We start from the raw sequence: 143796 nt of genomic DNA on the forward strand, positions 1-143796 counted from the left end.
CAACCTTAAATCAAGCCTCCATATTAAATATTTGTGTCCTGAACTAAGGAGCAAGTTGTTCTGTTCTTATGGTGTGTTTTGGTTGGGCTCCAAGTTATTGTGTTAGTAGCCTTGAGTCACATAAATAAATACATGAACGAATCCCAAACAACTCCAGCACTGCCATTCCACAGTCGTTCCTGACCTTTGACCTGTGAGGAAGTTCAAACTGAATAAACGTAACTGTTATTTTGACTTTTTCCTCTATCGTGCTGATGATCTGCGTTCGTAAACAGTTTTGCTGCAACTTAACATGACTGCTTTATATTTCAGTCACATTAGACCAAATTTAAAAAAGAATGAGTTCATGTGAAGGAGACCAAAGTACAGATGCAGTCTTGATAGACCTGTAGAGAGCGATTAGACTCATACGTCATAGTGAGAGAATAGCAAAAGCATGGTGCATTTAACAAAGAGTTACTGTGAAAAAGAACAGCACTACAATATACGGTATATAAATACGAATAGCATAATAGGTCATAGCAACAAGCTCGAAGTGAGTCATAATAGCTGATAGTGCTTTTACTTACAGTTGTGGGGGAACCTATCCCAGCTGTCACAGGACAAAAGGCAGGACAGCCTGGACAGGTCGCCAGTCTGTCATGGGGATGACACAATGAAACAGACAACCATTCACACCTAAAGCCAATTTAAAACCTCCAATTAACCTAACGTGCTAATCTTTGGACTGTAGCAAGCTGGACTATCCAGACATCAGGAGAACATGCATATTCCACACAGAAAGACCCCAACCAGTGAAATCAAACCCAGGACTTTCAGCACTAGCAACTGCACTTCTGTGTGCCACCACTGAGAAACAACTTGGGCGGTACAGGGGTGGCTGGACATGCAGCTAACATTTGCAGTAGCAGTTTTTGAATGACGATAAGTAGTCATTGTTTAATGGAGCATTTTTTTGCATGAGATGTTGACTTCTTAAATCACGTGTTTAATGGTCTTACAAGTTAAAGGTTGATAGTCCTAAATATTAATAGGGTGCACTTCCTTCCACCTGCTCCTAGAGTTTCATCATTGCAGATCGTCCGATTGTTGGGCTTTTTGAGGGGCTCCTTCCACTGAACTCTAACAGGTCTCAAGTAGCAGGAGTTGCTGCTCTATTCTGTATTGGAAGCCTTTTTCTGGGGGGGTGCGTTACGTGAAGGACAGACATATAGGGACAGAGAGGGTCAGACAGAGAAAGGAATGCTGTTTACTCATTGCACTCATCCATAAGAGGCCCCCCCAGCAGCCAGTCAGCCGGACACTGCCTCGAGTTCAGCGCCACACCCACCCAATATCCCCCCACCCCAAACCTTCCGACCTTAAACCGCCACCACTTTACCAACACAAAAAGATGCAGTACGGCACTTTCCTTTTCACCCTAGCATGCAACTCCCCCCACCACCGCCACCACTACACCACCCAACACACACACACACACCCCTGGCCTCCCCCTTTCCCACCTTTGTATCAGTTGAAAGGCATATGGTTACTGCCATCCGATTCCCCCCGGCTGAAAGTGCCTTTCACTTTACCGCAGTTCACAAAGAGGTCAGACTACGGCAAACAGAAATATTGTGTGAGAGCTCCCTTTTTTTGTGCCTGAGCTAAGAGATGTGAGAGACACAAGAATAGCGGGGGGAAAGAGAGAGAGATAGAGAGAGAGAGTCGCTGATAAAGTTACATCTGGTCAAACAAACCTCACTCCATTCCTCATGCCAGAAAAGGAGAATTTATGTTACAGTGAATAAAAAGCAGTATTTGAGAGAACTGACAGAAACTAACGTCGGACGTGGTCAGCCATACATCATTCACTCAGCTCTGCGTCCACGTCCCACATTTTCGAGCCAGGTGGGATTTCCGTATGTAGTCGAAACAGCTGCATTTTTGGAAGCTTGCTGTTTTTTAGGCCACGGCGGTGCGATTTTCAGCAAAGGGCTTTGTTTCTAACTATCTATCTCGCAGGGAGAAAAATCAATCATCAGTGGGCAGGTAGGGCTGATAGGAGCGAGGTGTCGGAAGTGTCACAGTGGCCGGTGTGTGTGCAACACGATGAGGCTGCGTTTCAGTCACAAACCCCTGGGTCCTCAGGGCTATCTAGTCTCTCCAGTCTCCCTTTGTGCTACCCTAGTAAATGATTAATAATGAGTGTTCCTCTGGTGACTTTGTTTGTTAAAAGACTTGTACCTGACAACTCTCGGCAGTTTGTGCACGAAGAGGAGACGGTTTCTAAGAAAGAGCAGGACCTGCTCCTATTTCAGAACATATCCCTGCGTCGGTTAAGCGGGTCGTAAAATAAGCCGAGTTTTTTTGAAGCTATGCAATCTCTACCCCACTGTCCCTATTGTTAACCTTAATAATTGCAGCCATGAGTTGCAGAGTAAATTTTCAATCCACAGCCCTGTAATTAGGCTGCCGATTCAGGCACCAATTTACGACCAATATTTTTCTTGGCATTAAAAAGCTACTGAGCTAAAAGATTTGATTTCCAAACGGGAACTCTGGGGAACCACACCAAAACAGCCTCTGGAAAGAAACCACGCAGCCAAAGAGTCTTCAGCACTTCAAACACTTCACTGGAAGCTAAAAGAGATTAATTCTGAAAAGCTAACTGCTGTTTACTTTGCCCTTTATGAGGGTTTCTTTTTTGGTAGGATAACATTTGGTGAGAAAGTGTCAGAGTCGGTTTTACTCGAGGCCTGTTGTTTCCCCACAGACCAGGGACTCTTCGAGGAGGTCTTCCCCCAGCAAACCTCCCTCCCGCTCTTCTAACTTGAGCAACAGATTGACGACCAGCCATGAAGTGCACCCTGTTCCACAAGGCCATCAAACATTTATTCATCTCTTAAGCTCCTGCCAGCAACTTCATTCACAGACCCTGGGCACTGCACTGCGCTGGGTTGGGGCAGAACATGTTAGGTTAACATAAAGATAATGCAGTGAATTTACACATATAAACTCAAGCCAGTGTGTGTGTTTTCATATTAAGAAACGCACTTGTGAGGGTTTTATTTTTTTTTTCTTACCCCTGAATGGAAGACTGTCTTGCACCATAAATCTGTCCCTCACTGGGAAGACAAAATGAAAATGGCCCCCATCATAAAACATCTGTAATGGCTCCATCTACCACCAACACATAATGGGACAATTACCAAGAAGGGGGCTGGGACAGCATGAAGCCCTTAGCTCTCTTTGGTAAACCACACAGCGCTTTGGTGTATGTGTTTGTGTCTCACATGCATATGTCTCTGCATATGCTTATGCTTTATCCTGGCTTGAGGCCTCTACGTGTAGATGTTCGCTTGAGGCCCAGAGAAAACTATGTTGCAATGTTCCATTTTTAACCTGTTCACTGACCCCTGGATGCTTCTCCCCTACGAAGCCTCACTGTCCATTCCCACAGCTAATATAAAAGTGCATTATTGATGCCTGATCTTATGCAAGACCCGGCTCGGGCCTTGCATCTTCCACACCTCGTAATCAAGCGTAATTGAGGTTAACTGTACCACACGGTTGAAACGTTAGACAGGTAAGCCGCAGCCTCTCATGATTAATGTAGTGTGTTAGCGTTCTGGGCTCTGACCTTTTGAGATAGGCCAGGCACCATTTTTAAGTGAAAGCTCTGCCTCTGCCGAGCTGCGGAGTTGTCCATCAAGTCCTCCTGCTGCACCCCCTCCCTCCAAAGTCAGATCCATGTCTTGCTGCCTCATTGCCCCTGACCCATGTTTGTTTGCCTCCATGTCTTGTTTTACAATGCAGAACCAACACCTTTTTCGATACCACCCATTTTCAAATCATTTTTAAACCTATGTAGAGCAGTGAAAAAGTTAATCGACACTGAGTCGGTGTCAATCAGGACAGAAAGAATGGCACAGCTGGCACATCAGATTCTTTTCTAAGCCATAAATGGTTTTTCCAGCATAATCTGGGGTCACTTTGCTGATTAGTTCTTGTTTTTTTCTTAAAGGTTGCTAGCACAAAACATAAACTTTAGACCTAACACATACTCAAGTGGCCCAAGCATGCAGGCCAGTGAAAGCTATGAGTCAGGCGCCCGCTGGTCAGTGACCTTCCCTCTGCTCTCGAGCCGCTGCACGGATGTAAACTGGCAGCGAGGTTACGTCCTTACCGTGCTCCCAAACATAAGCATTGTCACTGCGAACTGAGTAAATTTACTTTTCACTTGAGCTCATTCAGACACTCATACATGCGCTCTCGTAAAAACAAAAAGATGGACTCTGAGCACACAAGAAGACAAGCTGCCTTTATGCAGAGATCCGCAGGAGAACCTAAAAGGTGCGCTTGTTAATCAAGGATGGCGAAGACCTGGGTCACCATCTGTAACATAGACCAGGGGCAGTGAATGGATGAGGAGGGGTGAAAGGGCACCCTCAGACATTCCTTTAGAAAATAAACAGAACACAAACTGGCTTCTCTGGACAGGTATTCAACGCAGATCCATCAGCCTGAGCTTTTGCTGTTTCTTGAAGGTTCTAAATGTGTTTTAATGTGATGCTAAAAGCAGACTTTCATGCTCGGGAAAACAATGCTCTATTGCTTGAAACATTTAAGTGGCATTCGACTGCAACTGCAATAAGATACACTTCCTTCATCCTCACATTTCAAAAGCCCAGTTGGGAGTGTGTTTAATGCAATTAGCAGGTTATCTGTGGTGAAGCGGAGGTGTCTGCTGTCTTCCTGTTACCGTATGGCCTGGCAGGAGGGAGGGATAGCTTTCTTTTGTACCTTGGAGGAACACAAGGCAGATGCCCTGTTAGAAGAGAGCAGCCCAGTCTCTTTTGTTACATCATAGCTGTTTAGGGTTTGGGGGTGTTTGTCCAGACTTTATTAAATTTCTCTGCTCAGACAATGTCTGCTAACCTGAGCAGTTTGGGTTGTCTTTTTGCAAAAAAAAAAAAAGAAAAGAAAAGAAAAGAAAAAGAAAGAAAGAAGAAGAAGAAGGAAACCTTACAAATACATTTTTACTTTTTTATGACTCACTGCAAAGACAAAAAAAAAAAGTGACCTCTGGCATTAAGGCAGAGGCAAGTGTATTTAATGTTTAGGGGCCAGCCCCTGCCTTTGTGTTTGAGCCAGTGGTTCAATGAAAGGCAGCAGTAGGGGTCACTTCAGGCATCTGCTCCTCTCCTGCACCACTCATCTGCCCATCTGTGTGTGCCGTTGCCCTTCTGTCCACTCAGACGCGCTCACAGATACACAGATACGTCTAGAGACTCACAGTCGCTGAATAATGTGGGGTAAGTCTGTGAGAGTCAATTTATTCTGCGTCTGTTTGAACCCAGAGAAGCACCACCTTGCACTGCCTTGGAAAGAAACGTCTGGCTTTATTATTGAAGGGACGACACTATCTGGGAAACCGGAAATGGAGGTCAAATAAATAAATGATATGTGAGGAAAGAAAACTGTTAAATAAATTGACTGTGTTCTTACTGGAGTGTATCAGTAGCAGTTTAAAAGTCAGACCTGGGCCAAATCTAAGCATTCTCATCTGTGTTTTCATGTATCCAGTGAGCAAGTCAAAGCACAGCATCTAAGCCTTCGCAGAGCATTTTCTAATGCTTCTTAATGCCGGTTTAATACATTAGAGGTCCCCTGCTGTCTGGACGATCAGTGTGATTTATGCCTTTCCTGTCGCTGCTGAGGGCATCACTGATAAGAGAGCCGTTAAGTATGAGGAGCATTTATGTCTCCAGAAGAGCCGAGACATTTTCTAAACTCTTGGAGACGCTCCCGGGCTTTCAGTGAGTACAGCACCTTGTAGATCTTCACTTGGGCAGCCTTACAGTTCTCTCAAGAGGAGCCTCCATGCACAGATGTGGGGTGTCAAGACTATTTGTGTTATACATTCTCCACATTTCTGATGAAAAGGACCCCTCTCTTTGCCAGTTTTGGTTTGCTTAGACTAATGTATTAGGACCGAGTTTCAAATAAACACAACTCTGGTTTTGTGCTCTCTCTCTCTCTGTGCTCGGTGCGGATGGAGGGACAATAACGCAGTTGTGATGGAGAACTTTATAGGAACGTTCAACTTAAGAGTGAGGGATTGAAGCGGGGTAAACAAAGCATTCCTTTCCCTTTCATCGCCATTTAACTGTTCCCTTAAAATCCTGTCTCACCTCCAGGCCAGTGCCCACCAGACCGAGGGACTTGTCAAATAAATATAAATCAAACAGCAAAGGTTTACTGCACGAGTTAATACGCAATAGCTTAGAAATTTCAACTTGATTGAGCAACTTTACAGTTTCTCTAATCCAGAATCAGCTGCAAAGTCTTCATCTCTGGTGTAAAAAAGAGTCCCATGCTGGTGCACCGCATCTCTCACAGTAGCGCCCCGTTGATGGTTCTCCAGACATGTGGCCTGTTTGGGGTGGGGGGCATTTGGTTATACCCAGGGGAATGCTTGTTGTGTCAGTCATTTGCAGCGGCCGCTAAAGAGTGCACTTAGCATCCTCTGTTTCCGCATAGCAAACATGTGGGGAGTGACATGATACTGTACAAGAGCCTGGACAACATATAACATTTCAAAGCAATTTCCTAATTGTTTCCAGGCCAAGGTCGATAGCACTATATGGAAGCAATCCCTTCTTTCAAACTTTTTTTATTTTCCTTCTTTTACTTTCTTTTTTTTTTCCTGTTTTCATCCACAGATTGGAAAACATTAAAGTATTAAGTAAACTTGACCCAGGCAGGACTAATTCATTGAGAAATAGCTGCATTCAGTGTCATATCAGCGACAGTCAAGTCAGTGGATTCCCCTCGCTGTGGATGGTCACCTTGTGGGGCAATCCTGACACATCCAGTCAGTGCACACTTACATTTGTGGTCTGTGATGAGAACGTGTTCACTAAGGCCAGATCTGACCTGCCAGGAAACGTGTATGTGGACCGGATGCACTTTGTACATCTCATTCAGGGAATAAAAGTAAAACTACTCAGAGAGACTCTAATGAAGTAGTATCAGGTGATTCTTTTTTTCTTCAGGTAATGACAGGAAGGATTTTATTAAGATAAAGGAATATTGCGAGAGTGGGAAAATGAATGAAAATGAAGGGTGGAAAATGCAAGGGGTTAAGAATCAGTAATGCAAGCAATTTAGTGTATCAACAGATTAAAAAGACATCTTATTGCCTTCCCATTGCTTCCCCAGAAACTAATCCCCTGCAAAGTTCTTACTGGACTTAAAAACACATCAAATTAATGCAAAATAGTTTTTCTTAAAAGAAAAGTTGGCATCAATCATCAGAAGGCCAGACTGGTGGGCTTTCTTTTGAATTTTATTTGTACAGTAATGGTGTGGAATATTAGCCAGTAATATATGTAAATAAATGATCTTACATATCATTGTAAAAGCTCTTTACACTCTAACTGAATGCACCTCCTATATGCAATTATGAGGTAGACATTAATAATGGTATTTTCCACCCTCTGCAAAATATCAATACACCTTAAATTACTCTTATCCACGTAAGAAATATATGATTATCATGAAAACTCTGTACATCACAAATAATAAAATAATTATAGAATAGAAATTATACCGATTTGAGTGCATTTTTGTACATTTACAAAGAAATGCCGTTTTCTCATTTCTTCATTCGTTGCACTTTGTAGAGTTCTTTTGGGGCGGGGGACTGTACAAGTATTTACAACTCAAACAAACAAAAAGAAAACGAACAGCAGTGCATTCAAAGCTAATGTGCATTTAAATAACGTCTCGTTTGCGAGTCCTTTTTCTTTTTCTTGTCTTTTTTTAATATTTTGTTTTTTCGTCATCAGAGAAGACGAATTCAGCTGACCACATGTCCTTGGCGCAGTCAGTTGTGGAAGTGCATTTTGTAAAGATGCCGACTTTTGAGCTTGAAATTACGCCTCAGTTATGTGTTCTTTCTTTCTTTCTTTCTTTCACGCATTAAGTCTGATTTTGTGTCCTTTCTGTCCGTAAATGCGCCCTCTCCCAGCGCCTTTCAGATGGTCTCCAGTAAGAAAAAACAAGAAATCTCTTTGAAGGCATTGCCACCACCACCACCATCATGACCACCGTCTTATCACCTCTCCTCAGACCAGTCTGTGTTTGTGTTTGGTAGATTAGACATTCACCCCCTTCATTTTTTTTTTTTTTTTTTTTTTTTTGAAAACGGGCACTTGCTCGGGCCTGTAATGACTCCAGCTGGACAGTTACATTTGAGGCCTGGATGCACATACCCAAAAGAGTCCGGCCAGGCTGCCAGGATCACACGCTACAACAAAGCGCTGCTTAAAGGCAAAGCCCGCTGTCCTCGGCACGCACAGGTGCGCAGTCGGACTTAATAGTTCCCCCCATCTCAATCAGAACGCCCATCTCCTCGTGCCATGTGGACACATCGCACTTTTTGGGAAAAAACAACAAGAAAAATCTATTTTATGATACTTGACGCCTAGTTGGGAAATATTGTGCTTAACACTTTAAGGCAGAGAGTGGAATTTAATGCGACTGAGTCTGAATAAATAAAAGATATGGCCTCGTGTGTGTGTGTGTGTGTGTGTGTGTGTGTGTGTGTGTGTGTGTGTGTGTGTGTGTGTGTATGTGTGTGTGCGTGCGTGTGTGTGTGTGTGCGCGCGCATCCCTTTTGAATAAAAACAAGGCGCATCATGCGTCAAAACGCTTTGAGACCCATGAGGACTTTCTACCTTCAGCCTTGAACCCACTGAGAGTATCTTTAACAATCTTCTGTTGTTGTTGTTTTTTGTTTTGTTTTTTCACAATAATGGCCGCTACCTGCACCCACACTGCTCCACCACCATATCCTCGTACTGTTTGTACACCACGTTATTGCCCGAGTCTATGTACAGGATGCTGATAGGGCTGAGTTTGGTGGGCACGCAGCAGCTGGGCGGGGTGCTGTTGGGGTCCATGGAGTTCATGAGCGTCTGTATGATGGCGTGGTTGGTCGGCTCCAGGTGCGACCTCAGGGGGAAGTCGCACACCCCCTCGCAGTGGTAAGCCTCGTAATCCAGGGGCGCAATGATCCAGTCGTCCCAGCCCAGCTCTTTGAAATTCACGTGCAGGGCCTTTTTGCTGCACCTGGATTTGGATTTCTTCCCGTGCCGCTTCCCGTGCCGGTTGCCCAGCGCCGTCCTCCTGCGCCGCCTGGGCCCTTCTCCTTTGGCCCCAGTCAGCGGAGATACCCCCTCCTCCTTTGCCACCTTCACTTCCTTCTCACCGACCGACCTCCGCGACTTGATCTGCTCCTTCATCTCGTTGAACAGGTTCTCCCTCTTCTTGGAGCGGGTGTAGGCCACCAAGATGGCCTTCTCCTGCTGGGACCGGCCGCTCCTGTCCAGCCCCAGCTGCCTCAGGTCGACCTCGGTGTCCGATTTGCCCAGTGTGACCCTTAGCTGGAGGCAAAGCTGGTTCTCCTGCTGATAGTGACGAGAGCGATGGGGGTGGTGATAATGATGCTGGCGCGCTTTAAACACTTCCCACACGTCCAGCACTTCCCAGCCGGCTTTCGTGGAATCCAGCAGGTCCAGGGACCTGGAGTCCAGCAGCTTGTCTGAGCGGCAGGGGTAGAGCTGAATGTCGTAGAGGCCCGTCTTCTGCAGGGAAGTCTGCAAATCCCCGGGCGCTCTCCTAAATATCCTTAATTCCGCCCCGACCAGCTCCTCTTTTTCTGAAAGGGTTGAGACATCAAACAGATACTTTTGTCTTCGCAGAGGAGAGTGCAAAAGATCGTCTGCGGGGATAAAAGGAGAAAATAATTGCAGTCAGATTCACTTAGGGTGTACAGTGTTCAGAGGGAGGACGGGAGGGGTGAGAGGAAGGAGGGGGTCGGGGGGTGGGGGGCTCACATTCTCCCACAGAGGCCTTCTCTCTCTTTCTTGTTGTTCAAATGTCCACCCTGGACCTGACTGAAACAAACTGCAGCTGACAAGTCCCCAGTCTGGAGGGGAATTGAAAAAAGAAAACAACTCATACCATTATATGGAACTTAAAACTATTGTTTTTCTCGAAATGACGCCTTTTTAAAACCTTTATAAGGCTAAAGGCGGGATGAAGGTTAAGCTCACAGAGTTTATTTGAAAGCTTCCTTATATAAAATTTGCGGTTTCTTAATTTAATTTCCTGCAAAACGTGCACGTATTTTGAGATGAATTATAAACTCTGTCTTTTTTTTTCACTTGATATCACATTTCTCCGAAAATCACGGGAATGACGTGAACACTTTTTATAAATATTTTTTTTTCGAACAAAACTCCAGAATAACCTGCCAATATTTGCATTCCGTGCCACTTTTAATCAAAGCCAGTGTATTTTCGCAAAAATACCCACGCTTTCGTTCAACATGCTGACAGACCGATCATTAATTTCCACTTCTCTGGCTGAGCAGAAGAAGCCTGAAACTATTTCTTCCCTAAAAGTCTGAGAAGCAGCCAGAGCACCAGAAAAAAAATGTATTTAGTTTTCTCTTCTTTTTTTTCTTTTTTCTTTTTTGGAGGAGGAGGAGAGAGATTTATTGCTGAGTCTTGTTTGTAAGAAAAACCAAAAAAAAAAAAAAACAAGGGGCTTTGTGATGCGAAGGGTCCTCAGTGCTGCCAGACACTAACGGACCAAGCGACATACTGTACACTCAGCTGAACAATACACAATTAATGCATTATTCCCCACTGGAGACCCAGGAGGTCAACAAATATTTCATCAAGGCGAAGCAATGAGACTGGAATTTAACACCGAGACAGGCTGCATGAGAAGGTGTTAGCACGTATTCAATTTCTCATTTAATGGAAACATTTTATTTAATTGTGTGTGTGTGTGTGTGTGTGTGTGTGTGTGTGTGTGTGTGTGTGTGTGTGTGTGTGTGTGTGTGTGTGTGTGTGTGTGTGTTGAAAGGGGAAAAAACTGCATCTATGACGAATTCTTTCGCCCTCCCCGGTGCTTTTTACTGTTTTCGAATTTTTCCCCAAAGGAGCTTCAACAGTTTCAGTAAAGCACAAAAAAGTAATTTTAAAAAAAGACGAAAAAAATGAATTTAGATTTAGTATATGAAATGTTAAAGTTTTATTATACAAATATCTCAACATGTTTCAACTGTTTGTCATTGCACCGTGATTTACTGCGCACCTTTTTAGTCAAATCAGTATTTTATCGTGATTCTTTTTATTATTATTATTCATTCATATTATTAAAGTGACTTGGCTAGATCGAAAAGCCCTCGTGATCTGATTTGTAAAAGTTACTCCATAGAGATATTTAAATGCGGTTGTCAGTTTCCCCTGTGATCTCAGCCGAGTCAGACAGTAAAAGCAGATTGAAACCTTGTGCTCCTTTCAGTGACTTTGCACGTCTGGTTTGCATTACTTTTTTTATAAGACCTCAAACAAATCGAATACAAGTTCACCAAATAATTAACAGTTCTCAATTCCCATATTCCTCATTAAAGTACTTTCCCTCTTATATTTAATCTCATCCCTGCCAACGACAACATCCCCCTTAAAACGCAAAGGGGACTGTCAGTGACTGACTGCAGGAATTATTTTGTTATTTTTGTTGACAGTTAAAAAAGAAAGTTACAAACTTTTCTTCATTTGAGTATTATACACAAAGCCAATTTTTTCCATTATGCGTAACACGCTTGACGGCGGATAATTGGAGGAGAGTGCGGTAGATTTTATTGCGTGGTTAAAGCCTGCATCCTGTGCACTTTTTTGTGACCTTGTTGGTTGTATCTGAGCAAATGCAAAACATGTTTTTGTCATCTATGCCTGTTTAGAGAGAGAGGGGGATAGAGAGAGGGGGGATAGAGAAAGAGAGCGAGAGAGAGAGAGGCCAGGCTGCACCATCTGCGCTTTAATGAGTTACCCCAAGTGCCAAAAGTAATTTTCAGAATCGGGTTATTCTTTTCTGATCTTGCCTTTTCTGACCTCCAGGAAACACCGCCTGGTTAATAAGCAAATTTCATCTACCTAAAAAAAATTAAAAAGTGTGAAAGCAAAAGAAGCTACAGGTCTTTAAAAAAAAAAAAAAAAAAAAGCTATCTCTGCATGAGTCGTGCGCAAAAGTTACTACTTTCCGCGTCAAAAAGCCTTCCCCCGTGTTTTCTGATGGAGGCGATTCAAATAGGGAAATGTCCCAGCTGAGGTTCATTGTGCAGGTTAATTCAGTGCAACACTTTAGGGATGCTGGGAGGAATCCCAGAAGTAACCGAAGGTACTTGAGCTGAAAGAACGGAAAGAAAAATAATTTTCCGTAATTAAAGTGGCGGTGGCAAAAAAAAGAATACAAACCACTTCACAGCGACGAAACTTCCCTTTCGATTTTTTCCTCTCTCGTCATTTTTTTGGTGATGTGCCCATTGTGGCCGAGTTGGGTCATTATGGGAGAATAGACAGTGTTTGATATGTTATGACATGAACACTCAATTAGATCACCGAGTTCAAATACTCCAGTCAGCCGTTCGATGCCAAGCAGCTCTCAGAGGGTCCAGCTCGGGGTCACAGCCAGTGACACATCACATCAAAATCACAGGAGAGAGTGAGGCGTTTTTCCTATCAAACCAGCTCACACTGCAAGAAATGGCTGCACGGACGAGCAAATTAAATTTACAATCACCCCAACAAAGTCTCTCTTTTTTCTGTTTTTTCTGTCTTAAAAAGAACACCAGCGTGAGAGAACCGCTTTTATTTTCATTGCGCATTTTTGGTTGCTTTCTATGAACTTGAAATACATCTATTTAAAAATCAATTTTCTTGACAAGCGAAGAAAAACATTTGATTATTAGTTAAATCATTTCAATTGCGCATCATTGGGGCTGATATGCTTCTACCGGTCTGCACGGAACAGCTCAGGATGGACATTTTTTGCAGCGCGCAGTCTGCGTCCTGGAGCCGAGGCTCGGAGTGTTTCAGACAGGAGGGGACGCAAACAAAGATAGCTTTTATTTCTCCCTCAAAGATTAACTCGGCGTATGTCCCCTTGTGTGTGTTGGATGTGTTAGTGTTTATCAGATTGTGTTTGTTCTCGCGGGCCGGTCAAATCACTTGGTTACACACGTTAACTGAGCCAAACACCTGCTTCTCACACCGACCCGCTTCTTCCCCCCGGCCCTCCCAGCTCCTCTTTGTCAGAACAAGTTGGTCAAACTGGGCACCATGAAGGCAACAGATTCCACGCTTTAATATATGTGGGACTGGGGTGCTTGCGTTTGAAACTCGGATAATTATTTAAGGATTCTTGGGTAAAAGAACCGAACACGAAACTCACAGCAAGTGTTTTAAGTTGGGGGGGGGGGGCAAAAGTTCTCTGTGTTCACGTGGAGGTTGGGAGCGGGGATAGCTTTTGCTACAGCCTGCATTGACAGTGATTTACAGCTTTCATCTAGAGAGCGCCTCAATTAGTGTTTTACTGTCGTGTTGCCCAGAGGTTAATTTAAGTGTAATATAATACACGAAAGAAAAGTTATATGTTTCAGTCAACCGTGGGGAAAACACATCAAAAAATAAATAAATAAATAACCACGAAAATCAGCGCAGTGTTCAGGAGCAATGAATAAACCTGCAACTTTCAAATCTTTGCTTTTGTTCAGCACATTTTTTAAGAATCTCACTGGATTCTGTGTGCGTAAAAGTCCGCCTGTACGGTGCTTTAAAGTGTGCGTAAAAGCAGCTTGTTCTTCACTCATTATGCGTTACTGTCATTTCTTAGCGACATTTTAACAACCTCTACAAGGAGAATATTAAACCCGTCTGAAGGTGGGTGGGGGAGTGGGAGGGGGGGACTGTGCCACAAAATTATGCAAGACTGAGCTGATGGAGACAGCAGCTGAAAGAAACCAACCTGTTCCTCTGTCCACAAAACTTGTTATGGTGTTGGCAGATTTAGAAGAGCGGAAAAAGCTGGCGTTTAGTCCGAGTTTCTCTGCAGCAGAGTATGTCCTGTATATGGAGAGCATGTACTCATGCGGAACAATAGCGTCCTTTAGATCTTCTTTGTGGTGTCCCGCGACAGGATGAGAGGACGCGAAGATGTCTTTTAGGAATTTGGAAGAGCTCTGTCCATCCTGGTGAGGGATCCTGGCACCCCTGTTCCTCCTCGGCGCAGAGGGAGAGATGATAGCAGCAGACTGGAAACACGGTATATTCCCAAGGAAAACAAGGAGGAGGCCCAGATATATCGTAATGACTCGAAATGCGTCCATGGCTGGAACATTCACCGGGAGATGTTAATAAACTCAATTTTTTCCCTCCCCCGCGCAGTGAAGTTAAAATTCGAGGAGCTGCGTGAGCCAGAGATGGTGTGCGCTTCAGGGTCTGAGAGCAGCTAACTTTTGCGCTCTCCGGCCGCACCAGAAGAAGTGCGTTTTTCGCTCTGGACTCCACACAAGAGCGGAGACTGTTGGGCCGAAAAGAAACACGCCCACATGGTGGCTCAGTGCAGGGCTTCCCAAACAATTTTATGTCACAGACGTACTACAAAGCGTGCATGCTAGAGGACAGAGTGAAAGGGGGAAATAACAGTGTGGGAAAGTTTGGAATGTTTTTGATTTAGCAGTGAGTAAAATGCGTGCACGTGAGAAATCTGATTTCTTTTATTGTGAATGGCAAAAACTCGATTAGGGAAGGTCGGGGATAGTTGTAACATTTTTGACATTTCTGTCTGTAGCTTGGAGCTCTTTTAAGGTAGTGGATTCAAAATGTAACGCAAAGTATTTACATGTCTCTGCTATTAAATGGTACAGCTATTTTCTCTGCAGCACAGTTACTCATTGCATGGTATGGTCTCAAACACAGAGAGTGAAATGTTACAATTAACCCCATAGTCTGGGTTAGTTGTAACATATCCTGGGGTGAAATGTAACGCAATGAAATAAGGGTACTGACAAAATCTTAAAATGTAATCTTTTTTTATTCAACACCTGAATGCACTTAGAGCTAGTTATGTAGCTATATGTGTGTGTGTGACAGAATGCAGAAATCTAGCTTTTGAACATATTCCAACCCCTAAAAAAAGACAAATTATGGAATTTTCAACAACTGAAAATTTCATTAATTGTGGTTGGTCTTCCTTGAGTTTGGCCTCATTGGCTCAGTGGGCATTGTAACCTACAACTCTTGCACCAACCTTTGAACATAATGAAACTGAATTACTTTTTTTCATGGCTTACCTTGGTGTGGTTTGCAAAGTGCTTCAGAGAGATGAAGAAGTCTGTTTCTTGCACCCATCCTGATTTATTTCCACTACCAATACTTCCTACTGGCCCATCTCTGACAAAGTGGTCGGCATAATGTATGCGTGGGAACACAAACACTGGAGGAATTGTGTTGCCAATGACATTAACCGCATATACAAAGGTGACCAGTGAACCTCTCTGCTGACGTCGTTACCCCAACTTGTTTAATATAAGTTAAAGTAATAGTGTGGTAAGTTGTAACATTTGCATTATTGTTACAACTAACCCAGACTGTTGCTGTTACAACTGACCCAGACTCCTATAGCCATGAACTAGCTAACATTGCAGCTAACGGCTAAAACGTTAGCACTACACAGAATATATCCCCACAGACATACAAATAACATAATTTAAGTTTGATGAGTTTAACTGCAAAGCAGATAATGCTATTAAAAATTGAAATAAACTTGCTTTTTGGCATACAAATTACTTTTTTTCTTCTTAAATTATCTGTGTTTGCCAAAATGTGCTATTTTTTCACATGTGATAGAAGAACTGAATTGGGCGTGCACAGGATGAATCACATTATTTGAAACTTAGCCCTGACTGGAGAAATTGGAAGTGTTAAAACTGACCGACGTTACAACTATCCCCGGTCTCCCCTATCTAATTTTGTGGATGAAATTATATGAGACATTTCACTGTTTCCTCTTATTAGCCTTGCTTTTTTTCACTGGCAAGTTTGAAAAATTAAGTGTAGGCCTTGTCAAATTTGAGAAACACTGGAAGGGACTAACAGCCCTCCTTATCGGTAAGTCTGACAGGGTGAAAGCTTCCAAGGACGATGACGTTAGATTAGATTAGAGTTTAAGCGCAGATACGCTGAAGACACAAACGAAGTGATCGTAAAGTTGCGACATTTTTTAAAGAAATCTTTAAAGATTATTCATATTTTACAAAAAATATACCAAATGTAGGGAAAACTAACTTTCAGGATAAATATCATTTGATGATTTCTTTCTTTTTTCGTTTTTACTTTAATGACTGAGTAGGCGTAGGTTTTCAGAGGCAGAAATGTCATTAAATAACCAGAGCCGAAAAGGTTCCTGGGTTTAAATGTAACTCAGTGGTGTGAACATTGCAAAGTTAAAACGCTCAGCCTCGGTGTAGAGCCCTTCAAATGATTTCGTCGAGACTCTGCTGACCTCCAATGGCCTCTAGCGTACATTACAAGAGGGAGGGAAGACGTTTCCCACGTCCGTGAACAGAACAGAGACCAACGTGGGAGCAGCTAAGGGTTAAAATGTAATTGGTGTTGAAACTTTTATTCGTGATTAGCTTTCACTCAAACCTAGCCACTTGTTTTAAAGCAGAGCAGACTGTGAGACAGAGTTTGGTGATTGAGGGGATTTTTTTTTCTACTCTGGTCAGTAAGAGTAGATATCCTTACTGTGGTATCTCAGGTGCGCAGTTCTTGTCTTGAGCAGCTGCTTTTCAAGATTTTTGTTGGCAAGAGGCAACTATCAGAAGAAAACAGTTGTCCTCAAAGGAACTTTTAGCAGACAGTGAGGAGACTGCATCATGGTCCAGTTAAAATAAACAAGGATTATTTTGAACTGTGAATCATGCAAAGCTACTCTAGTAGAGTCTGGGAATAAAAATATGTCAGTGGAGATGAGCACAATTGCCCCCCTTTAAAGAGATCATTCCAGATATTTGTGTAAATGTATTTACAACACATAAGGTCAGAAGCATCACAGTTTTGATTCAGATTTTGCATTTTTGAGTTTTACCAGGCCTTATCTTGTCTGTCTCCTTGCATTAGTAGCAAACAGAAGAAAATTATCATAATGGCGAAAGACTCCAGTGTTATCCCAAACATCAGAATCAGACAGCTAATGATGATCAGAACAAATAAACTTAGCAACAAAGGAAGGAGATGTGTGTTTGGTTAATGATTTCTCTGTTGTAACAATGCTTCTTAGCAATCAATTCTACACTGTTGGAAAACCTGTTTATTTCCTTAAATGGTGCCACATTTGTAAGTACAATGAATTTGTGGGTTGTGCCCGTTAAAAACTTGACAAATCTTCTCTGTCATTGCTAAACAGCTGTTTCTGCTGTTGACGACAATCAGGTGATTAGCATCTGATTAGCAACACCTGTGAGTATGGATCCTGCCACAGTATCAGTTGGTGTTTGTTCTGATAAGTGTTGGTTCTGAGCATATTATGTTTGATATGGTCTACACCATGGGGCAACTTCAAGACAGTGTTTCACAAAACCAAGTTTCAGCATTTTCTGGAGTGAGCCTTGGTACCATCTTGAGACTGAAGGCCACGTTCCATTTAACAGGGGATGCCAGAGACAGATGGACCAGACGATCTGGAACAGACTGCACACAGTCAATCTCCAGGCTCATAGGCCTGCCAGGAGACCTGCCATGACTGTCCTTCACTGTTAGGTCCATTTGTGGTGGACCTTGTGAAACTTGAGCTTGTGGAGGAATGTTATGTTCAGTGATGAGTCCTAATTCTGTTTACAGCGGTTGGGTAATCAGGTAGTATGGAGAAGATCCGGAGAACGCTATGCTGATTGCTGCACTGATAGGGTAACAGCTTTTGGTGGGGCAGCGTGAGGATGTGGAGCAGCATCTCCCTCACTAAAAAAAAAAAACAAGGCTTATCATCACTGGCGATGATCTCAATGCCGCGAGATGAGATTCTACAATCAGTGTCAGTCCCATATCTCCACAGTCTGTAAACAAACTCTGTCCTCCAGGATGACAATGCTTACCCCCACAGATTGGGGTTTATCAGAGACTACCTCCAGAATTTTGGAGTAAAGAGTAGGGAATGGCCCGCCTGCAGTCCTGACCTCAACCTTATTGAACACTTTTGACCAAACACAAATTCCTTTGTTTTGTGCTTAGTTTGTTTAGTCTCGGTTGTCTGGCTTCCATATACATTGATAAACTATGCTAATAGTAGTTACTGTTCTGAAAATACTGAATATTGCCCCCTTAGTCTTGTTGATTTAATGATTTATTGATAGTAACTATTGCAATGGCAGGTCTCTGTAAAGTCGCAACAGTGTTGTTCGCAGGATCCTATATGCTTCAGTTCAAAATAGATCCTAATAAAAACCTGCCCATATCTGTGCTCCCTTTAAATCATTTAAAAAAAAATTATTATTTTTTATTTAGAATTTACCACAAACAAAAATATACATTTTTTTTTGATAAGGAACATAAAGTAAGACACAACCTATAAAAACACAAGTAAACAAAAGTAAACAAACAGGTGTACCATCTAGTTAACACACACACACACATACATATATATCTATCTAGCAGTTCAAAAATATGACATACAGGATTACAGAGGTTCAAACAAATTCGGGTCGCCTTGACAAAATGTAATGTTTCCATTTGTCCCAAATCTCAACAAATGTGTCATACTGAAATCTGTGAGAGAAGGTAATTTTTTACATTTTAAACAACCCATAGACAGTCTCGTGCCAGTCATTTAGTGATGGAATTTTCACACTTAGCCATTTCTGAGTGATAGTCTTTCGGGCAGCCAGACTCAAAATGCCATATAACAGCTTGGTCACTTTATCCACATTTACTGAGTATAAATATCCAAACAAGAGTTCATCCCAATTAAAGGGAAGTTGCATACTAAGAATAGTCTGTAACTCAGAGTGAATCGAAATTCAAAAAGTGTTGATCAATGGACAAGACCAAAACAAGTGGAAATGTTTTATTCCTTGGGTCCCACAGTTTCTCCAGCAGCTGGAGTAATTAGGATGTTTACTTTGTGCAGGTGTAATAAAAAACCTACAAAGACTCTTCCAGCCAAAACATCTCCATATATTAGAACTAGAGATTCTCCACTGAAAAGCACATTGCTGATACCAAATATCATTTGAGATTGCCATATTTGTTTCCCTTTCCCATTTTTATTTAATGTAGATTGTATTCAAATTCTTAACCTCTTGTAAACCCTTGTACAGTCTAGAAATCCCTTTGAGACCAGGATCTGCATGGTATGCCTTAACAAATATATTCAGAACAGGAAGAAAGAAAAGATTTGTTCTCTTGGGTATAAAGTTATGTAGATGATGCCGGATTTGAAGAAACCTAAAAAAAAAATCTGTATTGCTTAACTGGTATTGATCTTTTACTGATTGGAAGTCCCTAAGAGTTCCCTTATCATAAAACATACAGTATGCCGTTAAGCCTTGTCCTACCCAGTTTTTATATCTCGCATCTATCTTATTGGGTAAAAAATCGAGATCATAAGAGCACCATCTTAAGATCCTGGTCTCTTCATTCCAATCATTCTTGTTAAGAAATTGTAACCAAAGTTTTAAAGGCAAGTTAATCCATTGGTTTCCTTGATTAATTTGTTTTTTAATAACTGTCACATCCCCTAAGCTTGCTTGAATTGGAAAATCTCTTGAGGCAGCTATTTCTATTTCTTTCCATCTTGCTTGGTAGTCCACATTGCACCAACACACTAGGGTCCTCAGTTGAGCTGAAACATAATAATCTTTCAAACATGGGAACCCCAACCCCCCTTTATCTTTAGCCAGCTGGATAGTTTGGTACTTGATTCATGATCTTTTCCCCTGTCATATGAACCTGGAAATTATTTTGTCCCACTCCTGAAATTGTTTATCAGCTATTTCCACTGGGAGTGTTTGGAGATAAATCCTCCTAGGCAAGACGTTCATTTTGACCGTATCAATACGCGACTCGAAATTTAAAATTGGTATTAAGTTCCATCTTTTAATATCCTCATTTATTTTTTAGCACAAAGGTTTCAAATTTGCATGATATATTTTTGAGAGATCTTTAGGGATACTTACTCCAAGATACTTAATTTGCTCCAAATCCCAATTCAAGTTAGCTTTGGACTTAATTTCCTGATTTGACGTATAATTAAAAGTTAAAATCTGAGTCTTCGATATATTAAATTTATAACCTGATATTGAGCTAAAGGTCTCCAGAAGTGATAACAGCTTGGGGAAGGTAACATTTGACCCTTTAAATCATTTTAAATCGCATTTATAGCAGGACGGTTAACAAAACGTTACACTGAAACTGCTTCAGCTACATTAACTAGTGCTACTATTACTTTCCCTCCTGTTTCATGTCGAGCTGCTCTTTGTGGAGTAGGCCTGTGAGGGCAAAAATGGTAGTTGATTTCAAACGCGCATACGCTCAGCTGTTCTGTTTACCATCTTAAAATAAAGCATCACTGCCCACCGAGCGTCAGTGTCTTCTTGTTCCAGCAGAGGTCCTCCGTGATACAAGACAAACTCCTGCTTAGAGGTGGCACGCTGGCATCTTAGTCACTGTGCTGTGTTTCCATTTAGAATCCACTTTAAAACGACTGGAATTAGCTGATGAAAATCCAAATAAATGAGGTAAGACAAAAACATTAACAGTCGAGTTATTTCACCGCGCTCAAAGTTTTATTTTTATGTCTGTCACTCTGATTTCAGCACATTTGCCAGTCAGCGGCGTGACAAAAACACTGTTTTATGTATGTGTGTGTTTGCAGAATCTGTAAACGTTACGGCATGAATGGCATTTAAAGCGCCAGCGTCGTATTTCAATCGGCCTCAGTTTCAGCACCATGGAGAGCCAACAGGCCCTGACAGCGAGTCAGCAGACAGTGTTTACCTTCATGTACATGTTCGAGCAAGAAAACCAAAAAAACAACAACCTTCTGTATGTGTACAGCAGATGACATTTTTATATCTGGTATTTAAACGGTTCTAACTTGTGTCCGTTGGGATGATTTTAAGGAATGCCGCAAATCCGTGCAGGGAATGTAAAATCTTTGATAGATGATATGGTTTCGATCAATGTTAAATCCTGTTAAATCTAGTTTTGCAGTGTCGGGGGGCGTGGTATTATAATATAGCATACTATTGCATCATGTGTATTTCTAAGAATAATGTATAGACTAAATGTATGTAAAATTGAAACGTGGACAGCACGCAGTGTACTGCTGTACAAAGTCCATATCGCTACACGGTGGGGGGGCTTCGGTGGTTAAGTAACGCCCCGCTCGTTATGTAACACACTTGGGATGGCGGGCACTTTATTGCGCGCGCACAGTCAGTGGTCTCACTTCTTGCCCAATCGCGTGCGTCGTCAGTCTGCACTCAGCTCTCATCCGCACGACATCCACACAGCAGCGCGCAGGCTGGCACCACCAGCAGAGGAACGACCCTTTGTGCTTCACCCAAACTGACGCGCATCCTTCTGAGAGACATCACCGTTTAACGTCACCGTCCACCATCCAGGCAGGTGTTGTTGTGTTTTTGATCCTCTCATTGAAAACGATGTCGCATCAAACGCGTGTTAGCCTCTAAAAATCTTCCCTTAAAACTATTTTAGGAATGGCAGCAGGTGGGGAGGGGTGGAGCTGTTTACAAGTTCAGGAGCGAGTCTTCTTTAGATTTTTTTTCCAATCATGATATTTTTGCCTATGCGCATAAATATGACATGTTGGATGAAATCTGTCCACCCCATGCTTGAAGTTGTTTACAGCCAGAGACGTCCTGTAGCTGACTCCGCACATCGTTATTTTGGAGACATGTCAGCGCCTCAGGAAAACGTTCCCAGAAACTGCGGGGGCGCCACATGAAACAAAACAAAAATCCCACGGCTGGATGCGATAGGATAAAAATGTAAATCGAGCAACTATTAAATGGTTATATGAAAAGAACCGCTTTATTTGTTGGTATGATATTACCTACATAGGCTTTATAGTACTCAGTTTAAAAAAAGAAAAGGAAAAATGGATTTTGAAGGGAGCTGTGGTAAACAAAGGGAGGCATGTAAACACATGGTGCGCTGTCCGAGGGTTTATTAATGATGGTTTAAATGGCTGCCCAAATTCTCTTTTATTTTGGGTGTTGACAGCACTGGAAAGACATGCAAACGAAAATGATCGCCACTATATGGAGAATAATTCTGTTGACTGTGGTTTTCTTTTGCATAAACACATCTTCTGTACTGGCTGGAAGCTATTTTACCAAAAGTCACTTTTAGTTTCAGAATGCTTCATGCTGAAAGTGAAAGTCACTTCCAAGCACTGGCATCATGCATTTATGATGCAGTCTGTTTAAGGGTTGGTGGGCTTAAAATAAAAGTTGCAGGTATGACATGTGACTCAGCAGAGAGATTGAAATCATTCCATTGAATCTTTCCTTTTTTTTATTTCAGCAAAGGGAGGGGGAACAAGAGTCAAACATCAGCTGGTTTTCACAGAAATCAAGCAATTTAATGCCTCAGTAATAAACACAGCAAATGTACCGACTGCATTATGACGTTAATGTCAAAGTGGAATGAGAAGCTTCGCATTAGTTCATGTCTGTCACCACCATTATGAAAAAACACATACTCTGGGATGGATTAAGGGAATTATTATTGACGCCCACTCCATGCTGTTTTAAAACAACACCATCTGGATGAGGGGAGTAGCTCCAGTGGAGGCTTAAAGACTTGTTTACTTGTATCCCACTGACAGTTCTTATAAAACGTCCTTTCCCAGTTCATCTTCTTACTAAATCAGCAACCTCCCATGAAGTTTGTTTGGAATACAGTTTTTTAAATTATTATTTATTTATTTTTGGATTGATTATGGTTCATATATGCAGGCAATTTGGCTGTTTGTTGCTTAAAGGGAGTCTTTGCACCTTAGGCAGTTCTTAGCCTCTTACTCAGCAGGTAGCCAATCAACTTTGTCTAGAGACAAGTAAAGGATCAAATGTATGGGTGCGAGTGGAAAGACTTGGCCGCAGTCAAATCATCAAATATGGGTATACCACAGATGGATGGGCAGGAATCAATGTCAACACAATGTAACACAATACTACAAAACCAAGGTGTGTACAGTTCAAATAAAATCAATCTCAAGCAAAACTAAGTAGAAGAAAGGAACTAGCAAATCTCTTTAGTTCGTTTAATCAGGAGGCTTCAGTGCATAGGCTTATTCTAACTGAGACGTTTGACACTGTGACTAAGAGCTATATATTTACAATGAAAGTCCTTATAGCCAATCGTAAAGCTAAAACACCCAGCATCATCAGCAGACTGTCAGAATCCACTGAGACCACTCTTTTTCCAGCCAATTGTTATTAAGACACTACATTCAAAACTGAAAACCTCAGCCTCTGAGAGATACTAGAAAGGAAGTCAAAAGATCAATAAAGTCATGTCGAGTTATTTTCAGGGAACCATGGATGCCTTTGCTTTGCATAACGTCAGTCCATTCGGTGGCATCACCTCCAAAATTTGTCATCCTGGTAGCGGTGCTTCCTAAAAAGAAAAAAAATCATTGGTATTCTCGTGACAGTCTGCCTCATAGTTGTTTAGACACCACATTTCAGTCAGCACCAAAACTGTCAGACAGGCTGACACCACCATCCACATTTCCTCTTGACCACACCCTTTTTGATTGAAAAATCACACATCTCATCTTCTCTGCTCAGCTCTTGTTTCAGTTTATCCACATCCAGGTTTGTCTTTTAGTTGTTTGTTTGTTTTACCTTTAAAACCCATTAATGAGAGCCACAGTTAAAAGAAAATCCATTAAAAGTATAAAAATATAAATATTCATTGATCTCATCAAATCAGTTAATCACCGTAAACACGCTGGCTAGAGTACACAATGTTCATTCAGTCTGAGGAAAGCATCGAGCAGCTGAATGGTACCTCCCCTTCAACACTTCCAGATATTTCATCAGCGAAGGGCTGAGTAGGATGAGCAGCAGAAGCCTTCACTCTGTGCACATTCATACATAACTGGTTCCTTCTAGCTCGACTCTTTCGCACAGCTTATCCCCTTCAGTTGCTATGACTGTTGCTAGGGCACGGCAGCAGTCGCCTGGCCCTGCTTGGTGCCTATAATCTGATTCTGCCATGCTATTGCACCGGGCTTTTGTGTATTACTACAGCGAAGGATGAAATTGTGGATGCCTGAAAACCAAAAGAATAAAAGTGTAAGATAAAGTGGTGCAGTACAATTCAGAACACGTCAGTCTATTTTTGAAGAAGATGAAAGTGGAGTTTGAGTCCCGAGACTCTGTGTTCTAATTTTACAGTTCAGTTTGGTCCTTTGTGGGTTGGAAAGGAGGATTTTGCACACTTCTGGGCTACTCATTAATGGATAATAGGTCGTATTGGGTCCTTAGTTTTGCAAAGGCAGGTGATCGAAGTACTTTTCTTTTTAATGTAGGAGGGGGGAAGGTGAGATCAGAGTCAAAGGATGCGACAGCAGCACACAGGCCCTGGGGTCAATGACATAATTCCCAATGCCCCCCCCCCCAAAAAAAAAAAAAAGAATCTGTATGTACTTATGCAACTGACCCCCTTACTCGAGATGCTGAGAGGCAATCAACAGGCAAGAGGAACTAAAGTAATTTTATAAAGTTTATTCAAGTGTGAGAGAAGATCTGCATTATTTAGCTATGGAGCATCAATAAAAAATGCTTCTCTCTTGTTTAAATGTGCATGTACAAAAAAAAGTTCAGCGTTAGACCAGAGTTCCCTCTGCTTCGGCTTCTATTTCAAACCCTTTTATAGAAAAAGAAGCTACAGCATCACTCCAGCATCCATTAGATTTCATTGATTGAAGCACTTTGTGGCATTTGGCAGGCAGCCCTGCGCTTTTTGCACAGACAGCTGATAAGCAGAGTTAGCATGGCCTCATCTACTGTATTACTGTGCTTTATATCTATCATTTTAATCTGGGATAACTTTGATGAATAATCTGAACATGAAGAGATTGCTCTTTGTATCTGCATCTGCACAAAGACCGAACTGTTCCAAAACCATAAGCAAACTGAGTTAAAGGTCCAGTGTGTAGAATTTAGAGGTATTATCACGTCCAACTACAGATGTAAGTAAGTTTAGAACGAGCCCTTTATAGGCAGCACATCTTCTTATAATAATCCTGCCATGCTGCTGAGCAGAACAAGCAAACCGAATATGGTTTCTAGAAAAGACATTTCACATTTAGACTGAATCAACACGCTTATGAGCTCTCCATCATGCTTGGAAATGAAATGATTAATTTTGTTCCATTTTGCAATGTGATGCCATTAAATCTCACACAGTGTTCCTTTAATTGATTTAAAATTCATTTCTGCCATATGTTTTTTTGTTTGTTTTTTTGTCCAGGGTTAGGGTTAAAACTTAGATTTTCTGAACTTTTGATTAGCATCATTATGTAATAGTTTTCCTGCAAAAGTAAAGACATTTCAGCCCATGCTCTGCATGTCTTTATTGCTCATTGGCAAACTTCAGCATGCTAACACAGTAAACAGAAATGCCAAACCTCTGTACGTTAACATCAGCATGCTTGTACATTGAAGCTCTGCAACTATTAAGAGTCTTACATAGATGTAGACTCATAATTATTTTTACATAATCTCCTTTCATTTGGATTTTCTCTGTAATTCCTTTGCTTCATTTGATTGTTTATAGGCCGACTGATCCTGATATGAAAAGGTAGCCCACTGTTTATTTTTAGCATTTTTTTTATTTATTTCCTGTGTTGGGCCAAGTCTGCCTTCAGGCTTCTAGTGCCATCTGTACCAGACAGCATTTGTGTGTGTGTGGGGGGGGGATGACTTCCACATCAAAATTCTTATCTATATATGGTCCACAGGAATGTGACTTACCTGTTTATTTTTTTTCTTCTTTCACACTGATCAGAGGAGAAAGCGTGACGCACAATGGGACCATTCCAAGAATATGAGGTGAGTCTTAACTGAATGCAAAATACTCTTTTTTACCCATAAAACAAAGATAAAACAAAAATATCTGCAACCTTGCAGTTATTATCATAAGATAATTAATGATAAATATGACCTGAACTAAATCGTTTGGTAATTCAAGAGAAAAAAAAAAGAAAATCATAGTTATCATACATGCATTACATCAGTGCCTCCTGCTCTGATAAACAGGAAAACAAATCACCACAGAAAGGGAGCCCCCGCAGCCGCATCCCTCGTCTTGTCCTCCATCCTTTCCGACCGAAAGACAAGGGATCGCCTCTGTCTGATTCCCCTTTCTCAGAGGAGGAGGGCAGGGAGTGTGACATCAGCTCCGAGCACTCCAAGAGGACCATCAGCACCAACAGTTTTTGTTCTGGTAAGAAGCTCAGCTCCAGGGCAAGGGCAGGACATGCCTAATATGAAATGAACGTGACTGGTGGTCAACTGAAAAATCTTATGACAATACTACAATGCAAACATTTTACAAATTTTAAGCAAAGGTTATGCACGCTCAAAAAGAAAAAGCATCTTTGTTTGGTTTTCTCCCAACCTAGCCTCTATTAAGAAACAAAGCAAAAAATGCAAAGAGTGAATGTGTGTGACCACAGAAACTACTTGACAGCTACTTTCTGGTGGTGATGAGCCATTGTAAAAGCTGTTGTGCTATCTGCCACAGAGCAAACTTAGGTTGCGATTGACTGCCTGCCCTGCGCTGCCCATTCTTGGCTATTACTGTCTGTGTGCCTGTCTACAATAGATGACACCGGCTGCCCCACTAGTCAGTCTGTGTCCCCCTCCAAAACCCCGTCAGGCTCAGAGCAGAGTGCCCACGGATCGCCGATACTCCCAGAGCGCAAGACCAAAGTGAAGAGGGTGAGGGTGATGGCCGAGTGGAGCGGTGAAGCACGGAGCGCGCCGAGGCGCAAGAGGGAGCTGAGGTCGGCCATGAAAGCCAGAGGTACAAAAAAAAAAAAAAGAGTACTGCGAACAATACAAAAACAAAATTTCAGATAAAGCAAGAAATCTCAAAATCTTCAGCTTAGCCCTGCTGTATTATCATCTGATCCTAAGGTTTGATTCTGTTACCACTCATGAGTTTTGTTTTTTTCTACTCACAGACTTCTGTAGTGCAGCATGGTTATCACATAACAATTTCCCACTCTGGGATGCAGCTGCTTACTAAAAAGAAAATTGTGAATGGGAGAAGAGCCATTTGTGTATCTGTGCTTTTTTTTTTTTATCAGAAAATTAATTTTTTTCTCTTATAATCTGAGGCAAAGGGGGGAAATGCTTGATTAATAATCAGACTGAACAAGGGGCACTGATTGGTGGGGAGAAATGTTTGGGAGCTTAACCAATTAGGCTGATTAGCAGGAGGTCAGCTCACTGAAGGTGCACAGACTCTTAGTTGACTCTCAAAGTGGTAGAGGATCACTGAGATTTGAGCAGTTTTAATTGCTGTTGTCACTGGAAACAGTAATATGGTTTTGTTTAATGGAAAAAGACACTACTCAGGTATGACTCTGATTTCAGTTTTGAATCACTGAAACTCTAAAATGATGACCTGCTTTTGTTCTGCTTACATCACTGTGCCCAGGCCTCAAGCCTTTGTCCTGCTGCAACAGGACAACAGCAGAGAGAGATTGCATAAGGCTGGATAGCATTGGCTAATTGTGACGTTCCAGTGATATTTATGATGATATGGTTCATTTTTGGCTAAGCATTAGTATAGATTGCTCATAAATCTTGATGGAAATCCTGTTTAGAGATATCAACACCACAATCCTGCAGTGGTTGCTGATTGAAGGATTGTTTATGATTTTTAAAAAAGAAAATGATTTTAACTTTGGTTTTCTAATGCACAACAAAACTCAATCTAAAGTGGTTTCAGTTTCTAATGTGGCACGTTGGGAAAATTAATTGCTCTGATGCATTAAACTCAAATTAACTTGGGCTGTGGTTTAAAGGCAGGAGTCATATGACTAGCTGGTAACTTTTGGCTTCTTTTAGCAGGAATTTTAAGTAGGATCCTTTTTTTAATTTTTATAAAATTGACCCTCACTAAATTATGTAGAACCCAGAGTGTTGCTGGAGAAGTATAGCGGTGATCAAAAGTTGCACTGTGTCTTTGTGGATCCAGAGGAAGTATATAATGGTGTACCAAGAGAGGAACTGTGTGACTGCATGAGGAAGTCAGGAGTGGCAGAAAAATATGTAAGAAGACAGAGAGACAGTGGTGAGTTGTGTCGTAGGAGTGACAGAAGAGTTCAAGGCAAGGATGGGATTGCGTCAGGATTTGGCTCTGAGCCCCTTCTTGTTTGCACTGGTGAGGGATGGGTTGACAGATGAAGTCAGGCAGGAGTCTCCATGGACTCTGATGTTTGGAGACAACACTGTGGCACGTAGTGAGAGTCTGGAGAAAAAAGGAATGAAAGACGGACTACATGCATGTGAATGAGAGGGAGGTGGGTGAAATGGCCAAGATGCAAGGAGCAGAGGCAGTAAAGGTGGATGAAGTTAAATACCTGGGGTCAACGAGCCAAAGCAATGGATAGTGCACAGGAGAGGTGAAGAAGAGTGTGGGTGGAGATGAGTGTTTGGGATAATATGTGACAGAATCATGCAGCAACAGTGAAAGGGAAGGTTTACCAGATTGTAATGAGACGTACTATTATGTATGGCTTGCAGAGCAGACAGAGCTGGACATGTTAAGATTTTCTCAGTGGGAGTGACCAGAATGGATAAGATTAGAAAGGAGTATGTCAGAGGGACAGCTTAGGTCATGCAGTTTGGAGACAAAGAGAGACAAGGCTGAGATAGTTTGGACATACATAGAGGGGGGATAGTGGATATATTGGACAGAGGGTGTCGAAGATGGAGCAGCCCGGTGGACATGGAGAGGGTTGGTGTGACAGGAAGATGCAAGGGATAAGCTGAGATGGAAGCGGATGATCTGCTGCGCTGACCTCTACAGGGAGCAGCCAAAAAAAGGAGACATAATTTTGTAGAACCCACATTTTTACACTTGCAGGAATCAGTCAGTGTTTCTGCATCACTAAAGATGACTGTTCAACAGTTTTTTATCCTGTTGGGACATTGTGCTCTTTTTCCTTTTTTTCCCTTCCTTCAGGTAGTGAGGCAGACTTCAGCTCTTCCAGCAGCACAGGCAGCCTAAAGACCAGGGAGGTTCTCAGTTCCAATTCAGTTGGAAAGAAAGCTCCTTCACGCAGGTATGAGGTTTAATATGTGCATCATAAATCACTAACAGATTTGAACTTAAGTTTTCAAGACATGCATTATCCAGCAAGACTGCAGTGTGCATATACACACTTAAAAAAAATTTTTTTTATTAATGAACACCCATATTTATTTGTTGTCATTTATTTATTTTTATTTTTTTCTTTCATCTTAAGTCGCAGCACTCACATCAGGCCACTTCCGGTGTTCAAACCAGCCGGGAACCCAGCAGCCAACAGAGATGCAGAACTCTACGCTCCCTACCGAACTCCACCAAGAGCTGCCTCCTCAACCAACAGCAGCAGCTGCACCTCCAGCCCCACTTCTAGGTAATAAATATAGATTTCATGCTTATTTGCCGTTTTCTCTTTATTTCCTGTTAAATGTGTTTGAAGTGTAACCTTTTTTGTAAGAGAAGCAGGTACATTTTGGAGACTGTAGAGGTTTAGGCTGTGGTTCGGGCCATGTGCAGTGACCACTAGTGAGTGGGTGGCTGGATTAGGCTCAGACAGTTATCATTTCCTCTCTTGCAGCTGGCTGGGATTATATTGGTCATGATTTGGCTGTAGCTGGGATTAATGGGGATTTAATATAGCAAATGTCTGAATATGGTACCCAGACAGTGACCTTTCTGACTGGGTCTCATTTGCAACTAGAGCGAAAGCAGTTTGCTTTGGCAAAGAGAACAGGGTCATAAAATTTTTCATACAACAGAATACAGTTGCCTGAGTCTAAACTGAATTTCTAACATGGTGCTTAAGGCAGCAGATTATTTGAAAGGCTCCGTTAGTTTGCATCTCAGCCCTGCATAAGCCTTCACTTTAAAAATCCACTCTCAGGAGCTGTCCAAACGATAGACACTCAACCACAGACACAGAATCTGCCCTGTTTTCCATGCTCACAGCTTCCATAAGTGCATCATAATCCTCCAGTCCTGTCACTCCAAGACGTGCCGTTTGTCAGCATTCCTCTGCCTGGCTAAGTGTCATGTGACATTGCTTCCCCCTCACATGCTGCTTTCTCCAGGGCTGTATCTATTTCTGGCAGGGATGCAGCATATTTGCATCAAAGCCTAGAGTAACCCAGGTTGCTAGGATATCGTGCTGGTGAAAGAGAGCGTCTTAAATGCTGCTTTGCATATCACCCAAATCCGCTAGCTTTTTTGGGGGTGACAGGAATCCTTTTATTAGTTTTCTCTGAGCATGATGACACACCTATTTGAGGACATGTAGGGGACATTTGCCAAGGCTTTTTCCACTAAGGTGATTTCTTTGCTAGCTAATGCTGCTTGTATTCAGCATTTTAGGATTTTAAGTCTGTTGCCTGCATGTCAGTAATCCTGTGTCAGACAGTAATTCCAGGCTTCAGGGAGCATCTGCCCTGACAGCACTCTGAATTCGACTAATTACATTCTGTGGGGAGAATTTAGCTGAAGTTTTAAATTGGTTTGTTTTCTGCAGCTGTTTAAAAATGTCTGCTTGATGAATGATAGACAATCACTTCCCGAGGTGTAAACATCCACCGGCAACCTCATTTCCCTTTCTCCCTCTCTTTGTCTGCCCAACAGAAGGGCAGGTCTGGGCCGCTACCATTCATGTGGTGACAACCACGGAATCAGGCCTCCGAACCCTGAGCAGTACCTCACCCCTCTGCAGCAGAAGGAAGTGGCCATCAGACACCTGAAGACCAAACTGCTGGAGTCTGAGAACAGAGTCCATGACAGGTTGGCAGCCTCATGTCCAGCTGTTCAGTTTTAAGACAGGATGACAGCAAAAATGTACTGCTGTGCTGATGTAATGCTTGCATGCTGCAGTTCTGCTCCTCACTAACATCTTGTGAAGTCTAAACCCCCTGGAAAAGGAGTGTTGCATAAGACTGCGCATAGGAAAGCATATTTTTAAAGTGTTTCTTTATTCCTATGCTGCGCTTATAACAGTGATGGATTAAATAATGTCCTTGTCATTCATTAAATATGGGACTGTGGTTTAGCATGAAGACTCAAACAGGAGCATCTGGGCAAATGGCAAAATATGCCATTTTTATTTTGGGTGAAAATTTGAGTTATTTATTTTACTTTACTACAATTTCTTTGAATGTATACTAAGACAAAAAGGAGGCATAGTAAGAAATCAATAGGAATGGCATTGCTGGGGTTAGATGGATTAATAGATGGGGCGACCGTGGCTCAGGGGGTTGGGAAGCTCATCTGTAACCGAAAGGTTGCCGGTTCGATCGTTGTGTCCTTGGGCAAGACACTTGTCTCCTCTGGCCTACTGGTGTTGGCCAGTGGGGCCGATGGCGCCTCGCTTCGATATAGCAGCCTAGCTTCTGTCAGTCTGCCCCAGGGCAGCTGTGGCTACAACTGTACAACTTGCCTCCACCAGTGTGTGAATGTGAGAGTGAATGAATAGTGGAATTGTAAAGCGCTTTGGGTGCCTTGAAAAGCGCTATATAAATGCAATCCATTATTAAAAGTGTGGTAGCTAGGTTACACCAGCCATTCGTAGGTGGCCCACTTAAAAACCCGGGAATCCCATGGTGCCCACTCAATTTTAAATTTTCACTCTAATCAAAATACAAGACAAAAGATTCTTAAATTGTATTCAAAAACCATAAACAACACAGGTTGTTACCCAGTCATATGTCAAGTGTTAAGGCCCATGTGTGGCCCACCTGCCACTTCGACACAAAATTCAAGACATGAGCAGTAATTTTAGGTCAGAGTAATATTGCAAACTAATAACCTCCTATTTGATTAATTTTTTTTACATAAATGTGTAACTGTACATACTTTCATACATTTCAAACTGAATAGTTATTCACTCCCCCCTTTGAATTCAGGCCATGAGCCTTCACAGACATTTGTATTAAAGTGGCAGAAAACACAAAGTTACAAACTCAATAAGTGCAGTGTTTTTGTTTTTTTTTTAAAAAAAACAAAAAACAAAAGAAAACCACCTGGCATTTGTAAGTGGCCTAGGACTTCTGTCCATATAGTGTATTTCTCTGTTCTAACAGTAAATGTCTAGCCACCTAAACCCACACACAGTGGGTTGTCACAGCCATCCCCCAGAACATCCAGTCTTTAGCTAAACTATGTATAGCTTCAGACTTGGCATATAAGTGGCATTTTTTTTTTTTTTTCAAACTTACAGACTTTACAAATTACATGGTAAAGTTCACAAGTGTGTATTCAAAAACTGTTCCTTTAAGTTACTTGGATGTTTTCCTCCCTCTTTATTAGAGATACAGAGATTGAGGAGCTTAAAGCCCAGCTTAGCAGAATGAGGGAGGACTGGATTGAAGAGGAGTGCCACCGGGTGGAGGCTCAGCTGTCCCTCAAAGAAGCACGCAAAGAGATCAAGCAGCTGCGTCAGGTGGTGGAAACCATGAAGAGCAGTCTGATGGAAAAAGATAAAGGAATTCAGAAATACTTCATTGACATCAACATCCAAAACAGGAAGTTGGAGTCCCTGCTGCAAAGCATGGAGCTCGCCCAGAGTGGTGCCAACCTCCAAGATGAAAACACCCTGGACTTTATGTACGACAGCTCTGATGGCAGTGGGAAGAAGATGGTGGTGGATGAGGAAGGTGCGATGGAGCTGGGATACCAAGGAGCAGAGGCAATGGCAGACAGCGGGCTGCTGGCAAATGATGAGATGGCGAACAGAGCGGACATTTTGGAGAAGGTCTTCATGTCCACTGCAATGGACTTCAGTCAGGACTGTAGCAGCAAGTTGAGGGCCAGTGCAGAGTCTGGGCCCGGGGTGTCTGCGCTGTCAGGAGAGAGACAGTCAACCGATTCATCCACTGGAACCCAGCCCACTCTACCAGATATGGTTGCCACCTCAGGCACACTTCCACATCAGGACAAAGGAGTCCAGGCCGACATCATGCCCATGCCCCCAGACCTGCAAGCTCTGCTCTTTCAGCTTCTAAAGTTCCATGGGGTTGCAGCAGGAGATGCAGCTCTATCAGCTCCAGTTAGTCTTCTAGGGTTCCCAAACCTACCTGGCTCCATTTGCACCACCACCAAACAGCCTGACTCAACACCTTCCCAACCCAGCACATTTCTAGAGAGCCCCGACACCTCCGCCGATTCCGGCACATGTTGCTCAGAGCCTTCTGAGAACAGACGATTCATGGAGGAGCTGGACTTTACTGTCGGCGAGGAGGATTCTCATCTGTCATCAGGACTGGATGTGGTCGGCAAGCGTTACTGGAGCAACAGCTTCCTGGTGGATCTGGTGGCAGTAGCGGCACCAGTATTGCCTACAGTGGCTTGGCTGTACTCACGGCATGGCTTGGACGGAAGCACTCCGGTGTACAACATTGCTGCCCTGATTAGGGGCTGCTGCATCATGGGATTGCACTCTCTTCGTCACATCACTCATAGGCCTGATGCATAATGGCTTCCAATCCGCATGCAAAACCCCTGACCTTGAACTAAAGCACTTAAGCATCTTTCCAAGAGTATTTGTGACATCGTTGAACACTTGATATCAATGCAGTCATTTTGGTTTGAGCACTGTTATTTTTTTTTTTGCACTGTAGTTACCAAGAGGTGACATGGAAGGGATTATTTATAACAAAGTTTATTTATGTATTTATTTATGATTTACATGTATAAGCAGATCATCTGGGTAGATGGTTGTGTGTTATCATAGTCCTGTGGTGTCCCTAGCTGTTTAAAGCAAAAGTTCTTTGTGTTAAGAGATTTTCAGGAGGTGAAAGACTGACTGCTACTTTCTGTTTGATGGGTGGTGGGTTCTGGAATGTTTCCTTTCGTCATAAAGTAACCTTAAACCTTCAGCCAAAGCTTTAATGTAAGTTCACCGTTTTGTGGATTTTTTTTTTATTTTTTATTTTATTTATTTTTCCTCCCCTCATTCTGGGTGTAGAGCTTTACTTGGTACTGCCTGTGTATTGTTCATAGAAGCTAATTCTTCAAAGCAACTGACACTTGTTATGTGCCTGAGCAATGTGCAATACTGGTAGTAACATCAATGTCCTTGCATCTTTATTATTAAAGCATGATAATTCTGGCTATGTTGTGTTTTGTTTATTTGGCTTTTGTTTTTTTGACATATTTTCTTTTGGGTTTATCAAAATTCATGGAAATCTTTTTCCAAGTTTGACTTGCGTAAGGGTCCTGTTCGAGACACAAACAATGGGAGTGTTTTTTTTTTTTTTTTTTTTTTTTTTTTTTTCTTCCCATAAATAAATAAACGGGGGTGGGGTATCTCATCAGAACCCAAGTTCCAGCAAGCAACATGCTCTCGTGATGGCTCATCTTACGTAAAAGCTTTCTCGACCTGTCTACAGATGTCCCCTGGGTTGTGGTTCCGACTGTGGAGTGCATTAGATCCACTTTACTGGGATCTCTCAGAAGCTGTTAAACCTGCCCTTACACCAGTAAAAACTGGGTCAGTGCAGCTCTGAGTCTGCCCACATAAGCCTTTAGTGATTGCATAATACCCATCACATTCAGTGAAAATTAAAGCAAAAAGCTGATTAAATCTACATGAGCTAACACTTGCATCTTTGCTACAATGGGTCCATTTCCGCTCCAGCTGTAAGGAGAAATGCTATGTTGACATTGCATAACCATGACTCCTCGGTTCATAAGGCATCTGACTCATCAGATGCTGTAATCCCCACATCAGTGTAGGGATGCTAGATTAAATGAGTGGGCAAGCATTGGTTTGAGCATGAGTGCACACCAGTTTTTTAAAGAACACTGGATGTGACTGCACCCACTTAGCTTATCCCCTTTCTGAAGACTGATGACGTGCACTTTCCCTTTCTGAAAGTGGGTCAGTCTCTGAGAGGTTTGGCAGGCAGGCCGGCAGAGTCCCCAGGTAGATGGGACTGACATCATTATGATGGAGGTCAGATGTGTGATGACAATAGTCTGTCAGTACCTTCTACAGGCCAGTTTAGCATCAGACTGTGTTTTGATACTGGAATCTTCATGCATGCTGACGCTTGACTCTAATGCTTAAATGATTGATCATGAAAAGAAATGCTTTACAACATGGTAACCATCCTACATTAGCCTATTAGCCACATTGCTAACATTTATGGCCTTGAGAAAGTACGATGATACAATAAATTCTCCACTTCTTTATTTCAATAGCTGGGCCCACGTCCTCATTTTAGGTTTGACAGCGTTTTAGTAGGTAAAAATGAATGCTTTGACATGAATTGAGCTGTGTTTTGGGGAAGGCCTCGAAGGGGACTGGCAACAGCTCCCAGGCCTGGCAGATCTCCATGCACTAAATAGAAGTGAAGAAATTAAAGAATTGAGAACAAGGAGGGTGGGGCACGTAAACGAGAATGAACAGCTTGCAGAACTGGGGGAACCTATATAGATGACAACCAGAACGAGTGTTTGGAGGCGTGGTCCTGCTCCTGAAATTCCGATACATAATCTCCAACTAAGTGCAATCGTTAACACAATCTTTAAGTTTGTGTCACTCCATCAAGGTTTTGTCGCATTTTCTCCCCTTATTCACTTCTGTAGTTTGCAGCATTTTTCATGAGGCTGGTTTGCAGGTAGGAGATTAAAAATTAGAAAGTTCTAGGTCAATTTTATTTTAACATGATGATGTCAAGGGAAGAGTCTATACATATTTCTGTTTTGCGGGAATGTAATGGCAATTCCACCAATAGCTTGACAAATTTCAATAAAAATCAGAGTGAGATATTGGTAAGGTTCATCCTCTGGGGACCATCACTGATGGTAACATTTTACAGAGCTCCTTCCAATAGAGTGAGATTTCACTGTAGAAACAAGTTGTTTGCCAAGTGGCCGACACCTAAAAAACACTCATAGACAGTGAAAAAGCCTGAACCTAAAGGTTGTATTCATGAAAAATTATTACCTTTCCCACAATGGTTGCTGGAGTTATTTTACTATTTACATATCAGGCGTAGCCAGATTGTCTTCAGTTGAAGGTATGAATCAAAATTTATTAAAAACCTGTGTAGGTCTAATACAGCAAAGATACAATTTGTCAACTCTGGACTCATTACTTTATATTAGTCCTATGTTGTGCTCAACCACTGCTATTTTTACCATTAAGCATGTGTGAAAACAGGATTTTAATGATTAATTTCTGAAAAAAAGAAATCACGACGTGCAAAATTTAAAAAGGAAAACATGACATGCAGCCTTTCTCAGTGAAAATAACGGGGAAAGGGCATTTCCAAAGAAAATAAATCCACACCTGCTTTTAATTTCATTCTTGAATCTATTCATGCTCTAATTATTTTCATATTCATTTTATCATTGAAATTTTAACAGAAATTTTGTCAGTAAATCATTGAATAATATTAACCCAGATATGTCTTCTTTGACTTGCTTTGCACCATTTATCACAAGTCATGGATGAACACATGCTGTATCTGCACTTGCCAATGTTTCCATGACAACACTGACTGGGAATTTCATTACAATGATGCATAACAAGATGCTCAGTCAGAAGCACTTACTTAAAATGATGTGCTAGGAAACGTTTATCCATCAGCCCATTATTTGCCAAGATTACTGTATGAGTGTCCATTGTGATGATGACCCATGTTTTTTAAGTACTGGGTCTCTGCAGACAATTCATCAACTATTTAACAGCAGAGCAAGATTTCCTCCCCCAAGATAAAAGGGGAAAAAAAAAGACGCATCGATCACTGGAAATTCTCCTTCAATATTAAGGGCTGACAAAAATGAGTGAATGGCAGAGAGATGCAGTGAGATTACCATGGGAACCCACAGCTAACATCTGCATTGGCTACGTTCTAGTCTACCATCATGTATCCACACGCACTTTGAAAATTTCCAGCCTTCATTTTAATGCAGATTTCCAGCGAAATAAGGGCCATACAGCACAGGGAGATAATGTGAAATATAAAAGTATCATTCATTAAAAAAAACAAAAGAAAAGAAACAACGAACAGATCAGTTGTCAGACAAAGACATAAATATATATATAAAAAAAAAAATCAAGCAAACCAAGGGATTTCACTGGTATTCAATGATGCATAAAATAAATTAGACGTCCTTGCCTTTTGAGGTTGTAAAAATTACAAAAAAAGAGAGAGAAATGTACTCCCTGTGTATGTTTCAACAGGTAGCACAAGTACCGGTTTATTTACAAATGTTCCAGGAAAATCCAAAATGGAAGATTTTCCAACAGATTTAATCATAATCTCAGAAAGCCACTTCTGACCTTTAACCTAAAATGATCTGGATGGTATAAACAAAATCTCCCTTAAATCTCCCTTAAAGACCAAAATGACCCTGCCACATGAAAAGTGAGAATACCCGCTGCCCTCAACATTGCCATGTTTTATGCCGCTGCAGCTGGAAAACACACTAAAATGCTGCTGGTGGAAAAAAGGAGGAGGAGGACAATCTGCTAACATGTGAGTAGTGTACAGTAAGAATCCTGGTAGGTTTGGTGACTTTAAAGACAGAGCTAGCATCTTTGCCCCTCCCCCACCCCCAATTCCTGTTGCTCAAAAGTGAGCCTCTTTAAAATGTTATGAGAGCTTGACGGCAATTTTCTGCTCCTTCTTCATCATTCTCTGAGCTTCTTTCTCCATCTTTTTCCTCTGCTGCTCCATGAAGCGCTTCTCTCTCTCAGCCATCTTCTGTTGTCTGTTTAAAAAAACAAAAACAAAAAAACAAAACACAAAATTATAGTATATAAAAAAATAGGTGACAGGAAGTGATGTCACACCAAAGCATGTCACCAAAAGCTAGGTCAGCTGAGAATGGGGGAAAACAAAACCCTGCTTTTTGTGCCACTGCTGACAAAGTATTATCAAACACTGTCATCTGGTGGCCATGAAATGAACATACACATTTAGAAAAGTGATGACTGCAAGAAGAAATATAATGGGCCCATTATTCTTGCTGTATTGATGTTGTGTGCAAACAGTGATGTCGCCACAGTTCGGTATCATTTTATACCAGCACTGAGGGTGCGAGTACCGGCTGGCGTATTCTACTCAATGATAGGTCATCACTCAGACAAAGAGAAGTCAAAACCAGAAGCAAAGAAGTAGTTTTTTTTTGTTTGGGGTTTCCCACAAAGTCATCTGTATCTGTATAATCTGTGAATACCTGAACATCTGTAGTGATCATCAAATAGCAGTACAAAAACAAAAAACTAACTAACAACAATAACCCCCTGCCCCTCCCAAAAGAACAAAACAAAAAAAAACAACATTGTACGCTCGTGTTCTAACTACAAAGACGTGAGGTGCACAAACAACCGAAATGCCAAAGTGCAGCTTTCGGCAGCGGATGTGAGACCACTGTTGACGTGCAGTGCCGTTCACGAGGACAAGAGACGGCGAGCATAATGGGCTCACGAGACTTCTTTGAGTTGTGTGAGATAAAAACAAATTAATTAAAATACTTTTATAGAGCTAAGTTGTTGTGCAGATAGAATAATTCAAGTTTTTTTTTTTTGTTTTTTTAATCTGAACACCATCTATTAGAGCAGGGGTGTCAAACTTATATGAGCTGTGGGCCACTGCTGGCACTGTCATCTCATTGGCAATCCACTTTAGTGTTCAAGTAGTACAAAAAACCCCAAACAAACAAGAAAACACCCAAAAATATTTCTGAAAATACAGTGGGGTTTTTTTTTTTCTCCTTTTAATATATTGTATAACAAGACAAAATTGCAAACGTGAACGCAATTCTTTTTCCTCATTCTTAACTAACTGAAGCCATTCATTGAACTACCACATAATGGTACTCTGGTACTCTCTTTCTGGCCACACACGTGAAAGGTCTTCTGCTATAATTTTATTCATATTTAACAAAATAAAAATGCAGGCATAAGTGTACACATTAGTTTTTGACTGCTAGCGAAAATTTTTCTCTTTACAAATAACTCTCTTACTGAACTAACATATGTTTGTACTCTCTGCCCATATTGCCTTCATATTAGATAATTTTCTGCTTATAAAAGAACTTATTTTAACATTGCACTCAGCAACAAACAAATCCTCCCCAACAAAAAAAGTAACTTCAAGGACCAAACTGTATTATATTTCTAAGTCAATATAAGGGCCGCAAGCACCGGTGACGTGTGCCGCAAGTGGTCCCCGGGCCGCGAGTCTGAGACCCCTGTAATAGAGGATAAGCTAAAGGAAACTAGAGGAACTAAATATGAATTAACTGCTAATAACCAGCTATGTTAACAATCTATGTTTTTTTTACACCAAGATTAAGAAATTCTGTTGTAAGACTGGAAGCAAAGATTTCTTATTTTTCAGTTTAGACACCTCTGTCCTCACTGGTAGGAGGTGTGAGGAAGAGATGCAAGGTACCCATGTGTTTGCATAATAAAAGGTTTGATCACTCTCTTGTTTTACATAATTTCCCCCTAGTCTGCAAAAAATTACAATTAAATATAAAAAAAATAAAATAAAAAACAGCATTTCACAGGAGGCATCTACTTGGGGTCATTTAGATGACAGCTAAGAAATCCAACTATAACCTGGTGTGCATTAACACAAGGATTGTGAATAATAATCTTTTACAACTGTGTTGTGTTGTAAAAAATGTTTTTCTGTGTAAATACAGACAGATTGTTGTATGCGGCGATGAAACCTGTTGTTGTGCATTCCTCAGTCTTTACGGCAATCAAATCTGGGTTCAATGACAATGTGTTGGAATTGTATCTTAACATGGTTAATAACATAAAAAACACTCCTTGTTCCTGTTGTTGTGTAATAACTGGTTAGTTAAGGTAGCAAACTGGTATTTGCTGTACATAGAAGCAAATGAACTCTTGACCCATTTACCTGAGCACCTCCTCTGCCTCCCAGGCAGCATCAGACTCATCCTCCCAGGCATTTGTGTCCTCCTGCCAGGTGTCCATTTCACCCAGTTCAGCCTGTGGAAATTGACAGTTTGCAGTCTTATATACAGAGATAACACTATGATAACATTTTTAGTCGGGAGCCTTTGATGTCTAATACATCATAAACGTCAGTTCACACAAGAGTGTTGCAAACTGCATCAAAATTTACTGAACCAGTGGAATAAGAGAAGGGGATTGGTGCATTCTTTTGAAGGCTTACTGAGTCATTCTGACATTTGGGTGTTCTAAGATTCAAGTCCTGCAGCTTTAATAATTTTTTTCACAAGCCTATTTACTGATAAAACAAGTTTTGCTTTCCTTTGATGGCCAACAACTTCTCCTGCATAATTATAAAATTATTAGCATACAGAGTGTAAAACATAAACAGTCTTCCAACAATAGTGTAACTTACTGAGGGGGGAATGAAAGTCATCATATCCTGAGAGGCTGCCAACCTGCTGGAGAAGCCTGCTGAGCCATCAGGCACCAGATAGTTCAAAGGTTCCCTTTTCTTCAACACAATCTTCAATATGAAAACCAGAAAAAAAGAAGAGGAGCTTAGAGTCAAAGTAAAAGGAGTTAATGTTGAATCGCTACTCAACTATTAATAGGAAGGACAAGCTGAGAATGGGAGATTTTCAAGCAATCACACTGTTACACTACAAAAATTGTATGTCTAGAAATGACAAACCCAACATTTTAAAAGCACTTTACTTCTGCACTCAAACAACTTCTAATCAGTGGCTGCAGGAATTATCAGGCTATGTATCAAAAGAAGACGTTTCAATCAAAAGCCATGGGTTTGGATCACAAGAAACATTTAATCGCATTCAAAGCATTAATAGCAAAACCTTTACTCTTTACTGTATCTGGATGCCTACAGAATATTTATGTCATGCTTCTTGGTTTAGACACCAGTTAAGAATTTGCTAAAAATAAACAAATAGATTTGCTAAAAACAAACAAATAGAGTTATATATTAGATGCCATTTCTTGTTATTACAGGAAATCAAAGCTAAAGTTTTAATATTGCAATGGAATACATAAATGAAACTCTGCACTGCGTGTCTCTTGTTCTACATCTGCCCATTTCTAAACTGAGTAAAAAACAAAGACTAAGATCGACACTGTTTGTGCAAATTACTTCTAGATGCTACTCTTAAGTTTCTAATAGAATATACATTTTATTAACAGCCCCTCGTAAGTAGCCTGACACCAGCTACAGTTATAATATTATTCTTAGAATTTTCTGTTGCATGGATCCATTTAAAACAGTTGGAAAACAAATAGTAGCCTTTCCCTTTGAAGCGGCAACTTTTTTCCACATCTTCATTGTATTTTGTATCATGTTTGCTTAAGTCAAACACAATAGTCAGGGCTTCTTTTTTTTTTGCTATTACAGTTTTTCCTCATTTACAAAAATAACCGCTTTTCCATCTCTGACATTGTAATGACACCTACGACTCTTCAGTTAAAAAAGAAAAAAAGCCAACCACATAAACAAACTATAAATTCCATGACATAGAGTGGCCCTATTACACTTCACCTTATTTTCTGTCATATTTACACTGGTATAATTGTGTATACTCAGCAAACATTGTCAAAGTTCACCACAATTAAGGAGCTGAGCCTCACAGGTGAAGTTTACTTAATAAAAGACAAATTTAAAGGGGTTATACACTTTCATAGACACGGCACAAACTGCAAACGATGCGTCGACTATTAAATTAGTCATCGACGATTTTGATAGTCGACATAATCGTGACAGCCCTATTTGACTTGTTGCAGACATACCTTCTGTGTTTTCCTGATGGTGGGAGCCATGTCTTTGAAGTAGTCCGGCTCTTCATCTACATCGTTGGGTGGAGGGGAGACATTGCCGTTGCCACCTTCAATCTTAATACTTGTAGGAGCCTCTTCATCCCAAGAGCTCCATTCCTCAATCTCTGGCTGTGCAGACAAAAATAAACTAATAAAAACACAATAGTGCCTGAAAGTTATTTGTTTATGAAAACAAGAAAATTGTGTCTCCTGTATGGCAGCCTCTTCTCAAAGCAGCTGCTGATGACTGCTGCAGTACATGCCTGTTTTGGTACAGATGATGAAAAATCCACTGTTGTTGGGAGAGTTATTTGATCACCACTGAGTTTGCGGCCCCTTCCAGTCCTGTGTTACACAATGAAATTAAACTCTCCATTATTATAAAAAGCAGAAACTGCACATTACTGAACACCACAATCAAATGTCTTTACTGTGCATTGTGACAACCTTGCATCCAGCACATGCACAAAAAAGGATCTCTAGTTGTGGAGCTGATGCATGCAAAAATCGTGGTAAATGCTGTGAGTTGCTGTGAGTTTCATAAAGCTAGAACAATATTTTTTAAATCCATATCTCCTATTTTATTTTCAAAAATATCGTAGTAGTGTAAAGATAAATGTCTCATACATGCTGTAATGGACAATGCATTTGTGCTTACCTGCATATTAACCTTTTAAAGAAAGAAAGAAAGCTGGCTAGGCATGTGCAGATCTTAAACAGACGGAACTGAGAGATGGCCATGATGAAATTGAGCTGGTGGGAAAGAAAAGGAAAGATTTCTGCATCTGATTTTGCAAGTACGGACATGACTTGTATGCTCCACTTGCAGCAAAGCAGACGAATATTTACACAGGACTGCGCGAAAACAAAATCTGTAAGCGTTTATAAACGCTTAATCTCGAGAGCCGTGCCACGAGCACCTCACTGAAATACGAACCCGTATTTATTCACCATAGAATAAGACCGAGCTTAAGGCTAACGTTAACAATGCAAGTTCTTTACTCATGAAAACAACCGAGCTGTACCTACTAATAAAATATGCGTCTCTACAATCATAAAAAAGATACAAACTCACCTTATAAGATGCCAATAGACCGTATGAAAGGCAACTGCTTCCTTCTTGTGTGGCAGAAGAGACAAGTTCATTTATTTGCTAACCTCTGCTTGCTAGCTTAGCCCACAGGAAAACATATTTCTGAACCCTTTTAAACTATTCCTACGACGACACATTGGCGGTGACAGTTTAATTCACTGTTATGTCAAAACAATGGAGGTATCAGCTCCGCAACCCAGTTTTGTTTCATGACAAAAGTCCTAAATTTGTGTCGTCTCTCGTCTCTGTCCCATGGCTACCATCTTTGAACTGGGAGGAGCAGAAACACAGGAAGCGTGATTGTGCTGTATTCAAGTGCTGTTGGGAAAAAAAAGGGAGAGTATGTAATACAGGAGAGAATGGAGAAGACATGCACTGTATGGCTTTATGGCGAAGAACGTGCACTACAGATTTTATGCTGGCTTTGAGAGTGTTGATGGTCACATATAGAGAAGGTCAGTGTCTTTGTGGACCTACAGAAAGCATATACAGCATCATAGGGTGCCAAGAGAGGAACTGTGGTATTGCATGAGGAAGTCAAAAGTGGTAGACAAGTATTTGAGGGTGATACAGGACACGTATGAGGACAGCGAGATTACATCAGACATCGGCTCTGAGCCCCTTCTTGAAAAATATTTGCATATTTCAATTTATACACGTTCAAAATACAAACTAGAAGTAATTATAAAAATTACAACGCGCTGGTAAATATCTATAGATACTTCTCAAAAACGTTTAGAGAGACACGCCTCTCCCTTATATTTATCCTTTAATATTGTCGTCTTGCTTGTTTGTAAACTGAACGCATCGTGACGTCATCACAAAGTACCCAATCAATACACAACGCCAACGGAAGTGGCATATTTGAAATCTGGCAGTTGAAGTCGAGCCTTTTTCCCCGTGTATTGTGCTGTAATTCCCGTCGCAAGAGACTTTTTTGTGGCAGGCCTAAACACGGTGAGATGGTCGTCGCTTTACTGCACTTTAACGTCATGTTTTTAAAAATGTTCTAATGCGTGTTTAACTTCCCTTGAGTGCGCGAGTCTTCGGCACAGTGGGGAGATTTGATGAGCAAGTTATCTTGAGCAAAATTGCTACATGCTACCTAGCCGGAAAATGAGCTAGCCCCGATTGTAAACACGAAGCTATCCAGGTTTATAAGGAAAGCATTTGTTCAGTAACTTGTCTTCAACTTGTTATCTAGGTTATTTCTTGCTGCTCACCAAGTCGGCATATAGTACCTTCTAGGTATTCCTCATCTTAGAATGAGAAATCACACAAAACTGGTAACTTAATGTTAATTAAATACTGAGAATTGTCTCAGTGTTGGTTACTCCTTTAACAACAGCTCTGGATATTTTTTTTTAAATGTCTGCAGTCCTAGCTCCCCATTATTAATAACTGTTAATAAACGCGTCATATTAACATTAAATTGCATTTTCTGTGCTGGATTTTGTGTTCTTGTTATTCAAGCAAAATGCTTATATTCATTTGGGCTCATTTGTTATTTGTGTTGACTGAACTCATCATTTCAGATGGAGGAAGAGGAGCACACAGACAGAAAGCAGAAACTTGCCATGCTTTATCAAAAGCTTAACAAAATTAAAAAGTATCTCAATGAAGGTAACAAAGGATTAACAAGTAGTCATGTATGCCAGATGTCTGCATTGCCGTGCATAACTGTGACACTTTGTGCTTGTTACAGATGACACAGACAATATTAACCAGGTCATTGGCTCAAACTCACCCGAATCATGCCTTTCATATTTGATGGACTTGGAGAAAAAAGGAGACCCTCACTTGGATAGTAATCACCTCACCAGGCTCATTGACTTTTATACCAGGGTGTTCTCCAATATGCCACTGGGAAAACACTGTCACAATGAGAGCTACGCAAGGATGTTGGTCAGATTTGCAGAGCTGAAAGCGTGAGTAGAAATCCTGTTCTTGGTTTAATTATATTTTCATCTGTGCATTCACTGGGTTTATTTATTTATTTATTTTTTTTCTATTAGAATTCAAGATGTCAGTGAGGCAGAGGCTAACTTCAACGTGGCAAGGTCCCACAGCCAGAATTTTGCATTTGTCCACATTGCACATGCACAGTTTGAGATTTCTCAAGGTAGAAATGTGATGTTTGTCCTTCAGAACATGTGGCAGTTCTCAAGAAATGCTATGTAGAATATTTAATTTAATCTCTAACACTTTACCAGGCAACGCAAAGAGAGGCATCTACATATTGCAGAATGCTGTTCAGGTGGGTGCCCAACCGAAAGAACAGCTGGAGGCTGCTTTGCGAAGAATTCAGAATGGAAAAGCACAACTATGGAGTTCAGAGGATAAGGAAAATTTACCAGGTGAGCATTCATGTTTATCTTGTGTCATTATATACATGTTGCTGTTTGACTTGACTATCCAGCAGTAGAAAGTCACAATAGAGCTCAAATGTAATAATGCCCTTTTCCCAATCATGCTTTTCTCTTCTAAATATTTTGTGTTTTCTTTCTGTCAGTACCAAACAGTAATGCACAGGACTCTGTCAAAAAAGGCTCAGAGTTACAAAAAGTAAGCAGAACGTCAGATGGGACAGGTGACTTGCAGCTCTCAAGTATTTTTAGTTCAGGGTAAGAATAAAGTGGTTCTCAACCTCCCAGAAGGCTTTTTCTAAGGGGGAACATCTGACATTTTTTGTTCTCTGTCCTTCAGGAGGGACTCCCTTGGTGGAGCACCAGATGACCAACTACCAGGCTGGAGGACAGGATCTCAGCGCAAGAGAGCAGTTGGAATGGTCTGTGGGGTTTGTTTGTTTTTTTTCACTTGAAACTGTTCCGTGTTACCCATTACCAAAAGGTCTTTGAGGATCCCAAGTTCTGCTCTTACATTTTTGCTTTGTAGCCAGCAAGAGTTCCCATAGTACCTTTCTCTATCCCAGAAAAGGATGATGATGACTACAATAATAGCAGGGTCTCCAAAGGAAGCGATGCATCAATCCCCACAAGTTTGTCCAGGTATGTTTATGTTTATTTATTTTGGTTAAAATGTAGTGAATGTAGGCAGGGGGTGGGGTGATCTGAGAAATACAATTGAAATATATGTAATTAAGTGAATTTACTTTGCGTGTAATGTCCTGCAGTGTCAATGAAACCTATATCAGAGTTTTTGTTCATGCTTAATTTGTGTCACTGTCTTAGGCAAACATCTGGTTCAAATATGAACCCAATATTTGGGCTGTCCTCCTCAAAGAACAGTGCTGTGGATCGGGATATAGTGTGTGTTCAAGTGAGTACAAATAACCGTATTTATACCTCTCAAATTCCACACTTGGTGGCTTTCGTTTCTAATGATCTGTTGTGTGAAGAACCTTAGCTTGAGCCAAAGAAAGAAACGTTGAATCGTGTGTGTGTGTGTGTGTGTGTGTGTGTGTGTGTGTGTGTGTGTGTGTGTGTGTGTGTGTGTGTCGTGTTCTCAGCAACCAGCTCTTAGTCCAGAGAAATCCACCTGGGAGGACCAGGCAGCCATAGACTCAACCACAACTCTCCTTCACACATGTTACACAAAGAACGCCTCAAGAATGGAAGGTACTACACTACATATTTCCATGTGGAATCTTATTTTCTATAGTTGTGAGAATGAAAGACACTGTGTCCCCTTCTCTGTTTTCATGACTGTTTTCCTTTCTAGCAGATGTAACTTACAATTTCGATCAGGTCGTCAATTCCAACTCTCCTGAGTCATGTTGGGCATACCTGACTAACCTGGAGAAGAGAGGGAACCCTCACACAGACATCAACCTTCTGAATAAGCTCAAGGACTGTTACTCTAAAGTCTTCTTCAAGCTGCCAGTCAGACAATACAGCAAAAATGCCACCTACGCCAGAATACTAGTCCGATATGCAGAACTAAAAGGGTGAGTGCCCCATCATATCATTCACAATAATACCAATATAAATTTTTATAAAAGTGTTAAATCATGATATCAATGATTCGTTGGAGCCATGCGTTTATGTTTCTCAGTGCGCAAAACAATGAGACAAAGCCAGGCATGTCTCAGCCACATGCCGGCCTCCTAATTTAACAGCTTTCAACAAAGCACAGTACTCTGCTAAATTTCTGCTAAAGGTGGGAACAAGATTTTTAGATTTGAATCTTATTATGTGGCTCCTAAAGAGTTGCAAGGTTGTTATTTTTTTTATGTTAAATTAAAAATTGTTAAGTTATACTTTTACTTGGAGTTCCAAGGAATACACTACCTGGGCTGCTTTTGCACTTACATTTGACTTATCCTCTGGATATACTGCTGTCGTTATGGTTGCATTGGTACTGCTAGCACCTTGTGGCAATAAATTCACACTTTGAATTAGGTTGTCACTGGAAAAACAAAGATGGAAAATGCAATGCATTTTGTTTTAACTAATAAATCTTCTGCCTGCAAGCTGCAATCACTGATAAAACATTTTTTCTATGATATAATTTATGTCTTTATTGCAAATTTCCTTGAAATGTTGTGAAATGATCGGTGGTCACCTGAAATGGTTTTCCAACAGTCTTGAAGGAGTTCCCAGAGATGCTGAACATGTGTTGGCCCTTTTGCCTTCAGTCTGCGGTCCATTTCATCCCAAACCATCTTAATTGGTTTAGATCAGCTGGTCCTACCAAATGTAAACCAGATGGGATGGGATGTTGCTGCAGGCTGCTGTGGTAGCCAAGTTGGTTCAGTGTGCCTTCATTTTGGAGTAAATCCCCAACAGTGTCACCAGCAAAGCACCCACACACCATCACACCACCTCCTCCGTACTTCACGATGGGAACCATGCATGTGGAGACGATCTGTTCACCTTTTCTGCGTCACCCAAAGATGGAACCAAAGATCTCGAATTTGGATCTCAAATTTGGACTCACCAGACCAAGCACAGATTTCCACTAGTCTAATGTCCATTCCCTATGTTTCTTGGCCCAAACGAATCTCTTCTGCTTGTTGCTTTTCTTAGTAGCTGTTTGACCCTAAAGGCCTGATTCAGTCTTGCCTGAACAGTTGACGTAGAAATGTGTCTAGTAGAACTCTATGTGGCATTTATCTGCTCTAATCTGTTGTGCTGTTAACTTGTGGTTTCTGAGGCTAGTGACTCGAATGACTTTATCCTCAGCAGCAGAGGTGAATCTTGGTCTTCCTTTCCTGGGGCGGTCCTTGTGTGAGCCAGTTTCATCACAGCGCTTGATAGTTTTTGCGACTGTACTTGGGGACACAGTCAAAGTTTTAGCAATTTTCCGGACTGACTGACCTTCAGTTCTTAAAGTAATGATGGACTGTCATTTCTCTTTACTTAGCTGATTGGTTCTTGCCATAATATGAATTCTAACAGTTGTCAAATAGAGCTGTCAGCTGTGTACCAACCTGATTTCTGCACAGCACAACAGATGGTCCCAACCCCATTAAGAGGGCAAGAAATTACACAGTGAAACACTGACAAGGCACAACTGTGAAGTGAAAACCATTTCAGGTGACTACATCATGAAACCCACTGACAGAAGACCAAGGTTTTGCAGTGCTGTCAACTGTCCACATAGCCTTTCAGTCCCACCAAAAAAAGCATTGGCACAACCAAATGATAGCTATCAGTACTGCTCCTTAAGTGTATCATTGTTTCCTTTTTCTTCTGGAGGATCGAGGATCCAGATGAAGCACAGGACCACTTCATAGTTGCAAGATCCAACTGCAAAGCCTTTGCCTTTGTCCACATAGCACATGCCCAGTTTGAGGTCTCTCAAGGTATGTAATTTTCTGGAACCACATTCTCAAAACAAAAAGCTGAAAATAAGGAGCAACTCATACAAATAAGGACATTGTTTTGCACAACTTCAAGACTCCTCCTTGAAGAATTTAAATTTAAAGGTGGCACCACTTTAGAAAAATAATAGGTAGTCCAGAGCGGCAATGTACTGCTGTAAAAGCAACTAATTAAGTCGGTGCTTTAGAAAAACAGTATTGCCATGACTGAAGCCAGTTGCAGTAGTGTAACTTTTTTACAGAAAGATCATTGTAATCAGTAATCACAATGTCTTTAATAAATGTCTATCTCAGTGTAATCTGTTACAATAAGGTCCCATATACACCTGGAAGGAACATCATTTTTGTCTAGATCTGATCGATGGATCACTATGTCTGCATAGTTTATTCAAAATGCATGCCAAACATTTGCTAGCGAGTGAAAAGTTTTGTCTGTATTTTGTGTTGTTTAGCCATAAGAATGTCTACTAATCAATCAATCGTTCATTAAAACATAATTGAAGTGCCATTTATTTATGCCCCTACTATCCTCTTTTTAGGTAATGTCAACAAAGCAACTTCAATTCTGCACAAAGCCCACACTTTAAATGCGAAGCCAGCCGAGCTCCTGGACATGGCCATACATAACCTTAAAGCTGGAGAGAAACGGCTACTGCCCACCAGTGAGGAGGAACCTCCCACAGGTAGAGATTTAAGTCAGTTCATTGTATGGGTCAAAACTTGAACATGCTTTTAAATTTAAATTAAATTTAAATACATTGTTATTTTTTAAATGCATTATATATTTTCCAAATTTCTTTTAGATTTGCTAGCAAGTGCTCCCGTAATGTCTGCATGTGGTGGAATCCAGGAAGTACAGCTTCCTGCTCGGGTCCCTGTCAGACGTTCAGTAGAGCAGCCTAAACCTGCGAGCAGGGAGCCTTTATCGGAGTGGAAGATCCCAACTTCCATCAACTGGCATGTTTCTCCTGAGGTCTGATGGCCCTTTTTAAATCTACTGCTAAATTTTTAGATACACAGATTTTAGCTTGTTTTTTCTACATGCAAGCTGGTGTTAGCTTATGTCTTCCCTGTGAAATATCCAAAGACTTGGTGGGTGTTTATTATCTTCATTCAGAACATGTATGTAAACATTTATTTTGGTTATGTCTCAAAACCTTAAACGTTTTTTTGTTGTTGGGTCCCCCCCCCCCATAAGGTTAAACAGACAACGCCCCCTGAACCTAGACCCATTCCTCGTCTGGCAGAGTCTTTCCTTACGCCATCCCTCCAACTTCCATCCAAAGTTAACTCACAAACAGTCTGCGAAACACCTAACAGCAATAGATATCCAGCTGCTAACAGGTAATACTCTGACTTGGGTATTTGTGAAATCTCTCTTTAAATATGCAGCATAAGCAAAAGTGTTTTTTCATATCTGTAATTCTGCTCTTTAGTTTCCACTGGGAACGGTATTTAAATATATGCTTTATTGTAGGGTTCTAAAAAGTTGCGCTTAATGTCAATTCTACTTCAAATCAATAAGCTAATACATTTGTATTCTAGAATATTTCTATTGAAATAAAATGTCACACTCTGCATGCCTGTATTTGTCTCCTCTCAGCTTCATTACTCCTTTTGTTAAGAGAGGCCCTGAAGTGTCTTCCTCTGCAGCAGCGGCACACAGAGCTGGGCCTGCTCAGCAGCCATGCACACCTCTAAATGAAACACTGTGTGCCCAGACACCACAGGTATATGTTCATGCCCTCCTTTTGGTTTTGTCTTATACATAAAAAAAAAAACATGCTGTGGAGGTTTTTTGTTGTTGTTGTTGTTTGTTTGTTTTTAAATAAAGATTTTAGATGTGTGTGGGGAAAAGCACTTGATAGTATAAACATTTTTTTCCAGCTTGACTGAACAGTAAACAGTCACTTGAATGCCAAGTAGACAGAGTTCAGTCAGTCCAGTCAGTTGGAAATATCAGCAGTAATTTAAATACTACTCTCAACTTTAATGAGAAAATGTATCTTTGTTTGGATCTCATTTTAGGCTTCCCTCAGTGCGTTGTCCAATGAATCCATTACGATTAAGGGGAAGCAGTTCTTCATTCTGAAGATGATTGGACGCGGGGGATCGAGTAAGGTAACAACAGTGTTAAGGAGTTCCCATAATGCCAAAAACATTTCACCACAGTCTGACAGTCCAGTCGGCCTCTAATCTTGTATTTTAAACAACTGCTTGTTTTCCCCCTCCAGGTCTACCAGGTGCTCGATCATAAAAAGCAGCTGTATGCAGTGAAATATGTGAACCTCGAGGAGGCCGATGCCCAGACTATAGAGAGTTACAAAAATGAAATTGAACATCTGAACCACCTGCAGCAGTACAGCGACCAGATTATAAAGCTCTATGACTAGTGAGTGCACAGCCTATCCAGAAATTATTTTTTAAATTAGGCAGCCTTTTTTCTATTGTTTACCTGAAGTATACATCTCTGCCTCAATAAATGTCCTGATGGTTGTGTTTTATGTGGGTTGTGTTTGTTTCTTTCAGTGAAATAACCAACAGCTACATCTACATGCTGATGGAGTGTGGAAACTTGGATCTGAACACTTGGTTGCGAAACCGCAAAACTGTGAACCCTCTAGAGAGGAAGTTCTACTGGAAGAACATGCTGGAGGCCGTCCACACCATACACAAACACGGTTCATTTTTCTTGTGCCTCTCACTATCAGTTGACTACCACTTTCAGTGTTGTTCAAATGTCATAAATGTCATAGTCACTGATGGTCACTTCTAACCACTGCATGTGTGTTCTGTATAGGAATTATCCACAGCGACTTGAAACCTGCTAACTTCGTCATAGTGAATGCTTCGCTGAAACTAATCGACTTTGGCATTGCAAACAGAATCCAACCAGATGTAACGAGCATCGTGAAGGATTCACAAGTAAGTCATACTAATTAATACACTGAACCTCTCGTGTGTCATGTCAGCTTGGGTCCCAAGCAATCAAACTACAAAGGAATGAAATTGCTGGAAAACAATCTGGTGGACTCTAGAGGGGTGATGATATCTGTGCTAGACTGTCCAGTATAGCCTGATAGTCAGACATTTTCTGGTTAGCATGGTCAATGTCTGCATACTTCCAGTCCCAGGCTACAAATGGTATCTGTTCCAGAGTCTTTCAGATAAGATAGATGGAGGGCCCACGGTCATTTCTTCCAATAGACCAGCAGATGTTTTGACATCGCAGGAAAAAGCACAGATGAATTAATAACACAGATGTATGAATGAGTGCATTCCACTAAGGTGCGGCCCAGATGCTTGTTGGCCTGTGATCATGGCCTACTGGGAAAGTTAAAGCAACAGAGCCATTGTTAAAGAAATTTATTTCACCTTTGTTTTTTGGTTTTTTGGAGGGTTTTTTTCTTCTTCTTCTTTTGCTTTAATAAATCAAAATGTCTGCAGGGGTGGTGTCCTAAGTATATTGTAGCATCTTTGAAACGACCTGCTGAAGTTCAAAAAACAGAATGGTCTTTAAAGGAAAGAGAGAGAGAATATCTAGCGAGCGGCTTTTCGCTGGGTAAAAATGCCAATCAGAGGAAGGCTGAAGCAGAGCTAAAACGGCAACTCTTCAGACACTGGGATTGCACCGTAGAAGATACAGAAAAATGATTTTGAACTTCGAACCATGCAAAGAAACTCTAAATGAGCATACTGTGAGGGACAACAGAAAATGCCAGTTTTCTAATTTAAGTTCTGTTAAATAAGTTGAAGCTGCAGCTCAGCTTAAGGATGTCAGTCAGTTGGGAAAAATGGCTTAACATGCGTAACACGTAATCATTTGTCAACACAGGTAGGAACTCTGAACTATATGCCCCCTGAAGCCATCAAAGACACGTCATCCCAGACAGGAAAAGCACGCTCAAAGGTGTGTTACTTTCGTTTTTACTGATTTGACAGAGTCACTAACCAAACCGAGAATGCAACAGCAGGTAAGACACCTTCTGCTAATTTCGTTCAACAGATCAGCCCCAAAGGTGACGTGTGGTCCCTCGGATGTATCCTGTACTGTATGACTTTCGGGAAGACTCCGTTCCAAAGCATCACCAACCAGATCAGCAAGCTGCACGCCATCATCGATCCCTCCCATAAAATAGAGTTTCCTGACATCTCGGAGAAGGATTTGCTCGATGTGTTGAAGGTGAAACGATGCCATAGATGGGACTTCTGTGTTACAGTTTTACACACATTAAAATGAGAATCTGTGCAATCAATTGTTGATGAGTCTTTATTAGAAGTGTTACTGAGGTCATGTAAAATAAAAATATTCAGCTTTTGTTTTGTTTTTTTCCTTTTACCAGAGATGCTTGGTACGAAACCCCAGAGAGAGAATTTCCATTGCAGAACTGCTGGAGCATCCGTATCTGCAGCTCAAACCACAAGCATCACCTGAACCAGGTACATGTACATCAATCAGTAACAAGTTTGTGTACTAAGAAGATGCCAGGTTAACGTTAGAAATTCACCTGTACTCTGTTCCAGAATATCCTTCTAACAACGATCTTAAGAAGATCCTGACAGACCTCGCAGCCCTCCAGTCTCCAAACAGCATCATTCGAGCTGCTAATGTAAGAATAACTTCCCAAAATTTCTTCTCAGACAAGTTTCTGAAGTGCTAACTTTGCTCTCTCATCGTCACAGAATTTGGCAAGAATGTGCAGCAGTGGCAGGAAGCTGGATGTTGCAGAGTGTGCAAAGTCATCATCTTAACTGCCCTGGAAAATGTGTTGTGGCTGATTTGGTTCTTTTAAACCACTCATAACCACTAAAGTTTCCCTTTTTTGTGAGATAAACAAAGCAATATCTTTGTTTTTCTTGAAACAAAATAGCACATTGTTTCATTTTTACTCATTAGTAAATATAAGCACAAGCCATTTAGCCATCATTAAAACTACTTGTTTAGTATTGTGTGGTTTAAATCACCAAAAGAACCCCCCCAAAAGCTCTGACCTGTAGTCAGAGATGCCAGACATTTGGCAGTGGCTCATTTGGATCCTGTCTGTTGCAGGATGGACTTTCAGTCCCATGGGAATTGACTGGCTTGTTTCAGTGCATCCTGTGAATGCTGTTTCAGATTCTGGGGAGATCAGGAAAAAACTTTGTGTCTGTGTGTTCTTGAACCCTTCCTGAGCAGTTTCAGGGAGTGCTGTTGCCATTACAGGATGTGCTTGGTCTGCAACAGAATTTATGTGGGTAGTACCTTTCAGAAATCCACACGAATGGTAAAATCTCTAAGTGTTACTCACTTAAGTTTGTTTTAATGTTTTGGCTTATCAGTTTGTGCAGTATAGTATAATCCAATAAACATACTGTATTGTACCATAAGAGTTTGTGCTTTGTTTATTTCCATTGACATGTAGGAACTTTTTTTCTTGAACCTGAAGCTTCTTCCTGTGAGGGCCGCAATACTATTGAGTTGTAATACAAATGCTTTACACACAAATCTAGAAATTTTCATACACTAATGTAAAAAGTACTTATACATTTGTACCGTGAGTTGATAAATAAAATATAAAATAATATATGAAATACATATGAATATATAAATGAATTACATCACAGGGAACTGTACGGAAGAGGATTAGGGCCACTGGGGGAAAAAAATCTGAGAAAAAAGTCAGAATTGAATTCTGAGATTAAAGTCAGAATTCTGACTTTTTTCTCAGAATTCAGGAAAAGAAGAAAAAAAAAGACGTGCCCACTTTTTTTTTTCCAGTGGCCCTAATCCTCTTCCGTAGAACTGAAACTCGGCGTCTATTGAATGATTTTAGACACCTGTACGTACTGCGCACACCACCCTCCCTTTTGACCAATCACGATCTCACTCGCTGAGGCTGAGGCAGGAAGAAAAGAAGAGCTCTCACTCCGCCACTATTCCCAGAAATCACAAAGAGCGGGGTCTCTCCTACTCGTATTCTAATGCAGCGGTCCCCAACCTTTTTTGCGCCACGGACCGGTTTATGCCCGACAATATTTTCACGGACCGGCCTTTAATGTGTCGCGGATAAATACAATAAAATACAACTAGTACCGGTAACGAAAAAAAGAAGATTTATTCATAACACACGTGAAAAGATCCAGGAAAACCGAGTAAACGATAAAAACGATAACAAAATAACGCTGAAAACCGATAAAAACCCTGAAAACTATACATTTCACACCTGAGCCTCAACTCTCGCGGCCCGGTACCAAACGACTCACGTACCGGTCCGAGGCCCGGGGGTTGGGGACCGCTGTTCTAATGAGTATAGCAATATTTGTTTTAAACAAGCTGGCATGAAATCTCTCCGCGTCGTTTACTGAAGCTTTTGGGAAAGTCCCGGAAGTTGATCGGGAGCGAAACAATTCCCTCCGCTAGAATTGGGAGCTTGCTCTATTAGACGATCTTTAGTCGTAGGTTCATCTTGCCCTCTCTGTTCACTCATAACAACAGTGATGGCGGCTGCTGCTCGGCTCTTCATTCGAGGTGCAAACTCGAAACTTTCCATCGCTCCCGGCTCTCTGGGGACCACGCTGCTAAAACTGTCGCCGAACTGCAGCTCCCGCACAAAAACACAACGAAGGCATGCGGCACACTTTACCTTTCAGCCTGACCCCGTTCCGTCTCAGTACGGTGAGTGTTTGGCTAACCGGCTAACATGGGGGAGCGGGTCGTGTTGATACCGCTGGAATGTCCTCAGTTCAACCGAGAAATAAGCTGTCACCGTGAATTACACCGTGTATGGTTAAAGGGCGTGAAACAGCTGCACGTGGGGTTTTCTGTTTACTTGTTAAGTCAGAGCAAAAATTTCTGGCACAACTTCACCTACTTCCAAGGTGCATGGAGAGAATGAAAGAATTCACAATGCAGGAACTCCAACACTTAAGGGAAGACTTTAAGTCTTGTGGCCTTCATCAGGGTCTTGTGACATACCGTCATGTTGTTCATCTTCCCGTAAGTGTTGCTGGAGTTCCACCTTCATCTTCCTTTTGTGAAGCTGTTGTGAAGCTGTCCTCATCATGGAAAGGATCCTACAGTATTATCCTCTCCTCTGTTGACGGCAAGGCTCACTAGTTTGTTGTTGGTGGTGTTTTTTTAAATTATTATTATTATCATTATTTTATTCTAGAATAAACCAAAATGGGGATTTGGACATTTTATGTTTAATGCAGTCTCTTTGTTTAGGCCCCCCAAAGGATGCTCTGTTTCACTTACATGAAAAGCTCCTGCATCTTGTGGGTTCATAGCCACAGCGTTCATACGACTTCTTGCAAATGGGTCCAGTCTTTTTACCTGGTTAATGAATGCTGAAATAACAAAGCAATAGCACACACCATTGCAGAAAACAGCCCTTGACTTACTTGTTGCCAGACAAGTGAAAGATTTCTGGTTTGATGCTGGGAGGAGACACTGTCTCTTTTCTCAGGAAGGGCACCTGGTGTAAAACTGAGAAAATAAAACATTCAAAGCTACCTGCTGCTACTAAGGAAGTAACTAAAAATGTATTTAATTTTTCCTTGTAGTGTGATCTAGTCGCAGGCTCTAAGCTGATTGCTTATTCTATAATATACTTTTACTTGATCGAGAATCACAACATGGTACTGAAAATTGTAGGTGGGAGTCACCTGACACCCCACAATACAATATTATCACAATACTTTAATCCGATGTTAATTCAAATTTTTAACATTTTGCAATAAGTTGAGTATTTCAAAGCATAAAGTTCAATTTCACATTGTTTCAACTGCAAATTATGTCCTCAGAGTTAAACTTTTTCAATATCTGTCTTATCCAATAAAACAATGTTATCAGATTTTAGTTATTTTGTGTTATTTTGTGCCATCATCAGATGGCGTCAGTCTACTATCAGTCTGCAATTCAGTGAAGTCAAGTTGGCAACTCTTGAACATGTTTTTAATAATACAGCAATTAACTGCTATAAATCCTCATAAATCACATATCTGTTGTTGTCTGTATGGACAGAAAGTCACATTTCACTACTCCATTTGTGCTCATCAGCCTTCCTGTTCTGTAGGAATATAACCAGAATACAACCAGCTGGTAGCCAGTTGGCTCAGGTCCTATCGAGTTGTGCTCATTGATAAACATTCATCCAGATTGATGGCAACATGGTGGCAATCTGTCTGCGTTTATAAATTAAACAGCAGTTATTTGCAAACCTTTGACAACCTGTCTAAGAATGATTGCAGCTGGTTCGAGTCAGACTGCAACTATTTGCAGAAAGGTTGCCTTCTTTCAAGCGAGTTGAGCCCTCTTTTTTGTTGTGCTTTAATTTATTTATTAAAATATCCATATTTGGCATGCCTGCGTCAATACAATATCGCAATCTTGTAATATATAATATACAATAAATTGCAAAAATATATTGTAATCAAATATTGTAAAACCATGCTGTATCATTTTCTTTGCTTTTTTTCCCTTTCCTGCCCTTGTTGAAAACATGCTATTCTTTTGTGTTCTTTAATTTGTAACACAGTGTGTACGCCATTGAAAACAGGAAATCAAATCACAGTTGATGTGTTTTTCCTGCAGTACCTGTTCTGTTGAGGCCTAGTTGTGTAAAACCATTAAGACATACGTATTTTTTTTATGTGTGAAGTTCTTCATTTTTTTTTTAAATTAAGTGTTTCACCTTAAGGTCCTACCCAGAAGATGAACTTGTTCCAGTCCATTACGAGTGCCTTGGACAACACTCTGGCCAGCGATCCTACCGCAGGTAAAAGGCACGCAGACACACTCTGTAAACCTCCAGGCTGCCTAACAATCATGAAAGTATGAATCAAGCTGTCCAAGTTATTGAAATCTAAAACATTGAAAGTGGCTTAATCTAAGAAGTTTTCAGTATTTTTCACTCTTGTGTACATGAGCACTAACGGTGCTGACTGTACTGTACTCTTGTTTCTCTGCAGTCATCTTTGGGGAAGATGTCGCCTTCGGTGGAGTGTTCCGATGCACAGTGGGGCTGAGGGACAAATATGGTAAGATGCTGCTTTCTAGTTTAACGCTGACCTTAAAACAAACAAGGTTTACCTGATTTCAGCGATGCATACCAATGCACGGCATCACAAAAAATCATAACATTTTTTCCCCCCAAAGTTGTTCTTGGTTGGTATATTGGTGGTAAGGAACATAATTTCGAGCTATCTTAAGTCAGCCTTTTTCCTCATTGACGTTTTCTTGTTTTGGCTCATGGAAGGTGAAGTTCAGGCAGCTGAACAATGGGTGCTCTGTCAGCATTGTGAAGTATTGAGTAACCATTCTTTTTCCCTCTGTTTCTGCTCCATTGTTTAAAGGTTTTTCACCTTGACTATTACAATTACGAGCATCATTGAAAATAATCTCAAAAAGAGCCCCGTTGTAGTCTTGGAAATAGTGCAAAGTCCGCTAAATCTTACACTCTGTGACTGACTTGTCTTTAGGTTCTTCAAATTCATGGTAGACATTAAGAATCCCTCTCAAAAGTGACACCTGAACAGTTGAAAGGAAAAAAAAAAATGTTAGTAACCTGTTGTCGGTGTGATTTTTCGCCACTTGATGGCAGCAAAACACTGCTGAGAATCTCATCACCACCCGCTGCTCTGGGAAGGGCCTGTTACTGCCTAGCCTTCACCCAGAGGACCAGCATGAGCTACTGGCACACGTGTCAGTCGTTGTAGGGGAAGCCTTACAACGAGCTGATATAGTATGAAGCTCACTGTTATAAGTTTTGTTTTTGGGGCTCATTATTTTCTCTGAAGTTTTCTGATATTGTTAAATAGCGCATGCAGAATCCTGCAGGTCGTTCAGACAGATCCTGGTGAAGAGGATCTGCCCTGTATGCAGTCTCAGTGACAGCCGGAGAAGCACAGGTGTAATGTATAATGCAGTCAGTGGACAAGATATACTGAGACTTTTGGCATTGAAATGCAGAGCTCCACAGACATAAATACTGTTTTGTGACACCCACTATTATATTTGTTTAAGCAGTTAAAAATAGTTTTTATCACAACTATTGAATTCATTACTAGTATATTGTAAGAAGTTTTAAAAATTGTAATTTTAATCTTGCCTGATCGTTGAGATCCAAGTCCTTAAAGAGTGTAATGCTGCAGCTGCTGCTCTACAGCTCTGACAGTCAACATTTTAACTTGTAATAGTCAGAAAATAACAGGTGTCAATAATAATGTTAATGATGCCTCTGTTCCATTTCTAATCAAGTGTCCATGTAACCTGTGACAGACTGCCAGGCAATGTGAGGACTGTGGGGTTTTTTGTTTTTGTTTCCACACTTGTTGTCTGTTCAGCTTTAATCCGGCAACTTCTCTGGTAACAGTGTACTCACACTGGACTTTTGTCATGACCTGACTCCTCACTTTGAATAGGATCGGCTCACCTTTATATTGATTTCCAGCAGACTATGAGCTGTGGCTTTTATATCAGCTCAGCGTATTAGGGACCTGATAGGGACCTTATTGATGTCATAGAAAGCCAAGAGTAGGAAACAAAAATACTAAAATAGAGCATTTACAGCAGAGCTAAGCCTAAGCTTCCAGCAGTCAAGGGTTACTTGCACAGATGCTGACCTCTTGATTTGAAATTTTGGCCATATTTACAAACACCACTGCAACATAAATACAGTATGTGACGGAAAATGAGGAATAGCTTAAGTCTGCTGTAATACCCATAATTCATAGATGCCTTGTGGCACATTGCTGTCTAAAACGAGGGTCAGAACAGGTCCGTTCATTGAGATCAATCTGATTCACAAGAATTTACATCAGTAACTGTCTCAAAGCACTTTATACTGTATTAAAGAGACAGTCAGGTTCCTCTGGTTCTGCCGGAGGTCTCTTCCTTGAAAAAGAAGAGACTTCCGGCGGAACCACTCTTAGGGACGGTGAGTATAACCTTGACGCATCCCATTGATGTTATTACAGCTCATTAGGGTTAATTAATGCTGAATTGTGGGAAAACTGAGGTAGGGAGCCCCCTGCAGACTGTGTTGAATGACAAATCGAATTTGAGCCTGCAGAGTATAAGTTCTGTGACTAATTCGTGGTTAAAATGAGGCAATGTCTGCCTGGCCTTAAACTGAAGAAACTGCTGAGCTTTTTTTTTTTTTTTTTTTTTTTCGTTTTGTTTTTGTTTTTTAAATTTATTCTTGTGCTTTTCAGGCTGTGGTCAAGTTTCCAACCAAAAGCAGTACATATTTTAATTAAATATCAAGAAAATCTTCAAAGGCCAACACTAATTAATATGTCTTCCCTGAATTTGAGTTGAATGACTATTAAGAGTTGGACACACAGAGAAACAGTTGGTGGAGCTAATTCTCCACACAGATGCTGTTCGTGGGCCACCGCAGAACAAGACATGACTTAATTAAAAGAGTGCCAATCAAACCTCAAGCAAATAAATTGAAGCAATGTGGGAAACTTGGCGTTTCTGTTTTGTTTAAGGCACTGATTTGAGGAAGGTTAGAATCACCTCGCAGGCCCCCTTTGACTCTTTTTTTTTTTTTTTTTTTTTTTTTCCCCTGCCATTACGTTTTGCGAGTCGAACTGGAGCAGTTCAAGTTTCAGTGGACAGTTAGGCCACATGCTTCGTGGCCTAACTGTCAAAAACTTAGCATGTTTGCATTTGTTTCTGGTTTTGATGACAGATGGAATTTACATTAAAGCCAAGTATTAAAATTATTACTTGTGTTCTAGAATAAAAGGCACATTAATAAAAAAAACAGCTTGGTGGAAATGCTCTGCATTTAGCTGTCCTGCATGGTAAAGTTTAATTTTTTTTTTCAGTTTCAACCTGTGGAGAAAAATGTACTTTGGCATTTAAAAAGGAGGAAAAAAGGTTTTTTTTTTTTGTCTCCACAGTGTCATTCAGTTATGATGTATTATTTAAAAGAAGATGACTTCTTTGGTTTGGTTGTATCATTGACCACCATAGTAGTAAATCTGTTTGGGTACACAAATGTCTAATGACATGGCAACAGCACCCAAATAGCAACTCACACTGTCTTCCATTAAACTCTGCCACTCCATAACACAAGCGTGGAGACTGACTGTGTGTGTGCAGCAACAGAATTTAATTGTTTTCCTCGTTTCTCACAAGGCTGATTGGCTAATTGGATATCAATAGATTTCCTTTCTTGTTTACATTTTCGGTGGATATTTGTATGCAGCCTGGAAATGGCGAGAAGTCTCAAACGCACCCTACAGTAGCGGGCGCTGCCTTTTTGTTTTCATTGACGTCAGAAGTGTTGACCTTTTGGAAAGGGATCATTATTTTCCATCTCATCCTTGTGTACAGTGACGAGAGCAAAGCTGTTTTTATTCCTCTCTGTACTGAAAAGGATGGCACACACCTCTGCCCCGCTGCCATTACACACAACAGAGGGGTAATGCAGGGCGGACTCCATATGAATGGCTTTTTACGAGACCGATGCATTCACCTCAGTGATCACTCCTTCCACCTCTGGCTGCCTGTGCTTGATTGCTGTGAGAGCTACGGCGCACTAGCTCTCCTCTCACTCCCGTTTAGCCCGTTGCACTGAATCCAGTGTGGGTGTCAGACAGCTGACTATAAAAGTTCCATGTCGTCTATTTAAAATTGCATTCTAGACTCACGAAGCACAAACAGCAACACAACAGAGTTATTTTGGCATCGTTTGTGTGTGTGTGGAGGTTTTTTTGTGTTATTACTTACTACTGATTGCTTTGATGACACAGAAGCTCACACACGTTATTTACTGTCGCTTTCACATGAGGCTGCTTTTTTTTTTTTTTTTTTTAAATTTTTGAGGTCGGCCTCAGTCTGAGCAGCGAGGCACTAAATTTTGATCACTTAATTGTGTGTTCCTCCGAGGGGTGGGGGTTTGGTTGTGGTGCCGCGGTTGCTAATTGAACTTTGTGAGTCCAGAGGGCACATAAGGGCAGAGTTTCGCTGCTGAGAAGCACACTTCCCAGAGAAACAGAAAAAGGACTGGGCTGGCAAATACACAAAGATGAGAGCAAAAAATAACATTCTCAGCCCAAATTTAGTGCAACACTCTTGCGGTTCTTTCTCAGATTATAGGGTGGAGATTGGAAAATAGTATTTTTTTTTCTTTCTTTCCTGTTTTTACTCCATGGGGGTTGTGTGTTTGTTGCAGGTTTGGTTAGTTACAGCTCAGGAGAAGTCATCAGCTTCTCAGTTCATTTATTTTAGGACCACATGGCATTGTAACGGTGTGTTTCTCTGGGATCTCCTCAGTCAGGTGTGAAAAGTCTCAGAAATTTCTCTGAATCAATGCATTATCCAGCAATCCTGAAACCTTAAAAGCTCAGTGAGAACTTATTTTTTTCTCTGTGTGTGTGTGTGTGTGTGTGTGTGTTACCTTCCTATTTTTTTTCTTGTCACCAGGTAAGGACCGAGTCTTCAACACTCCTCTTTGTGAGCAGGGGATTGTGGGATTTGGCATCGGTGTAGCTGTCGCTGGTGCCACAGCCATTGCTGAGATCCAGTTTGCTGACTACATCTTTCCTGCTTTTGATCAGGTATGGCGCTGCCTTGCTCTGTGACAAAGTAATGTGAGTATTCGCACAGGTCCAGAAATATCAACATGTTCATGAAGGAACTGTCTGTTTTTTAAAAATCTGCTGTATTTTTTTTCAGTATTTTTTAAGCTCTCGTGATTTTGTACGTACTGGGGAAAAAAAACACATGAAATTTTCAGACTGCTACCAAAATAATTTTAAACCCACTCCAATGGTTACAGAGTTGTTTTTGGCTTAGCATGAATTTTTAAAAAGTATATATTTCCAACTGTAAGTGATGTCTGTGATGCTGAGCAGAAATCTCGCATTCATTTTACATTGTGGCCTGCATGTAGTCTGTAGTGTGAAAAAAATAGTTTACATTTAAATTAAAAGAATAGTTAAAGTTTTTGCTAAAATCATGAAAAATGGACCCACTGTAAATAAATATATAGATTATATAGAAATTAGACCTTTTTTAGAGTAGATGGTGGAAAATAAGAACTTTTCTGTCATTTCCATGTACAGTATTGGATTGTTTGCAATTCTGTAAGTAACCAAAATAAGTTACTGTTTTCTGTATTTTATTTACTGCCATAACAGTCAAGACAATGTTTGTATATGTATTCCTATTGTTTGCATATAGGTTTTTTTTTTAATGACTTTTTTGTAGTTGTTTTTATTATTACTGTTTTTTTAACTACATTAATCCACCAACAAATGTCATTAAATCTTTCTACAAGGACAAATAAAGAATCTTAATTGTTAATTTATAACTTAATTAGTATTTAGTATGAATGGCAATGAGGAGCTCTTTATCTGTCGGAAAAGCTGTGAAACTTCAATATCAAAAAGTTGAAAAACTATGCACTTCTTCACAATTTCCCAAGCCATCCAGTGGGCCGGATTGGAGTCTTTACCAGACCGATTCTAGCCCCCGTGCCTTATGTTTGACACCCGTGATGTAGAGTAACAGAAACAAGTACCTGCTTGCTTGATCTGTTTTCTGGTGTTCAGATGTTCTGTATAGTAGTTTGGATGTACTATAGATCCTGAAGAAGCTTTTTTTTTTTTTTTTTTTTTTTAAATCCTTGTAACTCAAGAGAAACCTGGGTTACAGGAGGTCTCTGAATCAAGCCTGTAACTTGTTCAGGTTAGAAAACCTGTTAATGGGTAAATATCCATGTGCTAAATTTGATGTGAGGTTAAAATTTTTATGTATCTTGGCAGCTAAAATTTGAAATTAGAAGGCTGTTTACAGATAAGCAGTTGATATACCTTCTTGTGGTACGGGCACATGCTGTGTTTACCTTTTGCAGGTCTCAGCTCTGCTGTTGTCACAGACAAAGTGTTGCTGAATCTTCAAATTGATGCCTAAAAGTCTTGGATGTGATCATGTTTGCATTTGCATTCCTAGTGGTATTCTCAGTGTTCCTAGTGGCACCCATATTTCTCCCATATTAACTTCCCTTCATTAGCTCTGAATCCAGAACATAATTTAAAGTCCTTCTCATCACATGTAAGGTCTTGAATAACGAGGCCTCATCTTAACTTAAAGAATTCATATAAATCAAATAGAGCACCTTACTTACTTTACTTTCTTTGTTTTATTTTAGGTCTTTACTTTACAATATAAAACACCTCGAAGTGACTGTTGTTGTAATTGTGATTGACAGTCAGCATCCTCGCATACGTCTCTCACTCAATATCTTTAGAAGCTTCAAGCAAAGACAGACAGAATGGGGGGAAAAATGAACCTTTTACTCCTTGCTTTTCATATTTAGCTTCTATCTCCTTTGTTCTGCATATTTCTTGCAGCGGACCTTGAATGTCTGTTATTTAATATTTCTACAGCCTTGTACAGAAACATCAGCTGAACAAAAGAAGCCCTTTGAACAACCCCCTGCTTCAAAGCTTTGCTACAGAAGATTAATGTGACGTTAACACACTTAGCAGCACGTTGGGCAGTGCTGCTGTTTAACCATGCATACATGTTGACACCAGTGTCATCCTGTGTATTCTTGCCCTCCACAAGATAAATGCGAGTCTCGCTGCTATGTCAAGGCGACATGAAACAAAATATGCGATTGTGGAGCCAGTTTTTAAGAGCCTCCTATTGTGACGCAGACAAACAGTAGATTAAATCTGGTGTTGGGCCTTGACTGGGATCCCTCTCGCCTTCTGCGCTCTCACTTAATACGATGGAGTCCAAACTGACCTTAGAGAGTCATAAAAGGCGAATTAACAGTCCACCTGAGCTTCGGGGAGGGAAAATTTGGGACACCTTTTTGGTGGAAACCCAGTGTCTGAAACTGTAGATGTAAAAGAAACCAAAGACACTTGAGGTGATGGCGCTCGTTAAAAATTAAGTGGCGTTTTAATATCTTTAAGGGGAATAGCAGAGAGAATGCCTCCGCACATGAAGCCAGGTCTTTATTCACAGAAACCAAAGAAAGTGCTCTGTTTTTGTTATGATGTTTTTGCAAAGTAGTTTCCCTTATATTTACATGACTATGTTCTGGACTAATTTGCTGGTGCATTAATTTAAATTATTATTATCGCTTTCCAGATAGTCAACGAAGCAGCCAAGTACCGCTACCGTTCAGGGAACATGTTTGACTGCGGCAACCTCACTATTCGGGCTCCGTGGGGGTGCGTCGGCCATGGATCCCTTTACCACTCTCAAAGTCCCGAAGCCTTCTTTGCTCACTGCCCGGGCCTCAAGGTCAGTCCACTGCTTCACTGTATATGCATTTCCTTTAGACATTTGTGAGTGTTTAATCTGAATTTCATCTCTCACCTGAAAGCAGAATTTGAAAGTCTACTAGCAAAACCATATAGAAGTTGTAAATAGGCTGGTACATCATTACTCTTTGTATTTTTAGTTATTTCATTATTTTATAACTTTTCCTGCACCATCATCAGTGGTGATGCAATTAAAAATTATTTCCAAATTTTTCACAACAGTCAAAACAGTATAAGTTAAACTGTCCGGTTTAGATTACTTACACTAGAAATGCTGAGATGGAGGGGGATATGAACCGGCCTGAGGAAAACCAACAATAAGGTTGTGATCCTGCCTCAAGTGCAGTCAAAGAGTTACGGTGTTCCAAAGAAATGGTGCTCAGAACAGAACACCCACATTTTTGCTTTGAATTGCACCTCTTCTTTACCCTCTCTACTACTGTTTTTAAGTTTCTGCTGCCATTTTTGAACTGTTTGTGTCACTACCTGCATCAAATTCAGTTTTCAGTAGAACCTTTAGTTCATCTCAGCTCTGCCACCTCCTCCTAACTCCACTTGAAAACATTTGCACACATCACTTTTTTGGGTTTCTTTCTTCTTCAGTCAGCTAAATGAAAGTAAGCGGCAAAAGAGGCAAGGTTCATCACTGAGGCTGGCATCTCTGCCATTCAGAATTATATGACTGGCAGCTATGGGCATTTAAAGAAAACAAAAACTACAGAAACAGATCACTGCAACAGTGGAGGAGTAGAACAAAGGGGATGTCTTACAGTGGATCCGGAAAGTATTCACAATGCTTCATTTGTTCCACATTTTGTCATGTTAAAGCCTTATTCCAAAATGGATTAAATTCATTTTTCACCTCAAACTATAACACGCCATAATGACAAAGGGAAACAAGTTTAGTTGAAATTCTTGTGTGTTTTAGTCTTGTAGAGAACAAAGCGTCTGTATGTGTGTGTGAAAAAGGCCTGAGGAATGAAATTATTCATCAGTCCTGTGATACTGTCAGTGCAACTACTTTTAATCCAGGAGTTTTCTCATATACTTCCATCTGAGGTCTGTAAAGTTTACAGCTGCAGTTCATCCCCTGTGAGTAATAAACAGGTCTTTCAGTATAAGGTCACAAACTGATAAATCCTTGTGCATAATCAGCCCGGTTCCCTCCCTCTGAGGGTCGGTCTCAATACACAGAAATGATTTAGCTCTGGTAAATACACAGTGCTGCAGTTAAACCTGGATTTTGCCTTAAGTACAGCAGAACCACTGTAGTGTGCAGTAGCATGCATTGGGCGGCATGGCTCGATTGTGGGATGCAACTACACTTTCAAGCACACGTGTAGAATGCATACAGTGGGTTGAGCATACTTGCCTGCGAGCCAGAGGCAGTAAGAACAGCAAGACCCAACCCAGAACAGAACAAAGCAGATGTCAATATCAGCAGATGTGATACTGATTAAATCAGATCCAGAATGAAAAAGAGGAGTAGGTGAGTTGCAAAGTGGCTTGTCGATACAGGGCGTCAGTAGGCAGGCTAAAGCAGCACGCCTGAAATAAAAGTGAGACAATTGGATCTTTTAGTATAAAACATCTGGAACCTTACAATTCTCGATTAGAGAATGGGCAAAACACCGCAATTCATTTGAAACCACTTTTTGTAAGCATTTTAAGTTTGTATAGTTGGGTATCAGTTTAAAGCATGTTGGACTATATGATGATATTCTCTGCAGTCGAAATGTGAAACAGTTTTAAACGTTTAAATATTCCATTCTGTTTAATAGGGAACATTAAGGTCAGTTCATTATATTCTTTGGCCTAACAGATGTCATTTATTTCTCAGATTGTAATACCTCGTAGTCCAATTCAGGCCAAAGGGCTGCTCCTCGCCTGCATTGCTGACAAGAACCCATGCATTTTCTTTGAGCCGAAGATTCTGTACAGAGCAGCAGGTAAGCTGGTTTGTGTGTAAATGTTACCGTAAAATCAACACACGACTGAAGCTTTGTTGATGTTTGTTCAGTTGTCCTCTCAGCTTTTTTTCCCCCTCAACTTTCTGCTTGGATTCTTTATGAAAAGCAAATGTTCTCCCTCTTTAGAGGTGCGAAGCTAGACAAACAAACAATGTTCCTGACTACAAACAATGTGACTGAGATCAGCTGGGCCACAAGTGTGAAGCAGGCCGTCTAAATGGTCTGTGAAGTGTTGACAGTGGCGAGCTGAACTCGCTCCCCCCTCCGCTCCTTGGGTGCAGTGTTTAGGGGTAGCATGAAAAAGCCCCAAGGCCAGCGTGGCCTTGGGAACACTGCCGGGGTAAACAGTGTCCAGCATTACCAGTAATACCATAATAAACTGTTAACAGTTGTTGAAAGCTGCTGTAAAACAGCACTGCCTCGTCCACATGTTGGTCATTTGATTTCCAAGAATTAAGACAGATGAATTTTTAAAGACTTGACTTGTACCGACAGACTTAAAGAAAATGTTTTTATTTTTTTAAGTGTTTTCTGCTTTGACAGGAATCAGGTCATATTATAAAAAAAGTATGCTTTTTTCTTCTTCTGAGTAGTTCATACTGTAACGAAGGGCATTAGTAAAAACGGCTGTCGCAACACAGATAAGGCATTTTAATAGCTTCCATTCTATTTGATCTATGTTTGCTTACACAGCCTGACATGTACTTCTCCAAAAATGTAAGTCCGTGAGGCGGCAACGCAGACCACGACAGTTGTGATTGGTCCATATGGTAGCAATCGCCCATACACAATTTTGACAAGGATTTCCTACACGATTTTTAAATGGAATATTTAATGGACTGTCATTTTATTTAGCTTCGTTGTTAGGCTAACACAATGGCCAATATATTTCTTTCGTTTCTCTGTCCATGTATAAACTCAATCAGTTCTAAAGTTTTCTCTCATAATATTCTCTCATAAAACTTCAGTGTGATCTGCTGAGCTCAGTCATCACTGTTTAGAGTATACAAAGCATCTCAGCAGAGTGGTGTAGAACCACCGATACCAACTAGTGCAGAACCAGCCTGCCGAAGACTCCAGTTGGGGCCACTTGATGGCTTTGTTAAGTGTGGCGGTGGGAGAAATTGAATGGCTCACTGGTTGTCTAAAGGGTTTATTTCATTCAACGTATAGACCAGAATTATTGTTAGTCTCACAGCCTTCTTAATGACAAAGACATCACCCACAGCTGTCATACCACACAGAAGTAAGGAGTCATGTCGTTGAGTTACAACAGCAGTGTTTCTTTGTAATGAGCGTAAACCGAGTGAATGTGGAAAAACTGAAACATACTGTTGAAACTGCACTCTTTCTCTTCAAGGAAAAAAAGGGGGTAAATTAGTTACTAGATCTTCAATAACATGTGACTTATTTCAACAATGTGCTTGTATGGGCAGTTTTATTGGCCTTGTCCACTTGTGATAGAGCTGATTGTTGTCTGTGAGCGTCAGCTGTGGTGGCATGTCAATTTTTCATAAATTAGGATTTACTGTTACTAGTTTAAGTTGTGTTTAAAAGTATACATACATTTTCTTTAAAGCAGTGCAGTTTTTTATTACAAAGTCAGTGGCCTATTATGACCATGAGATAAATTATCAGTCTGTCTATTTGTAACTGCTTATCCAGGTCAGGGTCATGGGGAGCTGGAGCTCGTCCCAGTATTACAGAGAATAAAGCAGGATACACCCTGGACAGGTCGCTAGTCCATCACAGAGTTAACACAGACTGAAAGACAACAACTAACACGTTTATTCAAACATACAGACAATTTAAAATAATCAGTTAATCTAAGGAGAACAGATGATAAGAACTTAGAACATGATTATGCCCTTAAAGTAAAATACAAAGTTGTGGTGGACTTGAAATCTTTTGCCCTAGTAAACTCTGTTTCTTAATTTATGTTTATCCTTGCTTTTATAAGAAATGCACAAAAGAAAATGTATAAAAGCAGATTCAAGCTTACGTTCATCATTATTAATGGCTTTAATACCTCAGAGCTATAGCTACTCACTGACAAATGACTGATAAGGGATATAAGAGTGTAATACATGTGTCATGTTTCAGATTTATGTAGTTAATAAAATCAGTTATCATCAATAACTGTAGCCAGGAAGAAGGCAGGTGTTTGTTTGCATTATTTCACTGTTGATGCTGTCTGCCTCTTGTGGGATTGATGAAATAGTAGATTGGTGAGATAGTGTATGGAAAAAGAGAGATATTGCTGAGCCTTCCGCAGATCGTTTTTACAAGAGCGATTTATTTATTTATGTGCCCATGAGTAATTTTGCTAATAATGTTGGTTGAAGCTAAGAGAAGCGCTGTGTTAATGGCACCCTCTTCCAGCTGCGAGCAAATGGACCCTCCTCAGACTGTGCCCAAATGAAGCCATTCATTTACTCAAACTCATAACAGAAAGAAAGACAGTAGCCCCCCCCACCCCCCCCCAAAAAAACCCCACCCCATTTTGTTTAAATAAAAAAAACCCATAATGGGTGGGGCGTAAAACAAAGAGAAACTGGCTTCTTTTTTCCATTATAACCATGTTTAAAGGCCAGTCCAGTGTTTATGTCTTATACACTCGACCAAACAACAAATACCAAATTAAACAAAAAGTAGGTTAAAAATCAAAATGTCTCTTCCAGCCAACATTTAAAAAAATCTCAGACGTAAAGTTAAGTCTTTGTGCTATTTGGCGCATCTCAAATAAATAAATAAATTAATTAATAATCCAAAAAGTAGCTATGTTAATACTGAAACAAACAAGAAAAGAAGGTAAAATATTCCCTCCAAACAAAACGTATAAATTTTAAATGCGCAAATCAGTCCATGCATGATCACATTGCTCCGCCCATCAAAAAGTATGCGCCTGCGCGAATAATATCGCCTATCATTGGTTATTGGACTGACGATTGTTGGTTGGAAAATTTTTACACATCGCTCGACCTTAGAAGACAATAAATAAATGTTGTTGCGCCTCTGGAGAACCTTCTTTAAAACTACAGTAAAGGCCCATGTTTGATGAAGCACTCGCTGAGAGCTAGTGATGCGCGATACCACTGATTCCTTTCCGATCCGATACCAAGTAAAATTCAGGGTGGTATCGACGATACTGATCCGATACCGATACTTTGTACAAAAACTTACTTTATTTATTGTATCTTTTCTTGTATCTCAAATTATAGCATCATCATGATTACAGGACATCATATTACTTGTTCTTATCACTTAATAATGCAGAATTCATCATATAGAAATAAAAAACCTGAAGTTGTGCGCTATTTGAGCACGCTGCCTACCTGCAGCACTAAAGGATTCAGTGAGAGACGTCTGTCTCGCCCTAGCAGCACCTGTCCCTGTTCTCCTCTTCAGTTCGCCTCAACATAAGCTCATCATATTCTGTGATCTGATTTACTGTGAGGTATTTCACGAGGTTAGTGGTGTTACCACAACACCTCACTGTCTTGCCACATGTATTGCAAACCACATCTCGGCTGTTTGTGGAGGTAAAATACATCTGCACGTAACTCCAATTACACTCAGCCATTGTTGTGAGTGCGCATGCCAGGGGCTGGACACATTTATACAGCCGTATTTTGCACATGACTATGAAAGGCAGAAGAGGAAGTGGTTCTTTCCAATGTTGACAATCCGAATGATATAGTTTCTTTCCACTGTGTTCCTGTTAATGATAAACTACAAATTTACCCTAAATTACTAAAATATCGATATTTTAATGTGAGAATCGATTCTAGAACATAAATGACTGGTATCAGAGGAATCGATATTTCAGTATCGATCCGCACATCACTACTGAGAGCACTGCTGCTATATTGCAACATACTCTGCTTGAGAAATTCCAAATATGGAAGCTTTTACAAGGATATGACAAGATAACGGTCAAATCAAAACAAAGCTTACACCATGTAAGAGGCACTTAAAAATCAGCTGTACCATCATTTAGGGCTGGGCAATATATCGAGTTTTTTTTTTTTTTAAATATCGATATGTTTTTATACGAGATATAAGATGTGGCAATATCCTTTATATCGATATAGTCTATGTTACGTTATAACTATAGTTGTGGAGCCACAAGTTTGCCCCTCTTTCGTCCACTTTTGTCTTTACGCAACGTTACTCGACCTCGCCTCTCTCCTTAACTGAACATAACTCCCCCATCGCTTCACCTGCAGGCAGCCACAAGATGGACACGGCAAATCTTTGTTAACGAGTTACTGCCCATCGCCCCGTGCGTGGGGCTGGACGGCGTCAACGTGTTAACGAGCTAACCACGCTAACGCCATGCACGGCCTAAAATCGTTTCATTCTCTCAAAAGTTGACAGCGCGCCTTTTGTATGAATTCTGGTTGTGCTTGATAACCACGAACCGATTTAATGTGGTACACGGCGCTCAGCAATCTGTCAAAAAATGTTTTAGTACGACTTTGCTAAGCTACGGAGCTGCACCGCTTGATGGATTGTCGGAGCATTACGGCTACCGAGGAGCCTCGCGTAGTAATACGTACTGTGCTTCAACATAATATTACCGTATTGTGTGTGTATAAGGACCATAAATGGCACCTATTAAGAGACATGGTTACGAAGCGGTTTTCAAACTCCAGGCTGTCAGTCACGCAGTAGAAGAACAGAGCAGTTGTGAAATCTGTCTCTTTGTTATTATGCTCATCGTCTTTTAGTTTACATTTTGACTGTACAATTGTGAGCTCTTTGTTATGCACAAAAACAACATAGTTTTCTTTTATTTATGGAGCATTATTATTTAATAAATGCTCATAATTTATTTTTGAGTAGTTTTTTTTTTTTTCATGTACATCTATGCTGTATGTTAATAAAAGTGCCTGTGTGACATCTGGGACACAGCTTTGACTAAGAACTCTCTTTTTGTTCTTACTTTATGGCTTTAAAAAAATATCGAGATATATATCTTATATCGCCATCCAGCTAAAAAAATATTGAGATATGAATTTTGGGTCATATCGCCCAGCCCTACCATCATTGCATGCACAATAGTTTTAGCTGATAGTTTTCTACCCCTTTTCTTTCCTGAATGCAGGACATTGCTGCTGTCAAAGTGATCTTACTCAGACGTGGGTGGCCTTTACTTTAATATTACTTACAGCTGTTTTCAGACATGCCTAGGCCATTACACATGAAGCCATAGTGCATGTGGGTATTTGGAATTCATCGTGCAGGAGTGTAGACAGTGTATCAAGCTGCATATAGCAAATCAGACCTTTTTTTTTTACATTCACATTGAGATGCCTGGTTATTGCATCCCAGAGTTGGGGTTAAACACATGCAGGAAAAACTCTGGGGTGTTGCACTAGGAGTGACCTAGTAAGGCCGCCGTTGTGACTGACACATCAAACCACCTCATGTTACATTGTGACAAATCCATTGTCGGCTTCACATTGAGGGGTATTTTAGCTGTAGCGTGTGCAGGGTTATTTTCATTTCCTACAGGAGCAGAGCAAACCAGCTTCTCGTGCCACATGCCTCTAATGATCTCTGCTCGATTATGAAGTCATGTTTTTTGATTGCTGGGGCCTCTAATTTTTTTGCGTACAAGAGGACAAAAACCACTCATTTGCCCCATTGAGGTTATACTAGTTTGCAAGGACCTAAGATTCCACTTGTTAAACCATAACCCAATTTTCATAATTCAGGTTTAAATTTCTGAAAAAGGCTATTTTTCCACTCAATTGGCCAATTTTTTTGTCTCGTCTGGAAGCCTAAACAGGAGAGTCGCACATAATTCATCAAAGTCGTTGGGATGGGCAGCCTTTCTTTCCTTTAACAACTTCTCGTAGGCTCTAAAGGATCATGGAAGCCGTTCAAGGTTTCCAGAAAGGTCTCAAACTCAGCATCTCCTTAGAGCACAATTACTCCACCTAATTGCAATTTTAACTTTTTGTGTTGCCTTTGAGGAACGCTTTTTAGTAGTTCACGTTCTCCAAGATCCACTCACACTTTAAGATCCTGTACGCTGTGCAAACTTTGGAGCCAAAACCAAGATGGTGAATGAGATTCAAAGACAGTAAATGCTACATTTAGAGGTTAAATGTTTGCATCTGTGCAGTATAAATACTGCTAATAAGCCGCTTGTTTGAAAGTGATGGCAGTTCTGAGTTTATGATAAGTTTTTGCGTTTTAATAAATTCCATGACTGTGCTAATGTTTTCCAAGACTTTAATAGCTTTTATTCAAACCATATACTTACATGCACTTTGTCTTGGACTTGAGTTCAAAGAGGGCCTGGCTGCGAGGCTCCCCCTTTTGGGCTGATATTCCGTTTGTGGCCCCTTTTCGGTTTGATACCCCATCCCAATGTGTTGTTGTCAAGATTAATCAGAGTTACAAGCCCATAGCTGGCAGAGGATCTCATTAGCTCATGCATTAGATTGTGCTGATAAAAGCACACTGGCTGTGGTGAGAGATGAGGTTCTGGAAAAAGCCTAAAGAAGCATTTGAAGTGAGCCAGATAAAATGTTCAAGAGCAGGGATCTTTTTTTGTTTTGTTTTGTTTTTGAAGGTCTGTTATTTGATCAGTTTGTCATCTGGTCTGTCATTTAGAGGCACGCTTAGTTCGAGTTCGAGTATTTTAGCTAAAAATCTCAGACTTCATAGTGAAGTCTGAGATTGCTCATTTTACATTTTGCATGTAAAGGTTTTGAATGTGTATGTTTTGTTTTTGTTTTTTCTCAGTGGAGCAGGTTCCCGAGGACCCTTACACCATCCCGCTCTCACAGGCTGAGGTCCTACAGGAAGGAAGTGATGTCACTCTGGTTGCCTGGGGAACGCAGGTAGGCAATCACACTCATCATTGACACATTCTCAGCAGGTTACCCGAGCAGTTTCAATGTTATAGTCTATCTTTGACTCATTTTCCATGGCCACAGGAATATAGGAGGGTCCAAGTTTCATTTTCACTAAATGACATTTAAACCCAGGGAGGGTAGCAGTAGATTAACTCTAAGTCTCTCCCTAGCCCCCCTTTGTGTCCCAGCAAGGTCTCTCAGCAGGCAGCCCGAGAGACCATATCTGCCCAGACTTCTCCACAACATCAAGGCTGTTGATGACTCTCTATTAACACTACATGTCTGCTGCACACTTTCCATTGTGGCCTTTTTCTTTTCACATGTGAGATTTTATGTTCCTCAGCTTGATATAAAGATGCCTGTAACTCACCAGGAGTCATCCCTGACTTCGATTGTACCCAGCCACTTTAACAGGCTTATCCAGGGCATCATGTACCTTCAAGCGTGGCAGGGGGAGGGTCGGACAGTGCTGAAGGAAACTGTCTAACTATTAATACTGAAGGGTGGATAGGGAGGAAAGAGGATCTAGTAAAGTAGAGGAAAACATGATTCTCCTTTCTCTAAACAGCATCCTTTACCACCCTCATTCATCCGTCTCGCTTATTTAAATGATAATAAACAATGTGACTTTTTATTCTTCAGAATTGCAGAATTGCATTATTGAGTATTATGCTTGTTTATAAGTTTGAAGTTGTGTTTTTGTTTTTTGTTTTTTTTTTTCAAACTGGCACATCGGCTGACAACTATTGTAGTTGCGATCATTCAGATTTATCACAGCAATTCTTGTTTGGAAGCATCGGGAAAAAAAATGTCTGCCAGTAAACACAGACTCAGTGAACCCGGACACTACAGTGATGAATTGATGAGGCAGGACGATTTCTACGCCTATTTTTCTTTTTCTTGTGACTTTTCACATTCAGCTTTCTTTTTGTTAGTCTGTTCTGAATCGGGTGCAATATTTGTTTAGCTGAAAGTAAAATAAAAGGCAATTCTTAAATTATTGTCATTATTATGAAATTGCATTTTTACCACCTGTAAACCAGCATTAGCACTTACAAAGATGTGAATATGAATGTTAAGTTACAAAGTATTAGACAAGCGCTGGCTTTTAGTTGGGATGGGTCAAAAGAGCGGTAAACAAGTTCCTAAACATTCCGAATTGTGGTGGGAAAGGAACAAGCTTTTGTTTTTCCATTCAGAAACCAACAGTGTTTTCAGCATCTGGAGATAATATAAAAATATGCCTTTTTATTGTCATATTATTTTAAGTGTAAGACTTCGTGTTAGCAAATTTAAGGCAGACTGAAAAGTCTTTTTCATTTCCTGTTTAGATTCATGTGCTGAAGGAGGTGGCGTCCATGGCTCAAGAAAAACTGGGAGTATCCTGCGAGGTCATTGATCTACAGACCATCCTACCCTGGGATATTGAAACCGTTTGCAAGGTAACAGAGATGCATGCACACAGCACAAACAGAGCAAACTGAAAAAAGTACCACAAACATTTATTTTGGTGCCACTTGTTTTTTATAAGTAAGTGAATAAATGCATTATATATAATAGTGGAGCAATAGATGTAAAACACAGTCCACAGTCCTGCACAACGTTGAATGACAGCTGTAATGTTTAAAGTTGTTGAATAACAGGAAATAATCAGATTTGGAGAATCCTATCGTTTGAGTTTCAAGCTGAATACTTTGACATCTGTTATTCATTTAGATGGTCATTTGCCATAAATACTGCTGGTCAGTGGAACCTTCTTCCTACTGGATCTTTGTTTATTGTGGTACAAAGTTGGGCAACGTTCATCTGGGCAGTGTGGTTCCCTTTGGTTCCTGATAAACAGGATCCCTTCTACCGCTGGAAAGACACGACTGCTAGTTTATGTTGCCTCAGCCTTACACAGGCTATGGCACTCACTAAAATAAAATATTTAATTTGGGAGGGCTTTGAGAAGGGAGCTTTCTTTCCAGTGGGTATTCCATCCTTATTTACTTTGAAATACAGGAAGGAGCATGACACAAGACAGTTTGGAGAATTGTGGCCTAGAAAGATTCTTTCCTGCTCACCAAGGGCAAAGCGCCTGTAGACTAAACCACCAGGAGACCAGCTGGGGAGGGTCTGATGTTATGAAGAGACAAAAAGGCGTGTCTGTCAAGTCAAACCTTAAGGAGCCTTGCACTGAGACACGACTCATAATCATGCATCCTCTTGACACTCGGATTGCTGCCTTTTCCAATGGTCCTTGAATACATCACAAAGCATCTTTGTTTGTCACCAGCTGTTTAATTTCGCATGTTTATTATCCAAGTTTCATGCTCCTCTGCTGAAAGATACACCTTCATCAGCAAGCACCAGGCTGCGCCTGCTGCCAAGCATATCTTATAACCAGCATTTAAAAGGCAGGAAGAAACTGTGGTAGGAGGGTAGTAATTTAATAGGGAGTCAATTTGAACTGATGGCAGAGACTGCAGCATTGTGTTGGCACGGAAATACTTGGAGTGAGCCGCAGTCAGTTACAGTTTGTTCAAGGGGGCTTCTCAAGTCCATGCAATCTTTCTTTCATTTTTCTTTTTTTTTGTTGTAATTTGTGCCCCATTAAAACAACTGCCATGAAATTGAATAGTGTGTTTATGTGCTGCTTAACAGGCCTGATGCCAAGCCTGCCACCTCGAGCTTGTCAACAACATCTCTGCTTGTCATTTCCTCCAACCCAATATTCCTTAAACATCTGTCAAACCCATAAACCAATTTCCCCAAACACACACTCACTCACTCTCACACACACACACACACACACACACACACACACACACACACACACACACACACACACACACACACACACACACACACACACACAGGGCCTGTTCCTTCTTTCATATTTGGCAGTAAAGTCACTGTTGCATTACACTAATCACTCTAGGGATAGCAGTCTCATATTCAAGCCTCTTCTGCTGGATGAGCAGTGAAACAGCCTTTTAATCAGGCTATTATCAAATTTCAGTGAAGGCACAGAATTCATTTCAGTGCAAATCACGATTATTATCACCCAGACTAATGCACAGGAATACGCATTAACGGCTTTTATTTTATCTTTTAATTAATCACAAACAAGCAAGCAAATAGCCAGATGTACATTATTCACAACGAAAACAAATGGAAGTAGCTTACGCAACACCTGCCATCACAAATAAAAGGTGGCAGATGCAACGCTGCAGAGACATCCAAATGCTACGGCTTGTTCATTTCAAGCATAAAAGGAGCCAAAGGCACAATGCTGAGATGACCTTTGGTTGTCCAGAGGTAGACATGTCTGCCATTATTTTCGTTTGGAATGGGAGACGTGTTAACAGATAGATTTTAGCATTTAAATTAAAGCTGTGTTTGTCTGCCTTTTGTGCATATATTTAAAATGCTTTACATTTCATTGGACTGGCTAGAGCTGAAACAATTAGCCAACTCATTAGTGCGCTAACGGAACAAATGATCTTTTGATATTACAAAAGATTACTTAGCTTTATTTTAAAGCCTTTATTTTTCAATCAACTTTTAAAGGCAAAGTATCTTTAGCGTTAAAATTAAGCTAAAGTTACTTTCAGCATCTGCTTTACCACAAGGAGTCATCACAGCTGGTAGTTCTGCATGTTTGATTTGGCAGATTTACACTGGATGTCCTTCCTGATACCAACCTCAGAGGGAATTTGGATGCAAACCAGTGACTTTTTTACTCACCAAGCGAATGTGTAAAAGAGCTTATGTGGAAAATAATTAGCATTATATACAGAATAAATGAAATTTTCAGCTTTCTTAAAACTATGTTTTATGAAAAATCAACTAACTTCAGCAGTCTTGAGACAATACTACAAAGCCGAGTGACACTATAGATAGAAATCTTCAAAGTTTCATACACTTTGTTGCTTATTTGTGTTATAAAATGCACAAAAAGAAACACACCCCACAGTTGAAAGCTTTCACTTTTGTGGCAGTGACAGCAGGCAGTAGTACAGTGCCCTGAGTGTCCTCAGTAACCCCTCACAAGTGGTGCCCTAAAAACTGGGCGCTGTGCAGCTGCTCTGGGCTGGCAGGAGTTTAAATGCCTGAGAATCAGCAGAGCTGCAATCCACACAACCATCTAAGTTTCGTCACACTGCAACCCACCCATGCAGAACTAGTTTAAGTATAATATCTATAAATGGCTCTTTGATGCTGAATCTTTGATCAGTCCATTTGTTGTTGACTCCAAAATTTTTTTTAAGAAAGTCACATTGGTTAAAAACCTGTTTTGTCTATGCGAGTTTAAATCCCAGAAATGCACTATATGGACAAAAGTAGTGGGCCTATATATGACACCTACAGTAGCTACTTAGCCGTGGAAACATGTCCTATGAAGCTGCTGGTGCATAGTTTCTGTGCTGATGTTAATACTGAGGAGGTTTGAAACTGTGTAGTTATTGAGTCGGTAGAGCATCGAAGACATTTGTGCACTCTACAACCCTGCTGTGGTTCCTAAATGCTTCCACTTTGCAGTAATATAACTTGCAGTCAATCGTGAAATATCTTGGAGGAAAGAAATTTGACCAACTGACAGCATTATGCTGTTGCTGTTACAGCATTATGCTCAAATTCAATGACAATTTTAGAATATCCTATTCTTTCATTGTTATGTTTAAAGGCAAACTCCATGGATAGGTGCTTGGTTTTATACATACAGTTGCTTGCAAAAGTATTCGGCCCCCTTGAACTTTTCCACATTTTGTCACATTACAGCCACAAACATGAATCAATTTTATTGGAATTCCACGTGAAAGACCAATACAAAGTTGTGTACACGTGAGAAGTGGAATGAAAATCATACATGATTCCAAACATTTTTTACAAATAAATAACTGAAAAGTGGGGTGTGCGTAATTATTCAGCCCCCTGAGTCACTACTTTGTAGAACCACCTTTTGCTGCAATTACAGCTGCCAGTCTTTTAGGGTATGTCTCTACCAGCTTTGCACATCTAGAGACTGAAATCCTTGCCCATTCTTCTTTGCAAAACAGCTCCAGCTCAGTCAGATTAGATGGACAGTGTTTGTGAACAGCAGTTTTCAGATCTTGCCACAGATTCTCGATTGGATTTAGATCTGGACTTTGACTGGGCCATTCTAACACATGGATATGTTTTGTTTTAAACCATTCCATTGTTGCCCTGGCTTTATGTTTAGGGTCGTTGTCCTGCTGGAAGGTGAACCTCCGCCCCTGTCTCAAGTCTTTTGCAGACTCCAAGAGGTTTTCTTCCAAGATTGCCCTGTATTTGGCTCCATCCATCTTCCCATCAACTCTGACCAGCTTCCCTGTCCCTGCTGAAGAGAAGCACCCCCAGAGCATGATGCTGCCACCACCATATTTGACAGTGGGGATGGTGTGTTCAGAGTGATGTGCAGTGTTAGTTTTTCCACCACACATAGCGTTTTGCATTTTGGCCAAAAAGTTCCATTTTGGTCTCATCTGACCAGAGCACCTTCTTCCACATGTTTGCTGTGTCCCCCACATGGCTTGTGGCAAACTGCAAACGGGACTTCTTATGGTTTTCTGTTAACAATGGCTTTCTTCTTGCCACTCTTCCATAAAGGCCAACTTTGTGCAGTGCACGACTAATAGTTGTCCTATGGACAGATTCCCCCACCTGAGCTGTAGATCTCTGCAGCCATGTCACCATGGGCCTCTTGGCTGCATTTCTGATCAGCGCTCTCCTTGTTCGGCCTCTGAGTTTAGGTGGACGGCCTTGTCTTGGTAGGTTTACAGTTGTGCCATACTCCTTCCATTTCTGAATGATCGCTTGAACAGTGCTCCGTGGGATGTTCAAGGCTTGTGAAATCTTTTTGTAGCCTAAGCCTGCTTTAAATTTCTCAATAACTTTATCCCTGACCTGTCTGGTGTCTAAATCCAATCGAGAATCTGTGGCAAGATCTGAAAACTGCTGTTCACAAACACTGTCCATCTAATCTGACTGAGCTGGAGCTGTTTTGCAAAGAAGAATGGGCAAGGATTTCAGTCTCTAGATGTGCAAAGCTGGTAGAGACATACCCTAAAAGACTGGCAGCTGTAATTGCAGCAAAAGGTGGATCTACAAAGTAGTGAGTCAGGGGGCTGAATAATTATGCACACCCCACTTTTCAGTTATTTATTTGTAAAAAATGTTTGGAATCATGTATGATTTTCGTTCCACTTCTCACGTGTACACAACTTTGTGTTGGTCTTTCACGTGGAATTCCAATAAAATTGATTCATGTTTGTGGCTGTAATGTGACAAAATGTGGAAAAGTTCAAGGGAGCCGAATACTTTTGCAAGCAACTGTATGTGAGTGAATGAAACTGATAACACCTGAGTTAAAATATGAAGAGGTGTCAGTAACTTTGCCCATGCAGTATATGTAGTTTAAAATGGACAAAAGCAGCACTGATGGTAAGAGGATATAAACTTGAAACAGTCTCCTCCTGACTTAGCTTGGCTGGCCATCAGTGACCCAGGTGGGAAGCCTTTGACTGACCTCCCCTGCACCCTCTCAGTAAAAGCATAAAAAAACTGATTGAGCCACACACTAGACAGCACTCCTATAAGAACTCTATTGTCTGCGTAGCTTTTTTGGAAAAGGTGAGTTACACAAAAGTAATACAAAAAGAGATACCCCCACAATAATTTGCACTCCATAAAGGACATCATTTGGGCTGAGTAGCTATCATATATGCTACCCATTAGAGGTTTCTCTCCCTAATTATGTAGAGTTGTAAGTTGAAAAAGTAATATATACGTTAAATAGTAAAGCATGGAGAACAGTGTGTTCTGTATATGATATGCAACTAGGCTTTTAGTTGTTATTTCTTACGAGATTCACATTTCTCAACACATTTGAGAAACCCCCACGGGTAAATCACACTAACAAAACATGACTCTAAAAGATACAAGAACTCTACTACACAAGGGATGTATTAAAATACATTTTTATCATTTCATTGACCGAGGCACTGTGAGATGGAACCGTTTTCAGTTCAGTAAATAAACAGTTAAGATTCGTTGGAGCCTTTTGAAACGGGTGTTCTCTTCTGATAAATAGATTTTCAGGACAAGTTGTGTTCTTCAGTTTAGAGAGGAAGTAGCCAAGACATTGTTAATTCAAAAGATTGTACACCTGGTGTCCAGCTTTTCCGGCAGCCTCGCGTCTCCGTAAAGCCAGCCCTTTTGTGCTGCTTATTAACTGGACGTGAGAAGCGGCGAGTGTGCAGGCAGTGAGATAGGCTGCAGACACACATCCAGCTGTTGGCAGCCAATTAAAATTTCTCATGTCCGATGAGTCACATTTCCCCCCTGTATCCTTTGAGTGGAGGATTTGTGCATGCATGTGCAGTCTGTGGTTAGCTGGTTTATATATAGCCCGTGAGTCGTTTTTTGAGTGTGCACATATATAGTGAAGCACGATGTGTCTCCAAAGTAGAAATTTTTAAAGCTGTGCTATAAGAGAAGCATGCCTTTTTCTTCCCGAGGGATCTGTTGAGGCAGCCACCAGCTACACTCAGATCTATATATATTCACGCCTCTTGTTGACAAAAGGAATCATGGGTAGAAATTGCTATGAAAATACAGAAAAAGTGAGTGTATTTAATTTTGTCCCAGTGTCTCAAGCGTTCCAGTAAATGTAATAGTCATTCTTTAAGGGATAAACAAAATGGCTGGTTTATGTCTGCCAGACCCACGGCTCAGATGATACTCTGTGGAAAGTCTTCCTGCCGTGCTTGGGCAGCGCACGTGTGGAGTTGTGTAAAGATGCTACATAAGAGCTTGCTGATTCCTTGCTAAGTGGACCACTTTACTCCCTACTGATTAACAGCTTTTCTTGTTGAGCTGATGAGCATTTTGCCAACATTTTCATCTGTTCTTACACGGGGCTACATTTGTTTGAATTGGCCACTCGGGAGGCTTACAAAATATCTCTGCTACTCCCATTATTCTTTTGGTCCGACATTTGTGATTCAGCCTCATTCTCAGGTTTTCCAGACTCAGAATCCGGCCAGTGAAGAACTGACTGAGGCCAGTTTATAATTCAGTCTTCAGTTCACGCACAGGTCTTTATAGGAAGCAGCCTGTACACCCAGGATGCCCCAAGGACCTCCACAAGGGGCTTTTTTTCCCCTCTCTCTTCTGTTTTCCAGTGGCTCTTTCTTAACTTCCCCATCTTTAGGACTGCCAGAATGTCAGAGTTTTAAGACATGATTATGGTGAAAAGAATTCAGAATAGCAATAATCGATAGAGGTTCAGGAAATGCTTTTCGTTAAAATCATAGTTAACCTGTGATGTGAACAAATCTCGACACGGTAGGTGCAGGGTGAGAGTGAAAGAAGAATTTGGGTGGGGAAAAAACAAAACAAAAAACAAAACAGTACCAACTATATTGTCCCCAGTGAGGCAAAAAGGAAAACTGAAATACACAGTACCCAGTTTGCACAGCTAATGAAGAGCATCAAACTGCAAAGACTATCAGGCTATCCACAAACTGCAAATGCATCAGTGAGGCAAGATGCTGGGAACAGTAGCACCTTTTACAGGGCGCCTAGCTTTAGCTTCAAGTTGGAAAAGCAGAGAGGAGCAAGGGCAAGTGCAGACAACGAAACGGTAATTAAACAAAGAATTCAGTCCTTATTAGTTCACCCCCATCTCCAGTGCTGCCGTCAACATGTACCATAGCCTGAGGATAACACCAAGTAACTCTGTTGCCTTGTGAGAACCCACTCTCTCCTGGTTTGTGAGAGGAGTATCTGCAGCAACAGCCAGTCAGCCATAAAATGTGTAGACAAACTGAGGCTGCGGAGCAGTAGTTACTTATTAACAGTCTACTACTAAAATGGAAGCGCGCTATGAACTGGAAAGTGGGTCTCTAACTGTGATTGTATTGGTCCTGGGTTGTTTGCAATATTATCTATGCTATTCATTTGTCATTTTTTAAAGTTTTGTAGTTATCGGCGCAGCATGTATAAAATGCTTACATTTAGCACCAGCAAAAACACATAATCCACTGATATTAATGTCCTGCTTTTAGCCAAAATGAAGTTTTGTTTCATAGGAAAACCCCACAGAAGAGTTCTACACTTGTCATCAATAAAACTCTTAAGTCATGTGAAAGTATGCTTCTTCTGTTTAAATGGGCTCTTGAGAAGAGAGAGCTTTCTTTCCCCTTTTATTCCTCCCAATCAGTGTTTAACAACGCTGAAAGCAAGCTGTAAATGCTAAACTTGTGCATTATCATACATAAAACTATCAGCAGACAGTCGGAGTGCTTGTTGCATTTCTTCAATCATAACTTTTACATCACTTCTTAACAAAATTAACATTTTGCAAATGGCAAACTGCAGAAATACGTTGGGCCAAAAAGCTGTCTGTGCAATATCACCTCGGGAAGAAAGTTTTTTTTTTTTTTTTTTTTTTTTTTATAGCCTGTGTTGTGTTGGTATCTTTTAGTTACTTGCAGTGCATAACACAATCTGTCATCTTCCTGTCTTTATCTCTTGTATGTCGTAGTGTTATTAGATTGACCCTTTGTTCTTTTTTTCCCCTTTTTTTTTTTGTGTCTTTTTCGCATTGTGCCAGTAAACAGTCACAGTTTCAGTCATTTCCACTGAGTGCTCATCATCATATGCTTCAAAGTGTTGTAGTTGAAACACTGCACGGTCTTCTCTATCCTGTTTACACGAAAAACCATACACACAGAAGAAACATGCAAAGCCAAAGACTTGATCTGTGTGACACTTCCAAAAAATATCACGCTGGTAGCGGTCCTTTAAGGGGTCTTCTCAGATGTGGGAAGAATTTATCAGGTATAAATTTATTTATTTTTTATGTCGAGAATCCCAAACCTTTTATGATCACGGTTTGATTTTCATTGGCAACAGGTTTTTACAGCTGGTTAAAATATCAAACAACTTTATGTGCGGCCTTGTTTATGCAGCGTGGATCTATCTGGCCGGTGAAGGAGGTCAGCATTTAGTTTTGTGATTTAGAGACCATTGAGGAAGAATTGGATGGGCTGTGGTAAAACTGTCTTACAATTGGGTCTATCTTCAATGACATGGCATTAAAGACAACAGTGAGTTGTCGTAAGCGGTGAGCAGGGTGAAAGCGCAGCCTGACTCTATGTTAGGAACTGTAGGACTACGTGACTTCAAGCGAGTGTCCCTACACCACAGTACAGCTATAAGCATGTGGTCTGCAAACACAAGGGGAGGCTTAGGTTGAGTGAAGAATTTGAATCCTCTACTACAGACAACAGAGGGATATTATAATAGCTTAGCACAGCCTATTAAAGAACTTAACAGGCACTGTTCTGAATCGTGTGTTGCTCAAACCTGTCGCGGCTGTGACTTGTCAAAGCAAGTTTTATGTCAAAAGACAAGTTATTTAAAGTAATTCACATTTCCTGGCATGAAACGTTTGATAAAAGACATGCGAAGTTGCTGGACTGACTGCAGTTTCTGTATGTCTGACAGCCATGCTGCCTGTGTTGCTTTTCTTTTGGGACGTGAGATAACTTGTAGGGCTCTGGCGTACCTGGTAACTGCTTTCGCCAGCTCACGATCCTCTCTATAATGTGCATAGCTTTCTTCCTTAATAGATGTCTCTTGGCCTGCTCTCCAGTTGAAGTCTCTGTGACTGTAGCGCTGCCTGGATCTCAACCCTTGTAGTGATGCAACCAGTTTGGCTGAACCTGTTAAACCCTCTCTAACACATGCAGGAGGAGTCACTTAGGGATACACAGTGCACGAATGCACCAATATCTCAGGTCTTATAAAATATAAATAACAGTCAGAGTCCCAAACAAAGGCAGAATTTACTGGATGCTTAATAGAGGAGGAAGATTTGTAGCGAGCCGTACTTGGGAAGCGATGTGCATCAGCATCTGTTCTGATTCTTGGAACTGATGCGGGTTATGATGAGTGCTCTGAGTGCGCTGGAGTCTGTTGACTCACTGTAGCAGATAAGACCTTCTTATCACATCTACACTCAACTTGCACTCTCTCTTAATGGCTTCAGGCTGTAAATGTATGTCTGCAGAGACTGCAGGTAAACACAGTGTGTGTGTGGAAGCAGCCGGGGAGCCAGCCGGTACGCTGACATCAGTTTGTTTGCCATTCACTCAAGTGGAAAGAGATGCAAGCAAATAGAAGCCACCACCAAGCTCTGCTTGGCTTCAAGTTCAGCGTGTTGTCCCCATCTCTGCAGCTGTGGTTGCTATTGTTTTTAATACTACCTACCATAATTACAAAGGGGGAAAATGTGTCATTTGAGGTCGACTTCAGACTTCAGCCAAGCAGAACACAATTGGACCGATGGAAAATATTCAAAAATTTTGACCACACATTAAAGACATGTTGCTTCAAAAAATATTTTAATGTCCGGCCGTGGAAAAGTGATCACGGCTTTCTCAGATGGAAGCAGTTTTCTGATAATGAATAAAAACACGATTAAGGACGTGAAACCAAAACTTTTAGAACATTTATGGTAAATAAAGGAGCGTGATGTGTGTTTCCAGTGGGGGTGAGAGTCAATATCAGTGCATTGATTTTTTTTTTTCCCCGCCATAGTCCTCAACCTCTTCTAAACATGTTTTGGAAAACCTGATTGAAATGCGTGAGAGTGCTAGAACTGTTGTGGTTAAGTGAGCTTTTGATTGAATGATTATTTTTCCTCATGGAGCAAAACCTTTAAATTGAGGCTCTCCATGTTTGAGTCAGTTGGTCTGCCACATCTGGCTGCAGCTTTTTTTTAATAACTCCATGACAAACATCAAGAGTTGTTCTCCATTCACCCTGATCTCAGTTACGGAGGTAAATAAATAAATAAATGATGATGATGTCAGTATATAAATGATTCCACATTGCCAAACATTGATTTGAGGTCAGGTGGTCAGTTTAAAGAATGGCCTCAAGTCTGTCAGCAAAAGCTTATTCAGAGCACTCATACTTGGTTTTAATTTTCCTGTTGCATGTGTTTGATTTTAGGTTGTCACTGCAGTAATGCAGATGAAACCCAACCTTAAAACATGTTCACGGCTCTCCAGTTATTCCCAGCTAAGTCTCTTCTTCTTGGTGTAGATATGGAAACGGCTCACTTCTAACAAACTGAAGAAAGTCCCCATCTAAGCCAGAGACATCTCTTTTCATTTGAAGTAATTTGACGTGGCCTTGTTCCAGCCGCACCCGCTGCCACCTACACGCTTTGAATTTCAATGAAACTTCCAGTAGAAATGACCCATCCATGCTTAATTTTAAAATATGATCATACTTAGCTAAAGACTCATTATGATAATCATGTGAACAGACAACCGTGGATAGAAACAGTTGGCCTCCAGATACTCATCCTGGCTCTCCATCTCTGTATGTTCTGTGTGTGTGTGTGTGTGTGTGTGTGTGTGTGTGTGTGTGTGTGTGTGTGTGTGTGTGTGTGTGTGTGTGTGTGTGTGTATGGGTTCTTACTATCTTGATGGGGACCAAAATCTGAAATTTACTATACTGGTGGGGACCAACAGCCCCCACGGGGACCAAAATCCAGGTCCCTACGAGGTTGAAGGCATTTATCACACTCAAAATATGGTTTTGGTATCAGGGTTGCAATTAGTTTATGGTTAGGGTTAGGGTTAGGCATTCATTTTTGAGGGTTAGGGTTAGGGTAGGTAGCTAGGTAAAGCATTATGTCAATGGGAAGTCCCCATGAGGATAGATGGATGGATAGATCGGAGAGCTGGACAGGGCCATAGAAGGTCCTGAACCCATCAGCAGGACTGGCATCTGCTCCTTTGTCCAAGGAGGAACAGGGTAAGTATTGCCAGAGCTGCAAAATGACCTCCAGCAGGACACTGGTGTGAATGTTTCTGACTTGAAAATCAGAAACAGACATCATGATTGTGGCCTGATGCCCCAACATCCTTTTGTGTGCTCACCCTGCAGCCCGATTGGCATTTGCCATAAAATACCAGAATTGACAGCTCCACCACTGGCAGCCTGTGCTTTTCACACAGTGCTGCCTGTAACATCGTTCAGCATGACAGGGTTGATGGTGGGTCAATCCTTGGACCCATTGTCAGACCCTATGCTGGTGCAGTGGGTCCTCGGTTCCACCTGGTGCACAACAATGGCCAGCCTCAATTGACAAGAGGATGTATGCAGTTCCTGGAGGATGAAGGACTTGATACAAATGACTGTCCTTCATGCTCTCCTGACTGCTAAATACAGTAGAACACCACTGGGACATTGTTTCAGTCTGTTCGACGCTGCTAGGTTGCACCTCAGATTGTCCAGGACCTCACTGATACTGTAATCCAGATCTGGTAGGACATTCCTCCGGACACCATCCGTAGTCTCATTTGGAGGATGCTATGTAGTTTAAGTATTTTCCTTAGGCTGCAGCTAAAATCTGTCTTGAGTGCACCAACAATTTTTATATGCAGGAAAAATATAGCTGCCAGCTAATTTGAATCTTGAATATATGAGGTAAAATCACCATATCAATAATGTGTTTTTAATAACGCGTGTAAATGGAGAGGCCCGTTGGTTTAGTCATTAATCAGATACATTAAATTCATTCATATATTACGCTACATTACATGAGATTCGTGTCAATCTGGTTCTTTTAATATACCATCTTTTTTTTTTTTTTTAATTGAAAACAATTGTAAGCCTCAATTTTCTGTCAGAGGAAAAAACCTTTCAGCTGGCTGTGTATTCAGCCACTATTGTATAATCCAAGATAAATTTTGACTTTAAAGAAGTTCAAATCTAGATATGTTTGGATTCACGTCTGGATCTGTTGTAGTGTCTGGGTGCCCACTTTCAGCACTCATCTCAGTGAGCAAGCAGAGCCTGCTTTTATCTGACTGTGGTCTGGAGCTGGGCCAGAGAAGGGGCAAGCAGCCTGCTGGCGATTAGCTCACAGACAAGCCGGGGCTCATGCCTCTGTTTCCCTTTCAGGCGAGGGATTCTCTGCCAGTATCTGCTTACTGGCCCACCACAGCATCCCTAATGTCTTTGGCCCGCTGTCACACATGCACTGGAATCAATCAAACGAGAAGAAAAATGGCGCATGAAGAAAGTGGACAGAGGTTTGGGCCCCACGTTCTTATTATTGTAGCCTGTGTCTATAATTACAATGTTAACACTGAGCTCTGTAGACCCAAGCAAGCAGGACTGCTACACCAGTGTTTCGGTGGTTATATCAGTGGAAAACTACTCATGCTAGTTTCTCGGTGATGGATCCAGCTCTGTCCTCGCTTTCTCCACCAACGGTGATCCTCAAAATATTGCGTAATGCAGTGGAACAGAAGAAACCAGCACTTAACTTCATAGCAGTTGGATAATTTTATCTGGATTAGACGTGTAAATCACAAAATTTGTGATTAATTTGTAATTTACCAGACTATTCAAGGTATAGTAATCTCCCCTGGTTGTCTCCTCCAACGTCCCCCCCCCTCCACTTTCGTCTGTCTGCTACTGACCACTTTTCCAGCCTTCCTCCTGGCAGTACCGAGCATTCACATTCCACAGCTAGGCACTGGAGATTTCTCAAATTCTTCCCAGTGTCACTCACTGGAGAAATGTGGCCTTTAAATTTGGCAAATGCACATCAAGGTACATTGAAAAGTCATATACACTCACAGTCCTGAAAATTGAAAACCTTGAAAATTAGACATCGTTGTTCTGTAGCCAGTGATTACGGCAATTCAACCCCACACACCCTCCTCCAAATTGTACTGTAACAGGTTAATTGCCTTATTGTGTTGACGGCAGATGCAAATATCCAAATCGGGTATGGGAATTGGCTGCTGAAGGAAAATGATAAATGAAGTGGCCCTTTTCATTACGAAATAAGCCCTCTAAAATCAGTCTGCACTATAAATTGGACTGCCTGTTGCTTCTTTGGGCCAGGTTGTAGGCTTTCCACTGGAGAGGACGGTTCAGTTAAGTAGCTTTGGCCTGAGGTGTGGGCAGATTGAGATCATCGAGGTCAGCCTGCAGGCCGATAACAAGACCGAGCGGAAAACGCAGAACGTCTGAAGTCACAAGGACAGAACGACATCCAAGAGGTCTGCTCAGATACAACACACACTACTATATTGTCCTTTGCCGAGTGATTTTCCAGCTCCTTTTAAAAGTCAGCTGTAAATCATCAAGTCAGTTACATAAACCGAAACCAAAAAGTAATAATAATTTGTCATTAATCTTAACTGTTTTTATGTTTTGCTTTTCACATCAGCTCTCTTCTAACTATTAAATATGTTCATGTTTTTCTTTTCTTTTTTACTTTTATCTTTTCAGAGCTTTTATCGGCTTTGTTAACTTTTGAAGTCTTGGCAACTTTTTTTTGACTGCACGTCATGGAGTTCAGTCAGAATTATTATGTCCTCCATACTGAAGCTAGAATTTTTTTTATTTTTTATTTTTAATTATTTATTTATTTATTTTTCATAGTCTGACGGCAACTTGGATTCTCAGAACGTTTTGTGGCAGGAAGCAAACTCCAAAGATAGATTTGTTTGGTTGAAACGCACGTTTTTGAGATGTGCTATTAGCCTCTTGTGCAGAAAAATATACAAGTCTTTGCTCCTTTTTTAAGCATTGTTACCAGTGTAATTTAAGCCATCCAAAGACAGAAGGATAGTTCCTTTTTGCTGAGCTATTATTGGCTGTAGACACTGTGGTGCTTGTCTTGCATTATGCTGACAGCTCATGACCCAAACTTTGAATCTCAAAGGAAAAGGAAGCTCTAATAACCTCAGTGTTTTGTGTATAAATTATATTAAGCGTAACTTTTTTTCAAGGCTCTCGGCCAGTAGGTGGTTTTAAGCATTTTGTGTAAATTTCCACGGTTGATCTCGGTGGATTTAGCCTGTCTCTTTGTGTTGTGTGTTTTAATATAATCCCAGACTCTGACTACTTGTTGTTGCTGCTAAAGATAATTATTTTTGACTGTGGCTGGATGCTTGGACTTGGTGTTAGGCTATAAAACAAAGAGAGTACATTTAAGACTAATCAGCTGCCTCTTCAGTGGTATTGTGTATCTCATATAAAAGATGTCAGAACATATTAGAACATGCCTGTTCTGTGGCATGTAGTGAAGCATTATTATATGATAACAAGATTATTTTTAAAAGAAAAAGCTGCTAAAGTTAAAAAAAAAGATGAAACCATTGCTGTCATGTAAATGCTACACATCTTTGAGGAAGGCTGCACGTTTGAAAAACATCTTCAGACCATTTCTACAGTTTTTATGTCCAGTAGCAGTTGACAAAAAATAAATTCTTTCAAGAAATTGATGATGAGGCTCACATTGTCTACAACACAACAAAAAGAGAGAATAGATTTAGGGCAGATTTTTTTTTTCTTTGTGTGTAGAGTGTTGATGTGAGCCAGATGTCATGGCCACTGAGATGCTCTTGTGCTCCTGTAGGAATGTCACTGGGACACATTAAGCCAACATCCTGTTGTGGAAGTGTGTGAAACACTGAAGCAGGAGTTCTTCTTTTTGTTGATTAATCCTGTTTTATTTTTTGCCTTGTAGCAGCTTTCAAGGTTTCTGCCATCACCAGGTTTGCAGAGTATTTTTTTAATTGCTTTTTATTGTTGTCTATGTATCTGTTCAATTTTATGGAAAAAATGGAATGAGGCATCTTTCCCTCCATTTTTCAGTGATGTGTCTGGAAGTTTCTTTGGTCACATTATTTGTTAAGAAGGTCTGACTCTTGATAACAGTGTACTTATTTAGTCCTGAAGGTATTTTGTTGTAGTAGTAGTACCAGTAGTAATTGTAGTAGTAAGTCACAAGCTAAAAGTGGCAGTTTTTATTTAGAGCACAATAAAAGTTGAATGTCTCTGCTGGGCTGTTTCCTTGGCAAACTATAGTCTAACACAAACTTGCACTGCAGCATATCCTATACTGCCCCAATGAAAAAAGAAAGATTGACACTATGATTTTTTTAAACTGCTTAAAGCACATTAGTGTTTGGGATACGTGACAGTCTGCCTTTTAGTTGGACTTTTGGTATAAACTGTTTTGATTTAGCAGGTTTTTTTACGCTTTGATAAGAACTGGGGTATGAAATCAAAATAATACAATTTGTTAATCAGCTTATTAGCATTATTTCTCTGAAATGAGTCTCCCTCAGCACTCGGCTATTGCCATTGCAAACTTTGCAGCACTGATGTCTCACAGCAAGAAGGTTGTGGGTTTGAACCTTGTTGTTGGCTTTGATGTTTCTCTGTGGACTTTTCTCCTTGTGCATTTATGTCCGTACACTTGCATATTAGGTTCATCAGTGATTCTAAATTTACCCTATCTGTGGTTGTAAGTGTGAATGGTTCTCTTTGTGTTAACCACCATGATGGTGGTATACCAGCATATCATCTTGGATTTGCTCCAGCACACGATTTAACCCTCCACACTACTATAAACGGGATAAAATGGACGGATGCTTTAAACTGCTTTAAAGGAAACCCATTTTAAAGGACAACATGCACAACATCTCTACTTACTGCAGTTAGCAGACTTTCATTTATAGTTTTTAACCTTCATCCTACCAACATATTTAACATAAATGGATTATCAAGAATAATCCTAGCAATCATAAAATTTGCATGTTTTGTAAAATTAAAATCTGTACTTTTCTTTGATACAGCTTGCAGCTATTATTGACAGTACAATCCATATTATAATTATTATTACTTTCTTCTCGGCTTGGGGCCTGCAGCGTAGGAGCATCAGTTCTCCTTCTTATGAATGACATGACTCGGGCATGCCCCAGCTGCCTCGGGTAGATCTGGTGACATCAGTCCAAAGTTCTGATAACTTTAATTCTGGGAAGCTCCCCTTATAGAAGATGGATGCAGCAATTGAATCGTTCTCATTTAAAATGAATGATGTTACATTTTAATTTAGAACCCATGGCAAACATTAACTGGATAAACAGCTCCATTTAGTAGTAAAATTGCATATTGGGAAATTCCCCTCGGAACCCCAAAACATTTGTATTTTTAAGAGTAGAAATGGAAAACAACAATGTGACATCATTTGGAACAAATTCTTTGACAGAGAAAAAATATTGGAATGAAAAAGGAAAAAAATCCCTCTGAGGTATGACTAAAAATATATCTCCTGGGTATAATCTGTAACTAATCATCCAATAGTCTTCAGTGTCACCACATCAGTTGTGTGGTTTATAATTTTTTTACTGGTTTATTTTCCTTTTTTAAGCCTTTATTTGACAGCGCAGCGCAGAAAGTAGACAGGAAAGCAGGAAGAGAGTGGCGTGCACATCCAGGGCCAACTCAAACCCGGGTCCCTGCAGTGGCCTTTGATACATGGGTTGCCCGCTCAACAAGGAGATGTGTAGCAGTGCCCCTGGTCTACTACACAGCACAGAAGATTTGTATTAAAACATTATAGAGCCCAAAGTTATGCTTTCAAAGTGCTTGTTTTGTCCCAACATTTCCATCCCAATTTGTAATGTTGTAAAAACAGAGAAGTGTACTACATCCTTGTGTTGGAGAAGCTCGAATCTGAGAGCATTTATGGTCTTGGCTCGAAACAGATTGGTTCCCTTTCCAGGTTACTTTTCTTTCAAAAGATTCTTGACTAATCACTTTTAATAAAATAGCTGTTGTATGAGCCTTGACAGACCCAAGCATTGTGAGCTTTGAACTGGTAGTGTTTATATCCTTTGGGGCCACATTATGCTTCACTGTTTGGTACCATGGTTCTGTCCACCACCTGCAGTATCGGTTGTAGTCTTAATGCCGAACAAGCTGCCTTGTGTAGTGTTGTCACTGCAGACTACAGTGTTGTCCTGGCTCTGACTTTGCGTTAAACATGCTTTCCTGCCCAAGTCAAAAATTCCAGCCAGTTTGCCTCAAATTCTATATAATTTCAGTTTATACAGGTTATCCTGCTGAGAAAGAACCCTACTTACAAGACGTTGTTGAGATGTTACATCCACAGAAAACCACCCCTTTGTTATGTTATACATTACTTTATAGGGCCTTTAAAAATGGTTGATTGAGACCATACTGTCTGCTTATACACGCGTCAGCCTGTGGGATGCTCACAGAGAGCTGTCATCAAGTTGAAGTGTGCGCAGTCATGGACGTGTGTGTGTGTGTGTGTGTGTGTGTGTGTGTGTGTGTGTGTGTGTGTGTGTGTGTGTGTGTGTGTGTGTGTGTGTGTGTGTGTGTGTGAACACTGACACACACAGTCAGCGGTACAGCGTGGTTACAGGGCAGAAAGGTAGAGTGAGTATGTGTGTCTGTGTGTGCACGTCAGGGAGTAATTGAGTTGAATTGGTTTTAATGGGTCTTTAAGGGATGTTTGGAGTTATTTCTGTCTGAGGTCTCCTCTGGCGTCCTGGCTCCTCTGAAGGATGGCTTGGCCCTCTGCCCAGCATCGAGGCAGTTCTACACTTTCTCCTCTGTTGTTTCGTTCTTGCGCTCCCTCGCCCTCTCTCTTTCTTCCTCTCTTCTTCTCCCCTGGTGCTCACGAGCGAGTGATTTTGCGGCACCAGAAAGCGAACGAGTGTTTGTGTTTTCCTCCCGCCCTGCCTCCCCCTCAGCGTTGCGATTTTTAACGGTGGCCCCCTTTTCGCCGAGCACTCACCCCTCTCTGCTAATCGCTGAGCGCCACTTTAAAGGCCCCAGCGAGCAGTCGAGCCTCGTCCCGACTCTCATTTGTCACAGAGATCACATGGTGGCGCATGAGTTAGGACCCTGTGGTGGCGGCGCAATTACAGGGTCGGCGGAAGGGAGCAAAGCCAGCGGATCCAGTGGCAAGGACGACTCCTCGGTGGCGGCACTGAACTAAACTTTCTGTTCCTGTCTCTTTTTGATGGACGGCCTGAGGAAAGAGGAGGCACATTATATGGGAAGACGGGGAGTTACTTATACTGTGTGTGTGTGTGTGTGTGTGTGTGTAGGCATACAGTGAAAGCACAGCACATTTTGTTTTTGTCATCGCCGCTCTTTTTAAATTATTCTCAGCCAATTTAGTGGAGCAAAAAAAAATATAAAGATCCAACAAATAAGTGTTGGCAACGACTTCTGGAAACATTCTCACATGTGTTTTGAGAACTTTGAAGGCACATTATGTGATTCTGCACCAGTCAAACCACATCCCAGTTTAGCTCCAAGTATGGACTGTTTTTATTCACTTCTGCCTGAACGCTCTCCTTTTAGAATGAGTTACTGCTCTGTGATAACTACATACTGTATAAATATGCTACTGTCTTTTTAGATGTCTTCTTTCTGCTTAATGTAAATGTAAATGAATCAAATCTGATTAAGTAGTGTGTGGTACATAATTTATAATTACGTGTGTGTATTTGTTCACATGTCTTTGTGGCCCCCACCGCGTGTGTGTGTGTGTGTGTGTGTCTCTGTGTGTGTGTCTCTGTGTGTGTTTGAGTATATGTGCCATGGGAGAGTGACAGTTCTGACCTTAGCCTCTGAGGCCATGCCAGGTCATTGGCCGCCAGCCTCAGAGTGGTGAGGCCACATACTGGGGTGAGCGCTGCGACTGAGAAAACAGGCTTCATGAAAACAGAGTAGGATAAATAGATGGTTTGAAGGCTGGATCGTGGGAGGAATGAAGAAAAAAAAAAGATGGGTGACGAGGATGAGACAGACCGACCACAGCACAGAGGAGCAAGAGTCAGGAAGGAGCCTGGTGGAGGAAAAGGCAAATCCTTGTAGCGAGGATGGAGAAAATGCTGAAGATGGGCTCCATGATGCTCATTAGGTTTGGGTGTGTATGGGAATGGCAGCAAACATGACATTTCCTCTGCAGCCAGCGGAACAACTCCGGCATCAAATAACAGCCCTGCTGCACAATGAGTAGTAAAGCTGTAGCCACCAGAGCTGTCGCCCAGCCCAACTACCACCAGCCACCATGAGCCAGGAGCCTTCACTTTGACTCAGGGCCAGGGCAGGGAGCAGGATGTAACAAACAAGCTTCGTACAGATTTGAGACTCTGGCTTGGTAGCTGCATCAAGCATCCAGTTAACTAGACAGAGATACCTGAGCACTGCATTTATTTATTTATTTATTTAATTTTTACCAAATTGAGTCCTTAACCTAAAGGGAAACTGTTGTCAGTGACCAAGCTGGCACTTAAATCAAGCATGGCCCTGGGTGTGTATCCTTGTTTGGACGTGTAATTATTGTCTGGGAAAATTCTCATAGTAAATGACAAGTTTACTGATTTATAGCACAACTTAAAGTTTGTTGGTTTTTCTCAGAAGCTAGACTGTTTAAGGACAGATTCAGAGTTTAATCAGTCCGAGAATGTTGTGCAATAGAACAAATTAAAGATGAAGCAGATCAACATTTTTAAAAAGACTAATACATTAAAACAACTGCACATAATCATTTGAATGTATTCCATTTGTTGTTGTTTTTTCATCATTCACTACCTTATAAAATAGATTTTCACAATTAAGTTTTGCTTTGAATGCACTCTTCTTCACCAGAACAAGATCTCCTCTAAACACAAATGTGCTTAAAACAACAGGTTTAACAACAGCTTGCCTTTTCTCACTTCCACTCTCATCCTCCCAATTAATATTGCTGCAGTCTTCTGTTCTTCTGCTTTTATTTTGGTAAGTAAAGGCTCTTTGATTCAGTAGACACGAGCCGCAGAGTAATAAACCCATCAGGCACGTGTCCATGATGTAACCATAACAAAGGGATCCCCCTGCCAGAATGTCTTCCTGAGGTTATATTGAAAGATTCATGACATGTTTAACAGTCCTTTGCACACTGAAGACATATAATTTCTCCCATTGGACACATCTAACTGGTCATCTTCTTACAGTGTCTGATGTACTTCCCCTGGCTCCACAGCTGTCTTGAAAGTAGCAGCTTTGCTCCCAGTTTTACCGACATGGAAGGTGGCTGTTATGGGCAAATAAGAGGACAGGACGAGTTTAGAGAAAAGGGTCAAACCGCATGATGAGAGCGGATGGTTCTGTCTCCTGAAAGCCCTTCCAGCAACCGGAAGCAACCAAGTTAAAGGCCACAGCCACAATTACTGTGTTGGTGCGCTGCAACAGGGTCCTGTCAGAGATGTAAAAAAAACAACTGAGTTTGTGTGTGTGTCCTCCTTTTTTTATTTTATTTTAAATGTAATGTAATTGAACCTCTGGCGGTGAGGTGAGGTGAATGACTCTGACAGCTGAGGTGTAAATCCAGCCATGGATAGGCTGGAATAAGACTACCAAACCAATTACATTTGGCCTTCTGTAGATGCTGAATAGAGTATATTGAAAGACAGAGGGGAAAATTTGTTAATAATAGGTTCTTATAGACATGAGTAAAATGGTTCTTGTGTTTTATTTTTTCTTCTTTAACAGGAGTTGGTGGATGACTGGTTGGGCTATCTTTGTCCCAGATTGAAATGTATATAATGGATTATCTTAAAATCTTGTCCATAGTCCCCCGAGGATAAATCCTGAGGACTGGAAACTAAGTTTGAATTTGACTATGTTTTAGTCACTAACAGGGTGGCTCAAGGGATGTTGTCAGTCTAAAAGACACGTCTGTGTCCAGACTGGAAAAAAAACATAAAGGGAGCAGGTCACTGTTAAATTTTGTACGGATGATGTGATCGTCTGTTTTTTCTCCACTGACACAGTGAAGCTGGTTTAGATTCAAATCTATAGACTGTTATTAAATGGAGTAATTCCTAAAAGACTTTGGTGATTCCCTTTCTTTTTTGGTAGCAAAACTATCCATTTTGTTTGACCTGGAATTGGTTTACTACCAAAGTACTTGTAAAACTAATGACATTCCCAGCATGGGCTGCTTGTGTTTTCTCCTACAAGTTTCTTTTGCCAGTACAGTAAAATGCGAGAGTAAGACAACAGGAAGCCTTTTACTGCCACCCTTGCTCTGCACCAAATTAAACAACTTAAATACAGCAAATGCAAAGCCAAGTCTCATATTCAGGAACTAACCCCAGGCAAGGTTGCAGTTTGAACAAGATATAGCCTGATCATATCCAGCATAGGCATGTATGAATTCAAACTCATACATCCTAAGTTCATTTAGCAATGCAGTCAGCGACAGGGTACCAAAACGTTTCTTGGTTTTAATCTGTCGGTGCAGCTTTGACTGTTTCTCTTAAATGCAGTAACTTCAACCCATCTTATAAATTGCATTAACTACTGTAGCAGCACACCGGCTGCCACTTAGCTGCCCCAGACATTACTGCATTTTGCCATTTTCCAAACATATTGTCATATTGTGCGCTGGCATCCAGCACAGCTTCTAAAGTAGCTCTAACTAACTTAGCTTATGCCAGCTAGCTGACACACTGCCAGTAACTGTCTCTGTGCATTTAAGCTGCATGGGTTTTGCACAAGTCTATTAAATAGGTCACAAGTTTTTTTGTTTTTTTTGTTTTTTTTTCCCAGAGCCTCTAGTGTCTGAAATTCTATCCCACGATATTGTATAAACAGTGGCAGGCTCCTTTTGTGTCATAAGCATCTGAAGAATGCACTGGTGCAGCGAGTACTATGAGGGGTGTTCCCTCGGGGACATGACCAACAAGAGGGGATCGATCAAGGCGATGCTGGCGTCACAGTGTAAATTGGAACTTATGTTAGCATTGTCTTCGTGGGTGTGTGTTTGCATAAGCTGAGCAATGGGTTCACCATCGGGGCGGGGAAAAAGATTGGACAGCGGCTCTGTTTATTCACCAGACCTGGATGAGTCATTTCGCTAAGGCAATGCTGACAGCAACATGTCACATCAAGACATCGCCCAGCTCTCAGCTCCTCGCTTGATTCCTCCTTCTAGTGTAGATTGCCAACTGTTGTTATTGTCTTCCAGTGCTGTTATGAACTTCCACATTCCTGAGCATAGTGTCATATCATCAGTGAATTTTGCACACTGAACTCATTTACCTCAGCTGGTTATGGATTGCTAAAAACAACATTCAGCCTCAGTGAATTGACTTGAAATTAGGTTTTCTACTGTGTTAAATTTAACTTCTATAAGCCCAGCCTGCAACACAATGTTTCCAGTGTACCCTGTGGCATGTTGACATTAGTGACACAGCCCTGACTCATTTAGTCTCCAATAAGTGAGTGATAGTGGCACAAGTTTGCCACAGTTATTTAGTCCTTCACAGCCAAAACCCCGGACCTCAGCAATGTAAACATTGCCTCTGTGTGCGTATGTGTATGTGGATCCCAGGCTTAACTTACAGTGCCGTATGGACATGTGATGCTTATTTTCAGCAGGTTATTTGGTTACAACGGCTGTTTGGTTTGTAGTTTTTAAGGATGGAAAAGTATGTGATGTTCTCCCAGCCATGCCTAAATGAAGAGCGTATTGTGCGGTACAGTTATTTCAGTGGAAAACACATGCATGGAGCCCATGACCAGCGTTTCCACTCATATGCACTGCTCAAAAGCACTAAAGGAACACATCAGATCTTAGTGTTGGGAGCAAAAAATCATGCTAAATATCTATACTGATATGGACCGGGTAATGTGTTAAGAATGAAAGCTTGCCACATCACATTGGTTGATCAATTACATTTCCATCAATCAACAGTGCTAAATTCAACGACACCCCAAAAATCAAAGTGAAAAGATGACACAGAGGTCAGTCTTTTTTGCAGAAATTTAATTGCAGGATCTCCAAATGGTACTCAGAAGTTTGTAAGGCCCTCCACATGCTTGTATGCATGCCTGACAATGTCGTATGTGCAACCTAGCAGCGAAACATAATGTTCCAGAGGTGTGCCGTTAGATTTGGTTCAGTGGAGTTCAGGGGCCAGTCAGTGGTATCAGTTCCTTCATCCTTCAGGAACTGCCTGCATACTCCTAACATGAGGCTGGGCATTGTGGTGCACTAGTGAGAAATCGGGACCCATGGCACCAGAGTAGGGTGTGACAATAAGTTCAAGTATTTCATCTCAACACCTAATGACTGTCAGGGTGCAGTTTTCTGTGCATTGCTCTATGGATATGCCTCCCCAGATCATCACTGACCCAGCACCAAATCAGTCTTGCTGAATGGTCTTACAGGCAGTACATCTGTCACATGTGCTCAGAGTGAACCTGCTTTTATCTGTGAAAGCATGGGGCACCAGTGGTGGCGCTGCCAGTTCTGGTATTTTATTGCAAATGACAATCCAGCTGCACAGTAAGGACAGGGCCCACATTCACACCACTGTCCTGCTATAGATCATTTTGTATTTCTGGCAGTGCTCATCCTGTACCTCCTTGCAGAAAGGAGCAGATACCGCTCCTGCTGATGGGTTCAGGACCTTCCTCGGCCCTGTCCAGCTCTCCTAGAGTAAACTGCCCATCTCCTGGAATCTCCTCCATGCTCTAGAGATTGTGTGTCTTAATTTCATTAACGCCAAAGCAGCTGAAACGGAATAATAGCCCCCTCTGCTACTTCACTGACCAGATCAATATCCCACAAGTTGAATTGACTTGATAATATACTATTATTAAAAAGTATTCTAATTTTTTTTGATTACTCTATATTAGCCTCTTCTTGTAACTCCATGAAAGTTGCACATCTCAAAACAATGCTGGCAAAAATATGCTCAACACTGGTATCAGAGGTGTTTTTCTTAACTTTATTGATGGAAACAAACGGGTGAGGGTAAAAGAAAAGGCTTGCTGAAGTTGCAGAGAACAGACATAGCTTTGGTCTGGACAAGTGGCAAGTGGATAAGATTATAGTATAGTACTGGTTTTATGTTGTGGTAGATAACGGGTGGAGCAGAGGCATCCTTGTGCAGTAATGTCAGGTTTAAGAAAACCCAAATGCAAATGCCTGGGAGGCTGAGACCTCTAATGTCCATGATTGTCCCATTGGCCCAGTGTACCAGCCTAAATCAGCCCTCCAGCTCGTACGGTTGTGTCATATCCATTTTATAAATGCACTCACACACATGCACTGTGAGGGAAGGAAGCAGATATAGCTGACCACAGCAGGCCGCATGTGAACCGTTCTGACTCAGTAACACCAGTCTCCCTGCCCTCATACAGCTGAAGGAGTAGCACCTCCAGTAGTTAAGCTTTCACCTCTACACAGTGTCTCGCACATCCAAAAATCACACAGTTATTAAACTGCCTGAATGAGTTTAACTCTTCATTTAGTGTTGCAGATTTTCGATGGAACTTTATTTTGATTTTGGAAGTGTTCTCAGTCATAATCCTACTTATCTGCCATCTATAAGGCTTGTTCAAGTTTAGAGATGGCTCACTGATTTATTTATGTGTTTTTTGTTTTTCAGTCGGTGGTCAAAACAGGACGCTTGCTTATCAGTCATGAGGCACCGGTAACAGGAGGCTTTGCTTCTGAAATCAGCTCTACAGTACAGGTGAGTGGAGGCCATGAGTGTATGCATTCATGCATGTCATCGATTGTGTGTCCATGCTGATAGAGTGCTATAGTTGACTTTTATTTGACAATCCGTCTCCCAGGGGTAGATATAAAACTCCTAAAAACTTTCCCCAGAGCTGTGGTTTTGAAAACCGAGAGGCCTGCCTCCGAGCTGGATTTACAGTAGAGCTGAGAAGAGGCACCGATCTTTGCACCATGAAGCAAAGATTGTGAGTAAGGTCAAAGGAGAGGTGCTTGCCAGCTAATTTGGCTGCTAACCAGCACGCTCAGCAGCTGGAGCTGCAGCAGTGGCTTTGACACACAGCTCACAGAGGCAATCAATTAAGGCACTTTAGAAACCTCTAGTGCTTCACCACTGCAGTTTGCATCAGAAATGATATTCCTTCTATGAGTCAACAGAAACTCAGACAATGAGGAAATCATATTCTCTAGCCTGAGTGAAAATTAATCTCCATAAAATAGCTTAGAATGGATAAAGAGACATTTCCTATGTCAAAGAGATTCACTGATAAATGTGGACTGCTAATAGTTGACTCTGTATTTCTAGAGGAACTATGCTGCCAGTCATTGTGCGGTAAAATATAATCATGGTTGGCTTGAATGTTGAATGTGCAGTTGTCTTGATGTGGTTTCCCGAAAAATGAGCATCTATAGAATTAATTCAAAATCAATTTTGTCAGATGATGTGCATAAATATATCTTATAGTTTATAGTGCCAATGGCAGTATGATTTTTTTTAACTTATAAACCACTATAACATACACCAGAAAAATTGTTTCACCAACATGGCTAGGAGAGATTCGTGAACTACACACCCAGGCATGGTTTCAAAACTGTTCAAGAACAGCTCAACGTAGTCAGAGGTACACTCTTGGCTCAATCTTTAAACTGATCAATCACACACTCTGTGTTTATACATCACTTTTTATTTGATTATTAGTTATTCATCTCTGGCACTCTTCCACAGTGTGTCTTTGTCCTGTCTTCCTCCCCTCACCTAAAGATTGTGCTGTTGTATTAACACACCTGAATGTTCCAGACTACCAAAACGTTATAGAGGTGGTCACACTTGCTGATCTTCACTTAGTCAAATTAATTTGGTCAGCTATTTGCATTCGTAATTCTTATAAAACACTTTAAATGCTAACTAGTGTTAGTGTTTGTCCTCTCTTCCTACCCAGCCATCTGCCACATGGCCACCCCTCCCTGAGCCTAGTTCTGCCAGAGGTTTCTTCCTGTTAAAAGGGAGGTTTTCCTTCCCACTGTCACCAAATGCTTGCTCATCGGGGAGTAGTTTGATTGTTGGGGTTTTCTCTCTAGTATTGTTGGGTCTTTACCTTATAATATAAAGCTACAGTTCTTGTAATTTGGTACTATATAAATAACTTTCAACTGATTTCAATGAAGCTTGATTCATATATCCACCCCTACTCCAAAAAAGTTCCAGACTCTTAAAGATATCCACAGGGATCCCATGTGGATCCTCCAGCTAACAGAGCTAACTGATTACTTAAAATTCCTGATAATGTGGGATTTCACAAAATAATAAAGCAAACTTCCAGCTCTGGCCTATAGTCAGCTCATTTGGAACTTTCTTCTGTCACTGTCACAAGTGATTCAGTTGCTTCAGTAACATTTAATGCGTCTTTTAAAATCTAGCCCACAGCTAACTCACAGACTGAGCGGCATGATTATATTTCTTGCTGGCATCCACTTTAGTACTATATCAGCTACAGTTCCCAAACTTGGAGCATTATCAGCTTAGATAGCAGTAGAAACGTAGGAGTAAGATGGGCAGAATCTATTAATATTAACTTTTTGTTTGACATTGTTTGGTTCTCCTTAAGTATATTGGAATTTCCCTTTTTGCTTGGAACCTGTGGGCATACAGGCCAAGACATCAAACTGTTCAATCAAATTTTAATAAACACTGTTCACTGAACATATAAATTAACCACTGATATGACATGATAGCATATACAACATTTTTAACCTGATTTCTAATTTGGCCCATCTCCCATTTCAGATTATGTTCTCAGGTATGCCCAGACAGCTTCCAGCACAGCTGCTGTTCTAACTACTTGCACTGGTGCCCTTTGTGGGCTGTTTCCTGGAACATTATCACGCCTCCTAGACAGTAATAACAATTTTGGCACAAGAGTGTAAACAAAATAGACTAAAACCCAGCAAAAATACTGAGGAGCTGCACAGATAATACGATGCTACTCATCTAAGGGTTGTAAATCCAGCTGAGCTGTCTGCTCGTATTGGATTTCTGAAATATTGCTTGTTGCTGGTAATGCAAAAGGTCTGCACACTGTAACCACAACATGCCAGAGACAGTCGATGCCAAATTCTGAGCTAAGTACGATGCATGACTAAATGAAAAGCCCTCCCTTTCCCTTCATCCTAATTGCATCTACTCTTGTGTTCTGCGGTAATTATCTTCAGTGTGTGGGGTGTTTTCTCTCTCTGAGACACTCACTGTAGCAGCGACTAGCACTCCCATCTAGATGAGCAATTAGTGTCTTAACAAATGACACATCTCCCCTTTTATGACCACCTCCTCAAAAGTCATCAGCCTAATTGTATGCATGACACACTATGCATTACCTGGAGCAGTTTCCTTGTTAATGCTCGTGAGTTGGAGCTGTCAAATGAAAAAATCGATCCCATGCTCATTTACTGTCAATCAGATGTGGCCTTCTCCCCCTCCCCTGTTTGCTAGGGCTTAAATGGCCAGTGAGTCATCCACCTCATTTCCATGTTTTCACATTGTGTACAGATGATGTAAGCTGTTGGTGTATTCACTGATTGCATCGATCTGCAGTTTTCGCCTAGCCTTGGGAGATTTGGATGCTCTTGTCGGAAAATAAATCTTTACAGTTGCTGATTGTTGTACTTCAACAGGATGCAGCTTGACCTACTGGCATCTGTTGCACTCTTAAAACCATGAATTATATCAAAGATATCAAAGATATCCCTTCATCAGAGAGAACATAATGGGCTCGTTGAAGATCTTCTAAAAGGCAGTCTCACAAAAAAAAAGTGTGATGGCTTTACAACAAGCCATTCCGCTTAAAAATAAATGAGCACAGCGCCATTGACACTTTAAAGACTGCAGCCAGTTACAAGCCCGTGGCGTGACAGCATAATAAACGATCGGCATTACCTAGCGCAGCATGTCAAACTTTGCCTTGTGCCGGAGTGATCCAGATGTACTTGCCTGGCTACATGACAGCACCTTTCTCAGCTCTGCTTGACAGTTTTGACCAAAAACATGCTTGTATGTTGCCTAAAAGGGCTGTGAGTCATGATTCAAGCTGAACTCATGTGTTCAGCAGATTTGTAAAGGAAAAGGTGACACACTTTCAGATTTAGCTTGGTCAGGTAGAAGAATCAAACCTGCAATTATATCAGACTAGTCACTAGTTGCAGGGATGTTGTGCCACGTTAAGCATGGTTCTTTTTTTTTGCCAGAACATTGAGTTTGTTTTCCTTCCACTCGCTCACCACTGAGGTTTCCTCAGTTCTGATGTGTTTTTATTAGAAATATTTGTTCTTCGCACACAGTGTTAATCCGTCTTTGTTTGACGCAGCTTGAAAAGTCACAAAGCGATTGGTTTGTTGTAACTTTTGTTGCTCACTTGAATGCAGAGTAAATGCTGTCATGTGTGTTCCCTTTGAGTTGTAAAATAAAATGGCCATTTAAATGTGATTGTGCAGTCCCACTCAGCTTTGATAATAATAAAAATAATAAATAAAGCTTCTAAAAATACAGCTTTTAGGGAGATTGTGAGTCAGAGTTCCCCGTCAACAACAATAACATCCTGGAGAGTTTCTGAATATTGGAGACAGATTAGTGGTATTGTGGAAAATCGAGGTCCTAACATATACCACACTTCTTTGTTTACTTGTGTGGTCTCGCAACTGTGAAATCAAGTGAAAAAAAAGATAAGCTGGTTGTCAGTAAAGCTTGTATAGTCTGGACTTAGTTGCCTGGGAGCACTGTTTAAACTAAAGTCTGTTATTTTGAAGACAGCGTGGATTCAACTACTATCTACTTCAGACTTTTGGGCTCTTACAGAAAGATCCTCCGATGGAGTCGATCTTCTGTTTTGCGTTATGAACAGAAGAGTGTTTGCTAGGACTTGGCAAGTTTCCTTTATCAGACTTTGGATCTCACCGCCATGATTTAATGATGTGTCATTTTGGCCCTTTTCGAAGTGTTTTACTGATGTCTGGATCAGACGCAGTAGGGCAGAAAGATGAGGCTCAGGACAACGCTTTTGTGGACCTCAGGGATGCACAGAGAGAAATGGTGAATCATCCTACAAAAGCGTTGCAGACATGAGTAAAGTAGCTTCAGGTTCCAAAAAAGTACTTGCTTTGGCTGATCATTTGAAAATAATAAAATGCTGCATAATTGTGACCACGCTGGACGACAATTGCTCTTGGCAGCTTCAAGCAATTAGACCGGAGTGTACTTAACATAACCTATGTAGGGTATCAAATATGGTAGTTTTCTAACTTATGCTTGGTGTTCTCCAGTTTCTGCTTCACTCTCTAACCACAAATGACATTGCACTGAATCATGTGGCACTGTCACGGAGGGGGTTTAACAGTTATTCACTGGCCTCTTTGATTCCCTGCTTATTGTTCCACTGGTAGTGGTTTCGATTATTCTTGTGTAATTAAACCTAACAGAATCAAACATCCAGCTTAGGATGTCCTGTTGAGTTGTGGTCCTCTGCTATGATACAATTCAAAAGCTGGCGTCTCCACTCTGGCCCACTTGTTGTTAGCCGAGGATGAAGGCCTTGCCATCTCCTGCCATAAATGCCTTCTAAATCAGAATCAGGTTCCTGGTTGCCGGTCAGACGCATCTGAATGAGAAGCAGCCCAAGGCCCTGGGCGCTGTTCTCAACAGTGGTAGGCCCCCCGCCTCCGACTTGTCGTTCTCCATCAGGGGATACACTAAACTGCCTTTAAAGTTCAATGTGTAAACAAGAAAGCTCCTTCAGAAGATTTGATTGGATACATGTAGTGCACTGGCTAAGAAGGTCTCCTTCCGCTCATTATCATCACTTGCTTAACAGCAGGAAGCCCACACCAGGCCAGTAATGTAAGTTAATGGCTTACCTATATGAAATAAAACCAAAGTCTAAAGCAACAGCAGCCGCAAGGATTCTCAGATAAAGAAGCTGACTGATGACAGATTAAATCTTTTTTTTTTTCTTTTTTAAAAAAATATGTTATTTATAGTTGGCATTTGTCATGATCCAATCTATTTATTTTCTCTAGCGGCCTCACTGTATAGTTGTTCTTATTGTTAGAAGAACTGCAATTCCCACACATCATATTGTTCTCACACCCACTAAACTTTAGTAAGAGGCCTCCGTGTTTTTTCTTTACAGTGGATCCTTTCTGAGCTCAATGGTTTTTCCACAGGTCTAATATCAACAGTCACATTCACAGCTCTGACACTCAAGCCTTTCTGTTGTATTTCTTAGTATTATTTCATTTCTTCTTTGCCGCACATCCGATAAGTAGTAACTTGCCTTCTCCTTAACTCAGCATAAAACGATGAACTATCTGTGCTTTACTTTGCAAACTTATTCAAAACATTAAATTTACTTTGCATAGCATCAGCTTACAATTACTATGTGAGTAAAGATCAGAACAGAGACGTTGCATACATGCTGTATCTGTCCTTCAATCTCATTATCATTGGGAGAGCTTTAAAAACACGTTTAGAAGTCATGAACTTAACACTAACTGAAATCTAGCTGGTTTGGCTTGGGACTTTCTTAACTGATATAGCATGTGATACTGGCTCTTTTCTACCCCTGTCTGACTGCAACCTCCAATCTGCGGGTGTTTCTGACAATCTAAATATCATCATTTTGATTCTAAGCCCCCGCTCTGTAGTATTTTTAAATCCTGCACCACTGCAGGACTCGAGCTTTTTTGCAACTGCCCTGTTGACATATTTTTATTCTGACATTTAAGTATATTACATATAATGATGCACCTCTCATAAGATAAACACAGATTTAAATGAAATCTGAGATGCATGGCCATCCCCCATCCAGCTGGGATGGCAGGCAGTCAAACTGCTGTACTTTTCTCCCACTTCCAGTAGATGTATTTAAAGGAGATTACAGCTCTGATCCAGACAAAAAGACCAAACTCCCTGGTACCGTCTGACTAGTTTTCTGTAGTCGGACAGAGAATAGATCTCAATGTTGTAATCTCAGTGGACAAGGGTCATCACATTGTTGCTTCCACTAATACCCTGAGATGAAGAGAAAGCATCATGTGGTGTGGTATTTTTCCCCTCTTCAGTCTTCAACAGAAATTCATCATTTCATAAATACCTTGGACAAAAGCTCATTCACTGCATATCCTGTTGTCAAATGAATACTGTAAAAAAGCAGGGCTTTTCAGTCAAGGCTGCACAGGAGCAAAAAGACTGATCCAGACCCAACAAGATACAATCTTATTATGAGTGCCAGAGCTTTGCTCCAGGCTGTCTATTCAAGCACACTCCTGTTCAACGCTGAGATTTGACATTACAAAGTTTACAGGTTTTTCAGTAAATGAGTATGAGAGCCACAGTTACCTGCTAATAAAAGCCATTAATGGTGTTTAAATTCTATGTGCAAGGCTAAAGAACTGGTCTTTTAATTAATCTGCATCTCCAAAGAAACAGCCCAGATTCCAAGAAGCTGGTATATTTTGTAAAAAGTAGATTAAAACTAGAACAAAAAAATGAACAAATCACTGAAACTATTTATTTATTTTAAAAAGTAGCAGCACAAAAAGAACATATCAGATGTCATCCTTGCAAAGTTTTACACACCTTGTAAGCATTCTGGAACTGAGACCAGCTGCTGAACTTTGAAAAGCCAATGTCTGCCCTTTTTTTGTCTGATATACAATTTCAGCTGCTCAGCAATTCAAGATCTCTTTTGTTAACCAAATTTTTTAAATTGGTGATAAGTCAGTGCCCGTTGACGGTCTTGGATTGCATACAGAATGTGGATTGGCACTGTCCTGCTTAAATAAGACATTGTCTGTTTGACAGCATATGTTGCTCCAAAAGCTGTAGTCTGTCTTCAAGCATCAGTGATGCCTTCACAGATACGGACATTGCATTTCAACGTCATGTCAACAAAATCTAGTTTTTAAATGGTTTACAAATCATCACATTCTGTGTTAGCAGAGGTAAAACATGTCTGCCGTCTGCAGCAGTTGTACAGTAGCACCACTGTTCAGTGAAAGCTTCAGATTTTACAAAACGGTTCAGAACAAGTGTGTTTTTTCTTCTTTTTTTCCCTCCTACTTCTCACGTTCTCTTTTCAATCTCCTTCATAGACCCTAAGGCCATGGACATTTGTCAGCACATGAAAGTAGCGCGCTCAAGCAAACTTGTAAAGAAATGGAAAAATATCTGCCGCAGCCTGTTGGAGCAAATCAGTCACAGGTTATTCTTGATTTCTCAAGAAAAGGAGGAAACAGAACAGTGAAGTGGAAAGGAAGGTTTGTTGAACTAGTTGTCTCCATTCAGTGTACATTGATTAAAGCTAATAACAGTAAATTAGCTGGGTGGAGCAGACTGCCAGTTGTAGAGCACTGTGTCCAGATGTTGGACAAATAATGGTGCCAGCAGCAGGGAAAGAAAATACTTTATGGTAAATCAGGTGGAGCTCCCTGTGGGGTTTAGGTTTTAATTTTTACTGGAACCAAAATGAGAGGCCACAATGACCACTAAACGGGTCTTCATTTGCCGATCCAGTCTTCTGATTTTAGGTCTCAGAATAAATGGTCCTTTCTAAACCTATTTCCATGCAAATAGTGATGTTAGAAAAAAATTTCCAGTAGTTGCATAACTTGTTTGAAGTACAAAAAATAAGCTCATATACACTTTTGCAGTCTGTTGGTTTAAAATTTGAAGCCCCCAGTTCAAATGGTGAATAAATAAGGTGATAGTCCCCATTCTTTACATTGACCAGGACTGCATGACCCAGCAGTTAAATGAGACTTCTCTGTTGTGATGTACTGCTTCTCTAAACGGAAATAGTTTTAGTAGCTTTGAGAAAGCTTCATGAGTACTTTAGTGGTTTTTTGAGGTTTCTAAAAAGTGTGGCGAAGTTGCAGAGCACAGTAGTGCAGAGCAGCAGTTGGCCTTCACTTGCAGCTCTTGTCTTGTCAAATTAGGAGGGGGAGGAGCAGGAGGGAGAAATACATAAACTAACACAACCGCATGCTTTTTGAAATGTAAACAAACAGAAAAGTGTTTGAAGCTCTGGAATGAGGGCCGTTGAATATGATGGGAAAATTAGTTTGTTGGTGTAAATATCATATGATTGGATATTTCTTAGTATTTCATGGTTTATGTGAATCCAGACCATTTGAATAATGTGAAACAGCAATCATCCATCACCACCACAGTCACACTGCTTTTCTGTATGTTCATTAAGAAGTGATGAGAGTACACTCCTCTTTTTTAACTCTTTAAAGTTTGCTGAAACGTGACAATTTGTTTTGTTAATAAATATTAATTTGCCTATATGAGTTTTACTTTGTATCATATCTGCCACATCCAGTTTAAAAAAAATATGGCTTAAAAAAGCATTGTGCAATTTAATGGTAATGTGGAAGTGTCAAACTCACAAAAACATATACAAATACACTATATTTTCAAAAGGGTTCACTCGTCTGCCTTCACATTCATATGAACTTGACATCCCATTCCATTTTGATGTCAGCCCACCCTATGCAGCTTTAATAGCTTACACTCTTTTGAGAAGGCCTTCCACAAGGTTTAGGAGTACCAGTCCAGACTTGTTCATTGGATTGCCTAATGGAGAAGCTTGATACATGTCCACTGCAGTGTTGCTATCAGTGTGTGAAGAATGGGAGAAGAGGGTTGCATTGGCAATCCAACACAATGGGCAGCACATTGAACACATTTTATAAGTGGTCAGAAACTTGTAAATAACTCATGAAAGAATAAAGTTACGTTGAAACCAAGCACACCATTGTTTTTCTTGTGACATTACCAATAAGTTTGATGTGTCACATGGCCCTCTTCCTATTAAAAAAAACAAAGGTTGTATCCAAGATGGCCGACTTCTAAATGGCCACCATGGTCACCACCCATCTTGAGGAGTTTGCCCCCTCACATATACTAATGTGCCACAAACAGGACTTTAATATCACCAACCATTCCCATGTTATTGCGGTGTATCCATATAAATGGCCCACCCTGTAGTAATTAAGGGGACTTTTGACACCCCTGGTATCAAAGTCCTATTTGATGGTCGCAGACGTGGATTGGAAACCTCCACTGTACTAACAGGGTGTTCGTGGCTCAAGAGTTGGGAGTTCGCCTTGTAATCGGAAGGTTGCCGGTTCGAGCCCCGGCTTGGACAGTCTCGGTTGTTGTGTCCTTGGGCAAGACACTTCACCCGTTGCCTACTGGTGGTGGTGGTCAGAGGGCCCGACGGCGCCAGTGTCCATCAGTGCGCCCCAGGGTGGCTGTGGCTACAATGTAGCTTGCCATCACCAGTGTCTATACAAATACAGGCCATTTACCATTTAACATCAGCTCCACACACATCAGCAATCTACTGCTGCTGGAGTCGTCTTTCTTTTGTCTTAGTTTCTCTTGTTGCGTTGCACTTTTACAGGCTGCAAAATCACTGAAGCATAAAAGATCTCCTCATCAAGTCTGACATTCCTCTAGACTCTGCCAGATGTTGCATAAGAAATGAAGAACGTAGTGTGAAACATTCAAGTCCTGCCTTGCCGACTGTCAGAGTGCTCCATGGCAGCCAGTTGATGGGTTCGTAATGCAGAATTACATGCATGGCTAGGTTACTGATGGTGTTGGTGACATAAGACAAACAGCAAAGACAACGGCATTCATTCGGTATCAGACTGTAACTTCAGATAATGTTTTGTTGTTTTGTTTTTTTCTTTGAGTTGTTCGCAGCTCAGTTTAATCTGAAAGGTTAATCAGAAAGAGTGCACTTCAGGTCTGTTTCTGCAAATCTGCGCACAGGCTTCCTAGTGTGTTCGTGTAACTCATCAGGGGGTTTGTCCTATTCAGAGTGTTTTGGTCAGCTTCATTCTGCTTTGTCTCCACAGGAAGAGGTCAAAAGCCACTATGGAGACACGAGTCATGGCTTGTTTTGTACTCTGTCCAAATTGTCCCAGTAATACTTTGCTCCGAGCAGTCTGAATGAGCCACGTTAGATCATATTATACATATTAATCAAAGTAAAGTTTGTTTAATTCTCAAATACCATTTTGCTGTTGCCCTAAATTTATCTTTATTACAACGTGTAGTTTGTTTCTCTGCTGTCAGTAGTTCTGTGAATATAAATTTGAAGGCGAGAACAAATCGCCAAGGTAAAAATGCTGAGTTGAGGAAGTACCAGTGATGATGATCTTGCTTTGGTGGAAAAGTCTGAAAGAGATCCATGCCCTCTCAACTGTCAAAAAACCCTTCAAAAATCAAACACACGCTGTTCATTTCTGAATTTTACAAATAGTGTTTCTGTCAAATAAAATCTTTTTTATTTTACCCACATCTGTTTTATCTGGACTACGTGATCAGGAGGAGCACACAATTCATAGCAAAAGTTTTGACGCTATTGCACAGTTAGCTAGAAATGCGCACGTCATGCTCTAGCCTTGATAACAAACTGTGGGTCTGCAAAGAAGATTTGTCGATGTTTTGGTCATTTATCTATACAGCTCATTAAGAAAAGCTGGGATCTTTGCCTTACTGAACATTTTCATTCACGCCATTTAATCTCTTTATATTTGAATCAATAACAGGTTGGCCTCAGTCACATTGCACGTCATTTATAAGACTACTGGATTATCGTGGCTTTAAGGTTTCTGCTGGCCTAACCTTTGTCAATCCGTAATTTGACTAAGTGTATGTGTGACACGCAGGAGTAAGACTGTTTTCCATAGTTGTTGCAGTCTGAACATGTTAGCGTTCCTGTCTGAATGAATGATGAATTGCAATAAGAATAATAATAATACTAATAATAACGATGGTGGCTTTTGTTCTAATCATGCAGGAGGAGTGCTTTCTTAACCTGGAGGCTCCAATCAGCAGGGTCTGCGGTTACGACACCCCCTTCCCGCACATCTTTGAGCCCTTCTACATCCCAGACAAGTGGAAGTGCTTTGAAGCAATCAAGAAGATGATCAACTACTGAACCACCCCCATCAGGTAGGAGAGAGCTGACAGCTTCTTTTTGAAGCAAATTTATGATGGGACATTATGTAATTTTCTAACTCTTATTCTATATTAAAGCCTGCCAACAGCTACCCTGTAATATGTATTATTTATATCAGTAATGCAAACATGAGAAGGTGACTTAACTACGACCTGCCTTCAGGAGCAAGAAGCATCATTATAGGAAATCTGAATGCCTCTTCTCTTAAACACTCAGATTGTGTTTCATATAAGCCGTCACTGCACATGTAGAGGATTTTTATCAAGACTTACAAATGTTGTTGCCATGCAAAACTGCATTTTATTTATCTGTTGGTAGTTGCCACTGTTGGATATATTGTCCATTTGAACGGTTTTGTGCAAATTTTGGTAATTACAAACATTACAGGTTGCTAGTTGTAACTACAATGACTAATACAGTCTTAGTTTCTGGGAGTCATACAACATACAGTATTGTTTTTAAACCAACACCAAATTTTTCAATTTATTTAAGAGGGAACAATTTAACAGTGTTTTATAAGTAAGAAAAAAGATGAAGGCATCTGGTTTTCATGTAACTGTGTAATACAGCGCTCCAGTGTTCGCCCATAAAGTTAATGGAGTTGAGATGAGAAAAATAAAGTTGACCTCTTGCGTGGGTAAGCTTCAGTAGAGCTAGAGTGTACATGGTCCATCTTTGTTGTATCTGTTTTTAGAGCTTAGCTGAGCGTGTGTCCTACTTTGTTACTGTGTATCTAATATTGTCTAGTAACATTTAACAGGTTCTCCAAATGTTCTGCATGGTACAGAATACAGATGTTTGAAGTCATCTTATGTGAGGTATTGGGATGATGACATCATCTTATTACTTCCAGTGAAGACAGGGTTTTTCCTGGCTCATGCCGGGCTGTTAGGGGGTAATTGCACACGTGTCTGCATACAGTAAGGACGATCATTCTCTATAGCTTAGTTTGTGAGAAATACGTTTCTTTTTTCAACCATTTCTTAACAGAAATCATCCTTTAGTAAAAAAACAAAACATTTAAAAATAAATCGTTTTTTAATGATACGTCTGATTTTCTTGTGACTTTGTATTTTTTAGAGGGTTTTGTAAGATTCAGTATGGGTGGTATGGTAGTGTAGTGCTTCTGAGCACTGTTTTCTCACCCGCCCCTGAATTTAATAAGCAATTAAGAAAATGGCTGGACAGGAGATCCAGTATGTAACTTGGGGGGGGGGAGGGGGGGAAGAGTACTTACTGTCAAATACAGTCAGCCTCATTTTACTTTTATTTCTTGCAAAGTTTCATATCCATAAATGTAATTTTTCCCATGTTAAACTTCATTTTATTGCTTTCAAAAAGGGAAGTGGCACTAAAGATCAGGCACATATTTTCCTGTATCTTTGTTGTTACCAATAATGTGATTACCAATATCTCTAACTGTAACATTTACTGTTCTATTTGCACTTGTATCTTTTACTGTGCTCCAACATAAAAATTACATTTGACAAACTGTAAACGTTGTAACCCTGATTGGAAGCAAATACCAAAACTGTTTATGTACAAATTTCTCAGTAAAAATTTTGTAAATGTTGTAGTAACACCTGTCTGGATTTGCTAATCTAACTGTAAATTAATCAAATTAAATTGCCATAGATTTGTCATTGTAGTTGAGGACGTGCATGTGGTCACTCTGCATACAGTGTATGTACCTGATGTGAAGCTGGAGAGTTCTGAAAAGGCCATAGCATTTATTATGTGTGTTTAAATACCTACCACCTTGTAATCAGACCACCCAAGGCTCATTTTAATGCCAAGCGTTAACAGGACATAGATGACAGGGGTATGCCCCTGGATTTGTGGAACTTCATCCTGGGAATCTAATACTAACAGTTTGATTCTGGTCCTTTGATTGTTTCCAGAAATGTTGAATAATGTATTGAGAGCTCTTTTGCAATTCCTTTTTAATTATTACTGTCACCTTGAGTTATAGCCTTTTAAATGTTGGCCTGTAAGTCTGAACGAGGCATTTATTACATCTCTAATCGCATCCAACACATGTCACCTCTCATCCTCACTCTTCACTGTCTTCATCCAGATCTGTTTTCCTCCTCATCTGCCATCTACAGCACACTGCCAAGTTCTTCACTTATTGAATCTTTCTCCTTTTCCAGAGCCAACTCCTGGTAGCCCTGAACTTGATCGCCTCTCCTTCTTCCTCTTCTTTCATCCAGACAGTGGAGAGCAGCCAGGAAAAGACACTTTGTTGACCATCCAATCAGAAAGCAGTAACCAGATGGGTTCCATGTTGTTCTGTGTCCTCAAACTAAAAGACTGTTACCATATCTCTGAATTAGAGAGCCTTGTTCTTCTGCAAGACATAAGTGACTTCATTTGCTCGATGAACCTCCATGTAAAACTGATGTGATTTAGTTATCTCTTAGGTCAAAGTTGGATACTGTGGGGAAAAGTGTATTTGGTTTCATTTGTGACTGTCTGCCTCTCTGTGTTGTTACTTTTGATTTGAATGTGTCCAACTGTGCTCTAATCTTAATTTAGTTTGACATGAACTGAACCTTGTTGTACTAATAAAGGTGGATCTGTGGATTTTAAGGAAAATAAAAGATGATGATTTGGTGAAAGCATTTGGTTTTGGTGTTTTGGATTTGTAGGGATTTACTTTGTCATGTTGGAAACAGAAAACAATTTCTGCTCAAGAGGTCTGGTAAAATATTTTACAGCTATATTTTACTGCTCATTCAATATATTTTGTTGTATTTATTGCACCACTTTTGATTTTTCAGCCATCTGCTCATCTTGTTCAGCCTGCAAGGAGTCTAAAGATGAGCTGATGGGTTTTCTGTTATCGCAGCTTTGATTTAAAGATGTAAAATTGTGAAACAACGGAAAAAGTTGTAGAATTTTATCACATGGCCATTACTGGGATGTTTTAAGGCTTTTCCATCTTATCAGCGCTTCCATAAGGAAATCGGTTTTCTTGTTAAACCTCTTGTCCATGTTTGCCATTTTAGATTTCAACATGGAATCAATCATGATCGTGGTTGGGAGCCTTTGCCCATTTACTGCATGTTTCTGTCCATTGAGTTATGGTTTCTCAATGGACAATAAAAGCAGTAGTTGAAAACCTGCCCTCAATTCCATTAATAAACACTGACTAGAAGCAATCGTGCCCTCAACTAGTGCTTAATGTGCCACATATATGTGCTGATCATTTAAGTATCTGGGTATGACTGTAAAGTTTTGGTCAGGCAATCATTAGGTCAAAAAAAACAAATCGTTCAAAAGTGCTGGGCAAATATCTTTGTATGTCCGTTAGACACTTCAAACCCTGTATACAAGTGGAAATGGGTACAGTTTCTCTTTAGGATTATACAGTAGACTGTAAATCATTCAGTATTGTGCAAAAGTCACCCCTCCTGTCTTGACATTTCATCATCATCATCACCATCGTTTATTTCTATAGCACTTTGGTATGCCTGGTGCGTTTTGTTTTTTTGGGGGGGTTTTTTGCCTGTCCCGTTTGGTTCTTTTGCCATCAGAATTATTGTCTAAAGGCGAGGAAAGATGCCCAACGGATTTACTTTACCAAATTGACCATCCCAGCCTTGCCGTAATGGTCTATTTGATTCACCTTTTATTGTTTATTTTATTTATTTTATTTTCACTTGCTAGATACGGGACAGACTTAAATGAGGAAAAGAAAAGGGAGAAAGGAAGAGGGGGGAAAAAACAGCGGAGAAGAGGGACGGGGATAAAGGGCAAAAAAACAAAAACCAACTAAATAAGCAGACACAAAAAAATACATATATCAATCACCTGGATCACCTGTTGAGAAAGAAAAAAAAAACAAGCAGAAGAAAACGAGAACAATACAATAAACAACATCACAATGATATATGGGAATATAACAGTAAATACTAAATATTAAACATTATTGTGCAGCACGTAAGATCGACAGCGCACAGTGTGCTTTGAGGTAGGAGCCAAAAAGGGTGTAGTTTGTGTGTCTGATCACCCGTGTGTACACCTGTGAGCATGGACGCGTTTGTTTTTAAAAGGTTCCTTCATGTAATGATCTGCTAGAGGGTGTGGGGAGCCACAGCCCCGTCCTCCAGGGCATGAAGCAGGTATGGAGGAGATCAAGACTCCAGACATCCAGAGGCCCTCAGACAAAAGAGACCAAGGAAGACCAACAGAGGGGCAGCTGCGCCACTGTCCCAGAAGGAGCTGAGGAGAGTCCCAGATGAGGGGTCACTCAGCAGCCGTGGAGCAGAAGCCAGGGGGGGTTGCAGTGACGTGCCCATGAGCTCCGCCGGCAGCCAGCTGCGCCAGAGTGACCGAGCCCCAGGCCGAGAGGCCGAGGGCACCCCACCCCCGAAGTGGCCCGAGCGAGCCCCAGGCTCCAGGCCCCGATAAGCAGCCACCAAGGAGTGAGCCGGTGTGTACCTGGGCGCCCACCCCCGGACACAAAGAACCACAAACGCACCGATGTCTGAGGGCGTCTGCCACTGGCAGGGGAAGTGGTGGTGGGAGATAGGCCTCCATACCTTAGAGGGCCTGAGGTGTCCCCAGAGAGGTGGCGTCTGATACCCAACCTGACATATAGACACAGACATACAGGCACACACAGATACAAACATCCATTCCCACCCTCATGCTCTCATATGCACTTACTCCACACTCAACCAACGTGGAGACAGACATAGAGAGACACTGTACACACACTCCCCAGGCGTACCCTTGCCCCTGGAGGGGGAAACTGCACCCAGACCCAGGTGGTGTTACCCTTTTTCCCTGCGGTGGGGAGGAGCAGACCGCCCAGACTCCGCAGCAGCAGGGAGGCCCCACACTCCAGACCCCAGTCGGACGGCCAACTCCTCCTCCCGGCCCCCCGCTCCAGCAGGTCACAGAGAACGGGGGTGTGAGAAGACTCCAAAACCTCCCTCCGCCCTGGTGCGTTTTTAAAGTGCTGAACAACACAAAAACAAAGAGAAACAAAATATAGTATAAAATAATAGGAGGGATGTCAGTTTCCCGACAACATTTTGCTAAGAAAATGGGAAATAAGTGCATCGATTTACTGAAACTTGCAAACATAAATAGAAATGTAGTATATACTGTAAGGTAAAAACAATTCTGACTAGCATGAAAGTCGATATCGAGTGTGTGAACAGTCTTGGGTAAGCTTTGCTTTAAGTAGTCTTCGTGAATAGTTCTAGCCTGAACCCTGCTTCCCAGTTTGTTCATTCTTGTAAATATAACTGAATGATTTGACCACTCAGTGGGCTCAGCAGACTCAGCTGCTGTTCATATGATGATATTCAGCCAGCAGGTGTTAGGAAAGCATGAGCAAGTCTTGCACTTCCTAGTAAAAAAGCAGCAGGCCAACAATATATCCTTAGATCTGCTGAGTAATGCAATTCAAAAGATAAATGCCAGACTCCTTCAGTCCTCACCCTTTCGTTCCTCCTCCCTAGCCAGAAGCTTCAGTAAGTGTGATCCCTCCCACTCAGGCTTTTCCAATTCCTGATATCTTTGAAGACAGGCAAACCTCTGTCAAAGCTTTCTTCTCCAGTGTTCTTTAGCCTTTAGTCATACTCCTTATTAATTTACTTCAGTCTAAGATTTCGTACATTTTCAGTGTACTCAAGAGCAGAATTTAAGAAAGTGTTAGACCATCTACTGCCACCACGACAGACTGCATATTAGATATGCTAGAGGAATTAGTAATCAGATTAACGAATTCTGCATCCCAGTTGCTGAAACCAGTTGGAATGATGGAGCTCATAAGGGATTATTCTTTAACATTCTTCACATGAGCTGTGACAAAATGAGCTGCTCTCTTGTGAGGACTCCACAATTGGCTCGAAAGAAGTGCAAACCCATCATAGTAGTAGTCTGCTCAGCACCATCTTCCATTTTCCGTACCCCTGCTCCGAATACTTCCAACATACCTGGAATGGTATCAGGCCCTGTGAAAATTCACCAAAACTTTCACGCCAGATACACCTTGGGATTTCCAGTCCTCCTTGGCAGGGTCAGGGCCTATGATCCTGAGGGGCGGTCTTTGGTTCATTGGGCTTACATCCTGGTTCCCCTTCTGATCTCTGACTTTTACAAGACAAACCCTGACCAAGCTTGCACGCCACCTAGAAGCATTTGTTTCTATCTTGTTCTCAGGTAGAGTGTACCCTGGGTCACTGTTTGGCCCTACTTTCTGGTCCACTGCACACCTGCTTCGCATTTCCTCAACACTCCTCTGGAACAACTGCCTAGCTGAAACCTCCACTCTTGGCCAGATCATTGCTTCAAACATTGTGATTTACCTAGTTTCCTGACCTTGTTTTGTCATCTCTGTTCCTAATTCCTACTGCTGTGTATTTTGGCTGGCCCCTGACAGCCACCCATCCACCCTTGGTAGAAAAACTGGATTTAAAATCGATCGAGCCATTGTCCAACAATGAAAGCCTGGCTCCTTGGAAGTAAGATAAAAAGACATGTAACAAAACTGGACTATCACCAAACCCTTTATCTTCAAGAAAGCATGACAATGAATAATAATAATACTCATTTTTAACCTTCCCAATAAGCTTTTGGCTAAACTGTGAAAAATGTGTAAGCAGATAGTCTCTACATTTTTGTCTCATGAGGTCTACAAATACCCAAGAAAAAAAAGCTGCTAAAATGCTTCATAGAGCTTAGAGCATCTGCAATTGTGTGGCTTCCTGTGACCTTTTCAATACAAGTGACTCACATTCACATTACACTTCGTGTTACACTAAATCATTTGATGCAATAACGCTGTAAAAATATAACTGGGTGCAGCTTATACAGATCTAAATTGACATCAAATGATAACTAAATTTGCTAGATTCTCATCCCATGATTTGTTTTAAGAATACAGGTGCTTTCATTGTTTACAGATCATCATTTCAGAGGCATGTCTGAATTACATCAACACAAATGGAATTTATGGTATTGATGTATAAATTTAAATTTTTATGGTATTGTATGAATGGGTGAAAGACACTATGAAAGCAAATTTTGGCACTTACATACACTTTACTTTATTCCAAAGCAAATTAAAAAAACAAACAAAAAAAAAACCATTTTGCCTTTGTAGTATGTTAAAACATAGCACTTTGATCTTCAAATCATTCTTTCGTCTTCTCATTCCTTGCAGTTGCATGTGAAAACTGCAATTTAGTCAGATTCTTCCCCATATGCTTAGTTTAGAAACAGTCATGCTAAGTGATGTAAAAATGTTTTACTGCCTCTTGCCCTCAGTACGTACTGTTTCACCGAGTCTCATGCTGTGGGGAAAGAAAAATCAGCCTGCTAATGAAATGTACAGCCGAGGCATACGAAGGACCAGATGGCCCCATGCCTCAAGGCCTTTGCTTTTAATTTGTGCCTTAAATGCTGAGCTGAGTGGAGTTTAGGAGAAAGGTGAGAAGGACTTCAAAGTGTGAATAATAACTTAATAGAGTGATGTTTTCCCTGTGGCGCTGCCTGCCTGGGACTTTTAAAGGAAGGGGTATAGTCCACAAATATAATCAAACAGTATATGAGCGACTTTGGTCTTTGCGATGCATGGCGCTCCCTTCACCCCAACAGTAAGGAATATTCTTTCTTCTCACATGTCCATCACTCCTACTCTCGTCTGGATTATTTTCTGGTCAGCAGCTCACTGCTGAGTAACATTACAGACACTGAGATTCATCCTATAGCTGTCAGCGATCATGCTCCTGTATCTTTAACACTAATACAGATGAATAATACTACACCAAGAAAAAACTGGAGATTACATCACTGCTCAAAGACGAAGAGTTCATCAAATACTTTAAAAAAGAATGGACTCTATATTTAGGCTTTAATGACATTCCTGGAACATCAGCATCTGTCCTCTGGGAAGCAGGGAAAGCCGTGATGAGAGGTAAAATAATCTCTTTCTCATCACATAAGAAGAAAGAAGAAAACAAAAAAATTCAGGAACTAGAGAAAAACATCAAATCCTTAGAAAAAGCCTATGTGTCACACCAAGATCAAGAAATATTAAACAAAATACGCAAGACAAAACTAGAATTAAATGAAATTATTAATAAAAAGACTAAATTCTTAGTACAAAGACTTCGCCTGCAAAATTATGAACACGGTAACAAATCCAGACAATTTCTTGCAAACCAGTTAAAAATCAGTAAAGAAAAAACAACTATATGTGCTGTTAAAGATTTATCTGGGAATACAATATATGATCCTAAAAAAATAAACAAAATTTTTAGGGATTTCTATGAAACTTTATATACACCACAAATAAACCCATCTAAAAACGAAATTGATCAATTTCTCGACAACATAACTCTTCCAAAATTATTAGACACCCAAGCAATGGCACTGGATTCGCCACTGACGCCAGGTGAACTCCAGGAAGCTCTGATAAGTATGCCCAATAATAAGGCTCCAGGTCCAGACGGTTTTCCAACAGATCTTTACAAAGAATTCTGGACAATTCTGGCACCAGTTTTTCACAGGATGTTGCAGGAAATCAAAGAAAATGGTAGACTACCACCAAATATGAACTCTGCAAATATCAGTCTCTTACAAAAACCAGGCAAAGACCCTGTATTTCCTTCAAGCTATCGTCCAATATCCCTTATTAATGTAGACCTTAAAATAATCTGCAAAGCTCTCTCAAAGAGATTAGAGAAAATAACCCCCCTTTTAATTCATCCTGACCAAACTGGTTTTATAAAAGGTAGGCACTCATCAACAAATACACGTAGATTACTTAATTTAATAGACTACTCATACAGTAAAAACATTGAAACCATAATATTTTCTTTAGATGCAGAAAAAGCATTTGACAGAGTTAACTGGAAATTTCTATTTGCAACTTTACATAAATTTGGTTTTGGACCCTCTTTCATAAACTGGTTAAAAATATTATATAACTCCCCAACAGCTTGTGTCAGAACAAATGACCAAACATCCTCCAGCTTCTCTCTTCTGAGGGGCACCAGACAGGGATGTCCACTCTCCCCTTCACTGTTTGCAATTTTTATTGAGCCACTAGCAGCAGCAATTAGACAGGCTACAACAATTAAGGGCATAAAATGTAAGAATATAGAACATAAAATCAGCCTTTATGCAGATGATGTGTTACTTTTTCTCCAAAACTCACAAACCAATATCTCTGGGGTAATTGCATTGATAAATTCTTTCTCAAGTGTCTCAGATTATTCAATTAACTGGTCGAAATCAACAGTTCTTCCGATTAATTGCTCCTTCCATAATTCTTCTCCTTCCCCACTGCAATGTGGAAATATAAAATATTTAGGTATTAATGTCTCTCCTAAACTTTCAGAATTAACTAAATTAAACCACATCCCACTTTTAAAGACAGTAGAAGGCGAACTGGCTAGATGGAAATCTTTACCCATATCACTCATGGGAAGGGTCGCCGCTATAAAAATGATGGTCTTGCCAAAAATAAACTATTTATTTTCAATGATCCCAAATAAGCCATCACAAGATTGGTTCAGATCTCTAGACTCGTATATTTCTAAATTCCTTTGGAAAGATAAACCCCCACGTATCAGCTTAAAAACACTACAAAGGACCAAGGATAAAGGAGGATTAGATCTGCCTAACTTTAATCACTATTTTTTAGCCAACAGGCTTCAGTTCATCTCTAGATGGTTTAAACACACCCTCTTAGATGAACCTTGGATAGATGTAGAACAGGCACTATGTAATAACCTAGAAATTTCAGACCTACCATTTATCAGCTCAAACATCAAACGACATGAATGCTTTAAAAGCATCAATATTAGCTCTTCTCTGACAGCATGGTGGGAGTTTCTAAAAATGACAGAGTCTTCATTAATCCCATGCAAACGTACACCTATCTGGAACAATCCGGACATATTACAAAACAATAATATGATAAACTTTCCAGATTGGAGTTGCAAAGGAATTAAATACTTGGAACATATGTTGGAAGGAACAGACTTTATTTCGTTTGACAGACTAGTTACACAATATGGGATCAACAAGAAACGATTTTTGAAATATCAACAAATTAAATCCATAGTAAAAAAGAAATTTAATCCCAGTGAAGCTGAATTACAAACACCACCAAGTGTGGTACAATTTTTTAGTCTAAAACCCCCCAAATTATTGTCTAAAATATACAGAACACTCTCTAAAATAGATGAATCAATATCCCTTCCTATTGCAAAATGGGAAGCAGATTTATCGATCAGCTTAGACCCAAACCTTTGGTCTCAGATATGCTTAAAAACCTTTTAATGGATCAGAAATCCCAGTTTGCAATTAATACAATACAAAATATTACACAGAGTGCACTATACTGGTCATAGGATGTTCAAGATGGGCTATACGCCTTCCAACAACTGCTCACACTGCACAGCAAATACACCGGACAATTACATCCACGCTCTTTGGTTCTGTCCACCTATGCATTGCCAAGAAAATGGTCCTCATTAACTGGAAAAATAAAAATAATCTTAATTCTAACCAATATAAAAACCATCTAATAGATCACATTAGTCTTGATACAACCTCTGCCATCACATTTGATCAATCCCTTTGGGCTCCTTTGGTCGGCTTCATCACTTAGTGGGGGTGGGGGGGTCATGGTTTGGTCCTGCCTTCGCTATTGTGGTTGATATTGGGGTAGGGACGGCCTTAGGGCGTCTGGGGAGTCCCTAGGGACGTTTCCCTAGAGGGCCTAACCTGGGGGATGTGGCCATGACCTGGTTAGGAGCTCTGGGGGCTCTTAGATGGTGTTTTCCTTGTGGCTGCGTACAGCGGAGATGGGGGAGGGTCTGTGCTGGCGGACATTGGTTACTGGCCTGGTAGCCTGGCTGCCCCTGGGGGGCTCCGGGACGGGCGTGGAGGCTTGGGGGTCTGGGGGTGCTCCGCCCCCCGGTCTGGGGTGCTGGCCGGGCCTTGGGGGCTTGGGTCCTGGCTGTTGTGTCGCCGGAGCAGTGGGCGGGTGGGTACAGGTGGGCTCAGCCCCAGTGCAGGGGACCTCTGGTGCATCGGCCCAACTAGGGGGCTCTCTAACTGGTGGGGAGGTTGTTATATCTTTGCAGGTGGTCTCCTCACTACAGGAGCTCACTCTGCAGGTGGGGGGAGAGATATAGGAGAGGTGGAGAATGAACTCAACCTGGGTGTCTATTGTCTTGTGTAGTTTGGGAGATGATTGGATGATGGGGTGGGTGCAGTTTTCTCTGGGGTGGAGTCGGGTGGGCTGCCCCAGACTCTGTGGGGCTGGGCGGTGCTGCTGCTGCGGGCCCCGGTCCGGATGGGCCTGGGCCCCCTTGCCCTGGTGGGTTCCAGAGCGTGGGGGTGCCTACTGGGGCCAGCGGGGGAGCTGGCCCCAGGGAGGGGCCACTTGCCCCTCCCTTTCTTCCCTCCCCATCCTCAGCTGCCTCCCTATTCCCGCTCTACCACACCCACCCACACACGCAGGGCTTGGGGTGCAGGTATGTCACCAGGGTGCAGGGGAGGCACTCCCCCTCTGTCCCCTTCTGGCCGCCTGTGCCTCAATTTTATTCTGCAACCTAGACATCCACATTACTCACACTCTTACATAACACATACATATAGGGCCGTGGGGGTGGGCACGTTTTACAGCATCCCTAACCCCCTAACCCTAACCCATCCAGAGGATGGTCGGTGTACTCCAACCCACCTCTGGCGCTGGTGCCCTACCCTCAATTTTAAATGCATTTAGACACTAAGGGTTTTCGGGAGGTGCCGTGCTGCTCTCTGAGAGGAAGCTAGTACCATGCTCTCCTGAGTTTTAAATGCACTTTAGAACAGCACACAGCAACACTACATATGAGCGGGTGTAGGGAGGTTTGAGGTCTTCACTCACCCCGGTTCTGTTAGCCGTCAGGGCTGGGGGGCTGGGAGGAGGTGCTGGCCGTCAGACTGGGGTCTGGGATGCGGGGCCTCCCTGCTACTGCAGATAAGGAGGTGGTCCGCTTGCCTCCACCCCAGAGAGAAGGGTTACATCTCCTGGGTCTAGGTGCGGCTTGCCCCTCTGAGGGCGGGGTACCTGGACCTGGGATATAGAGTATGTTTGGGGAGTGCGACTGTCTGTGCAGTGTCTATTTGTGTCTGTCTACACGTTGGGTGAGTGCCGAGTATTTGGTTGTGCATATGGGGGTGGGAATGCACGTCTGTGTCCGCGTGTGCCTGTTCGTCTGTGTCTATATGTCAGGTTGGGTTTTAGACTCAACCTCTCTGGGTACATCTCAGGCCCTCTAAAGTACGGAGGCCTATCTCCCCTCACCACACTCCCTGCCGGTGGCTGATGCCCTCAGACGTTGGTGTGTTGGTGGTCCTTGTCGTCTGGGGCTGGGCGCTCATGTATGTACCGGCTCACTCCTGGTGGCCGATTGGCGGGGCCGGGCGCCTGTGGCCCGGCTGGGCTCCTTCCGGGGGGTGGGATGCCCTCAGGCCTCTGGCCTCTGGGCCTGAAGCTCGGTCCTCTCTGGCACAGCTGGCTGCCGGCAGAGCCCGCGGGCACGCCACTGCAACCCCCTCTGGCCTCTGCTCCATAGCTGCGGGGTGACCTCTCGTTTGGGGCTCTACCCAGCTCTTCCCAGGAGGGTGGCACGGTTCCCCCCCTTTGGTGGTCCTCCTCGGGTCCTTGTACTCTGGGGCCTCTGGATATCTGGGGCCTGGATCTCCTCCATACCTGCTTCATACCCTGGTGGACGGGGCTATGGCTCCCCACACTCCCTAGCAGATCGTTACATGGAGAAACCTTTGGAATACAAGCATGCTGATCCACACAGGTATGCACACAGGTGTACACACGGGTGTTCACAGACGCGGACTACACCTTTCTTGGCTGCTGCCTCAAAGCACATTGTGCGCTGTCTATCTTGCGTGCTGCACAATAGCGTTTAATATTTAGTATCTATTGTTATCTACTGCTAGCTAGTTTATTGTGATGGTGCTGTTTTTTGTTTTTTTTATTATGTGGCTCTTTGTTGTTTTCTTTCTCTTCTGTTTTTTTTCTCCATACAGGTGATCCAGGTGTTTTGTTTGTTTGTTTGTTTTTTTTTCTTTCTTCCCCCCCTTCTCACCGTCTCTTCTCCCCTCTGGTTTTCTTTCTCTCCTTCTCTTTCTTTCATTCTTTCTCCCTGTCCTATCCTCCAGTCATGTCTGTCCCGTTTGTAGCAACCGAAAATAAAATAAATTCATAATTATAATAAAGGTCAATCAAATGGACCAATATGGCAAGGCCATGATGATCCACTTGGTAAAATAAATCCGCTTGGCATCTTTCTTGGCCTTAAGACAACAATTCTGATGGCTAAAGATCCAAACGGGACACAAAAAAAAAGAAAAAAGGAAGGGGTATAAGGCCCAGAATTCTCGACAGGATGGCTTAAATTCAAATCTACACCCCCAGCGAAAGTCCCAGCGCTTTAATGTAAAACAGCCATCTGGAAAATCTTCTGAATGTTACTCACTTTGCAGATGTGGCTATTTCTTTCAGTTGTTTTTAATTTTATTTTTTTCTTGTTAGGAGCATAGAAATCAAGATGTGTGTCACAGTGTGCGCCACTTGCCCATTTTCTCTTAAAATTTTGGGAGCAAATCTACTCAATGTGTCACTTTGTAAACGATTTGTAAAAGTAACATGAACAGCCTTGTGAACTGTACAAGAAACTCCATCAGTGATGTTTGCTGAGCTTCCAAGAAATCGATTCTGTTGCAAACAAAAACCATAAATTTAGGACAGCTGTATTAGAAGTGTACTGGTTGATTTCAGGGTTTTGTTTTTTTGTTTTTAAAAAGGTGCATGTTCAGTGCACAAAATCTTCAGTGCATTCAAAGTCTATCACCATGTGTACTTTCAAAGGCAAAAAGAGAGAGGTTTGTGTGTCCAAGGGTACCGGGAGCTTTGTTGTCAGGGAGCTTTTGCCCCCTGGCAGGGTCTCCCATGGCAAATTGGTCTTGGGTGAGGGACTAGACAAAAAGTGATTCAAAAACCCCTATGAGTGGAAGATCTAGGAAACAGTTCACCCTACCTGGCATAGGGTTACTGAGGCCCTGCCCTGGAGCCAAGCCCAGAGAAGGTACCCACGGGTGAGTGCCTGGTGGCCAGGCCTTAGTCCATGGGGCCCAACCGAGCCTGAAAAAGGGATATGGGCCCACCTTCCGGTAAGCCCGCCAACCGCAGGAGGAGTCGTAGGGGTCATGTACAGTGTGAGCTGGGTGGTGGCCAGGGACGGAGACCCTGGCTGATCTATTCTTGGTACTGAGACTACCAACTGGGACATCTGAACATCACCTCTCGGGTGGGGAAGGAGCCTGAGCTAGTGCGTTAGGGTTAACAGGTGCCGGCTAGGTATAGTCAGGCTCAACTCAATGCACAGCTTTTGCTTCTGGAACCAGTCTCCTGGTTCCAGGCTGGACTCTGTCTCAGTCTGGAGATGCTCTTGGTGAAAGGCGGCAGGCCGGGGTGTGTATCTTAGTATCCCCTCAACTTGCTGCCTGCACATTGAGTTTTTTCCCAGTAGATGAGAGGGTTTGTTCCCTGGGCCTTCGGGTCGGGAATGTTGTCTGCGCCATGACAGTTCAGAGTTACCAGCCTTCCTGGAGTCCCTGGGTGGGGTTTTTGAGGGAGGGTAGTCTTACTGGGAGACTTCTACGTTCATGAGAGATCTGCAACAGAGAGATCTGCAGGGGGTGTGATTTGGAGGAATGGGCTGCCAGATCTGAACCCAAGCAGTGCTCTATTACTAGACTTCTGTGCAAATCAAAGTTTGTCCATAACAAACATCATGTTTGAACATAAGGATGTCCCTAAGAGCATGTGGCACCAGGACACCCCAGGCCGTGGCCCAATGATCAATTTTGTTATTGTATCATCAGATCTATATGTCCATATGTTCTGGATGAACCCAGGTGAAGAGTGGTGCTGAGCTGTCAACTGATCACCATCTGGTATTGAGTTGGATCAGGTGGCAGGGGAGGATGCTGGACTGACCTGGGGTGCCTAAATGAATAGTGAGGGTGCGCTGAGAACGCGCCCCCTGTCCGTAAGACCTTCAACTCCCACCTCTGGCAGAGCTTCGACAGCAGCAGAGACTGGGGGCATTGAGTCCAAACGGACCATGTTCAGCACCTCCATTATTGACGCTGCTGCTGCACTGAGCTGCAGCCACAAAGTGGTTGATAACCACTGAACCAGATGTCGAACACCAGAGGTGAAGGGAGCCATCAGGCTGAAGGCGGAGTCCTATTGGGCTTGGCTAGCCTGTGAGACTTTGGAGGCAGTCGATAGGTACTGACAGGCCAAGCAGAAAGCAGCTTGGGCAGTGGCTGAAGCAAAAACTCGGGTGTTGGAGGACTTTGAAGAGCCCATGGAAAACCCTCATAGTGTTCTGTGGGAGGTGCTTCAGGAGTATGGGGTGTGGCCTGCTGCTACAAGCTATTTAATCCTTAATCAATTTAGATAGTTACTGCCCCAAGTGGAGGAGTTTAAGTATCTTGGGGTCTTGTTCACAAGTGAGGGGAGCGAGAGATTGACAGATGGATTGGTGCTTCGGTTGCAGTCATGCAGACACTATACCAGTCCATTATTTTGAAGAGAGAGCTAAGTGTAAAGCTGAGCTCTTAATTTACCACTTGATCTATGTCCCTCATCTATGTTCACAAGCTTTGGATAGTGACCAAAAGAACAAGATCATGGACACAAGCGGCAAAAATTAGCTTTCTTCGTGGGGTGGATAGCATGTCCCTTAGAGATAAGGTGAGTAGTTCAGCCATCCGGGAAGGGCTCAGAGTAGAGCCGCTCCACATCTCCATACTCCACATCGAAAGTGGAGTATGGAGGTAGTGCGGACATCTGACAAGGATGCCTCCTGGGCGCCTCATGGGTGAGGTGTTCCAGGCATGGCACACCAGGAGGAGGCCCCGGCCGTAGACCCAGGACTTGCTGGAGAGGTTTTACCTCTCAGCTGGCATGGGAACACCTTGGTCTTCCCCTGGACAAGCTGGATGAGATGACTGGGCACCAGGACACCCCAGGTGTAGTTAGGCTGCTGCACCCAGTCCTGGATAAACAGAAGAAAATGGATGGATGGATGGATGGATGGATGGACTTGTCTGCATGCCAAATGCTCTCTTCCCTGTTTCTCATAATCTTAGAGACTTGGCTGGAGTACCTCCTACGTTTCCACTGTCCCAACCAAGAAACTGACCTCACAGCCGTTGTTCGTAAGTGGTGCTAGTTTCAGTCATTATGCAAATGCACTGTTTATAAGGTTGAGGAAAAGTGCATTTAGCTGAGCCTGAAAAATTCACTTGAATGAGTGACAAAATGTTTCTCCCATTGTCCCATACATCCAGATGAAGATAATAAACTTTTTGGGGGGGCACTTGTAATAGTGTTTCCCCAGTTTAAAGTCTCTTGACTCTAAAGTAAATGAATCAAAAGAGAACAAAGAAATCAAAATTTTAGCACATATAAAAACCTGTAAAGAAAACTTCACTTAAGTATCTGTTTGGCCTGTACAGTTTCAGATAGGATTCTCAGCACTCTGCACCACAAACTCTTGCCAATATATAGATAAAATCATATGTCATTTTGGTCTGGGTGAAAGCAGGGCCTTTAACCATGTTGGCGCAGCGATCCCTCCTTTGGGTGGGGTGGCAAAAGATGACCTCTGCTTGGTAGGGATACCATAATAGCATCTGTGCGCTTGACAGTGTGTCATTACACACTAAATTTACATGAAACTCAAAAACCCAGGGTGGCAGGTCACGACGCAAAGCAACGGGGGGTGAAGATCCTCCGGTGCATGTCCAACTGTACAACCACAGATGAGTGGAGATTATAGAACTGCTCAGCCTGTAATGTGGCCCTTTGTACATTTCAGCGGTCGTAGAGGCATGTTTTACAACATTAGTACAAATTCATGAGATTGCTTTGTATTTATTCAATGTGATATTTAATTATAACACAAACAGCCTGGGATATTTTTCTGTGATTAACGCAGACAAAAAATGAAGATAGTGGTAAAGTAAATGATCTGTTGTGGACAGAAAAAAGTACCAAATAACTTCATTTGTTGTTAACTTCATTGTTTCTTGCAGTGCTACATAAACTCTATAAATCGAATTAGAAACTAATTTCTGAGAAGCACGTTAATTTTTACTGATAAGAAAAACACTGCTGGTTTTATTAAAAACGTCAAATGAGCAGTACAGCATGTCATGACCGCTCATATCTGCACAACAGAGTTGTGTTGAACATGCCTTCAGTAATGAGTGGTGGCAAGGCCTCTGTCAGTCAAATCAAAAGCCTCCAAGTGTTACCTTTGCATGAAAGTCCTTTAAAACATTATGGTCAGCAAAAAAGTAAATCTTAGCTGAGTTGTAACATTCTTGTTGGGAAAACTGTGATTTATGCATCACATAAAGTTCATAGATTGGAATAAAAGATTTACACAAAATATGCAAGCCCAGCTGACTCAAACCAGTTCAGTTCAATTTCATTTATACAGAGCCAGTTCACAACAGCTGTTGTCTCAAGTCGCTTCATAAAGATCCTACAATGTTAAAGAGAGAACCAAAGGATTTGGCGAGCAAAGAGGAACTGTTTAAACTGGCGACTGTCAGTTGATACCGGTGGTGTCAAGCATAAGGCCCAAGGGCCAGAATTGGCCTGGCAAAGACTCCAATCCACCCCACAGGACAGCTTTGGAAAGTGTGACGAAGTGCATGTAGCATGTCGTTTTCATGGTTAGCTTTTGCTATTCATACTACACCAAAGTAATTAAGCAATAGATAAACAAGAAAATGACAGAAAAGTCCCTGTTTTTCCACTGTCTGCTATAGAAATGTCGTTCCACATTTAAAAGGATTTTTTTTTTAAATTGGCATTTTCTGTAAATTGAAACAAAAGGGATTGTTTGCAAAGAGATATATGTTGCTGCACTTGTGATTGATTTGCACACAATCATTAGTTGTTATTAAAATTTAGCTCTATTCCACAGTATGTCTTGTGTCCTGTCTTCCTCCCCTTATCCCCCAACCAACTGCAGCACATGTCTGCCCCAAACTTACTGCCTGGTTCTGCCAAAGGTTTCTTCCTGTTAAAAGGGAGTTTTTCCTTCCCCACTGTCACTAAGTACTTGCTCATAGGGTGTTGTCTGTTTCTTGAGGTTTTCTCTGTATTATTGTAAAGTCTTTACCTTACAAATAGCAACTGGTTGTGATTTGGCACTATATAAATAAAATTGAGTTGAAGCTTAGTAATAGGTTTACTAACAGCTGCACAGCACAATAACTACACAGCGCAACCTTTTTGACACTGTAATTATGCCATCTGTCTGTTCTCAAGCTAAAAGTAAGCTATTGTGTTTTTGTTTTATAGTCTGTTTTATTCATAGAACAGGCTGTGTTATCTATCTTTGCCGGGATACTTTCCAATTGCTCTTTAGATCTGAAAGGATCCCTGACTTCAGAGGTTCATGGAGTTAGGGCACACTAATGCAGAACAGGATATAGCCTACATTTTATTACCTGTTGGTAATGGAGAGATAAAAAGCTAAGCCTTTGCTGAACTTTGACAGAGAGGCACGTGAACGCTGTTCCTTATAGGTCAGACCTTCATATAGTGTTTGACAGGAAAGAAAATAACGAGGTGTTAGAAATTCTACCCTTTAAGGCAGAACTGAAATCTCTCTCAACTCTGTGGATTATATTATGTTCGATAATCACTCAGAGGATAAAATTACTGCCTGTAAACTACTGTTCTTATGAGATAAGTGTATTTGCCTGTAAAAACCCAGACCGTAGTGTTTACCTCCTAGAATAACACGGGACTGATGGAGAACACCAGCTGTTTTTGTTCCATTTATTCAAAGCTTCATTACCTAGTCAAACATTTACCTGCAAGCAGTGTGCTGTCACAAGTGCACACACAGACACAAAGCATGCACTGTACATTAGTTCACTAGTGCCATAAGACCTAAGAATTGACTGCACAGCAAATACTGTTCGGGTTTTCAAGTGTTGCCCACATGTCTCTTTAAAACCAAACAGGGCACTCTGAACGACTCTAAAACACAAAACACATGCACATTTGCCTGTCTGACGATCAGAGCTTCCCCTCTCATGCAGAACTGCTGGATATCATGAATGAATCTTTCTTCATCATCACAGAGTTACAAAAGTTCTGGCCATTTTGTCTGACAGTTGGTTGCAATGGAGTTATTGGAAAGTGGTGGTGGTGGGGGGGGGGGGGGGGGGGGGTACTAAACACTCTTGGTTGAATGGATGTAATTTTGCCTGGCTGTTGGCTTGACAGTGTGTTTTAATGTGCCAGTGACATCCTGTTAGAGACAGAGGGCAGTTCAGTGTCACCTGACGTAAGGGGCGCTAATTTGTTTAGCAATGAAATAATTTCCAGCCTAATTGCAGGAGTGTTGCATGTAAGGCTCACACGCATACGCTCTCTGTGGAAAGTTCTGTTTCTATGTGTTGCCCATTCGAGAAGGGCAGCGTTTTTACACTTCACCTTGGTGGTAACAACACATTATTATGTCTGAAAACTGATACTGTACAAATGCATCCCATCTGCGCGAGTCTGACTGGTGGGGGGGCATGATGTTTGCAAAGAGAGAAGGTGAATTTAACAGACCCGAAAGGCTTTTGGTTAAGGTAACATCCTGATTATTGGTGAGATTATGTCATTGTTGTTGTTGTCTTCACAGTGGAAACAGATCAGGTCTCTATTTGGACTGGGTTATTTGGGACAGAAAATTGAAATCCCAATTGGTGAATTAGCATAAACGGTTTGTACTGTGCCTACAAATGGAAACTCCAAGGGCCTTGGCATACTTCTCGAAAGTTATGTTTTCAGACAAAGTCAGCTTCCACCTCAACAGAGTTTTAGTCATTTTGCTTGAAATTTTGTTAGAGCAGCCTTTGAGGTTTGTGCATTAGAAACAGAGAAGGAAAATGCTTGTCTAATATTTGTTTTAGGAAAAGTCATTATAAGAAAGTTGAAAAATTCTTCAACGGGAAGGCTGTTCTTGCCTATCACTCTTTACATTGTGAAGAAGAATAATGAATAAAGCCTTGGTCTGGAGTTTAAAGAAAATTCTTTAAAACTGACCTCCCATTATTATTTTTTCTTAGCTTAACCATTTGACAAGCTTTTACACTTAAAGCGCTTAGAAAAAATTAAAAGAGCCACATGAGAAATTATCCAAACCTTACATACTATTTCATCTCTCACATGGCCTTTCTGCATTGTTATCCTTACTGAAAAAGTTGTGTAAGCAGCATATTTAGCAGCAGCCTTGAATACTCTCAATGCAGTTACACAGAAGCCATTAAAGTAAGAGTGTAGGTGATACCTGCATTTTGAAGGTGCTTAACATATAACAGTGATACAAGTATCATCGTTACACACTATGTTAGGCAGATGGATTAGAGTCGACACTGTTACAGTGCACCACATGTAGACAATCTGTTTGATTAGAGATGAGGCAGACATCTAGAAAAACATCTTTTTTTGTAGGCACAGCATTCTTCTTCTTTTTGTGTCTGCAAAGAACACACATGATAGCCACTTTTCCACCACAATCCTTTGCCTCTATGACACGTGTTTAGCAAATTCTGACCTCAACTCAAGACACGGTCTGTCATTTTTTTCGACTGTGTGGCATAGTTTTTACCACCTATGGAAGTATGAGTGTAACATGAAATCGACTGGACTGGCCATATATATGTGTGTGTGTGTGTGTGTGTGTGTGTGGGTGTGTGTGTGTGTGTGTGTGTGTGTGTGTGGCTAACAGTTTTCACTTAACATTTAAAGGCAAAGGTTTTCACTTAACAGGTTCAGTAGCTGGTTTGTCACAATTTAGAAAACTCCATCATACCCCTTTGAATTTGAATAAAAATTCATTTGGTTACCACTAAAAAGCATTTCCACCACTTATTTGCAAATGTTGCAAATGAAATAAAAATATATTTGATTAGGTGTGAGTAAGTGTTCTCATAAGCATACACCAAATTGTGATATAAAAAACGCCATCAACCTGTGACTCTAAGGAAGTATTTCTAATATGCTGCCTGGGCAACTCTGGTTTCTGCTTTTATCAGAATATACTGATTGATTTCTGTTGACACAAAGATGTGATAATGCATTAAAATGATTTGCAGTCTTCTTGTATGTGAGAGTATCTGTGTTCTCCCTGTGACTGTGTGGAGTTTCTCAGGGTGCTTTGGTTTCCCTCCAAATTCCAAAGACATTCCTGTGAGGTTATTTGTGGATTATTAATCCAGTAGGTGTGCATGTGAGAGTATGTGGTTGTGTCTGTGTCGCTTAGCTCTGTGATGGACCGGTGGCCTCTCGAGTGTGTACCCTGCCTCTCATCCTATGACAGCTGGGACAGGATCCAGCCCCCTCCCCTGTCCCTAAGTTGGATGAGCGGTTAAGAGAATGGATGGATGAATTTCAGCGTTGTTTTGTTTTTTTAATACTGCCTCTGAACTCATCCAGAGGGGGATTTCTTTCCAAATTCTCCGTATGGTGGCTTTAAATCTAGAAACTGTCACAAGAGTTTTTACTTTTCCATTGTGCTGGCGACATCCTCAGTTTTTCATGGCTACATAACTGCACCAGACTATAAAGTGCAGACGTTCATTGCATTTCAGTTCTAAGCGATTGATGAGCTAAACTGCTAGAGAAGCGATATCTCCACATTAAAGCCGATTATTGTTAAATTTTGGGTTTGTGGCATCTGAGGTAAATGTTGCCTGTTTTTAAGTATGCTATCTCACATTCTGTGAATATGCTTACATCCAGTATCCTTTCAGCTGTATGTGGTCAGATAGGGCCTGCTCAGCAGCTGGTCAGCAGGAATGTTAAAGATAGGTAAAAATGTCTGGACACGCTTCATCAACAGCATCTGCTATGCTGCATTTCTGTCCAACACTTTGATGTCCCTCTGTACTGAAGCTGCCATCGAGAAGGACAAGTGTAAACCACTTGTATTGCTTATCACAAAATGATCTATTGATATCAGCTGCTTGTCCAAGAGTTGTATAAAGGCTGCATCTTCCTGCATTCCACAAGATAAATAGCTTCCTCTGGGATGTTTATAAGTATGCAGTTAATCAGCTCATACGATATCTACACATGGGAAAGGCACCAAAGGAAAGTCCAGTTAACATTCGCATCAAGCCATTTGTGTTATCTTACACTGTCTCATATATATTGTGTGTACAGTTGTAGCAGTTTCAGACAGCAGTGCTCTGAAAATTTAGCTTTTCCTCCATGAAGAGTTTTTATGAGAGAATTTATTACAGTAACAGTTTGCTATGATATTAGCCAGTCAGTAGCTAGAAACTGCAGCTTTACCAAACCATTAGCACAGCATGATATCGGCACGACTCTCCGCTGGTCTTTGCATCAAGACCATCTGCTAGACACATATTTCCACAGTTTGAACATGCCAGCCTTCGTGCAGAGCTCGAAAATACACTATCGTGCCTTAAAATGTAATGTTTTCACAGACTGAACATACCAGTCAGGGCTTGTGGCATGACTTCTATTGTTCCACTCTTTAAGGAACTCGCACTTTTCAGAGAAACAGAGCGCTTCGCTCCTCTCTCGGTTCCCAGCTGTGTCAGATGTGCCGTTGAGCAGCGGTGCTGAAGGATCTCAAGGAACAGTTATTTTGCAGGGAGGGAGAAGAGGAGTCATTTGAGGTCAGCAAAAGGGAAATGTGCGAGCAGTAAAACATTTCACCTTCCTGGAAGCTGAGTCAGAGCACTTCTATCTGAGCTGGGAGTGAGTCAGGGGTGGGGGAGCAGTGAAGTGATGGTGAAAAGTGATGAGAACTGACTGACCTGCGACACCCCTGAGACTGGAAAGGAGGGATAAATGTGATTATTACCATTCGTATTACTCAAAGCAAAAGTAATCTGAACAAGATTTTGGTGAAGAAAAACACTACAGGCTATCTGAGCGTCTGGACTCTCACACAATTTCACTGACTGCAAGTATTACTGGTGTACCTCACACATCTTTTATGTATATTTATGCATGTACGTACATGTATGTACTTAAATATTTTTAAACATATATTTTTAAACACCTCATTGCTATTCGGGTAAAAAGACAAATATTTGCAGGGATATTGTAGAGGTTTGAAGCACAGCCAGAACCTTGCATTTCTACATAGACTTTGGTATGCTCCTGCTAAGAATGTCTTTATCAGGCAGTGCCAACTTTCCTCAGATGGATGTCATATGAACTTGAACCTAGAGCTGGTTTGCAAGGATACATCCAATATGAGGGAATTTAACAAAATAAACAACAGTGACAGAACCTCCAAAAGTTGATTCTGTTCATCTGGACGTTTCATCACTCATCCAAGTGACTTCTTCAGTCTCAGCTGACTGCAGGTTTCCCCAATCTTATAAACAGAACATTTGCATAATGACTGAAACCAGCCCACTGAAGGAACAATAGGCTGGGAGGTCAGTTCCTTCATCATGGCCATTGATCAACAACCACTGTGAGAACACAACAGTGACAGAAATGTGAGAAAATGATAAGTTTACCTACTACAATCTTTAATAGTTTAAACTGGCACTAATTTTTATGCGTAACGTGAACAACACCCAACACTCCCTACACCTGGTTCTTCAAGCATTTTCTTCCTGTTAAAACAGAGTTTTTCATTCCCACTGTCACCAAGTGCTTGCTCGAAGGGGCGCGTTTGATTGTTGGGGTTTTCTCTGTATTACTGAATTGAGCTGAAGTATGGAAACAATAAGAGTGTACTTAGTTTTTCACACAGTCCTGTAAAAGCTTTCTTTTTCACATGACTGAATACTCGTCAAATTACATAAAAATAAAACTAGATAACTGTTTGCTGTTTTTTTCATTGTAGCAAACGTGGCTACAACGTTTTTAAAGTTGCCCGAAGAATGTAAAGATAATCACCATTATGTATATGATAATATCTGATATTTTTTCCTGCTAAAGTCACACTTTATTACACTAGTGGAATCACAGAACACTTTTTGCAGCGGCTCATCTAAATTGAACCACTTTAAAATAGAAGGAAGAACATTTTCTGTCTGAAATTTCTGCAAACTGCCTCAGTGACACTGTGACCCTTCCTGCCTTTTTTAAAATCTCTCAGAGCTCCTGTTTCATAGTCACAGTCTCAAAACTTGTGACCAAACCACAGACTTCTGTCGCTGCTGCACTTCTCCTTCAGTTAAGCAAATACACATAAAGTCACCTTACCACTTATATTTTTCAATTTTGACCTTGATTTTTCTGTCTAAATGTTTATAATTTTCCATTTGGAAGCTTTGTTTTTGTTTTGGTATATTTAGCCATCCCTCATCCTGGGCTCAGTGCCCGCTTGACAGACAGTCTCTAATTAGCACAGCAGAAATACATATTTAGAGCGGTGTGGCTTTGGAGACTCTCTTTATTTAAGTCGCTACGGAGAACAATGGAGGAAACAATGGCTGCCTGCTGCATGCAAGGTCTTCAGAGCACTGACTCGGAGTAGATCTTTTCAGTATGAAGGTTCTGCTCAAATTTGAATGTTGTTATACCCACTCACTGCAGAAGCTGAAAGCTAGTTTATTTTCTGCAGTGACATGGAGTTGATTGTTGTGTAGCATGTTTTTACACACAGTGTGAATAGCTGCGGTACCATGTCTGGTAAAGATTTAGTTGCAAATGTTTTTGGCTGATTTTTTTTTCATGAATAATAATGAATCATCGCTTAAAAGATGGATATTGTGGCTGCTTGTAATTAAGACAAGTGTTTGTTCGCCCTATTCATGGGTGACACGGGTGATTTAAGACATAATAGACATTTTGGAAACAAACTGTGTAAATCTCCCTGTGGCAGAGCTGATAAGAGGAAGCTGTGTCTTAATACTGATAGCTGTTTTGGGTTTTTGTCCTCTATGGAGGCAGGCTTTGAACAGGAAGTGTGGGTGAGGCAGGAAGACATTTCCCTCGACTCCCCTGCTGAGACTCTTTTAAAAGTGAAACTTGAATCAGAGTCTCTCGCTTGTCTGCGGTTCACAAATGAGTAAGCAGCTGGGGATTGCTCTTCTAGTGTGCTATAATTTTGGAAATTATTTCACATTAATTTTAATTTTCTTGAAAACTGTAAGGCAGCCGCACAGTAAATGATACCCTCAGAGGGAGCTTAGATTTCACTGTGAAATAGAAGGGTGTCAAAATAATGGTTCAGTGTGTAGGTAGCAAAACCATTCTTCATTGAGACCATGAGTTTCTGCCAGCTTTGGCTTCAGATACAAAAGACGTCTCACCATATATCACTGCTCTTTTTAGTTTTTCTCCTGGAGTTTGATGAAAATGGACTGTTTTAAGATAAAAGTTCTGCCTTGACTGCCAAGCTGTATTAATTCTCTCTATAGAGACTGTCTAGTTTTAGTTAGTAGTTAGTCTCTTTTGGCTGGCATAATGTTTGCCTTTTTTAGAGTTCTGGACAACAATGCTAAGAAAAGACTAAATCTGGAAAGGACTTAGGTCAATCAAGATATTTTCACAACAAAAGCTGTGGCATTTCCTTGTTGAATTCAATAAGAGTACTCCCCCCCCGGCCAGCTGTTTAGTTTTCTCAGTTTCTTTTAGTCACTCAGCATATTCTGCCATGGCTTACATGTCTAGGTGAAAACATGTTAGTAATTAGACAAAAACTTGCTCTGATGCCCTTTCAAAGGCACCGACTGGCTCGAGGCACACCCTCCCTCCTCTCTTCATGGGTCTCCCAACTCCCAGCCACTGACCAGTCCTACACCCAAGGCAAATATTTGGCTAAATGGCATGCATGTGGCACACACACACACACACACACACACACACACACACACACACACACACACACACACACACACACACACACACACACACATTTGTATAACTACAGTTTAGTTTGTGTGTGTGTGTGTTTAGTAGGTGTGACTAAATGGTTGCAAAGAGAGACTGAAGGGGTGTGGGTGCCCAGAAGGGGGAATAGCAGATATACAGGACAGCTACAAGTACCTGGGAATCCCACAGGCCATCATGAAGATGCATGAAGGTCAGCCAGAGCCAAATACTGCCAGAAGGTAAAACAGGTGCTGACAAGCCAACTCAGTGGTAGAATGAGATCTAAGCCATCAATACATGCTCCCCTACTGGCCATCAGATACACAGCTGGAATAATAAGTTGCAATAAGCTGGCCATAGGAGGAAATAGATGGCACTAATGTTAATACACAAAAACTTCTCGCTCGAAGTCTAGTACCCTAAGGCTCTATGAACAAAGGAAAGAGAGAAGGCAAAGATTACTGAGTGTGAACCCCAGAATTCAGTATGAAAAATGGAGCATCTGCAAATGCATTAGGAAGATGGCACCCCAAGATGAGCTGCTCCAAGAATGCTGCAGGCACCTGAAGACTGTGATGAGGATGGAGATCTATGATGGAAAACCAGGCCCCTCGTGTGATATACCATCAACAGATGGAAGAAGTGGCTGACATCAAGAAATCCTACCAGTGGATGGAAAAGAATGGCTTAAAGGACTGCACAGAGGCTCTGATCATGGGAGCTCAAGAACAAGCCCAAAGCACCAGCTGGAAGAGCCCAATTTGCAGCCTGTGCCCCAGAGACTATCCAACATATAGTAATAGGGTGTAGGAAGCAAGTTGGGACAGAATAAACTTAAGGGCACAACCAAGTGGCTGTGATAGTGTACAGGAACATCTGTGCTGCATATGGACTAGAAGTCCCCAAGTCCTCAAGTCAAAGGAGCTTGCAAAGAAAAGCGTCTGGACTTCTTTAAGTTACTTGAAGTTTTCAAGTAACTTAAAGAAGTCCAGACGCTTTTCTTTGCAAGCTCCTTTGACTACGATGACCTGGATGACTGAGAACCTTCACAGACACCCAAGTCCTCAACCACAAAAGATGGTTGAGAACAACAGGACTAAGGTCCTTTGGGACTTCCACTTCCAGACAGACAAACAGCTGCTGGCCAACCAACCAGACATAATGTAGTGGTTGTTGACAAGGAACAGAAGACCACAGTTGTGATAGATGTGGCAATCCTAGCGGACAGCAACATCGGGAAGAAGGAGCTCAAGAAAATGGAGAAGAACCAGGTGCCGAACAAACATCTGGAGCAGATATGGAATGTAAAGTCCAAAGTAGTCCTAGTGGTAATAGAAGCATTAGGAGCTGGACCCCAAAACTGGAAAATTAGCTTGAGCAGATTTGAGGCACAACATCAAAGGTCTCTGTTTTTTTAATTAATATTTTGCATTATCTCTCTGTGACTGAGAATAGCAAATATACTAGCCCACCACTTAGCCAAGTGTGGACAGAAGTAGAGCAACTCATACTGCACATTCAAGCATCTTCCTGTGATCATCTCCTAACCATGAGAAATATTCATGGATTTCAGATATGCCTCGGGGCACTTCCCATAACCAGCATGCCATAGAAGTCTACAGTCAACTGTCTGGACTGATATTAATACAGCTGAACTTAAAACAACTTGTTTGGAAGATGAAGAATTGCCTCTGTCAGAAAAACTGGAATTTGCCTGTTCAAATCCTCAGCTGCTGAAGGATTGAGAGAAGGAGCAGAGAATCTCTTCATGCGAGCTCATGAACCTAATCCAGGATAGGGCTCTGAAAGTTTCCTGGCCCCTATTTATTTATTTATAACATTAACAAAGTGGTTATAATGGGCTTATAGTAACTTAAAAAGCCTTCTAAGTCCTGCTGGCACTGGTTCCCCCAGAGCAACAAAGCCAACCCTCATCATTAGATTATCAATTGAGCAATAATCTGGCATGGACATACACATTTGTAATCATAAAATTTCAAACATGTAGCAGTTATTTTTATTGACAGTGACAGCCCAGATTTGAAGTTCTCAGGTTTCCTGCATTTGGACAGTGACAGCTTTGACAAATATTGGCTGGATGGAATAAGATTATTTGAATTGCATTACATTAATTCTATCGAGGGGGATGTTCATCTTGGACTCCTCGCACATGTGATGGGTGATATTTTTATGCAAACAAAAATCTAGTATTTTTCTGTTGCCTGATAAAAGATCCTGACAAAGATCCTTAAATTTTAAAGTCAGTATACACATAAGTAGTTGGAAAATAGGTAATAAAAATGTTTAATTTATGGCGAACAGTTTTTAAAAGATGTTTTGACATTTAACGCACATTTTTTTGGTTATTTCATGCATGTCACACTGTAGAGATTACATAAATGGACAATCTAAATCTAAAAACATGTTTTTTTTTTAGAACTGTTATTAAACAGATGCTTATCACTCCAGTATATCTACAGTTTCCCTTCAGCATTTCATTTATGATACCTGCTTGAAAAAGAAGGTAGAAAAAATATTGTCAATGTAACAAATTACCAGTGCGATTCAGTATGAATTTACAGTGCTTCTGGAAACTATTCATGGTGCTTCACTTGTTCCACATTTATCATGTTACGGGATTACTCAAAAATAAATTACATTTATTTTCACCACCAAATAGCTGCATAGAATACCTCAAGTGAAAAAATGTTTGCTTGAACTTTATTAAACATCAAAAACAAAAATACAACATGTATTCACAGCCTTTGCAGTGACACTCTACTTGTGTTTCTACAACTTGACAGGAGTCCACTTGTTGTAAACTCACTTGAATAGAAAGGCACACATCTTCCAACAGGACAACAACCCTAAGGACACAGACAAGATAACAAAATGGAACAAGTGAAGTGCTGTGAATACTTTCTGCATGCACTGTACTATACTAGACTAGGGGACATGTGATCCATATTCTGTCCAAATGCCTGGAAGTGGCCAGAGCTTCAGTTCAGTGACTTTCATATGTATCTTGTAGAGAATCGCTCACCGTCTGCTGCCAGGATGAAAGATTTCAAATGCAGCTGATTCATCCGGAGGGATTTTCGAGATTGATAAAAATGTCCGGGTTTTTCTATAGGCCTACAGGGGACCCATATGCATGACGTCATCCCAAGCTGCTGCTTTGTGAGTGGTTGTTCTGCGCTCACAGATGGGACAGAGCGCGCTGCACTGCGCCTGATGATGTTTAAAAGATGCCAAAGCGCAAGCGCAGCTTTTCAGATGAATTGCAAAAGAAATTCCCCTTGTACTGTCCCGGTATGGGTAATTTTTTTTTTATATACAGATGAGGCCTTATTTCTGTACCATTATTTAATTCCAGAGGTTTTTAAGTTATTTTTTTGCCCTTGTTGATTTGTAAAAGCCTGTATGACATTTTTTATTTCACCATTCATTAACCGCACAGAGAAGGCATGATTTAAATATGTTAAAATTTTCTTTAAGCAAACAGTATCATTAAAGTTCTTCATGACTGGGCCAGGTGTCCTCCTTTTTGGAAATCAAAATATGGTCACCCTACGTTTTGTTGACTTGTATTTTTACAATGTAGGACCAGAAAAGTTCAGGTAGCATTAATTTGTCAATAAACAATAAGTACGCTACACTCTTTTGGCAGCTCTAAATGAACAGACTGATTAATGCATCCGATAGCACAGCAACTATCAGGCATTTTGGCTACATTCGAGTTAAATAGATCATTAAAGGATGGCTGTAGGGCAAAGCACTGCTTTTGCTCACCAGATGGGCATGTCCCTGTAGCATTGACATCACATGAAAACTGGATAGGTCCACACAAAATAAAGGCAATGTTTAGTTATTTAGAACATTTTAAATGAGAACAATACCAGCTTAATTGATTTTCTTTAATCTTCTTAGATGCTGAAACATCAACAACCCACATGAAAGAAAGTTGAAGACATACATCTGCTCTCTGCAACATTAAAAACACCTGCTTAATACTTTATATGAACTTCTTGTTCTGCCAAAGCAAGACTTAGCCTTCAAGGCATACATTCAGCAATACCTCTGAAGGTGTTCCTTGTATCAGCCATCAAGACATAAACAGCATATCTCCCAAGGTGGTGCCTCAGTGGCTCGGACTTGCACATCCTAGACATGCTTGTTTGGATTGAGTGAATTTGGAGCTTAAATAAATATCTTGAACATTTTTTTCATGTTCCTCGAATCATTCCCAAATCATTTCTGCAGTGCAACAGGGTGCATTAATCTGCCAGAAGGCATCGCTGCAATCGGGGAATACTTTTGCCATGAAGTGATGTATGTTATCTGCAAAAATGTTTTGATAGGTGGTACATGTCATTGTAACATAACATAAAGCTTTTCCAGCAGAAAATCTTTCCCATAGCCCCATACTGCCTCAGGCAGCTTGTGTTCTTCCCATAAATAACCCTGCTGCCATCGCTTCACCAGGTAGCAGGCATGCATCTGTCTTTGATGTGAAAGAAAACATCACAGCTGAGGATTTCTAACTGCAGAATGACACTGGTCAGCGATGTGGACCAAATAAAACTTTCTCTCATGTGTACACACACCTGTGTCATGATGGCACTATTTGGTCAGAAGTCAGCCATATCATTTGATCAACATCCCAGGTGTAATATATGTAATATATGTACGAAGTATAGAAATAAATATATTATTCCTTTTTTGCCCCTTCCACTTCCCCTCGTACCCAACTGATTAAGGCAGATGGCTGCCATTCCCAAACCTGGTTCTGCTGGAGGTCTTTTCTCTCTCACACTGAAGCATTTTTATCCTACAATATTGCAGTGAATTGGTGTTATGAAGAAAGCGGAATTGAATTAAAAGTTAATTAAACATTGAATTATTTTCAATTATTTTCAGTTGTTTGTTTTAAGCTTAATGTTTATTTTAGGCTAGAAGGGTCAGCTGGCTGAAATCCTAAAAACTCTAAATGGTTAAAATGACCGATCATTTTAGACATGTTCAAATGTCTTGTTGTGTCTGGCTCAAAACCTAGACTTGCTTTGTTGTCATGTGTGGCAATGAAAAGTATCACATACTGTGTTGTAGGGATAATTATACTAAAATAAATCGATTTTATACTATTATGTGCATTTATTGTTTCTTTATAAAATAAAAAAGCAAAGAAAAAAGGAAAAACAAAACGAAACGAAAATATTTTCTCATTTTATTTTTATTTTTAATTACTGTAGGTCTTAAAAAGCATTGTTTTTGAATTTTAAAGTGGTGCCGAAACCCTGTATGTCAAAATTTACAGAGGAAATGCAAACCATCTGTAGGGGGCACAGGGTGAAAGAAACTCAGTGCCCCTCTTAAACACTTTATGGAAAACATCAGTTTGCCTAGAAGAGTTTAGGAGGCAATGAGGTTGGATCACTGAATGACTTTATACATTAATAGTATTTGCATAGTAGTAGTGAGTATGTGGGGTATGTTGCTTTTGTAGTGTAGTCTCCAGTTACAGGATTTGCAAGCTGGCTAGCTCTGTTCATCACTTCCTTTGTGTGTGAGTCAATAAAGTTCCCCTTTGATGGTTTCTAATAGTTTCTGAGGTGATTTCGTAATGTTTACTCGTTGTAATTAACACCCCTTCAAACACAGTACTTTCACTGTACCGCTCTATTATTCTGTGTAAGATTTGTCTTCATATTCACGTGTTTACCCTGCCTCTCATCAGAGTTACACCAATGGCTGCTTCTCATCTCTACACACATCCTGTTTGACACATTGTTAAATACAGCTGCATTTTTAACACTGTTCTCCTATCAGACCTCATTTGCTTACTTTAGAACTTCCTCTAAGGGTGTATCTGATCCTACAGGACTGACATGATCAAAGGGAGATCGGATTAAAGGAAATTGAAATTTTTAACATTTTCATTTCAGATTGTTGTGTGTGACACACTGTACATACTGTGCTGTACAGTCTGAAACCTCATATACAAATATGAGGTTTCAAAGGCACTTTGCATGACCTCATATCCCAAAACACTTTATTCTTTAACACAGATAAAGAAAAATAAAGCTCATATATTCTCACTATGTCTTTTGCACTGAGGGGATAATGTGAAAATGTGTTTTAAGATTTCCACTTGAAGTCCCCATATATATGAGTGTGTGTATCTC

The 143796-nt window shown here is 41.1% G+C and overlaps 5 protein-coding genes across 13 annotated transcripts; 3 read left to right on the forward strand and 2 right to left on the reverse strand.

Moving 5' to 3' along the window:
- Window positions 1-7323: 7323 nt before the first annotated feature.
- On the reverse strand, window positions 7324-14515 carry gdf6a (growth differentiation factor 6a). Its single transcript, XM_084944941.1, has 2 exons — window positions 13870-14515; window positions 7324-9772 (listed from the first exon to the last, which is right to left on the reverse strand). Exons 1-2 carry the CDS (start codon window positions 14228-14230, stop codon window positions 8811-8813), a joined length of 1323 nt encoding a protein of 440 aa, XP_084801067.1. The 5' UTR covers window positions 14231-14515; the 3' UTR covers window positions 7324-8810.
- A 6011-nt stretch (window positions 14516-20526) lies between these two features.
- sybu (syntabulin (syntaxin-interacting)) lies at window positions 20527-34290 on the forward strand. Of its 5 annotated transcripts, none has more exons than XM_084942858.1 (8): window positions 20527-20638; window positions 25947-25990; window positions 26198-26384; window positions 26766-26966; window positions 29139-29238; window positions 29422-29574; window positions 30813-30968; window positions 32490-34290. In XM_084942858.1, exons 2-8 carry the CDS (start codon window positions 25967-25969, stop codon window positions 33652-33654), a joined length of 1986 nt encoding a protein of 661 aa, XP_084798984.1. In that variant the 5' UTR covers window positions 20527-20638; window positions 25947-25966; the 3' UTR covers window positions 33655-34290. The 5 variants fall into 5 exon arrangements, with proteins under 5 accessions (XP_084798984.1, XP_084798985.1, XP_084798983.1 ...); XM_084942859.1 differs by lacking the exon at window positions 20527-20638 and adding an exon at window positions 21346-21530; XM_084942857.1 differs by lacking the exon at window positions 20527-20638 and adding an exon at window positions 21346-21526.
- Window positions 34291-37071: 2781 nt separating this feature from the next.
- On the reverse strand, window positions 37072-43339 carry ebag9 (estrogen receptor binding site associated antigen 9). The gene is made up of 7 exons (XM_084942862.1): window positions 43025-43339; window positions 42608-42702; window positions 42213-42294; window positions 41923-42078; window positions 40541-40651; window positions 40070-40161; window positions 37072-37904 (listed from the first exon to the last, which is right to left on the reverse strand). Exons 2-7 carry the CDS (start codon window positions 42688-42690, stop codon window positions 37787-37789), a joined length of 642 nt encoding a protein of 213 aa, XP_084798988.1. The 5' UTR covers window positions 42691-42702; window positions 43025-43339; the 3' UTR covers window positions 37072-37786.
- A 43-nt stretch (window positions 43340-43382) lies between these two features.
- ttk (ttk protein kinase) lies at window positions 43383-54194 on the forward strand. 5 transcript variants are annotated; one of them, XM_084942853.1, is made up of 25 exons: window positions 43383-43497; window positions 44578-44665; window positions 44748-44970; window positions 45058-45164; window positions 45256-45399; window positions 45555-45666; window positions 45749-45839; window positions 45938-46050; window positions 46234-46321; window positions 46512-46620; window positions 46724-46949; window positions 48703-48809; window positions 49367-49510; window positions 49631-49800; window positions 50026-50171; window positions 50431-50557; window positions 50856-50948; window positions 51062-51219; window positions 51357-51508; window positions 51628-51752; window positions 52663-52737; window positions 52834-53010; window positions 53171-53267; window positions 53352-53437; window positions 53511-54194. In XM_084942853.1, exons 2-25 carry the CDS (start codon window positions 44578-44580, stop codon window positions 53577-53579), a joined length of 3027 nt encoding a protein of 1008 aa, XP_084798979.1. In that variant the 5' UTR covers window positions 43383-43497; the 3' UTR covers window positions 53580-54194. The 5 variants fall into 5 exon arrangements, with proteins under 5 accessions (XP_084798979.1, XP_084798977.1, XP_084798980.1 ...); XM_084942851.1 differs by lacking the exon at window positions 43383-43497 and adding an exon at window positions 43901-43999; XM_084942854.1 differs by lacking the exon at window positions 43383-43497 and adding an exon at window positions 43901-43999 and having other exon boundaries at window positions 46727-46949.
- A 1053-nt stretch (window positions 54195-55247) lies between these two features.
- On the forward strand, window positions 55248-114281 carry bckdhb (branched chain keto acid dehydrogenase E1 subunit beta). Its single transcript, XM_084942922.1, has 11 exons — window positions 55248-55482; window positions 57509-57586; window positions 57780-57848; window positions 62251-62384; window positions 64933-65088; window positions 66949-67057; window positions 73841-73938; window positions 75285-75395; window positions 100284-100370; window positions 111499-111653; window positions 113814-114281. Exons 1-10 carry the CDS (start codon window positions 55305-55307, stop codon window positions 111637-111639), a joined length of 1161 nt encoding a protein of 386 aa, XP_084799048.1. The 5' UTR covers window positions 55248-55304; the 3' UTR covers window positions 111640-111653; window positions 113814-114281.
- The last annotated feature ends 29515 nt before the right edge of the window (window positions 114282-143796 follow it).

Source organism: Perissodus microlepis, chromosome 11, assembly GCF_051167445.1.
Source record: "Perissodus microlepis isolate ML-2025 ecotype Zambia chromosome 11, ASM5116744v1, whole genome shotgun sequence".
Lineage (NCBI taxonomy): Eukaryota > Metazoa > Chordata > Actinopteri > Cichliformes > Cichlidae > Perissodus > Perissodus microlepis.

Excerpts from the sequence above, each read along its gene's own strand:
- gdf6a (XM_084944941.1), bottom strand. The coding sequence starts at position 14,230 with ATGGACGCATTTCGAGTCATTACGATATATCTGGGCCTCCTCCTTGTT. Across the intron at positions 9,773-13,869 it reads TTTTGTGGACAGAGGAACAG|ACGATCTTTTGCACTCTCCT; the intron begins GTTGGTTTCTTT and ends TTATCCCCGCAG.
- sybu (XM_084942858.1), top strand. The coding sequence starts at position 25,967 with ATGGGACCATTCCAAGAATATGAG. Across the intron at positions 29,575-30,812 it reads ACCTCCAGCCCCACTTCTAG|AAGGGCAGGTCTGGGCCGCT; the intron begins GTAATAAATATA and ends TCTGCCCAACAG. Across the intron at positions 30,969-32,489 it reads GAGAACAGAGTCCATGACAG|AGATACAGAGATTGAGGAGC; the intron begins GTTGGCAGCCTC and ends CCTCTTTATTAG.
- ebag9 (XM_084942862.1), bottom strand. The coding sequence starts at position 42,690 with ATGGCCATCTCTCAGTTCCGTCTGTTTAAGATCTGCACATGCCTAGCC. Across the intron at positions 42,079-42,212 it reads CATCATCTGTACCAAAACAG|CCAGAGATTGAGGAATGGAG; the intron begins GCATGTACTGCA and ends TTGTCTGCACAG. Across the intron at positions 40,652-41,922 it reads CCATCAGGAAAACACAGAAG|ATTGTGTTGAAGAAAAGGGA; the intron begins GTATGTCTGCAA and ends TTCATATTGAAG.
- ttk (XM_084942853.1), top strand. The coding sequence starts at position 44,578 with ATGGAGGAAGAGGAGCACACAGACAGAAAGCAGAAACTTGCCATGCTT. Across the intron at positions 45,165-45,255 it reads ACAGTTTGAGATTTCTCAAG|GCAACGCAAAGAGAGGCATC; the intron begins GTAGAAATGTGA and ends ACACTTTACCAG. Across the intron at positions 49,511-49,630 it reads TGAGGAGGAACCTCCCACAG|ATTTGCTAGCAAGTGCTCCC; the intron begins GTAGAGATTTAA and ends AATTTCTTTTAG.
- bckdhb (XM_084942922.1), top strand. The coding sequence starts at position 55,305 with ATGGCGGCTGCTGCTCGGCTCTTCATTCGAGGTGCAAACTCGAAACTT. Across the intron at positions 57,587-57,779 it reads GGCCAGCGATCCTACCGCAG|TCATCTTTGGGGAAGATGTC; the intron begins GTAAAAGGCACG and ends GTTTCTCTGCAG. Across the intron at positions 75,396-100,283 it reads ATATTGAAACCGTTTGCAAG|TCGGTGGTCAAAACAGGACG; the intron begins GTAACAGAGATG and ends TTTGTTTTTCAG.